The 144,179-nt window shown below is 39.9% G+C and overlaps 2 long non-coding RNA genes across 2 annotated transcripts; both read right to left on the bottom strand.

Moving 5' to 3' along the window:
• Positions 1 to 25,690: 25,690 nt before the first annotated feature.
• Positions 25,691 to 49,304, bottom strand: LOC134296759 (uncharacterized). The gene is made up of 3 exons (XR_010003610.1): positions 48,821 to 49,304; positions 47,668 to 47,854; positions 25,691 to 29,337 (listed from the first exon to the last, which is right to left on the bottom strand). It is a non-coding gene; the product is annotated as an uncharacterized LOC134296759 (long non-coding RNA).
• A 13,490-nt stretch (positions 49,305 to 62,794) lies between these two features.
• On the bottom strand, positions 62,795 to 88,736 carry LOC134296760 (uncharacterized). The gene is made up of 2 exons (XR_010003611.1): positions 88,576 to 88,736; positions 62,795 to 63,013 (listed from the first exon to the last, which is right to left on the bottom strand). It is a non-coding gene; the product is annotated as an uncharacterized LOC134296760 (long non-coding RNA).
• Positions 88,737 to 144,179: the final 55,443 nt, after the last annotated feature.

Below are 144,179 nucleotides of genomic sequence, written 5' to 3'. Positions count from 1 at the left end.
TCTCTGCATTGCAGCTTTATGGTGCAATGCTAGAAAATGTTTATCCCCTTATAGTCTATGGCTACTGGGTTCTTAATCATACAATCCTATTTGAAAAGGCAGTCATGTATTCCCCTAGCCATTTTGGGACTAAAGGAGGATAGGGTTGTCCATATAGTGGCCAGAAGAAAGGGAGACTTGTTGCCACATATTCTTTCCTGGTCTTTAAATGGTTGCTCCCACCATTTCTGGGCCTCTAAATGGCTGAAGATGTACCTGCCATATGAGGTGATATCAGACAACTTTATCTGTTGGAATGATGAGTGAAATCACTGCATAATAAGGTGCTGGACTATCTTCTTGTAGAATACAGTTAAAAAAAATATGCATGTAACTCTTGGTCAACAGAATTTTTCACATATGTGTTCAATACCTTTTGAAATGTCCGTAGGCCCCAGAACCAGAGCAAAATGTTGGCTCAGAAGTGAGGAAGCTGTGTCATTCTTTGATTCCCCCATCATGTGCAGCACTGCAGTCTTTGGAAATGTCTAAAGTTGAATATTCAGCAACGTGAAGCAAACAAACATTAAGTTTTCTTTCCTCTCTTCGGCATCGAATATCAAGCTGTGTCTTTACTCCCAAAGTTGTAATTTTCTTAAAATGAAGTCATATTACTGTTGTGCTGCACTGACTAATGCTTCTTGCCTAACCACAACAATTAAGAGAAAAATAGAAATTAAAATTCATGACTATATTTTTCTAAACTCTTGAGCTTTGCGTTATCTGGCAGATGTTTTGCATTTTATCTAGGCTGCTTTAGGGGAAAAACCCATTAAATCATCAGGATTCACTTCATATCACAAAGTTGCTCCGTTTCTTGCTTCTTCTATGTTAGTCATTCTAAAAAGCATTCAGACAGAACTTATCATACGTAATAAGATATTTGCAAATCAAATCAAAGGCCTATTTAGTCAAGTAAACTTGTTTCTTTGGCCAACTAGATATCAACAGACAAGTCACTAAAGTCACAGATTCTACTGTGTTGAATGTGTTAAATGGCATATTTCCTGGGGATGGTTACATAATATTTGTGCATATAGTGCATGCCCTCATCTACACAAACATTTATCACACATGAGTTCTCTACAAGGTCATATCAAAGTCATATTTAGTCAAACACACTGTGTCCAGACATTATTAATACTTTTTCTGTAAGAGAGAACAAATATGTCAGTAATTTGAGCTGAAATTTTTATTTAATGTAAGTTGACCAACTAGATGTCCTCTTCTAACCATATTTCCTTGGTTATAAAACCCATTGCTTGCATCTTGATTCTTTTCCACTATGCAAAAAATTAAAAGCTTACAGTTTTAATTTAAATTGATTTTTGTATTTTCCCATGATGTATTGGTTAGGATGAGACTAAATGACTGAAGCCCTTTCTACACAGTTGTATAAAAACCACATTAAACTGGATTATATAGCAGTATGGACTCAGATAATCCAGTTCAAAGCCAATATTGTAAGTTATACGGCTGTGTGGAAGGGCCCATAGTTCTTCAAACTGTGTAAAGCTAGTGTAGATATTTCTCTTGGATCTTCAAAAAAAGGAAACTCTGCTGAGGATTCATTAATATGCACATCCTATTATGTCAGATCAATTGATGAAGTTGTTCTTTATTGTTACATATTAATCTTCCCAACCCACTGATCTTGTTTTTTCAGAGTTATTATTATTGTCTGTGTCCTAACAAAGTTGAAAGAGAAGTTGCATGTGAAATATGATAGTTGTTCCTTTACATTGCAAATATAGTATATGCATCTACTCTGTCATTGCCTCTGCCTCTATTGGCAAACTCAATGGTGTTTGTTCATGTTAATGGAGTAATTTTTTTTTCATGTCAGGAGCGACTTGAGAAACCGCAAGTCACTTCTGGTGAGAGAGAATTGGCAATCTGCAAGGATGTTTCCCAGGGGATGTCAGGATGTTTTGATGTTTTGCCATCCTTGTGGGAAGCTTCTCTCATGTCCCCGCATGGAGCTGGAGCTGATAAAGGGAGGTCATCCGCACTCTCCTCAAGTTGGATTCAAACCAGCAACATTCAGGTCAGCAACCCAACCTTCAGATCATCAGTCCTGCCGGCACAAGGGTTTAACCCACTGCACCACTGGGGAATGGAGTAGCGAATCCTGTCTATATTTTAGTACACACGAGTTAGCTAATGCCCAAAATAGATTCAGCACCATGGACAGCTGACATGGGAGCCACAGGTCCCCCTGAGCAAATTTAAAGACATCAAGGGAACATCTGGATGAGACTTGCTGTCTATGTGGAAAATGCTATTTTATGTGCAAAAAATCTCTGTCCATGTTTTTAGAATAAGAAATTAGTCTCAGTGTTCAAATTGTCTTCCACAACTACACTGTATTTAACAGTTTTCTCATCATGAAGAAAAAAATGGTAAAATTATTCAATCTTGCCTGAAAGAACAATATTAGCTAAGTATCTTTACATTAATATAAGAGAAACTATAAAAAGTATTTTAAATTTCTCACTTCTTTCATTGAATATTTCCAAAACTCCAACAAATGGTCCCTTCTTACCAGACATGTTGTATATGATAAACCACCTTGCCATACTCATGGTATCAAACACTGAGGGACATCCTTATCTGACTTCCAAAATGACGACATTCAAAGACAAGAGCCAAATTGGTATTCTCTCCTTCAGGACTGCTGCTTTTCAGCAACCTTTGTACCTTAAATAGCTATCCCAATCTTTCTAATGGCATGGCTGGTCCTGGGTGGATGAAACCAGCAGTCTTCTCCAGTTATTTTGACAATGTAAATGGATGTAATTTGGTGGGCTATTGCCACTGTTGCTTTTACAGTCAGGCCAGCATGAGGCCCAAAATGTGATACCAGACTGTAGCTATTCCTGAGCAGAGACAGTGGGTCCTAGAACCAGGCAGTGGTTAGGGGAACATAATAGCTCTACCAGATAGGAAACCAGAGACCTTATATTTCCAGACCATCCACAGATCTTTGGTTTAGACTTTTCATTTGCTCTATAACATGTATAGCTGAAAACTAACCTACAGTCTTTCAATTTTGCATTCCAAAATTCTTATAATCAAGAGTAGCTTTTACCATAGGATGTCACTGTTGCTCTGTTGAAGATGGATTAGCTTTTGTTTGGCAGCAAGTGTGTTGTTCTTAAGGGGAAACATAGTTACATAAGAAACTAATTCATAGATTATGAACTTCATTTCATCTGTCAACAATAAAATGTTTACAAAGCATCTTGTAACAGTTAGATGATAAAATGTAGACCAATCTCATCTGAATTCTTCTTCTTTGGAAGCAATTTTGACTCAGGAGAGCACTTTTCTTTGTCAGGGGTACAAGACTTTCCACAACCCTATATGGGAGCAGCATCCTTCCTCTGGCATTACCACATTTGCCACTGAAATTTGATAACAATCATAGTGGCTCTATGAGTGGTTGACAAAAGATCAGCTGGAACTATAATTGTTGCTAAAGAAAGCTACATAAGGACAAAAGTATTTTGGGGAGTATCAACTCTCTTGGGTAGTTGTGGTGGTGCAATGTTGGTAGTATGGCTTGTGCTGCCAGTCTATTGTGTGGGGAACCAAAAGAGGACTCAAAAGATGAACTGAATGTAGCTTTTGATGAACACACAATGGATTTATCCCAAAATATTGTTCCTGTGATGATAAGTCGCTACCATGAAATTTGCTTTTTCATTGCAATCTTTGCACATCATACTCTCTTGGAAACTCACTGAATTCAGACAAATCCCTTGCAAGCAGGAGTGAATACACAAACATAGGAATGGCAAAGTGGATTATTACAGTTTGTAAAGCTACAGCTCATTGTGTCTTGTGTCACAAAACCTGTACGAGTTATATAGAATACAGGCAGTTCCTGAGTTACAAACACCCGATTTAAAAATGACTCAGAGTTAAAATAGGGGTGAGTCAACAGGAAGTGAGAGAAATTTACCCCTAGGGGGAGAAATTCACTCCTGAAAGAGTTATCATGGGGAAAAGGTGTCTCCACTGAAGCTTTATCACCAATCCTTGTTTCCACAACAAGCCAAATTTTTCAAAATCTAATTATTACAGGGACAGAAAGTGGGGTAAAATCTTCTGAACACAGATAGCAAAACAAATACCACAGGGTTATTTTACTCTTTTCTATGCTATCCAAAGCTTGTGTGTGTGTCTCTGGTGTTACACTTAAAAATGTACCCATTCCAACCTACAAATTCAGCTTAAGAACAAACCTATAGAATCTATCTTGTTCCTAACAGAGAGAATGGAATCAGCCACGGCTTGAATACATGAGCTGGTTATTTTACAGTAATCCCTGCTTGAGTCCCAGAGAATGGACGCATATATAAAAACATGGGGGAAATCATGGTGAGTCAGACCAAAGGCTTCTCTAATATATTGTTTTGTTCACTAGTGGCCACTCAGTAGCCAAAGGGATGCCTGCCAGCAGGACATGAATGCAACTCCATCTTGCATCCCATAACAATTTCTGACTTTATCTGAAATGAGGAAGGAAGGAAAACACGCAGTTCCACATGAAAACTAGCTAGTTTTAGAAAATTTTATTTTAGGATTTCTACTCTTGCTGAAGAGAAAAGTCAGTACTATGGTATGGAAAGCAAACCTTGTAGTCTACAACTGTATAAAGGAACTGTATCATTTTCAGTCAAAAAGAAGGGAGTGGCAATTTGTTTCTGCTGGATAGGAAAGGCACTGATGCGTGGGTGGTGGAATAAAAAACTACTTTTCTTTTCTGCATTAGTTAAGCATAATGCAGGAGCTCTGTTGCTTGTTACAGTACTAAATTCAATTATTCAGTGTTGGAAAAATTGCAGTGTTTTCTCTCAGCAGTCAGTCAAAAGAGAAGATTGAGCAATTAACCACCTAGCAAGCAATTCTGGTCTAAAATATCACCAAAATCCTCAAAGAAAGTTTTTTTTTCCTGTGTTTCACAACAACTGAGCTTCATAAATCTCATGTGACAATTTAATTGCAACACTGAGGAGGGCTAAAATGTGGATGGAATACATGAAAGTAAACCATGACCCATTCCCAAGTGCCCTTGTCCTTATGCATTATATATATTCATTCTTTTGGGGTGAGAATCTGGGAATCCACATCAGCCAGTGATTTAGATAGGCATCATGTGGCATCGTCAGAATCTATATAAAATCTGGCTAGTTAGGCAACATGGCAGGCTTGTCTAGTTAGACCTTTTGAAATTGAAAATACAGATGGGGTTCAAAGAAATATCAGTAACATTGAAACCAGAAGACCTTCAGGCCTGCTGATTCTCAACACCTGGGAGGAAATTTCTGACTGCACAGTGAATGGAAATTATTGGAATCCCCATGATTTGGAACACTGATTTTTCTCATGCTACTATCACTCACTATTGATGGGCAAAATCAAGGCCAATGGTCTCCTTTTCAGAGTTTTTTTAAATCTTTTAAACCAGACTTGGACTGGAAAGTCCTTATAACAGGATATCTTCAAACAATTGATTGCCCTAAGAGGATACTGTCCTTTGTAAAGTAGGACATAAGGACATCTCACTCTTTATTTGTGTTCATAGGCACAAATACAAGAGTATGTTTTTGAAAAAGCATTATCTACTTTATGACATCAAGAAACTCTGTGTTATGATACGCTACACTTTCCAGTGTAGCATCATGAAGCCCAGCTTCTCGAATCTCAGGATGTGGGATTCTGGATACCTGAAAACAATCTGAATATTCTGATGACTTAAGCACAACTAGCAATGAAGGACTCGATGTTTTATTTTTCTTTTACTGAAGTAGTTACTAGCTATATGCTGATGGTATACAAGGATGAATTTTGAGGTTAATGAAGAGAGATTAACCTTTTCTCTGTTCTGACACTTCTTTCTCTCTCCTTTCCTTTCCTTCATTCTCTTGTGTCTTTTATAGGAGGGTTTGAGTCCTCTTATTAGATATCTATTGAGAACTTTTTGAACTGGTCAGAGGCCCACAGACCTTGCAATATGATTTTGCACTTTCTCTATACTTTAAAGCCAGTTTTCTAAGTCATTTTAGACAAAGACAAAATGGTATGCATAAATAAAGGCTTTTAATGCTCATGTTATAAACTTTATTTACCGTGTTATTGGTTGATGAGACCATGAGGAACCCAGAAACAAGAGGTCACCATGGAGTAATTGGAAGGACCTGCCTTATAGAAATTATGAATGTATATAAAGAAACTGGAGTCCGATATAAAAACCAATACCTTAGAGAACGATAAAGCTCTTCAACCCAAACTTTATTATCCTCAGGAAACTACACTGTGGTTTATTCCTCATAAAATAAAACACATGAGTCTTCTTTGTGGCAATTTCTTTTGACCTATATAGAATCCAGAGGCTTAAGTGAACTCATAAAATCACAATGAACAAATCACTGCTCTAAAGTAATCTCACTGCAGTGAAATTAAGCCTCGGAGGAAGTGGCTTGAACATGAAACCCTCAACTTCACGTTGGCTTTCTCAAAGTGTAGTATGAATTAAAAGATGATGTTAACCAAAATGAAGTCCAGTCAATACTCTACTGAATCACCCTCAAATGCAATCTTTGGCAATCTTTCTGAAGAAAAGAAAAGAAAAGAAAAGAAAAGGTATAATGCTTTATTTCTTTATTGCTAAGTCTGGACTTTCCACTGAGGTTAGAGTAGTTATCTGGATTATTGCCCATGAGTGGTAGCTCTTAAACCTCTCTACATTTTTAATTTTTTAAAGAAGATAATTATCCATTTTGTCTTTAAACAGTCTCTTCCATTGCTAAGGTAAAGGTAAAGGTTTTCCCCTGACATTAAGTCTAGTTGTGCCCAACTTTGGGGGTTGGTGAGCATCTCCATTTCTAAGCCAAAGAGCCGGCATTGTCTGTAGACACCTCCAAGGTTATGTGACCAGCATGACTGCATGGAGCACCGTTTCCTTCCTGCCGGAATGGTACCTATTGCTCTACCCACATTTGCATGTTTTTGAACTGCTAGGTTGGCAGAAGCTGGAGCTAACACCAACTTTTCGGTCAGCAAGTTCAGCAGCTCATTAGTTTAATCTGCTGTGCCATCAGGGGCTAGATTTAGTTAATTGGAAAATTATCTGTAATGTCATATATAAGAAGTAATCAGCTTGTTTTCTGCTGCTCTGGAGACTAGGTCATGAAGCAAGGACTTCAAACTACATGAAAAGAGATTCCACCTGAACATTAGGAAGAACTTCCTGGTGGTAAGTATTGCAGTTTATGCAGAATCTAGTCCAACAAAGACTCAGTAGCTTCACACAGTTGAAAAAGAAAACATAAATTGACCTTTTTTTACAGCAGAGTCAAAAACATAAACTTGTAGCATAAATCCTATGGAGTGACAAACTTACATAGTCCTTGTATACATCACAAAATGCAGAGAGCATAACTTATCCAACTCCCAAAGGAGAGAGCCAGCATGTATCCTAAAATGCACCCAGTTATACTCCACCAAGTGTGGCCCAAACTTACTGGCCTTAATTAGCACCTGCATATAATGATCATCAGCATGAGGTTTTTCCTTAACACATATATCTACTTCAGCCTTTGTTGTGACACAGCCACCTCTTAGAAAGCCATAGAACCCATAGAACCATTACTGCCCCTTGGCCCAACTACAACAGCCTTGGTGCTGATCCTTGCAAAAACTCACCCCATTCTCAGTATATCTTAACAGTAAGAACTGTTTGATAGTGGAATATGCAGCCTTTGAGTGTAATGGAGTCTCCTTCTTTGAAGCTTTTTAAACAGAGACCGAATGGCAATCTACAGAGTGTGATTGTATAGAAAACTGTGGTATCATTCAATATGTTTCTGTGATTCTATGAGAATCCCTCACTATTAAAAACAGGGCACATGAAAGTATGAATCATAGGCTTCAGGTCCCCAGAACCACCAGAATATCCTCCCTAAATTCAAGACTACACATTGCTTCAAACCATCTGGAACCAAATATTCCAAATGAGAAACATGTGGAGATATGGGGAATAGGGCTGTACTTGTAGGACTGTATTTGTTGAAATGAAAGTAAAATATGCTATCAGAGGCAGGTATCATATCAAGCCATGAGTGAAGTGGTGCTTAGTGGTTTTCATGTCGGTAGGGTAGTGTATCTGCTCCAGATTTTATTCCAGGGCTTAAAGAAACAATCCAGATTTCTGTATTCTACCCCAAAAGCAGATTCAGTACTTTGGAGACCTCTTTTGAAGCTATTCAAAATTTGGAGGGAGTTCACTATACTCCTGGACACAGGAGACAACAGGTCCCCCAGGGCTGTGTAACTCTGCAGAGGAGTGCACAACAGCAATCAAAGATTTGCTGAGCTCCTTCCAATGTGTGTTTTAATATTTATTTACTGCTTTAGATGTCATGGCTCAGTCCTATGGAATCCTAGGATTTGTCTCTACCAGCATTATTTGGCACACAAGACTCATGGCCTTGTAAAACGATAGCTCCCATGATTGCATAGTATTGAGCCATGATAGTTGAAATGGTTTAGACTACTGCAACATGCTCTACATGGGGCTGCCTTTGAAGACTGTTTGGGAGCTTTAAGTAGTACAATGGGCAGCAGCGAGATTGCTCACTGGAGTGGCGTACAGGGAACACACAACCCCCCCCCCCATTACATCAGATCCACTGGCTGTCAGTCTGCTACCGAGCACAATTCAAAGTGCTGACTTTAGCCTATAAAGCCCTAAATGGTTCTGGCCCAGCTTACCTGTCCAAAAGTATCTCCCTCTATGAACCAACGTGGAAGTTAAGATCTTCTGAGGAGGCCCTGCTCTCAGTCCCACCCCCTTCGCAGGTGTGATTGATGGGGATGACAGACAGGGCCTTCTCAGTGGTGGCCACCCTGGTTATGGAACTCCCTCCCCCATTATATTAGATCAGCACCTCTCTCCTGGCTTTCAGGAAGAAAGTTAAAACCTAGCTGTGGAAACAAGCATTCAGGGAACAGCGCACCACAGTGCAATATACAACCAAAAAGTATTACAAATGAATCAGCTCGGACATTGACTAAGAGATTAGAAGCTATGATTTTATATCAGTTGTTTAAATGGATTTATATGGTTTTAATTATGATTTTATTGTTAATGTGTTGTATATTTATTTGCTTTTATGCTATGTGGCATTGAATTGCCAAACTGGAAGCCGTTCTGAGTCCCCTTCGTAGTGAGATAGAGCAAGGTAGAAATGCAGTAAATATATAAAATAAATAAAAAAGTGGTGTCTTACAGCATTTATTCTACAATACAGATGCAAGCTTTTCCTCACTTTTAAAAAAACTTTAAAATAAAACAGATACATCTAGTCAACAGAACAGTTTTTTTGGATAGGAATGAGGTTAGCTTGATAGGAGGACTAGCTTTATCGTTAGACATAGAGAAGAAGCTGCCTCAGGTCCCCAATTTTGTACTTTCTGAAAGGGTAGGAAAATATTTAATTTTTTATGACTTTCTGTCTTTTTCCTTTCTTTTTTACTTCCAGAAAGTGGGGCAGCTAGTGTGATATTTTCTGTTTCAAGTATCAACAAAGCTTGACAGGCTGAGGATATGATACCCCTTAACTTTGGGAAAAGAAGGTGTCATTTAATGTATTGCCTCAGGCAGCAAAACAGCCTTGCTTGGAAGTTATTAACTTATATGGTGTCATTTAGTTTAAGAGCTTGTAATACTGTTAGGTGGGCAGGCTGCCCAAAGACTGACTTCACACACCTTATGAACACTAACAAACATTCTCAGTGCTATGGAATCCTGGAATTTTAGTTTGGTGAGGCACCTATCTTCTCTGGTAGAGAAGGCTAAAGACCTTGGAAAACTTCACCTCACATGTTTCCATACCACTGAACCATGGCATACAAAGCAGTGTCCAACTGCCTTAATTCTACACTATAGATGTAAACTTAGAAAATTACCCCAGCTGCAATCTCACCCCTGATCACCTTTGACATCAATACAGAGGCAAACAAGAGCAGGTTCTTCATTTCTGCTTTTATTGATTCCACATTTTAAGCATAAACTCAGTCTGTTTTCTTTTGCTCTCTTCAGTTCAAAATCAGAGTAAAGGTCAGGACAAACTTTAAAGAAAAAAACCCTCACAAATTCCTAACAGTTTTAAAAAATACCTTTGAAAAGACCTGGTTTTAGTCAGTCTGGTGACGAGACTCAAGTTATTTATGCAGAAACCTTTCTGATCCTAGGCTGTCTTTTCTCCTTAGACAACCTTTTCTCGAAAAAGCGTTTCCACCGAAACCACGTGATGAATGTTTACCACTCAATGGATCTGTAGCTCTACAAATACAACATATAACTATAGCAGCATCTTGAGACATGTTTTAAAAAATGAGCCAAATGTTCAGTACAAATACACAAAAGGTTTTTGTTATGTTCCTCAAAATGTGCATTACACAAACAAACATGTGGCTTCAAACAAAAACAATACCTTTCTTGTGTCTGCCCTTTGCTTTAAAGTGTGTGAGGGAATTAAAACCTGTCTAATAAAATATTTAAGCCTGTCTAATCTTGCTGTAAAGTCAAGCATGCTGTAAAAAGTAAAGTTACATGCCACGTTTGCACTGATGCAAGAAAAATATGTTCCAGTAAGTCTCTTCCAAGGTCACCTTGGGTTCATCAAAGGGACAATCCCAGATCAGATCTTCAATGTTATGTCCAAGGTTTAAGTAATCATTAGACTGACTGCTGAACAAGATATGTGGAGAAAACCTGAGTCTGAAAACATGGATTCTGGCTAAGCATTTCATAGCAGCAGGAGGAGATAAGATGAAATAGGTGGTGAGAAGTACTTACTTAATCCCTCACTTCTACCTGTCATTTCTCCTATGTAATAGAAACTGTAAATGCAACAGAAGAAACAGTCTTTCCTCGATTCTTATTAATTCAAGAGCCAGCAAATATGCAGTTGAATGTTTTCAGATGTCAGGACTAGGACTCACTTCTCTAGTATTTAAGGCAAGGGAAGGAATATCAGAGCAAGAACAGTGTCATGAAAATTATGTTACTATATTACATATATAATATATATGACAACTGTTTGCTACTGTCTCCCATTGCTGTCAGTGGCTTCTGAATGATTCTGTAGACTCAGTTTTCCAAGTAAAGAACCTTCCACCAAACTCCAAGGCAGAGAGTTCCACTGTTGAACAGCTCTTATAGTCAGGAATTTCTTCCTAATGTTCAGCTGAAATCTCCTTCCCTGTAATTTGAACTCATTTCTCCCAAGTCCTAGGGCCCTTCCATACAACCATAACCTAGAATATTAAGGGAGATAATCCACAATATCTGGATTGAACTGTGTTTGCTGAGTCCACACTGACATATAATTCAGTTCAAAGCAGATAATGTGAGATTTTATACAGCTGTGTGGAAGAGGCCTTAGTTTTCAGGGCAGCAGAAAACAAGTCTGCTCCCTCTTCTTTATGACATCCTTTCACATATTTATACATGGCTATCATGTTTCGCCTCAACCTTCTCTTCTGCAGGCTAAACATAGCCAACTCTTCATAGGGCATGGTCTCTAAACCTTTGACCATTTTAGTTGCCCTCCTCTGGGCAAATAATCTTTGTTTAATCTTTGTTCTGTTTATTTTAATATGTATTTTGTAGAAATATCTTTCAATATGTGTATTTTATAAATTGTTTTAGATGATTATGTGTTTTTAACTATGTAAGCCACCTTGAGCCACGAGGAAAGGCAGGTAAGAAATATAATAACAACAACTTGGCCCTAATTTTTATGTGTGCTGTGTTGTTATGTACATGATGATGATGATGATGATGAGGAGGAGGAGGAGGATAAAAATAAAAATAAAACTGGTATCAACTGCTACAGAAGGTTAAGAGTGACTCTATGGATTTAGAAGAGTTTTGTAATGATAATAGTCCATGCTGTGCTATTGTTTTTTAAAGATTCTGTATTGAATAAAATCACTTTTTTCAGCACAGCATGAGCAAACGTAATTGTTTCAATAAACATTTAAGGTATAACAATGGAAAGATAGGCAAAGATCAAGGAGATGACATTTTACTTAGTACTCAAATAGCTAGGTGGCATTTGTGTAATGTTGCTGCATTAGGAATAGCTGCACGGGTAAATACACATTGTGCATTGATGCATCAGTGCAACCAGCCATAGCATACACAATAATGAACAACCATATGCAATCTTTAATCCTATCTCCATTACGATTAAAGTAGACTCATTGGATCTCATTAGATGCATGTCTATGTTAATCAATGTGCCGATGTCATATTATCAAAAGACATGGCTCACAAGAAAAGACAAAATGCTTAGCAAAGTAGAAGGCAGTAGGAAAAGTGAAAACTGCATTCCAGAGATAGATTACATCAAGGAAGTCATGGCGCTAAATTTACAAAATCTGAGTAATGCTGGATCTCCACTGTTCTATATCCCAGGATCTGATCCCAGATTATCTGATTTGAACTGGATTATATGAGTCTACACTGCTAGATATCTGGGATAAGAAAATAATCTGGGTTCAGATCCTGGGATATAGAACAGTAGAGATCCAGCCTAAGGTTGCTGATGACAAAATGATTTTGAGGTATCTTCTTTATGTGTATGCGTATGTTTCTCTCTTTAAGATGTTAGTTGTTGTATGAGGACTCTGTAAATACTGGATACTGTAGATATTATTTAATAAAGGAAGGCATTTCAATTGGAAGCCTTCTTTTGTGCAGGGTTTATCAGCTATTCCTTAATACAGGTAGTCCCTGGGTTACAAACATCCAACTTACAAATGACTCATACAACCTCAACATGCTTGGGTAGCATACACTGGTTCAGCCCTAGATGACCCATGGAGCCCACCAGCTCCCATCTCACAATACAAAGGAACTTCCAAAGGGGCCCAATGGGTCAACTAGCACAGAATCTGCATATGTTGCTGTAAAGCAACGTGGGAGGCTTCCCGTGTTGCACCAGAAGGAATGGAGGAAAGCCACATGGTCGACACTTTCCCCTTGCCCATGGGGTTGCCTTAAAGGAAAGCCGGGTGTTGTGGGGTGTGGGGCGACAGGTACCCCACACACCCCAACTGCAGTTGCCGGATTCACCATGATGTGTGGCAATTCCAGTGACCCGTGTGAAGAGGTCCATACTTATAAAAGGGGGTGAGACAATAGGAAGTGAGAGAAATCTACCCCTAGGAAGAGAAATTCACTCATGGTAAAAAGGTGTCTCAACAGAAGCTTTAGCACCAATCCTTGTTTCCACAACAAGCCAAATGAGATTTATTGTGGTGAAGTGGGGCAAGTCAGGTGAAATCTTCTGAACAGGGGCACAGACAGCAAAACAAATTCCACAGGGGTGTTAACTCTTCCCTGCATTATCCAAAGTATGTATGTGTATGTGTGTATGTGTGTATATACAGTACAGGGTGTTTGAAAAAGAACTCCCTATTCACCATTTAAATTAAATGGTGAATAGGGAGTTCTTTTTCAGGATTTGCACTTAAAAATATACCTGTTCTGGCTTATAAACAAATTCAACTTATGAACAAACCTACAGAACCTTCGTAACTTGCGAACTGCCTGTATAGGAGACCTCTATCGTCTTTTTCACCAGGTCCTTTCTGACATTAATTATTTCCTGCATTTAATTATATCCTGATTCTAATAAATAGTGAAGTAGAAATAGAACTGGAAATACATGCTAAAATAGACTCTCAACAGGATCTGTCCATGTCAAAATAATTCTAAAGTATCACTAAGTGAGGCAGGAGGTGGAGAATGGGGTGGGAGGGGGGTTGCTTTGCTCGAAAACCCAGCCAATCTAATCCCCTTAATATGTCACAAAAATCATGCCAGGCAATACATGAAATGCTCCATATCCTTCACAAGATCTATAAACATCTGCTGAATAACCACAAGAGAAAGGAATTTAGCATTCAACCAAGCTACTAAATTTAAAAGCATTATTTTCCACAAGGAAAGAGCTGCTGACAGGTTGATTTCAATATACTTTTCAATACACTATGTAAAATGTAACAGGCTCTAGAAAGGAAGGACAAAAACAAAGGGGAGAAAAGCAAAGCTATTTGTCAAATTCATCCAAACCTATTTATATGGTCATCATATTTAATGGTTATGATGCAGATATATCAGAATTTCTGTCTACCTACAACTGAATGTTGTTTTACTTCCATTAATGATGAAAAGGTGTCTCCTTTTTTCTCTGGGTTCCCGTTCCTTCCACCCCAAATTGGTTTTCTCTTATGTGTAATCCTGGATTTGGAGTTGTTGCTTCTGTCTTGGACCATTTCCTGGAAAATGCTTGGGAGATAATGGATGGCCTCTCAGCTTTTCAATTTCCATAGGCAATGGGGGCATTGTCAGATAGTTTTTGTAATTAGACACAATGCAGAATGTATTACCAAGAAGAACACCTTCAAAGTCAGTGTGGTGTAGTGGTTTAAGCATTGGATTATTCCAACTGACAAAGAACCCTCCCCCCCCCCCCCCATGGACTTTCCACAGATATATATTAACCTTCCTTGCCTAGTTTCTCCATGCCTCACAACCTCTGAGGATGCCTGCCATAGTTGTGGGCGAAACATCAGGAGAGAATGCTTTTAGAACATGGCCATACAGCCCAGAATACATACAACAACCCCATTGGATTATGACTCTGGAGAAAGCAATCAATTCCCTACTTGGTCAGGGAAACCCACCTAGTGAGAGGTTGCCATAAGGTTGCCATAAGTACAAAATGACTTAAAGGCACACAACAACAACTGAGGCCCTTCAAATCTTTTAAATTTTTTCCCAGTACTGTCTATCATGCAAAGCACACATATGTATTGACAGGAAGCAGTGCAAAAATCAAAAGAAAACCCAGTATTGATATAATTGTGTGTTTTAATGTTAACAGGAATATTATTTGTATGGTGTTATGCTGAAGTGTGGGTGAAATTTCTATAAGGTCACATGCATCTTTTTCCAGGAATGCTTTCCATGTGTTCTATATTAGCAGTAATAATAATAATAATAATAATAATAATAATAATAATAATAATAGTAATAATAATAAGGATATATTGTATTTTGTTTTTCATCTGACATAATTGAGTTAAAAAAAATCCGCAAGCAAGAACTTTACACCCGTTTTTTTTGTTCCTATTTTCCTCTTCTTATGAAGCCTTGAATTTTTATGTTGTTTCTGCTGTCCCTGCTCATTAGTAATAGAAGAGAACAAAGCCATTTTTCTTTTTATTTTAGATATTGACTGGACAGAATTGTGGCTTTGGAGCAGCTATAACTCAAGGCAACCACTTCACACAAGTATTAAGCCAAGAAAATTTCATATTTTGAGATGGCTTTTTAAAATTTTAATTCCCAAGTTCAGAGAAGGTTCAAATGCCAAGTTATCACTAGACAGGAAATGAGTGTCACTGTTGCTAGACTTTGGTCCAAAATTGCCCTTCTGTACAGTGGGACAATTTGCTGATTCATACTTAGGATGCATCATTTGTCGTTGTTTGGGTGTTTAGATAAAAGCAGCTGCTACAGCCACTGGAAACGGAAGCAATAAACAAATTACTGTAATAGTTGTAGTGCCTCAAATTCAGGGAAGGGGTGGGTGATGTTAAGTGTTAAGGGAGAGGAAGATAAAGTCACAGATTGCTAGCAGGAATGGGAAGGAACAACTAAAAAACCAAGTCTGTGTTTATTGGTGAATACATGCACATAATCCAAGGTTGCATTCAGGAAGTTCTTTATTTGACATTGCATAATGAGTTACTTACAGCATCTATCCCTTATTAAGACAGCTGTCAAATATCAAGGCACTGCAATGGCCATTTATTATTCAGGGGTAACTTCACAATATCTGTTTCAAGAAAGAAAAATGATTTAATTGTCCTAGATCTTCAGTGGATCACTGGAATCTAGAAGAGTGACCTCAAATCTCTTCCTCCAAGTAGCAGCATCCTGGATATTAGCAGCTGCTTTGTTAGGGAGCAGCATAGAGCTCAAATGCTGGGTGTTATTCATTGAATTTAAAGCATCAGACCCCTATAATACAAGCAATGGATTCAATTGACTATACCAGGAAGAACTTCATTGCTGATATATACTTCATTGGATCCTCACATGACTGAAAGAAAAGCACAGTGTGAAGAAATAGAACCAACAGAGAAGTTCATGACCCTGTGAGAACCAGGTCTTTAATACAAGAAGCAAATTAGGACCAAGCTATTGTTTTATCTCTACTCTTTTTGTTGGCCATGAATACTAAACGTCTCAGGCTTTTTCTAGGTTTCCTCATAACAGGGGAATCAGAACAACTCTTCCCTTCATCAGACAGAGATTAGGGAATATATTGTTTGTTTGTGTGCTGTCTCAGTATAACTGTTGAAGACTAGTATGAAAGTACTTTGTTTGCAACATATGTAAGAAAAATTTTGAATACATTTATTTTCTTTCCCGACATAGCTAGATTACTATCCAAAATATTTGTTCTTTTTCTTTAGGAACAAGTAATAAAATGTATTGAATGTTCTGGTCTCTCCTTTTCAATTTTATAAACTTTATAAAGTAAAGTGCAGGTTGAGGATCACTTATCTGAAATTATTAAATCTGAAGTCTTCCAAAATCCAAGAATTGTCTGCATCGTTGGCTGAGATAGTTATCCCTCTGCTTCTGAACTTTGTTTCTTGCATAAAATTATTTTTAAAATATTGTATATAAAATTACCTTCTGGCTGTGTGTATAAGGTATATATGAAACATTAAGGAATTTTGTATTTAGACTTGGTTAAACTGGAATAGGTGTAGACATGATGCACTAGAAAATACAATAATGCTTGGTAAAGCTGAAGGCAGTAGGAAAAGAGGAATATCGCAGTACAGATGTGTAGACTCAATGAAGAAAGCCACAACCTTGAGTCTGTTAATAATAGAGTGACTTGAAAGTCAATCAGGGTGCTTCACACAGGCCCAAAATCTGCAACAAAACTCACCTTAGCATGAATTCCCATCCCCACTCCCACCAGAAAATCCAGGATTACAATCAGAATGGCATGCAGCCACCCTGAAGCACCCCAAATCTCCCTGTAAAAAGTAAATAAAACATATCTGGCCACCATAATGTTCCTCTTCATGCCCTCTTGGTGCAAGGAAATGACACACCAGGAGAATGGGAGGAAGGAGCAAGGAGGAAAATCCCTGGCACATCATTTTCTTGCACCAGGAGGGTGCGAGGAGGAAGTTATGACAGCTAACTTCTAGAGCCTGAAAAACTGATAAGGCTTTGTGGATTGGGCCTGGGAATTGCATGACGTGGTCCCCAGGTCCAATCCACACAGGGCCTCCACCTAGTAAGACCCAGATCTTACCATAAGATCCGGATCTTACCAGGAAACCCTGGTTTGTTCTAAATTAATGTGGACACCTCCTGTAAAAATGAGATGGGTCCCAGTTTTTGGGCATGTCTGGATAGGCCCTCATTCAAAATTAATTTAATTACAGTTAAAAACAAAAATGTTTAGTTGTATTGTATAAGGGATTAAATTGTTATAAAAATAAAAATTAATGAAAAGCTTAATCTAAAACTATTTGTTGTAGTGAGAGAAGGAAGGAAAGAAGATCTCATTGGAAGGTGGGCCTACAATTTTAAGTATCTTTGGGGAACACTAAAAACAGAACATTCAAGGATGAGGCTTAAGACTATAATTTGGGTAGCCATTTGTGTATGTGTGAACCTTTCATTTCCAGAAAGTACATGTGCCAGTTGGGAAGAAGATCTGGATGGATGACAGCAACCACACAAGGCATTTCCTAGAATGAATTGAGAGGATTGATTCAAACAGAGAAATTACTCACCATCAAACATCACAGCTTCCTGGCTGGGTGGTCTAGTCACAGAATTCCAGCAAACAATGAGAATGTTCTTGGAAGTAAGAAGTTAACACGGATTGACATGTGTGTGTGTGTCAAAAATTACGAATGGATTTGTAATTAATAAATGCCTAATGCAGTGTTTCTCTTAAGGGAATGCGTGAGGAGGGGTTCCCTTTGAATGCGTGACACACAGGGAAATATCAATGTGAAAAACTATGTTCTATCAATGACATTTTTCTGTATAAAGTGAATTTCAAGATTGTGACCATTCCAGATACTTAATCTGACTGATCTGCCAATTGAATCAACAAAACTTCATGAGCTACTGGAACCAATGCAGTCTCAGCTTAGCTGGACTGGCTACAACTCCCAGAAATCCCAGCTAGTTTACTAGCTGTTAGGATTTCTGAGAGATGAAGGCCAAAATATCTGGGGACCCACATATGCTATATTGTTGCACTGCCACATGTATCTAGCACAGAACCATTGGGCTAGATCCACGTGGCACTGCGACAGTACAGCACCTGACCACCATCAGAGTTATGCCAGGGTCAATCCAGAGAATCAGTGTTCTGGACTGGCCTCAATTTTAGTGGTCAATTGTAGCTTTGTTCACAGTCAATACAGATGCATTACTCTGCAAAAGTTTATGCTACCAACTTTTTTTCCATAGTTAGTCTCAACAGTGCTATAAAGCGGCTATTGTACTAGCTAAGGATGGTGAGAAAAGGAAAGCACAATATTCTTTCTTCTGAGTAGCATTTCTTCTCTAAAGGTTTTAATCTAACCTTTTTATATCTCTGTTTTTATTACCCAATTTTCTTGAATCTAATGCTCATTTTTTCTGGCTAACTACCTTGCCAAAATTAGGGTGCACAATATTTATTTATTTATTTATTTATTACAACATTTATATCCCGCCCTTCTCACCCGAGAGCGGACTCAGGAATACAGTAATCTTAGTGCTGAGCCAAAGCAAAAGAGGAAGTTACTCCAGGAGCCTCTGCAGCTCCTATTTGATGGACGTCATCTCTGATTTAATAGCCATGACTCAATGATGTGGGATTCTGGGATTTGCAGTTTTCTAAGGCATCAGCATCTTTTGATAGAAAAGGCTCAAGACCTTGTCAAACTACCACCCCCATGACTCCATAGCATTGAACCAAGGCAATTAAAGTAGATTCATGCTAAAGCATAGATGCATCTCAAGGTTTTCTTTTCTATTGCTGAACGTTTTGGTGTTCTAACACTTTTGTTTTTAAAGAGGGAATTTTAAGAAGGCAGCAACTGTAATGAGCAGCTTTTTTTGGCCAAATAGCAAAAAGTGCACATTTAGCCACTGCGCATTACATTTGGCAGTAAATTCTTTTTTTGGTTTCGGGGTTTTGAAAATGGAGGTGTGCATTAGATTTGATGGTGCATTAGATTCAAGTAAATAATATGGAGGAGGTGTTATATTTTCCCCTCCCAAATAGAAAGAAAGTTGTTAATTTTGTTAATTTTTTTCAAAAAGATACAGTATTGATTATTTCCTGCATTTCCTCAGTTCAGTGCAGCAATTTGTTGCATGGAATGTCTTTTATCTTTTTGCCAGGGGAAATCAGACAAGTGGATTGTCGTGTTTCAAATTATTGCTTGTGCATGTGACTTTTCAGTTTGTTATTTAGAACACACACAGTGCACACCTTGTTCTGATTAATCTTGGCTACATTCCCAACAATACTTTCATCCTGAAAAAAATCAGGATGTATTCATGCCCACCGTTGCACGTTGCAAGTTGCATTCTGGTTCTTAATGAGACATGCCGCATTATCACAGGATGTCTACGCCACACACCGTTGGAGAAATTATACTGTTTAGCTGGCATTGCACCACCTGACATCTGCTGGGAAGTAGCAGCCAGCAATGAAAGGACCAAGGCATTGACATCTCCGACCCATCCCCTGTTCTGATATCAGCCAGCATGCTGATAGAAATAGTTTTCTAAGATCTAGAGAGATACTCACAGGAATACCCCAGCAAGTGAGAGTCCAAAAGTGGCAGGCTAAAACCTGGAAGCTCAAGCCAGGGCTGACTCCGGATGGGAGACTCTGTTCTGGACACACAGAAGACTGGATGACTTGAAGGTACTGAACAGACTGCACTCTGGCACCACGAGATGTAGAGCCAACCTTAAGAAATGGTGCTACAAAGTGGAGTCCACGGCATGCGAGTGTGGAGAAGAGCAATGCAGCCCGAGCCCTGCCACATGCACAATGGAGGACCTTCTTATAGCAACACCAGTGGCTAGCTTCTGGTCAAAGGACATTTAGTATAATGACAAGTTTTTAAAACTTTGCTTGTGTTTTCATATACATTATAGCTTCTACCCTCGATTCGCTTCTGACACAATAAATAAAATAAATGCCCACTGTGTATCAATGTGATGGAAAGAAAACTTTGCCTTCAAGTCCCACTTTAAACTCTATTGAAATGGCTTCACCTTTACAACTGTTGGATTTTTGTCCACTTTTAACATCGGATCCTTCTATAACCTGCCTCAAGCCACGAGGAGAGGTAGGTAAGAAATAAAATTATTATTATTATTATTATTATTATTATTATTATTATTATTATTATTATTATTATTATTATTATTATATTCATTGCTCTCTATAAAAATTGTATTCTGGACTTCAGTCCCAGGGAAGAGGAATTCACAAAGAGGATTCAAACACATAAATACTCATTGCTAGGAAAGCAGTACAGGCACGGTCTCTCCATTTAGACTCAACCACAGATGGGCCTTTAAGCAATGCAATATGTCCAAAACATTTATCTTCTTTTGTCAACCATTTCCCTTTTTAACAAGTGCATCTTTTGTACTAACATATTTTCATTTGTAGAAGCATTTCCTGTAATTCTGGTACAATATGTCTTGAGGTAGGACAGGCTTTTTCTTGCATTGAGTTAATCTAATTTAGCCAATTCTGGCACTCAAGCAAAACGTGGCAAGCAATTTTTCTAGAGACTTATCATTTGGCTTCCTGAGAAATAATTGCTGGCATGTAATTGATCTAATGGGGGATTGTCATTACTTTCTTCTGTAGGACCACAAGGGTCAGGACTGTTTGTTTTGTAGCACTTAATAATTTCTGAAATGTTGCTTGTCATCAGGGGTTTTCCAGGACATAAAGTCACAGCGGAGAGAAATTAATCCCAAGAGGAACATAGGATTTTTATTTGCTCTGTTGACTGTATATACTAGCTATTTCTTTCCTTTCTTTAGTATGAACATAATTGTCAATTTGTTACAGAAGAAGGAAAAGAAAAAAGCTTTTCTTTCTGTTCTGTAGAAGGATCAAATGATACTTTATCCGGTAAAACCATATTTGCTAATTACATACATTGCTGTGAATAATTTGTCTCCATTCAGTTGGAACTGAATTTTGACATGTTTTGAGTACACTCACTAAAAACAACAGAGGCAATGGGCCCTTCCACACAGACATATAACCCAGAATATCAAAGCAAATAATCCACAATATCTGCTTTGAACTGGATTATCTGAGTTCACACTGCCATATAATCCAGTTCAATGTGGATTTTAAATAGCTGCATGGAAGACGCCATATATTTGGCAGCACTGACTAGTTATGTTTTTTTTAGGCAAGGAATATTCAGTGGTGGTTTTGCTTTACAATATAGCATGCACCACCTGGTATTAGTTGGTTTTCTTCCATCTATGGCAGATCCTGATTATTTTCCAAGACCAGGTGGAATCTAGTGCCTTTAGGATATAGATTTCAGTAACTGGTGCTTGTTACATGTCTATCAAGACCTGCTGAAATTCCTTCTTCTATACAACCATTCAAGGTACAAGAACCACCTCCAGTTTTCATTCTGGCAATCCTTTGTTATTTTAATTATAAGTATTTTATATCATTTTTCTTCCAAGTTTTGGATTTCACCTATCATGCCCCCAGTGGCGCAGTGGATTAAACTGCTGAACTGCTGAACTTATTGACCGAAAGATCAGCAATTCAAATCTAGGGAGTGGGGTGAGCTCCCACTGTTAGCCCCAGCTTCTACCAACCTAGCAATTTGAAAATATGTGAATGTGAGTATTTATTTATTTACAGCATTTATATTCCACCCTTCTCACCCCGAAGGGGACTCAGGGCGGATCACATTACACATATAGGCAAACATTCAATGCCTTTTAACATAGAACAAAGACAAGACAAACATAGGCTCCGAGCGGGCCTCGAACTCATGACCTCCTGGTCAGAGTGATTCATTGCAGTGATTCATTGAAGCTGCTCTCCAGCCTGCGCCACAGCCCGAGCCCGAGTAGATCAATAGGTACCGCTCCGGCAGGAAGGTAACGGCGCACCATGCAGTCATGCCAGCCACATGACCTTGGAGGCGTCTACGGACAATGCCAGCTCTTTGGCTTAGAAATGAAGATGAGCTCCAACCCCCAGAGTTGGACATAACCAGACTTAATGTCAGGGAAAAACCTTTATCTTTACCTTTACCTTTCATGTTTATCTACCATATTTTCTTTGCAAGTTCAGAGCTGCTTACTTGGGAGAGCATTAACACTCTGGGTTAAAGGATAGAAATGCCACATTTGGACATAGCAGTGGGATTAGCCAAATGGTAAACCCAACTGTTGATGGGAAGAAGAGTTGGAAACTCCACACACTTTGTAGAAGTTGTGGAATTTCCTGAAGGCAAACATAAGACATAATTAAACCAATGCAATGTAAGATTCATAATTCACCAGCCAGGATTCTGTGGTGTTGCCAGCATTAAAGTTTACAACATATCATAATGCTATAGAAAGTAGCCTCAGAAAAGGCTGAACTTCCTTCAGAAGGGGTACACGAACCAGTGGGTCATATGAGATGATCAAGTGCCGCATCGGCTTGTATTTGGCTTCTATAAAACTATGCTTTTTGGAACTATGACAATAACTGAACATGCATTGCTCTAACTCAGGGGTCCCCAAACTAAGGCCCGGGGGCCGGATGCGGCCCTCCAAGGTCATTTACCTGGCCCCCACCCTCAGTTTTATAATGTAATATATTTATATTAGTTTTAATAATATAATATATTGTATGTATATACATATAATATCGATAATAATCTTATGTTATACAATATAATACTAATAGTAATACCATATAATAATATTAATTATATGTTATATATTACATATTATATAATAGTATAGTGGTATAGTTCAATATAGTAATATATAATGCTAATATTGTGCTATGCTAATAATATAATATATTGTATGTACATACAGCTGCTCTGAGTCCCCTTCAGGGTGAGAAGGGTAGGATATAAATGTAGTAAATAAATGCAGTAAATAAATAATTAATTTTAGACTTGGGCTCGGCCAAAGTCTGACATGATTTGAAGGCACACAACAACAACAACAACAATCCTAATGAACTTGACTATCTCATTGGCCCACACTTTCCATTGAAATCCTAATAGGTTTATGTTGGTTAAAATTGTTTTCATTTTTAAATATTGTATTATTTCGTTGTTGTTGTTGTTGCACTACAAATAAGACATTTGCAGTATGCATAGGAATTTGTATTTTTTTTCAAATGATAATTCTGCCCCTCAACAATCTGAAGGATTGTGGACCGGCCCTCTGCTTAAAAAGTTTGGGGACCCCTGCCCTAACTTCTCCCACCTCACCATGGAGGCTAAACACACATAAGAACCAGTTGTGTATGTTTAGTCTCCATGACATTGTTCAACCAGGAGGAGGCAATAAAATGCAGAGATCAAATCAAATTACTGTTCAAGTATGCTAAGTGACGGGAGGAGAATTATTGGCCTTATTCAAAACTGTTGCTTAGCAAGAAATTGCGCCCTTTCCTTCTGCAAACAAACATCTCTCTTGATTATGAAAACAGCACATTTTATCATCTCAGAAGACAGGGCTCTTAGCAGTTCTGCATCCACCTACTCGACTGATTTTATTTTATTTGTATCTCACCTTACTTCTGCATTGGGACCCCCCAGAAACCAAATCTGATTCGTCAGCACGACCCGAAATGTCAGCATATCTTGCCATGGACATAATTGCTTATAATCTTATCTTGACTTGTTTAATTTACCACAGATGTGGTGATCATCTATTTCCCATTACTCAATAACATATTTTATTAGGGACGTTATGCAATGATATTAAAGCTTACATAATTTAGTCAGCAAGCAATTTAGTTTTAGTATCAATACTGTGAAACAACAAAGCTTCATGTGGTAACTTAAAGACATGCACATTTATTATGACATGAGATTTTGATGAACGGACTCCTATTTGTCAGATGCTATGGATGTAGCAGAAAATGCTGAGCCAGAGCAGCTCAGTAGTCACAGCAGTACACCATGTGTATGTATTTGTGTATAAGAACATATATAGGTGTATGCATATTGTATATATACTACGTACACATATTGTTGCTGGCAAATCCATTTTCCCACCCAGTTCACCTGACCTCGAGGGTGGGGGGAGATAGAGAGAAGAGGTAATAGAGATGTCAAAAAGTCTTTCAACCCTGACTTTCAACCAGAGTTAGGGATGACAAGTGCAAGACAATGAGAAGCATTTACTTTTAAGTTGTCAAAGGCTTTCATGGCCAGAATCACTGGGTTGTTTTGCATTTTCTAGGCTGTATGGCCATGTTCCAGAAGCATTCTCTCCTGATGTGGGCAAAACATCAGGAGAGAATGCTTCTGGAACATTGTCATACAGCCTGGAAAATGCACAACAACCCACTTACTATTGACATTCTCTCTTCTATACAACTATTAAAAGTAAGAGAGCACTATTTTGTTTGTCATCTGCAACTCTAACTAGAGTAGACCTAGTGAATCAATAGAAACAGTATAAATCAACACTTGCATAAATTCCATTGATTCAATGGGTCTAATCTAGTTGAGAGTAGTAATTGGATTTAGAACTTCGCATTTAATTTCAGAGGAAGTACTAATCACCATATGGACAATGGTTTATACATACCTCCAATGACTGCTTTTGCAGCCTCGGGAGTCTCTTCCACAATTTTCCAGCCACAAAATCTTCCCCCATCCCCCTCACACAAACTAGGAAAATCATGTCTCCACTGAACACATTTCTTTTGGAAATGTTGGGCTCATATCCTGTTTTAATAGAAAACCAGTTTTTTCTGAATACAACCCTTTAAAAATGGGGAATGACTTTCTGGTCATAAGAAAAGCCCCCCCCCCCAAAAAAAAATCTGAAACCAAGAAAATGGAGTCAAGCCAATAGTTTTGCCCACCTCTGAGCTACCCCCCCCCCCCCGCCTTGCTTTAAAGTGCCATAAACAAATTGCACTCAACACTATAGAAATGCATTTGGTTCTCATATTTTTTGAAAACCGCATCTCCTCTGCTAAGAAAGGAAGCAGAATGTCAACAAGCTTTTTCATTTCAGTACTACCTCTGTGCTTCAGATGCATTGGTCCTTTGTTTACTTTCTCACACTTGAAATAGGAAAAAATGATTTATACCAACTTGCTTGCTTTATTCCTCCTCCTTGATGTGTGGTTTTTTTTAAAAAAAAAAATACCCAAGAAGCTGTAATTGTGAAATTATTGAATGATGCTATTATGTAACCATAGTAATAAATGTCAGGATCCAGGCTGCGGAGCACCAATAACCATGCGCAGAGACCAGAAACTATCTAATATCTTTATTTAAGAAATATATAAAGTCAATAAAAACAAGTGAAGAATAAAGTTCAGAAGCAGACCTTTCAGGAAAGGCCAAATATAGTCCAGGAAAATAATGTCCAATATAAAATATTAGAGTTCAAAGTTATAATCCATTAGCCGAAACACACGCTTTGCCAAGCAATAGTGTGGGGAGATGACAAGGTCTTTAGTCCATTGAAGCTTGACAACAAGGCTGGATCATAGGCTTGGTACTTGGCTGAATCAAGGACTTGGAACGGGACAACTTGAAGCATGAAACAAGGTCCGTGGCAAACGTGAAGCAAGGCAAGACTTGAAACTAGATCCGGGAAGCAGGGAACAAGGAATACGAAGTCCACACACGATCTCTCTCCTCAAGCTGAACAATTGACTCCGCAAGGTTCCCCTTGCGGCAAAACCCCTATATTGGGTCTCGTTTTCCCGCCAACAGAACACTTTCCCTGGAGAACAAGAAGTGAAACCCAACTCTGTCCAGATGCATGACTCCTTAGAATTTCCCAAAGGAAGCAGACCTAATCAGCTAATTGTCTGGCAGCGATTCTGAGGCTCCGGTGATTAGCCTCCCTGACTCCTCTATCTCTATTATAATTGTCCTTTCGGGAAAACGGGGGAGAATTCTGCCCAAGGCTTGTTTGGTTAACTTCCTGAGGACAAACATCTTCCAGGTGGCGAGGCTCCGATTCAAGCTGAACCAGTGGAAATCCCATGTTTTCCTCCTCATCTGCCACAATAGCACTAGGAACGGGACTACAAGGCCCATGAGACATCACAATAAACACAAGTTAAAATCTTTCTGTGGAATCAGGCTTTGCCCGATAACCTATATTGGGCAATGACCAGGCAGCTATTGGTAAGGCAAGGCACATCACTGAAGGCTATCTTGGACTTGGCAATGTTTACATGGCCTAAAGAAGCAGAGACCAGCTGCTCCTTCTGCATCTAAGGCCACTTGTACACTGTCCTATATCCCAGGAACTGATTCCAGATTATCTATTTTAATTTTTTTTCGTGTCAGGAGCGACTTGAAAAACTGCAAGTCACTTCTGGTGTGAGAGAATTGGCTGTCTGCAAGGACATTGCTCAGGGGATGCCCAGATGTTTTGATGATTTTACCTTCCTTCTGGGAGGCTTCTCTCATGTCCCTGCATGGAGCTGGAGCTGACAGATGGAGCTCATCCACACTCTCCCTGGGTTGGATTCGAACTGGCAACCTTCAGGTAAGCAACCCAGCCTTCAAGTCAGCAGTCCTGCCAGCACAAGGGTTTAATCCACTGTGCCACCAGGGGCTACTATCTTTTTAAAATCAGATTATATGAGTGAACACTGCCAGATAACCTGGGCTAAACAGATAATCTGGGATCATATCCTGTAATATAGGGGCAGTGTAGAAGGGTCCTGAGAGTTTTACGATCACTGCAAAGCAAGACACAAAATGATACAAGTGGAATGTTATGCTCGACCTGTTTGATGTAGGAACTCGGCTAATGGGTCAATTTAGCTGACTATATTTTGGGACTGTCTGAAGGGCATGGTTCCACTCTTATGCTGAGTGCCAAACTTCATTTTTGACTGCCCAAGAACAAGTACAAATCAACTTTATTACTGTATGCCTGCAAGTCATTTTTGGTTTATAGTGAACTTATAACAGGGTCTCTGAAGATAAGAGTATGTGACTTTCTCAAGTGCACACAATGGGTTTCCGTGCTTGAGTCAGAATGTGAAGCCTGTGCTCCAGAATCATAGCCCAACGGCTCAGCGCTTTAACACACTGTGCCACCGGGGTCCCAGGTCAATCACTATACCACATGGCTCCATGCAGATCATGTTATTGGAGAGAAGAACTTTACTGCACAAAGGAAGCAAACTGGAATTAAATCCCTGTCACATGATGTGCATCACATTGTCTGCTCCTTATCGTAATAAACCTACCCTCCTGCTATTGACTAAAAAACTCATTATCAATGGCTGCAGTTCATACTATGTTCCCATCACCTATCTTGTACAATGGGGGTGTTCTGCCTTTGTGTGGGTGAGCCGGCACTGAAACGAGCTCAGGAGGTGGGAATTTTTTTCTCTCTTCCTCTCCCCCATCACTATTCCTGAGGAAGTAAATTTTGAGATTTAAATTTTTATTTGTTTTTTTTTAAAAACAAAAACATTAGCTGGCATTTCAAATCGCTTAAAACAAACTTTTTATTTAAAAAAGGTACAGAGCAGGGGATGTGCAGAACGACAGAGCTATAAGATTATACAGATGTATAACCAATTGTGCAAATGCAGAAATGTTTAATAGCGAGAGTGCTCATCCTGGCATCAATGATCGCCTGATTACCATGGAATAGCAGTTTTGTGTGATAAATGCCAGAATAGCTTTCCATACTGTCATAAGAAGAGGACAGGGCAATGTTTGGTGAAATCACAATTTAGAGTTACTTATCTCAGAAATATCCAGTTAAGCACTTGAGCACAGGCACCTCATCACAGCGTGAGGAAAAGAGGGCAACATACAGAATCATCTCTCTCCCCCATCCCATCTATTAGATGGTGCTGGCTTCATGATTGTCCTCAGTCCACCTACTGGGTTAACTGACGTGTCCTGTTCTTTCAAAAAGACACATATTAGAACAGAGGTATCACACTAGGGGCTGATTTATCTGCTGCTCCCTGCTGTTCCCCCCACCCACACATTCATTTATTTTTCCTGCTTTAGTCCATTTCTGGTAAACATCAGGCATTTCAGGTTGAGTCTGTTGTCCTCTGAGTCGGGTGCTGTGTGCTTTGTGTTTTGTTCAAAGAACTTTACGTTCTCTGTGAAATAATGTGCCATGTTTAGCACATCATACATCAGGGACACATACACAAAGGGGCCATTACATTAAAAGCAGCAGTTGGCTTATTGTAACAACAATAACCACAACCAAAATATTTTAGCCTCAGACATTTTTTCTTTACTAAAGTTTTCTTAGGGTGACTAAGCACAAATAGGCCCAGTCTATCTGATTTTTGATAATTGCATTAAAGGGGAGGGAGGGCTTGGCAGGCTTGGCTATTCCAGCCCTTGCATGGCAATGTTCATTTAACAATACAAATCTACAGAGTTTCAGGAAACTATCTTTTTGGACTACAACTTTCAGACTCCTATACCCTGCCAGCCTCCAGGCTATTGGAATGATAGCTTCAAATATTATTGATTTATTCTTTATAGTTACTCTTTATCATTCTATAGTCAAAAGATCTACCGGTGGGGAAATGTTGCATTCCCGTACTTTCTGAATTATTAAACCTTGAGTTCTTTCCTTCCTGAATATGAGGAAATGGATGAATTTTAGCAAGTTCTTGCAAATTGAGGATAAATTCAATTTTAGATGCATGCCCTACATGTCAGTGAGGACAAGCTCCTGTTCAGTTCAGTTAACGATACAGATACAACATCCCTCACACAGGTGTCTAATTTATCCAGCTTTGGATACAATACCTTCAGAGAAGGAGAGCCCCGCTACTATCAAACAGGCACATGGTCTCTTTTCAAACTGCTTGTAGCATGAGAGTGTTTCTTCTAGTGTCTTACCGATATCTGTTTTCTTGCCATTTCCAACCATTGGTTCCAATCCTGAAATTTGAAAAAATGGAAAAGAAATGTGCTTCATTTTTTCATGACTGCCCTTCAGATCTTTGAAGGCTGAAGCACTGTGTGCTTTTGATATACAGTATGAATCCTGTGTCTGTGAAAGATACATTCCTGGATTTCACATGAATGTGTGAAAGCACAGATAATGCCCAACCTTATTGAAATGAAGGATTTCTGGTTCAAACATGCTGGAAGACCAAGGAAAAAACATAGTTTAATGAAACTGTGGATTTTACTGTACTCTTTCCCACATCCATAGTTCTTGAACTATTCCTCACAGGACATGATGTGGTTCAATAGAAGGAATGCACCCTCCTTTCTCTTCCCTTTAGAGTCAAGATTAGCTGCATCTTCATCCTTTGAGTTGCCTTCTTCTACAACCCTTCCTCACTGCATCAACAGCAGCAATTGCTCCTGAGCCTTGACAGCTGATGGGGCAGGCAGAGAAATTGTAAGTACACAGGCAAAGTGTCATGCTCTGCCTGCTTCATCCAACATGGGGCATCAAGGAGAGGCCTCCTAATGTTCCTCCTGAACTTCGTGTCCATACTCTTCTTTAGGAGTACACAGCTCTGTGACTTTACAACCTGTCCTACTAAACTACCATCCCAAACTTTTAGTGAACGAGAATTTCCAAATTCTCCTGCATTTATCTGAGTGATAGTTTATAAAAATGCCTTTTCTGACTATAGATAGTAACACCATTTGGCCCTCTGCTTCAGGCAGCAAAATGTCTCAGGCCAGTTCTGTGCCAGCATCCTTGGGAAGAGTGATAGAGGAACATAGGTTTCAAGCCACTAGCATCCCCCCTTAGACTCAGGAGCTATTGAAACTGTATGAACCCTAATGACTGAATTGCAAGAAGCAGCCATTAGGTCTTTAACAGACCTTGCCCACCAAGACTGGCCGCTATGTATTCTTGAACAGAAAGGAATATGAGACAGATGGCTGTCCTAGTTTGATCTTGCCTGGGCACCAGTGTGTTTCTGTATTCTCACTTATTTTTATTCCTTTTTCATGGTTTGCTCTTTAATTCTGAAATCTTATTCACCTTGTTGCTTGACCTTCAGTCCTGACTTACTTTTTGATCTTAACTACTGTCTGGTTCATGACTCTTTGCTCACACCAGATTATTTAACATCCAGCCTGACAGTATTGAATCTGTGGCCAAGATGACACAGAAAGATTGATGAGAAATGTGAGGAAATTTCATTTCTTACATGTTCTGTGGAACTGACAATTCCTCACATTTTTGCCAGTTTCTCTAACAAAAATAAAAATAGCCTAGCCTAAAAGAAACCAATTAAAAGTTCAATGGATTTTTTCCAGCTTCCCGTCTCCCTGCTTATGTCCAATTGTATTTTAATTTGCATTTCAGTGAAAGTACACAATATTATAAACACAAATCAGTATCCATCAAATTCCTTGGGGCTGCCAAGAATGGTTACAATCACAGCAACACATTTCTCTGGAGGTTTTTCCAACTAAAACTCTCACAATGCACAATGGATCTTTCTTGACATTTCCGTGAATTTGGGATGTAGTTGTTGGGTAGCACCATAATAACAGCCTTTCTGTGTATGACACTCATCAGGTGCATGGGTTCAAAGTCTTCTTCTGCGCTGTCCTAGCTCCAATGTTACTGGGGTGATGAGCCTACTTTAAATGTTAGATTCTTAAGAAACTATCAAAGAGTTATACAAAAAGACCCCCCCCCCCCCATAATCATGAAACACATATTGGTTTCAATTAACTCTACTTAGATGGAAAAGGTATATTTAGGAATTTACTAGGTCCTCCAGGTGATTCTATGGTTTGTTTCCTCAGAGGTTAACACAGAATTGCAGAGGAGGATCAAGGAAATTCTTAGAGAGGATACCAAAATCCCCAACCAGGATATTTCTCTATACATCTCTAGGTGCTTTAATAGCATTCAGTCATATCCAAGCTTCAGGTAACTACAGTCTAGCCAAAAACATATCCTCCACAGATATGAAGGTCTTGATTACGTTCTATTTGCTAGGTTGCATACAAATTAATACAAGTTTAAGAACAGTATATGTTTAGGGTGACTTATTTCCTGTTCTCTTAGCTTTTTTCCAACCCTCTTTCTTCATGCATCATTTAGCAGTGGTTTCTAAACATGGATATCAATATGCAGAGCCCAAGTGTGGAAAACACTGGCCAAAATGGATTGTGTATTTTCTCTTGCTGGTGGTATTCAAATAGAGAGCCATCTATTGACTATGAAAGTATGCATTTCAAAGTCTGACACATTTAGGTAAAGGTTTTCCCCTGACATGAAGTCTAGTTGTGTCCGACTCTGAAGGTTGATGCTCATCTCCATTTCTAAGCCAAAGAGCCACAGACACCTCCAAGGTCATGCGAACGGCATAATTGCATGGAGTCCTATTACCACATATACAATGCAATAAATTTGTTTCATCGAGTTCCAAAGAGAAAGACCCATACACATTGGTTCAAATTACATGGAAAAGGGATTTTATTTTAACGTGGGGAAACTTTTTATGACATGAGTTATTTTGGCAGTGGAATAGGAGGAGATGATGGTTTCCAACATTAGCTTTGGTATTACTCCAGCTATGAGTCTAGTGCACTGATTAGGAGATTGGACTGTGGATTCTTGGACCTGCAGATTCACAAGTTTTTCATTAGCACCCTTAAATGCTGGCCATAGCCTGTCTGAATGTGAGATCTTAAACTTAGACCTTTTCTCAAGAATTTGTATTTTTCCTCTCTCTTATCTGCTCCATCATCTCTTCAACTAGAGAAGGAACAAGAAATAGTTTACAAAAGCAAAACATGCCACTTTGTTAAAATTTAATCAACTGGAGTCTCTTGAGGAGTTAGATGTTGACACCTCAAACAATCCAGGTAGTAAATCTTCCTTCATGGTGGAGTTGCACACTCATATTCAGTTTCTATATTTGGAAGGTTTTATGACTTGCTATGTAAGAGAGGGAGAATTCTTCCTCAATTCTTTTACTTCTCGTATTCTTAAAATAGCTTCCATAATTAGAATGAGATGAGAAAGGCCAAATGTCAAATAGCAGTAGAATTCTACTTTCCCGTGCTTTAGCCCCTATTCCTCTAAAGTACTACTAAAGACAATCTTACCAAATCATTAAACAAATTTTATAGGTGCCATTTTAATTACATGGCTCCATTCTATCCTTTTATTGTTTGTAAGGTTCAGTCTCCCATGTACAGAGCTTGGGAAAGTTACTGCTTTTATAAAAGTTGCTGAGCAGAGTTTTGTACCAGTTAGGGGAATTCTGGCAATTGTGATTTAAAAAAAGTAATGCTTCTAAGCTTCGAAATATATGAATAATAATGCATTAAAAGGCAGTGAAAATAGCAAACCTTTTTCCAGTGAAGAACTTCTAGCCCAAGAATATCATAGACTCTTGCTGGAGAGTCTACAAAGGGCATATTTGTTGGATGTGGCTAAATGAAACAGCCAATATTACTCCTGTAGATATTGGGGTCATACTGTATTCATCAGAATTAAATGGAATCTCTCTGGTATGAGAAAGAATTGAGGTCTTCCATAAGTATTTGAGTCTTCTTGTGGAGCAAAAAGTGGGGTATAAATAAACATAAACATAAACATAATAATAATAATAGGTTGGATGCTATTTATCCATTCACATTTACAAGAAGCCTTATTCATTTTTGTGTATGCTAAAAAACTAATTCCCATGAGTGGCATTGTTGATGGCATGATGATGAGACTGACATACCTCCTCCCTAAAAAAAAGGGGGACTTAAAGCAACTTATAATTTAAAAGAATAATATAATTTAAAATACACAAAATTAAATCTTAAAATAGAATTAAACTATTTGCAACATTAAAAATATCACCCCTGAGCAAAATATTAAAATGCAATGGAAAAGATTAGGAAAAGGTTTTTCCCTGACATTAATATCTTCTTCTTGATTTCATCAATGTTCTACACATGAACAAAACATTTGCAATAAGCTCATAGGTAAAGGTAAAGGTTTTCCCTTGACATGAAGTCTAGTCATGTCCGACTCTGGGGATTGGTACTCATCTCCATTTCTAAGCCGAAGAGCCAGTGTTGTCCATAGAAACCTCTAAGGTCATATGGCCAGCATGACTGCATGGAGAACCATTACCTTTCCACTGGAGGGGTACCTGACATTTGCAAGTTTTTGAACTGTTAGGTCGGCAGAAGCTGGGGCTAACAGCAGAAGCTCACACCGCTCCCTGGATTCAAACCACTGACCTTTTGGTCAGCAAGTTCAGCATCTCAGCAGTTTAAACTGGTGCAACACTGGGGGCTCCTTGAAAAGATTAAAAGCTCTTAAATAACCTAGGGGGGAAAGGGAAGAGTTAATTTAAAAACCCAACAAATCCTTCAGTTGGAAAATCCCAATCTTTTTATAGATTTGTGGACTAAGCAACTTTAATTTCCCTTTTCTTACTATCATGACTAACAAATTAGTTCAGAAGATATCATTTCCTCCCTTAAAACCTTTTCATCAGGAGAAAACTTGTACCTAATCTGACTGATTCCTTCAGGCACTATGGAGTATTAAAAGCATGGGTCTTATGAAAAAGTAGGCAGGATGCTTGTTGGTAACATGATAGAACAATTTGCAAAAATGCAGTTCAGTTTCAGAACAACACAGAGACTTAGAGGGTAGGGTGTTACACAAGGATATGAATGATAAATACCCATGCCTTTAGGGATATAAAATCTCTTACTCTTGATTTAATTGTATTTCCCTGGATCCCACCTGTATTTTCTTCTTGTTCATGTTTAAATTTGATTTTATGGAGCGGGGAGGTTCTCATGAAACGTTGTGTATATTTTAGTGGCATATAAAACACACTGGGCACTTGGTATTAACACCCCCACCAGTCCTAAAATCCATGGATGCTCAAGCCTTCTAATGTACTATGATGTAGTGAAATGGGTTATTTTTGAAGTTGTAGTCACTGCTACTTAAACTATGGGTTCCAATCCCAAATAGCTCAATGTTGGGATCACAAAAAAATTGGCAACAGTAAAATTTAACAGTAAAAAAGTAACCCACAAATCCGTTGGTAACTGTGTGCGGTGGACTCCACAAAAAGGAAAATCAGTCAGTTAGAAGGCCTTGCAAATGCTGATTTATTTTCAGTAGATATTTGGTTTTAGACCTATACTATTTCTTAGGCAGAAAAGGGTTGTGAGCGAGTGAAAAATGGCAACTAAGGGAGGACTTTGCTGTGTCTACTGAAGAAACAGACTACAACAGGATGGCTATTCCTTATCTGAAATGCTGTATACCCAAGCATCTGCAAGAATCTACATGTACTTCCATTTCACATATCCTCATGTCTCATTCCAGCTTCATATTTTGTTTGTTCACTATTTGTGTTGAGTATGAGACATGAAATTGGAGAGAGTCTGAGGATTTGAGGGTATAACAAAGCTGACATTGGGGGTGCGAGTGGGAGGAAGCATTTGGTCTTATATTGAATTATAGCAAATTAATAACCCATCAATTCTTTCTTCTAGTATTTATTGAAAAGACAAGCCAAGATCTGAGCTGTAGAAAATTGGGAAGAAAGTCCCTTTCTCAAAGAATTTGTATTGGATCAAGCAGAGGAAAGTTTTTATGTTTTTCTGCTTTATGTGCTCATGGATGAAATCACAAGTGATTGTTCCAGAGAAATAGAAGGCTAAAAAAAAAAAAGATAAGGAAATACCCCTGACACACACATCAGCAACTTATTAACTATTGGAACTAATAATGTAAAATGTCTGGAACAGAATACTAAAAAATAGTTTTGCTTAAATTGTGTTCATTTTCCGCAGCAAGACCTCAACTTAGGCCCCTTCTACATTGTCAGATGGAGCTCCTTGTGGCACAGCAGGTCAAACCACTGAGTTACTGAACTTGCTGACCAAAAGGTCAGCAGTTCGAATGTGGGAAGCACAGTGAGCTCCCTCTGTTAGCCCCAGCTTCTGCCAACCTAGCAGTTCGAAAGCATGTAAATGTAAATAGATATATAGGTACTGCTTGTGCAGTGTTCCTGGAAGTCATGCTGGCCACATGACTTAGGAGGCATCTACGGACAATGCTGGCTCTTCATCTTAGAAATAGAGATGAGCACCAACCCCCAGAGTTGGACACAACTAGACTTAATGTCAAGGGGAAACCTTTACCTTTTACACTTCCAGATAATATCCAGATTATCTGCTTTGAACTGGATTATCTGGCAGTGTTGAAAGGGCCATGTGATGTAACAAACTTCAGAGGACATGTGTGTGAGGGGCAGGGGGAGGAGATTTGCATTTTCCCTTTCCATGCAATATTCTCTCTGGCCCTATCTACACATGCTTTAAAATCCAGAATGATGTGGCTAGAAAACACACACCCATATTTCTTATTGACCAATAGAAAATAAGAAGACAGTGTAAATGGATGGGACAAACCAATATTGATTGGCTTCATTTATTCAGATAACTAAATAATGTTTCTGGCCTATGTTGTGACATAGTAATCTACTTATCAGATATGTGGGCAGGCCAGACAAGGGAAAGGAAGTGCCATTTTTGTGTATGTGAAAGTCACTATGAGAAACATTTATGTTTCTCTTCTTAGACTATCTATTTGTTGATCTGAAAAATGCTCCACTTAAACATTTGGCTAACTCTTTTGTCCTTAGTAGATTTGCAGAATGTTAAGCAGTGCCTTTTAGAGATTGGCTCCTTCCCCCCCTCCAAAAAAAGCTCCACACACACTCTATCAATACTGCCTAAATCAAAAATACTACTATTATTTCTACTTTTACATCTTCATGTTCATCTGTTTTCTGATGCATCATAAGATCAGTGGAAACCTTTTTACTGTCTTGCGAAAACCACAAAACCAACTCCTGAGTGGTATAAAATAGTCAGGAGAATGGAAATCTTCATTTAAGTGAATTCATACATATGTAGACTAATAGATTTTGCTTCCATATTTTGTTTTTAACATGATTTGAATAGCCCAAAATCCAAGATAGCTTTTGCCTAGTAGCCATGATATTACCAGTTATCTCAGTGAGGTTCCATCTTGCAATACAATTCAATAAACATAGCCTTCTAGTTTTAACATTGTATTCTGACTATGCTTTTGCTTTCATTATTGTTCTTTTCCCTGACTCCACAATAACAATGGTTACTTTGCTTAATTTGTTATGCCTGTTGAAACAATTATTTCCTTGAGAGTAATACAGTCCTGCATGTATGGCAGTAATATAATGTAACATGAAAAAATTACATCTTGGGGGAAACTGTTCTATTTTGTGGAAAAATTCAGATGCTGAGAATACAAGTGTGCAAAATAACCTTTGGCTTTTCAAGTCAGCATCTCAGGTTTCTGTCAGGGGACACTAATAAATTATTATAAATTGTCTATTTATGGTTTTGGCTTGAAACCAGTGACCTTTAAGACCACTCTGTGTACACTCAGAGGGGAAAAAAACATGACCCTAGCTCTTTGGGTTCACCTTTGGTCCTTTGCTTATCTGAAATATCAACGTCACTTCTGAGCTGCATTCACATGGGATTTGTTGCTTTAGATAGCAGTAGAGGAGAAAATGAAGGCAACAGGGAGGCATGACTGGGAAACTGCATTAATAAGAACAATATATTTGATGTAGTTCTGCATAACCGTTTGCAGACAAACATTTCTGCCATATAATAGAGATTGTATTTGTCTCTGTTTACAAATGCATGTCTTTGATAATCCTCAGAACTGGGCCCTATATATGGAGAAAAACACCTGCTTCAAGTCATCTCTCCTCTGAGACGTTGAGGATTCTCCAGATATGTACTTATGTCAAGTTTGTATACAAGTCAAGGGCAGGATTTGGGATGAGAATTATGGATTTTGTTATGCCCTGCAGATAAGTGAAGAGGCATTCTGCAGGAGGAAAAGCTCCAATGCTTTCCCCTGCACAGACATAATTCCTCTCTCAAAAGCTCCATTGCTCCAAAAAGCTCTCAAAAGTCCTATTACCTCCTTTAGATGCACTGTGGAGCAAAAAGAGCACTACAGGCTGAATATTTGACACCCCACTCAGTCGAGATAAAGCAGTGATTCTCAAGCTGTGGGTCCCCAGATGTTTTGGTCTTCAACTCCCAGAAATCCAAACAGCTGGTAAACTGGCTGAGATTTCTGGAAGTTGTAGACCAAAACAACTAGGGGATCACAGGTTGAGAACCACTGAGATAAAGGGACAGGTTATCCAGACTTCAAGGAAAGGCTATCCCTTATCATAAGGAAGACCTGTCAGCCCTATAAGGGACAATTTTTCAGCCCTCAAATAAGGAATATGCCTTATAATACAATACAAGACAACCTTCAGAATTCATGGGATCCTGGTGAGGCTGTTACTGCTTGAAGTCACTGGTGCACCAAGTTGGGTTGCCAACCTGAAGGCTGCCAGGTTCGAATCCCACCCAGGGAGAGCGTGGATGAGCTCCCTCTATCAGCTCCAGCTCCATGCGGGGGCATGAGAGAAGCCTCCCACAAGGATGGTAAAAACATAAACACACACACACACACACACACACACACAAACATCTGGGCATCCCCTGGGCAACGTCCTTGCAGACAGCCAATTCTCTCACTCCAGAAGCGACTCAAATTGCTCCTGACACGAAAAAAAATAAGTTTTAAAATTATTGTTATTTCCTTGGTCACTAGCTCTTATGTATATTTACCTTTCTCCAACAGATGAGATTTCCAGCTTTAACAAGGGGTAATGTGTAAAAAAACGAATTATGGTGTTGGTTGTCTCTTCTACACATCTTTAAAAGTCTTCTGTCATTTAAACCTGCCAATCATTACAAATTAACAACTTGTGCCCACTCTGCTTTCCAAAACAATACACATTTCTCTTCCTTTTCACTTCCACCTGCAGATTAAACATAAGAGCCAAAGGATGGTTGCTGTCAAGAGCAATGCTCCACTTGCTAATCTTCTTCCTTCCGTTGCTAATATATTTACATATGGAATTACAGTTGGCTGAGAACGAGGGTGGGAGAAATTGTGGGACTAGTGAGGTAGAAGGATGCTGAGTGATTTCAGCTCTGCAGGAACTGCTGGTTCAACAGTTCGGCATGCAAGACTCCCCAAAGGACCGAATAAAACAGCGACGGGGAAGGTGTTTTTATTCACTTTGGCCAAAGCGGATGTCGGTAGAGTCGGAACTCCAAAAACTGTATGCAAACATACAGAAATATTTATAGCGCTCTGACAGCAGTCTGAAACAAAGGACTTTGCCACTCTGGTTGCTGATTAGTCTAGAATCCTCTCCCTGATAGCTGCAGGAGCATCATCTATCATCACTGTTGATTGGCTTCAAACATGGAGAAAATTTTCCTAAGCTGTTCTTGCTTGATTTGAAGTCTAGTGGCTGTTTTTGGTCCACACAGGAAAAGAGTATGGGAGGAAAGAAATGAGGCTGGATTTGAGATAATGGGATTTGATGGCTCTCTTTCTGCCTGGCTGGAGGGGAGAGATTATTGGACAAATACAGGGTTTAAGTTTTGAAGGGAGACAAGAGTCTGCATGAAAAAAAAAGTTATCTTAATGTTATACATGATAGGCCTAAATACCCCAAAGGCAACAGATCCTGTTTGATCATGGAAGCCCAATAGGATCTGCATTGTCTGGTACCTAGATGAGAGAACATCAACAAATACAAGTGCTATAAGCTATATTTAAAAGGAAGGAAAGCAAAACCACTTGTGAGTATTCTTTGCCTCAGAAAACCTTATGAATGCATGGAGTTGCCATAAATTGACAGGCAACCTGAAGGTCCCACATTAAGGCGAATTTCTTAGTAATGTACAAAAATAAAACTGCTGCTGCAAGTGTTTCTGTGCTGCAAAGTAGACTAAAAGAACATCCCCATTTTAAATAGTGTTTAATAAAATTATGCTTACTATCTATCATAATCATGCTTGCCCATCTGGTCAGTGTACTGACTGTGGAAGCCTATGAGCTGAAAAGGCCAGATTTAAACAAAGCACAGCCTTGTATATGTAACATTAGTCCAATTGCTTGCTCAGCTTTTTCCAGAATAGGTGCAAAAGAGCACAATCCCCCATCCCTCTGCTCCCTCGTTGCTCCTGGTCATATTTTGGGGAAATGTTTTAGTGATGCGGGGCCAGAAAGAAACAAAACCATTGTATTATCCAGTGATTTTGGCTCAATTTTAGTGATAAAGGTAAAAGTAAAGGTTTTCCCTTGACATTAAGTCTAGTCGTGTCTGACTCTGAGGACTGGTGCTCATCTCCATTTCTAAGCTGCATTTGCATGTTTTCCAACTGCTAGGTTGGCAGAAGCTGGGGCTAACAGTGGGAGCTCACCCCACTCCCTAATTCGAACTGTCAACCTTTCAGTCACCAAGTTCAGCAGCTCAGTGGTTTAATCTACTTTGCCACTGGGGACTCCAATTTTAGTGATATTTAGGTTAAAGCCAGGAAATAATGTAATTTGGAAGAGGGGGCTTGCAGATATCAGGTGGGGGGAGGCATCAAGGTCCATTAAAATGAACCTATATGGATCCTACAAATTATTTTTTGCCTCTTCTTATTTCTTGCAGAGCTATACTTCTAATACAGTAGAGTCTCACTTATCCAACACTCGCTTATCCAACGTTCTGGATTATCCAATGCATTTTTGTAGTCAATGTTTTCAATATATTGTGATATTTTGGTGCTAAATTCATAAATACAGTAATTACTACATAGCATTACTGTGTATTGAACTACTTTTTCTGTCAAATTTGTTGTCTAATATGATGTTTGGTGCTTCATTTGTAAAATCATAACCTAATTTGATGTTTAATAGGCTTTTCCTTAATGCCTCCTTATTATCAAACATATTTGCTTATCCAACATTCTGCCGGCCCGTTTATGTTGGATAAGTGAGACTCTACTGTATGGGCAATTCCACTGTTGCTGGGGAAAACAGGCTTTTCATTTCAATAATAATGACTTTGTATCGAACCCTGCAAATACCCAATTCTGCCTAATGCTTGGATACAACTGTGCTGCCATTTTAAGGGACATACAAATATTTTCATTGCAAAACAATGGCATGAAGAACCTTCGGCTTCCACTTCTTGATAGTGGTAATGACTCCTCCTTTAAAATTAACTCATTTAATCGAGTTAAGAATGTTCTTAACAATTCCTACCCACTATTAGGAATTGTGGGAGTTGAAGTCCAAAACACCTGGAGGGCTGAAGTTTGCCCATGCCTGACCTAGAACAATTTACCTTTTTGAACAGTAGCTCCCAATATTATCTCTGGAAGTATGCCCAAATGTTGGCCTCATCCCTGAAAAAGCGACCAAAAATCCCTCCCAATTTTCACCAAAGAAAAATAGGACCACAAAGTTCTTGTGGGGCCACAGGGAGAATATTTGAGAACATTATTGCCATGTATAGCCTCAAATAATTTTTCTTCATATATGATTCAGGATGTGCATAATATTTTCCTAAAATTCCTGAAACACTAGGAAGTAGACAGGATAGCTACTCTGAGCCCAAAGAAAAAGGAATATTAAATGCAAAACTTTGGGACCCAGTAGCATTGAGGGCTATGGCTTTTAATTGTTTTATTTTTTTTAAAAATGCTGAGTTTATATAAAAAGGGCAGACTATTTTACTAGATAGATAGATAAATCAATATTTGATTTATTCCTCCATACAATATTGGCCTTATCTTGCAGCCTAATTATGACATTATTATACACACATTTGCAAGCCAGAATAGGAAATTGACTTCACAGCTTTAAATTATTTATGTATTGAGGCTGTTACTTAGCCCTGGCATGTTTCTGGATGGCAGAGGAATTTTGCCCTGACTGTAGCAAAGGTTTATCCCCTTGAGGGGCTGATTAAATTAGTAGCTGTTGGAATTTCTTAAAAAAAAAAAAAAAACCTCAGATTTAAACAGGTTTTCCAGACCCTTTTCTATAAATTTCTGCATAGCTCATAACAATTATCACATGTGTGTGTAAAGTTACACCTTAAAAGCATTTCCCCATCTTGAATGTACAACTGTTTTCTTTCTGTTTAGGTTTTTCCAAACAATTCAAACGCAGAGAAATATGTGCTGTTTTCTTGAGCCCAGTTCAGAGGTGCTCCATTCGTATTCTAAACCCGGTTTAACATTATATACAGATTGAGCTACAAGTCTTGGGTTTATTTTTATTATTATTATTATTTGCTCACATCCCTCCCCTACCAGCAAGTGTTAGGAATTTGATATTTCTATATTCCACGGAACCAACCTGGTCCACATCTCTGGGGCAAACGTTCATTGTGTAACATATCCTACAGATAACTTTTTCCAACATTGTAGTTCAGGACTTCACTCATGAAATGTATTCAAATGCATTTAAAGATTCTAAGAAAAAATATCTTTAGGGATCCATACTTAAATATTTTTTTAAAAATTAATAATGTATTTAAAAATACATGAAAATGTACTTAAATGCAGATTTCAATAGGAACATGAATTTTTACTATAGATGAATAGAACAGAATTGTGACTGAACATAGGTGAAATGGACTACTCTCTCAGTTCCTGTACCCATATCCTCCTTGACATACATCCAAAAATAAAAGATTAAAGCCATCTTGTTTTTAAGAAGTAAGAGTTCCTGTTTGAAAATAACCAGACCTTCCTATAGCACTGGAAACTAGTTATTCTCTACTATGGTTTGTTGGAAGAAACTAAGATCACAAACCACTGGTTGGGTTTGTCATGAATGCATACATACATATGTATGTGCCTTCAAGTCACCTACTGACTCATAGGTCCCTTTGAAATATAGGCTGTACTCCTATATGATCTCGCTTCAAAAAACTAATTAAGGTTGACTTTATTTGCCGTCCAAAATCAGGTTAAGCATGGTTTCTTTATGGCATTAAAAATGTCCTGTCCACACAGACACCATTGCTTTTTCCTGTGCTGATCAATGCAGGGAAAGGGGATGGATCATTTCATAGAATCATAAAATCATAGAATAATAGAGTTGGAAGAATCCTCATGGGCCATCCAGTCCAGCCCCCTGCCAAGAAGCAGGAAATTGCATTCAAAGCACCCCTCTACTGCTGCAGTGCTCACTGTTAACCAAATGAGCAAGTGTCTGGCCATGGCAATTGTGTCTACTGATGGCAGAATGGGGTACCCACACAACCAGCAAGGAAAGGCTATAGCAACCTCCTCCTTCTTGCTGCTCATATGGATGCTCCATTCTGACATTAACAGAAACAATAGATGATGTCCAGGTTTATTTATTTATTTCATGTCAAAAGCATTGCATAATAAATGAGTTTAAAAGCAATAAAATAAAGGAATCACAAACAGCTAAATGGTTTTAGACCAAAAGTGGGCAATAGCAATTGCATTGTCCGTAGCTTTAAACAACTCCTTCTCCGTGCATGAGGCAGGGCATTGTGGGCAAGCATACATATGTGGAGTTGTTTGTTCTGCTCCACAGTCACACAAGGTGGAGGATTCCTCCAGGTCGTGCCATCTTGCCAGATTGTCTTTTGATCTGCCCACTCCGCTTCTGAGTCTGTTTAGGGACTTCCAAATTGCCCATTCTTGGTTTGCCCCTGGAGGCAGACCCTGATGGGGGGCCATCCAATTGGGATTGCCTGGTTTAGCTGCAGAGGATAAAGTGGTGTTCCAGTGGAATTGATGTGTTTTGAGTCCACTATATCATCTGGACACTGGCCCCAGATCCAGCACATACATGCAGATATGCCGTAGAGTAACCTTCCTGGTGTAGATGCCTAAGTAATAAATACACAGACCCACAGGACAGTCTTTGCAAGTTTTTAAGCAAACAAGGTATCATTTCAGCCTTGCAAATTGTAATATTTTCTGTTTTACTAGGTGAGTCAGAGATTTATACCCAGCTGTTGCCTCTTGCCTGGAGCTAAGCTCAACAAAGCTGAAGAAACAGAGAATTTACACTCTTGTCTCCTGCCTGGAAATAACCCACAAAAAATGAAGACTTGCTAGCCAGGCCTTGAGTTCTAGCAATCCTACCTAGTGGCAGATATTGGTGTTGCCCATTCCTTTTGCTGCATTCCACATGATAGCCAGTTCTATTTCAACCACTTGTATTAATTTCTACTGTCCTCCACTATTTTTAAGTAGCAGCAACAACAATAACAACAAAGTTTTTTGTCCATTTGGTTGCAATACACTAGCAAAAATATGCCCTCAATGGATACCTTATAAGGTTACTTTACTCTTGAAAAAAAAAGTATCCAAATTCCCTCATGAGGGAGAGGGGCTAGAAAGGTGGGCTATCACAGGGGATGTGTTTGTTTGCATGGGAGGGAACACATTATGAAGTCATTCTTGTTTATATGTCAGCCAATTTTCTGCAGTTGTTTTGTAATTGAGATGCTGTGATAGGACAAAGTAGCCCAACCCTCTTAGTTATGATGTGATATCATGCTGGTTTGAGAGCTTTCCAGGCAATTTATGACCCTTTTAAAAAGAAGGAATGGAGACTTGCAGATGCCCTGGGGTCGTGCTTGGGGTGACGGGCACATGCATATCTTAGGTCAAATTTTACTGCTCCTGGTGTAGAATATATTGAATGACCAGGAGAGGCATCTACACTGACATCTTGTCAGATTTTGATAAAATAGTTTCACTGTGCAAATTATTACACATCTTGGAACCAGTTTGATGCCCAGATAATGATAACATAAATCACAGAGCACTAAGGTGCATTAAGGTCTTTCTTCATGTTGTACTTCAGTGGCTAGCTTCAAACTGCATGATATGATCAGTTTAGATGGGGCCTTGATGCACAAAAAGAGTTGGAGATTGTTGTTGTTTTAATTCTGGCAATATTATCTGAAATAGCCTCCAAGTGTCCCTATCTCCCCAGGCCCTACAATTTTGCTATAAGTCCAGAAGCATGGCCAATCCTGTTTTGTGAGTTATTTCATTTTTTCAGACATTCTGTTATTGCTTCCAAGTACGGCATAGATGTAACATTTCACCAGCTGGGTTCCCAATACTGCCTTGATTCTTTCACCATGGGATTTGGTTCTGCTTCTTGGAAGCACTACCTCTAATATATTCCAACTTTCCCCGCTGTAGGGAAGAAGGAATAATTGGTCAATATAATTCATACTTCCCAGACTAATATAATTACAGATTACCATCCAGCAGTTAATTCACTTCTCAGAATTTTTCAGTGCAGTTCGTGGTTGCATACTAAAATGTGTGTATTAGGAAAAGTTGCATAAAATGTATTTGCCTGGGGAAATCATATTTAAAAAGAAATGCATTAATTATTATTACTTTTGAAGTCATAGGGTGATATGGAGATTGGATGAAATGGGCATACCATTTAATATGCATAAAACAGACGGTCTGGATATAGACCATCTAGCAGTGATACGCTTTTTTCTAGTCCTTATTTTGAGAAAATTGGACATTTCTTTTTGACCTTTAGAAATGCCTTATTAGGGTCTCAGGGTTGAGCTTTTTTTTAGTATCAAGAAGTTAAATATCAAAATGTCTAGTAGAATATTTGCTACAGCTGCTTTGAATCTCCTTAGCCACTTTGAGTTTTCTTCGGGAGAGATAAAGCAGGGTAATAATAATAATAATAATAATAATAATAATAATAATAATAATAATAAACAAACATCTAAGAATTCTCACAAAATTTCACATCTGATATACATGGATGACCTGAAGCTGTATGGAAAAACGGAAACTGAAATCCAGTCTCTGACTAACACTGTCCGAATCTTTAGCACTGATATCAGCATGGAGTTTGGCTTGGACAAATGTTCGACAGTGGCATTGAAGAAGGGAAAAATCATTGAAAGTGAGGGCATAAATATGCCTAATGGCCAAACAATAAAGTGTCACCAGCCAGAGGCCTATAAATATCTGGGCATACTACAACTGGACAACATCAAGCATGAACATGTGAAAACTGTGGTCAGCAAGGAATACACACAAAGGGTCAGAAAAATTCTCAAAAGCAAGCTCAGTGGAGGCAACACCATCAAGGCCATAAACACCTGGGCCATACCTGTCATAAGATATACTGCTGGCATCATAAACTGGACACAGATGGAAATGGACCATTTGGACAGAAAAACAAGAAAACTCATGACCATTCATCATTCACTGCACCCTCGCAGTGATGTTGACCGGCTGTATCTGCCTAGAAGATCAGGGGGCAGAGGACTCTTGCAAGTAAAACAAGCAGTCAAAGAAGAAGAACATGCCCTGGCAGAATATGTAAAGCAAAGTGAAGAACCTGTTTTGATTGAAGTCAAAAATCAGAAACTCCTCAAAGCACAGCAGACAAAAAACCAGTACAAGAAAGCCACACTACAAACTAGAGCTGACAGCTGGCACAACAAAACATTGCATGGAAAGTTCCTTGACAAAATTGAAGGAAAAGCTGATAAGGAGAAGACCTGGCTCTGGCTCATGAATGGGACCCTGAAGAAGGAGACAGAAGGCCTGATCCTTGCAGCCCAGGAGCAAGCCATCAGAACAAATGCAATTAAGGCCAAGATCGAAAAATCAGCTGATAACCCAAAATGCAGACTGTGCAAGGAAACCGACGAAACCATTGATCATATCCTCAGCTGCTGTAAGAAAATTGCACAGACAGACTACAAACAGAGGCACAACTATGTGGCCCAAATGATTCATTGGAACTTATACCTCAAGTACCACTTGCCAGCAGCAAAGAACTGGTGGGATCACAAACCTGCAAAAGTATTGGAAAATGAGCATGCAAAGATACTGTGGGACTTCCGAATCCAGACTGACAAAGTTCTGGAACACAACACACCAGACATCACAGTTGTGGAAAAGAAAAAGGTTTGGATCATTGATGTCCCCATCCCAGGTGACAGTCGCATTGACGAAAAACAACAGGAAAAACTCAGCCGCTATCAGGACCTCAAGATTGAACTTCAAAGACTCTGGCAGAAACCAGTACAGGTGGTCCCAGTGGTGATGGGCACATTGGGTGCCGTGCCAAAAGATCTCAGCCAGCATTTGGAAACAATAGACATTGACAAAATTACGATCTGCCAGCTGCAAAAGGCCACCCTGCTGGGATCTGCGCGCATCATCCGAAAATACATCACACAGTCCTAGACACTTGGGAAGTGTTCGACTTGTGATTTTGTGATATGAAATCCAGCATATCTATCTTGTTTGCTGTGTCATAATAAAATAATAATAATAATATCTCACTTTCAGTTTGCATGATGCATTCATGTTTACCAGATAGGCAACCACTTTAGCATTGCTTTCCTAAACATCCTAAAGTGCACATCCTACCATACCATCACTCTGCTGAATTTGCTATTGAGATAATGGCATTTATTTTTACTGTGTGGCTTCAAATAATTTCTAACTCATGGGGACCCTATCACAGAGTTTTCTTCACCATATTTGTTGAGAAATGGCTTTTTTGTCTTTGGAAGATGAGGAAATGTGACTTGCCCAGGATCACTCAATGGGTTTCCATGGCTGAGCAGGGATTCAGATCTAGCCTCCAGAAGTTCTAGTTGAATGCTCAAACTATTACACCATGATGGTAGGATGCTTACTTCCATTTGGGTAAAGTCTGGTTTTTGGACAATATGTAATGTCAAAGTCTGGTTTTGTAGCCCCTATCATCTCTCAAAATGTAAAAAAAAAAGGTACACATGAAGTATATGACTTATTTCAAAGATAAATCATGCTTTCTTGAAAGCTTCTAAGAAATCTGTTAACCTTGTGAACTAGATACACGTTCAATGATAAGCTTTTTTTTTTTAAACCCAATTTGTTGGTGATAGTACCAAGAGGGAAAGACAAGGGTCTCAAAGTGGATGTGTGATATGTTTTATAGAACTACATTTTAATATGTGTGTTTATATAATTTTTTCAATATTTGTTTGATTGCTTGTGCTGTGACCCACCTCAAGCCACAAGGAGAGCTGGGTAAGAAATAATCATCATCATCATCATCATCATCATCATCATCATCATCATCATCATCATCATCATTTGCCCAATGAACCACCATATATTGCCATGAACATGAACAACTTGCTATTTCACATACTATTGCTGCTGACATAATCACAAATGTGTCTCTAATAAGTGGGACTCTATTAGATTTGACCAGGGGGCACAGATCTGTCTTTTTCCATGGGATATATCTCTGAACATCATTGGTGTGTAGCTTGGAAGACTTACCCTTTTGTTTGACAATTCCCAGAATCTCCCAACTGGCAAAGATAATCTTGGAATTAATGCTCCCCAAAACAACTTTAATTTTTTTACAGTGTTGTCATAGTTAGTTCCAGTATTCATTTTTAGCAAGAAAATCCTGGACCATGCAGAGGCCAGTACGTTGGTATGGTAGCCTCTGGATCTTTTGCTACTGAAAAAAAGAGAAAAAAGAACAGTCAAATTAATACTGTGTAGCTTAAAGCAACTCTACAGACACACTGGGGATGACTGGCATATTTTATTACTGGACCACAAAAATCTGGAATTTACCTTATATAATAGCTAATAATAGAGAGAAAAGGAGAGGAAGAAGCTGGCAACCTGTACAGCTGATAAAACTAGAGCAAATTTGATCATTATGAACAGATAGAGGTACATTTTCCAATTGTCTGGAAAACAGCAGTACCCTATTTGTGGTGCACTTCTTACTCAAACTGTCTTTGTGAAGTCTGTTGTAACTTATGAAATAAGTAGGCTGGATAAATTCCCATAACATTTGGATCACCATTCAGTTGTGTGAAGATGATTGCTTGAAATTACTCAAACCAGCCAGAAAATAGCTTTGTGGTTTCTTTTTCAAGACAACTGATCAAATTTGTTTCACATACCATTCTGACTTAGAATGTCATCTGGCAAGAAACATCCAAACCTGATAACCACTGGTAGTGATTATGGAAATTCTTCATCTTGTGATTTTGGCAGTATCATGAGACAAAAGAAAGAGAAAATGAAAAATTATATCTGAAATCCTGTTGGTGACATATGGAGGAAACGACTCCAAAATTTGTTGTGGAAGGACAATACATGGCCAACTAGCTGATTTGTCAGCTGTAGGAGAATGATATAACTATAATGAGGTGGGAAGTCATCATTTGGCTGCAATTCCATTGTTTGAAGCATAAATCTAGTATCATCCTTTTAAATCTCCGGGAGATCAAGGACTTTATCGCACAAGGCAGGCAAACCAGCATTGCATATGAACCATCACATTTGATGGCAGTCACTATCATATGATGCCATGTGCATCCCTCTTCCTTTCGGTCCCCTCCCCCATCTCTCACTATAGCAGTTCAAACCAATCAGTAGCTCCCAATCCCACAATATTCCCAAAACCTACCTTGATGTGAAAGATCCCTTCCGCTTCTATGGCAGCATGCCAGCAGTAAAGTGACAACAGAAGATGGGATTATCTTGCTTTCCCTCTTTGCCCCTCCTTCTCATTATTCCCAAGATGGCTGTTTTTCTTTTCTATTTATATTTACCTTTTTGTCCTAAAAAAATAAAGAACAACAGTAGTGTGGAATGGTAGAGCTACAAGGGTGTAATAGCATGAATTGGCAAATCAGCACAACTGTACTATTAAAGAGCACTATTGAGAGTGCTTAACATGATATCCGTCTTATATCAACACAACCATAGCAAAATAGCAGGTTTGTGTGATAAGGTCCTCAATGTATATTTTGTGCAGGCAACTTGATCCCAGGCATGTTTTTAGAATGTATTCCGCTAAACTGTACTGCAACCTTTTTCCAAGTTAGAACTTCTTTTTTATATTATTTCATGGCAAAGAATGAAGAAAGAATCCAATCAGCTACCAAAAACACCTCATTAGGTTGTCCTCTTTCTTCTGCTCCCCCCAATGTTGCCTGTAAGATGTCATTATTTATTATTACAGCATAAAAATCAGCGCAAACTGAAGACAGGAGAACACAAAATTGGCTTTTTTAGCGTCAAGCCAAAAGCATTTCAAATATGTTCGGGAAACTCGAGCTACGGTAAGCGGAGCTAAATGAGTAGTTTTCTGACATAGTGCAAAAGAAATTGTTCCGTCATTCAGCGGTGTTACTGGAAGATTGGCTACCGATCCACCCAAAAAATGTGAAAACTGACGCCCCTGTTGCAATTGCGGTGACTGAATTAACAAAGAAAAATGAACAATCATTTTTAAAAACTCTACTGCTTTGGTTCCAATCTTTTGAAAATAAGTGATTAAAGGGAATGACTCTTAAATCTTCCATGTTTGAAAAACCACATTGCTAATTAATTCTTAGGATCAAAATAACCCCAGATTTCATCATGAGCTGTGGAGAAATAATTTTGATGACAATTTAATATAAATATCTCTGATTTTCAACCTATATTAAAGCAATGCCTAGAGAAAGAGGAATCCTGGGAAAAATATGAGCTCTATAGTTGACTTCTATCATGGCGTGGAAATACTTTATATTTGAAGTAAATTCATAATCCTGTGGTTTATTCTATGTAAAACCAACTCTGTAAAAGGTGCAAAGTGCTTTTCTTTGCAGTTAGCAGGGAAGGACTACAGAAAAACCATGTGTCAAACTGTGCATATTCTTTCTAAAGAAATGTGTTGAGTAAACTCTGTTTACTAGCAAGCGTCCTCCCTTAAAATCTGGTTCATATGGAAAAATGTTTTCAGTATAATAAAGTGTTATGTGCATAAGTAACGGTAATAAGTCAGCTTCAAAAAAAGGAATGGTAGCTCTGTTTTTCTCATCCAATCAAAGAAACAAATTCCAATAAGAACTTTTTATAAGTTTCCTTCTTGAGCTGATTTCTTTATAATTGTGGAATTCTTGGAAAAAATTTGCCTCATCTTGGCATGAAGCACTCCGCTTTGAAATCCCGTAACTTCATTTGCAATTTTTCATATAGTTCCTCGGTAATTTGTCCCAAACTTATTTTAATTTGTTTTAAACACCCTCTGCCCCTATAGATCACACTATAAACACCTTGGAAGTGTTTCTTTTAAAAAAACTTAAAATACTTTTTAAATACACAAAACCTTAATTTTGTCATTTTATTAAAAGAGACACCATTTCACTATGCCATTGCATATAATAGGACTTGAGCATCTATGGATCATCCATGAGCTCCTGCAACCAAACCTCAAAGGATGACAAGTATCCACTGTAGGCAAGCAAATGGAAAGTAAAGATAAACATGGGACAAAGTAGATTCTTAATGCTTTCTACTTTTGACATGGTTCATTTAATTTTTCTGGTGTCAAGATTAGATTTTCTGCAGAATATAAAAAGTCTCAGAATCCTTGATTAGCATAGAATTCTTAAACATAGAATTCTTGTTTGGAAGGTGAGGCAAGGCTATTGTTATTGAAAGTGTTGGCTTCCTGTTGAAGCTTTCTGAGCCAGAGTTCACGCAGAGGTGAGGAGAGGAAGCAGGAAAGCAGCTTGCTCCTTGGTTTAGGTAAGGCCTGTCTAATAATTCCTTAAAAACCTGAGAGTGTGCACTCTTTTCTTAGATTGCCTACTCTTTTCTTAGACAGCCTTAAAAGCCTTAAAAACCTGTGTTTGTTGGACTCTTTTACCTTTAAAAACCTGAGTCTGGGCTGATTCTTGAGTGTGGGCTAGCTGTAATTAAGGCTTGCTGTTCTGCCATTGTTTGGAAGGTGAGGCAAGGCTATTGTTATTGAAAGTGTTGGCTTCCTGTTGAAGCTTTCTGAGCCAGAGTTCACGCAGAGGTGAGGAGAGGAAGCAGGAAAGCAGCTTGCTCCTTGGTTTAGGTAAGGCCTGTCTAATAATTCCTTAAAAACCTGAGAGTGTGCACTCTTTTCTTAGATTGCCTACTCTTTTCTTAGACAGCCTTAAAAGCCTTAAAAACCTGTGTTTGTTGGACTCTTTTACCTTTAAAAACCTGAGTCTGGGCTGATTCTTGAGTGTGGGCTAGCTGTAATTAAGGCTTGCTGTTCTGCCATTGTTTGGAAGGTGAGGCAAGGCTATTGTTATTGAAAGTGTTGGCTTCCTGTTGAAGCTTTCTGAGCCAGAGTTCACGCAGAGGTGAGGAGAGGAAGCAGGAAAGCAGCTTGCTCCTTGGTTTAGGTAAGGCCTGTCTAATAATTCCTTAAAAACCTGAGAGTGTGCACTCTTTTCTTAGATTGCCTACTCTTTTCTTAGACAGCCTTAAAAGCCTTAAAAACCTGTGTTTGTTGGACTCTTTTACCTTTAAAAACCTGAGTCTGGGCTGATTCTTGAGTGTGGGCTAGCTGTAATTAAGGCTTGCTGTTCTGCCATTGTTTGGAAGGTGAGGCAAGGCTATTGTTATTGAAAGTGTTGGCTTCCTGTTGAAGCTTTCTGAGCCAGAGTTCACGCAGAGGTGAGGAGAGGAAGCAGGAAAGCAGCTTGCTCCTTGGTTTAGGTAAGGCCTGTCTAATATTTCCTTAAAAACCTGACGGCGCTCGCGAACCCACCACTACAGTAAAACACATTCTTACAGTATATACAATAAACAAAACAACTTTAAAAATACACACACAGGAAGGGGATAGCATTCTGCCCATAACACACACAATCCTCCTCGGTCACTTCACTCACCAAGAGATGGACCAACAGCAAATACTTGCCACCACATGCACCAGCTGTGGCATGTTCTGCTTTTTCACACAAAAACTAGTCAACTACATCTGCTCCAAATGCAAACAGATGACTCTGATGGAGCAGAGGATCCAACAGCTCGAGCACCGTATTAAGACCCTTAAGGACATTCAGGCACTCGAGCTCTTCTTGGACACTGCACAACACACTGCTGTAGATCTGCAGCCTGCATCACACCAACACCACCATGAACATGATCAGGAACCTTATGGGGAGATCAACTCACAGGTAGACAACCCTCAGGCTTGGAAGGAGGTCACCCATAGAAGGAGACACAGGAACAGGCAGCCTCCGCAGAACTCCTCTGCTCAGCTGCATTTACACAACAGATTTGAAATTCTAACACCATTAACATACAATCAGGAAACACATCTTGTGGAGGACCACAGTTTCTTAGATACCACTCAGTGGGCCACCCTTGATCAATGCGCAGGGGATAGCCCGGACGGGGACAGTGCATCACCACATTCACACTTATGTAATCATGCAAATGCTCCATCCCCAATCGTAGACCAGGAGCAACAGGAACATCCTTGGGAGAGTAATGGGCTCTCGGATGTATCTCAATGGATTGTCATTGATGAATGCACTGGGGATGTTGAGGAGGAGGACAACACTTTACACCTGCATGATTCACTTCAACAGGAACACTCTTCAGGGGACATACACACTGTCTTGCACAAAAGGGACCCGGTCAATCCTCAAAGGAAACAGGTCTTGGTAGTAGGTGACTCCCTCCTTAGAGGAACGGAAGCCATCATTTCCAGACCGGATGGGATGGCTCGAGAAACATGCTGCCTCCCGGGGGCAAAAATACACCATATCACTCAGAGGCTCAGCAGGCTCCTAAAGCCCCATCACCCTCCCCACCTTATGTTGATTCATGTAGGTACCAATGACACCGCTAGGCATACTTTTCAAAAGATCACAAATGATTTTCGAGCTCTGGGAACAAAGCTAAAACTGTATAATGTACATGTGATCTTTTCATCCCTCCTCCCCGTTGTAGGACACGGCTCTACAAGGGCCGGAAAAATAGTACAGGTCAATAACTGGCTCAGAAAATGGTGCCAAGAGGAGCATTTTGGCTTCCTTGACCATGGTCTACTCTTCCAGGAGGATGGCCTATTGGCAAGTGATGGGGTGCATCTCACACAAGCAGGAAAACATCTTTTTGCACACAGACTCACAAACCTCATCAGGCGCACTTTAAACTAGATCCACTGGGGGAGGGGAACAACAGCCTGGCGAACACTGTATTACCCACAACCACAGGGAACCGCCAAAAGGCTAAACGGAGGGTTGCACAAACACAGCAAGGACCAAGTACGGAGAGCACAATAATCCCAAATAAACAGCTCAAGGGGAGGTCACAGGGGCTTACATGTCTTTACACCAATGCTCAGAGCATGGGAAATAAGCAAGACGAACTCCAACTCTTAGCACAGCACCACACATACGATGTCATAGGCATCACTGAAACCTGGTGGGATGACTCCCATCACTGGAATGTAGCCATTGAGGGCTATAACCTCTTTCACAGAAATAGAACAAAAAGGAGAGGAGGGGGAGTAGCTTTATATGTCAAAAACAGTTACGTTGCAGAAGAAATGCAAGACTGTAATCTGGGAAACCAGCTAGAAAGCATCTGGATAAGAATCAAGGGAACCGGGACTCAAAAAGATCTTGTTGTGGGTGTCTACTACAGACCTCCGAGTCAGGATGAAGGACTTGATGAAGCCTTCTGTCAACAGCTGACCAAACAGGCACAAAGAAGAGATATAGTAGTCATGGGCGATTTCAATTATTCCGATATCTGCTGGAAAACAAACTCAGCCAAGAGTACAAAGTCCAACAAATTCCTCACTTGCCTTGCAGACAACTTTATGGTCCAGAAGGTAGAAGAGGCAACAAGAGGATCAGCAACTCTTGATCTAATCTTAACAAATGTGGAAGACCTGATCAATACAGTTGAAGTGGTTGGATCCTTAGGGGCAAGTGACCATGTGCTCCTGGAGTTTGCAATACAAAGGAATGCTGAAACTAAGACAAGTCAAACACGCATTCTCGACTTTAAGAGAGCTGACTTCCAAAAAATGAAGGAATTACTGAGCGGCATTCCATGGACACCAATATTAAAAAACAAGGGAGTTAAGGATGGATGGGAGTTTTTCAAAAGTGAAATACTCAAGGCGCAAATGCAAACAGTGCCAACAAAGAAGAAAAATAAGACAAGTGCAAAGAAGCCAGAATGGATGTCCAAAGAACTTCTAACTGAGCTAAAGCTCAAAAGTGACATGCACAAGAAGTGGAAAAGGGGAGAAATCACCAAAGAAGAATTCAAACGTATAGCCAACACCTGTAGGGAAAAGGTTCGCAAGGCTAAAGCACAAAATGAGCTCAGGCTTGCCAGGGACATAAAAAACAACAAAAAAGGCTTTTTTGCTTACGTTGGTAGAAAAAGGAAGAAAAAGGAGGCGATAGGGCCTCTGCAAGGAGAAGATGGGGTGATGGCGACAGGGGACAGGGAAAAGGCAGAACTGCTCAATGCCTTCTTTGCCTCGGTCTTCTCACAAAAAGAAAGCCATCTTCAACCTCAGCAACATGGAATGGGCGAAGGATTGGGGGAACTCCAACCCCAAATAGGGAAACAAGTTGTCCAGGAACACCTGGCCTCTCTAAACGAATTCAAGTCCCCAGGGCCAGATCAGCTACATCCAAGAGTATTGAAGGAATTAGCGGAAGTTATTTCAGAACCACTAGCAATTATCTTCGAGAGTTCTTGGAGAACGGGAGAAGTCCCAGCAGATTGGAGGAGGGCGAATGTGGTCCCTATCTTCAAGAAGGGAAAAAAGAACGACCCAAACAATTACCGTCCGGTCAGCCTCACATCGATAACAGGCAAGATTCTGGAAAAGATCATCAAGGAAGTGGTCTGCGAACACTTAGAAACAAATGCGGTCATTGCTAATAGTCAACACGGATTTACCAAAAACAAGTCATGCCAGACTAATCTGATCTCTTTTTTCGATAGAGTTACGAGTTGGGTCGATACAGGGAATGCTGTGGATGTAGCGTACCTGGATTTCAGTAAGGCCTTCGACAAAGTCCCCCACGACCTTCTGGCAAATAAACTAGTAAAATGTGGGCTAGACAAAACTACGGTTAGGTGGATCTGCAATTGGCTAAGCGAACGAACCCAAAGGGTGCTCACCAATGCGTCATCTTCATCATGGAAAGAAGTGACAAGTGGAGTGCCGCAGGGCTCCGTCCTGGGCCCGGTTCTGTTCAACATCTTTATTAACGACTTAGACGAAGGGTTAGAAGGCACGATCATCAAGTTTGCAGACGACACAAAACTGGGAGGGATAGCTAACACTCCAGAAGACAGGAGCAGAATTCAAAATGATCTTGACAGACTAGAGAGATGGGCCGAAACTAACAAAATGAAGTTCAACAGGGACAAATCAAGATACTTCATTTCGGCAGAAAAAATGGAAATCAAAGATACAGAATGGGGGACGCCTGGCTTGACAGCAGTGTGTGCGAAAAAGACCTTGGAGTCCTCGTGGACAACAAGTTAAACATGAGCCAACAATGTGATGCAGCAGCTAAAAAAGCCAACGGGATTCTGGCCTGCATCAATAGGGGAATAGCGTCTAGATCCAGGGAAGTCCTGCTCCCCCTCTATTCTGCCTTGGTCAGACCACAACTGGAATACTGTGTCCAATTTTGGGCACCACAGTTGAAGGGAGATGTTGACAAGCTGGAAAGCGTCCAGAGGAGGGCGACTAAAATGATTAAGGGTCTGGAGAACAAGCCCTATGAGGAGCGGCTTAAAGAGCTGGGCATGTTTAGCCTGCAGAAGAGAAGGCTGAGAGGAGACATGATAGCCATGTACAAATACGTGAAGGGAAGTCATAGGGAGGAGGGAGCAGGCTTGTTTTCTGCTGCCCTGCAGACTAGGACACGGAACAATGGCTTCAAACTACAGGAAAGGAGATTCCACCTGAACATCAGGAAGAACTTCCTCACTGTGAGGGCTGTTCGGCAGTGGAACTCTCTCCCCGGGGCTGTGGTGGAGGCTCCTTCCTTGGAGGCTTTTAAGCAGAGGCTGGATGGCCATCTGTCGGGGGTGCTTTGAATGCGATTTCCTGCTTCTTGGCAGGGGGTTGGACTGGATGGCCCATGAGGTCTCTTCCAACTCTACTATTCTATGATTCTATGATTCTATGAAACCATTATGTTCATTGTAAGGAAAATTGAAGTTTTGGATCCTTTTTGAATCATAAATACTAAGTGCACACAAATGCACCAGACTGAAACACTTCTTCCCATCAATATTGTTCACATTCTTTGCAAAAAAACACACTTTATGGGGAAATGTATACAGAAAAAAGAAAAAGAGTATAAGTACATGTACATTAGAGAGTGTACCTTAATATGCCCAAATTCCCATGAAACACCTCCACATAGACACACACACATATTGAAAGAGTCTTGAACCTGATATGAAAGAAGAAAAAGGAGAAACAAACTTGTGGGATTCACAGATCTAAGCTGAGGGAATATCAAGCAGGTCAATAATAATATTAATATTAATAATAATAATAATAATAATTGTATTACCTATCTCTCCTTAAAATGGAGAGACAGAACCCAAGATAAAATACATATAAGAGAATAGACACAGTTAAAATGCAGGTTAAAATTCACAAATAAAATGCAAGTTAAAATTATCTTGTTATCAAATGCAAGAATCACCCACCCACCAACTCATGATAATTTTACCCAAAATTGCTGCTGCATTGATATTTTTAGAAAGTGCTATTCCAAATTAAATGAGAATGACAGACAAAACCTCTTCCTCCTATCTTTGACTCAAATACCAATTTTTAGAGAGGTTTACTATTATTGAAACTTTGGACACATTCTCAGAAGCTAAAATCATGCTGTGTGATCAAAGAGGAACTCGTGTCAAAGAAAATCCGAGAAATGTTTAAAATAGGTTCTTTAGTTAAGCCATCATGACCTAAGATGACACTTGTAATCGGGTGTAATATGAGTGGAACTTCCTTAACATTTGTCCTTGTTCTTATCTTGACAAATGAAAGCCTTAAATGCTTTGAAAGAAAATCAATTGTTGTGCAATTCAGGAATATCATGAAGGCCTGTAAGTAGAGGAAGCACAGCTCTTTGTCAACTTTTTCACACATTCATTTATAGCTAACTAATAGCTACATCTTATATGTAATACAATAAAAACCTATCTTTATCAATGTGTCACTTTCTTTCAAATGGGAAAGAGTGAAAGAAAGATTGGTTTCTGGTGTTTGAGACATAGCTTTCTGAACACTGGAGCTCAAATGAGAACTGCAAGATGTTGCATTAAAAATGGAAATCCAGTGTCATTGTTCCGCTCAGAGATTTCCAGGTCTTGAAATGCTTGAAAAAAGTCTTGTCGATATGGGCCAAAAACCCATACTCACTTGAATGCACTGCTGACACCCTCCATAATGCACAGTGGCTTCCAACAAATATTCTGGAGTTGTTGTTTTGTCTTTAAACTGACTTTGGCCCCTTCTACACTGCCATATAATCCAGATTATCAAATCAGATAATCCACATGATATGCTTTGAACTGTATTATCTGGATCTACACAGTCATATAATCCACTTCAAAGCAGATAATCTGGATTGTATACAGCTGTGTAGGAGGGCCCGAATCTCACTTTTGGCAAAGTCAGGGGATACTCCGGATTATTCCAGTCACCTCCCTTTCCTTGCAGTGATCAGCACAGCAAGAAGGGATTGTTCCTCCCACTCCTCACCAGCCAAGGAGCTGCATCCAAAGGCCTGGCCATTGCTATTGTGTCTGTGATGGCAGCATGGGTCACCTGTGCAACCAGCAAAAAGGAGATCCGTTCTATTATCAGGAAGGAACAAACAGTGATGTGAGCATGGAACCGTTCCTGGAACAGTTCCAAAAAGACCCTTTTGTGTATGTTTGTGAGCTGTTCTAGGGTTTCCTCATTTATAGATAATGCATAAAATGGTTTCCACATGAAACCATTTTAATCCCTGTTGTTTCAATGAGACTTGGGGTCATGCATTTTTCTTATCAGACACAAAATGCTGAGGAGAGCAGAAACACTGAGATATTTGGAAAGTGAATAGGAAAGATAGGAAGCAAGCCATTCTTGCTGATGCATTTTGATTTGTTACTACCAGTTTTTGATTCTTGCCCCTCGTTGTGAGCTGTTTTGTGTGGGTCCCATTCAGGGAAGAGGTTATACATTAAACAAACAAACTGTGAGCTGCACCCTTTCCCCCTTTTAGCACCAGTACAGAACTTTGGAGCAATCTTATATAATGGGAAAGTACCAGTGCAGTACCATTTGTAATCTGGCCCTGTCATAGCACGTTGCCATAATTGTGTCAAGGTCTAGAACAGTGGTTCTCAGCCTGGGGTCCCCAAATGTTGTTGGCCTTCAACTCCCAGAAATCCTAACAGCTGGTAAACTGGCTGGGATTTCTGGGAGTTACAGGCCAAAAACATCTGGGGACCCCAGGTTGAGAACATCTGGCCTAGACCATTGTAAGGAGTCTTTTAAAATGAACTCCTTTCCCATCAGATCAATTTGAATATTTCCGGCTGTTTCTGATATTAAACCAAAATCTTCTTATTTTTACTATATTGTTTTAGGGAATGGAGTGGTTGGCTAATACAGTTTCTGAGACAATGTGCTGCTTGTGCCACCTAACATCAGCAAGAAAAGGGTGAGGAGTTCTTTGAGAAAGTTCAGCATATACCAAAGCATTCCAGAATCTGAATGACACATTCATTATGAGTATAAAAGTGCTAGGCATTAGCCATTTGCTAAGTGCCTCTTTTGGCAAATTTGTTATTAGAGTGATAAATTCTATATGGTAAATCATATTTCCCCCAGAAATTTCCTCATTACTGAGAACTACAAGCCTATCAACAGGTGGCCAGTTTGCTTTCTTGCGGATTATGCAATGCAAACACAAATGAGGATTTATCAAGTTCTTTTCTTCCCGGAGGTCAGTAAACACAGAAAGCTGAACAAATGTCTGTATTCACCCTGCCAGCCTTGCCAAACAACAGTACACAGAGTGAAGCTTATTGTCTCCTAGCAGAAAGGTGTTGCTGCAAACATATTGCATCAATGGCTTCAAATAAGTGACTTTGCTGTCTTGTTCAGGTTTCTGCCTAACTCTTGCATACACACCACACTGAAGTTCTTCAGCAACAGCTCATGGTTTCACATTTGGATCTGCTGTCAAACATTGACTTTGATCTACATATATTTGCAGGTATGGATTCTAATGCACAAGGAAATTCTGTATGGAAAAAATCCCCCAGGCTTTATCGGGAAAAAAATCCCCCAGCTGTGTCGGACTGGATGAGGGTGAACAAATTGAAATTGAATCCAGACAAGACAGAGGTCCTCCTAGTCAGTCGTAAGGCCGAACAGGGCCTAGGGTTACAGCCTGTGCTGGATGGGGTTACACTCCTCCTGAAGATGCAGGTTCGCAGCTTGGGGGTGATCCTAGATTCATCGTTGAGCCTGGAGCTCCAGTTCTCCATAGTGGCTAGGGGAGCCTTTGCACAGTTAAAACATGTGTGCCAGTTCGCCCATACCTTGGGAAGCCTGACTTGGCCACACTCTTGTTGCTGCCCTGGAGAATAGGACAATGGCTTCAAACTTCAGGAAGGGAGATTCCACCTGAACATTAGGAAGAACTTCCTCATTGTGAGAGATGTTTGGCAGTGGAACTCTCTGCCACGGAGTGTGGTGGAGGCTCCTTCTTTGGAGGCTTTTAAGCAGAGGCTGGATGGCCATCTGTTGGGGGTGCTTTGAATGCGATTTTCCTGCTTCTTAGCAGGGGGTTGGACTGGGTGGCCCTTGAGGTCTCTTCCAACTTTAGGATTCTATGATTCTATCCCAAATAGATTACTGCAATGCACTCTATGTGGGGCTGCCTTTGAAGATTGTTTGGAAGCTCCAACTAGTCCAACGAGTGGCAGCCAGGCTGCTAACTGGAACGGCGTACAGGGAGCATACCACTCCTCTGTTATGTCATCTCAACTGGCTACCAATCTGCTACTGAGCACAATTCAAAGTGCTGGCTTTAGCCTATAAAGCGCTAAATGGTTCTGGCCCAGCTTACTTGTCCTCTATGACCCACCTTGCAGTTTAAGATCTTCAGGGGAGGCCTTGCTCTTGATCCCACCATCCTCGCAAGCGCGACTGGCCTTTTTAGTGGTGGCCCCTCATCTGTGGAATGCCCTCCCTAATGAGATTAGGCAGGCTCCCTTTCTCCTGTCTTTTTGTAAAAAAAACCTTAAAACTTGGTTATGGGGCCAGCCTTTTGAGCGAAAGATGCAGCATTAACTGTAATGAATTTATGATGAAGATCTGACAGACCTGGATTATGACTCGTAACGCACCTCTGAATGCATATTTATATAGATGTTTTAATTAATGTTATTGTTTTAAGTGTAATTGTTTTTATATACTCTGTATTATACTTGGTTGTATGCTGCCCTGAGTCCCCCCTCGGGGGTGAGAAGGGCAGGATATAAATATTTGTAATAAATAAATAAATAGAAAATATGTGACCATGCCATAGCTTGGAAACTGAGCTAAACCGTGTTACTGGTAATTTATTGTGGCAAAACAATGGACCTTGTGGTGCCTTGAAGATTATGTATACCATGAACTAGAACAGAGCTGTTGAATCAGTTGGATTTATTTACACATTGATTTACCATTTTCATATGTGCCGAGTTTAATCTTGTCTAGAAGAGCACCATGAAATCATTCAGTCCAACCTATAGGATTTTAGTCATGCAATGACAAATGGTTAGATGATGCAGAACTATTTGTCAGTGCCAACTATTTATCCATGTACCAACATAATCATTTAGTTAGTAGACATATCCTTGTTGCACAATGAGATAAGAAGCTGGCAGATATAAAATCAATCAGCTGTACAATACCTGGATTTGGATAAAGGATGTGATACTATAAAACTACAGGTGTTTTACACTGTACAAGCATAATTTATAATCCTGGACCTATAGACATATTCTCAAAGGCAGAGGTCTTTATAGACAAGCTTGATGTTAAAAGAGGAACACTCTGTATTACTCATAAGGAAGAAAAACTACACTTCAGATCAGCCTACTGAATTTCAATATTTCTTCCTCCCAATGCATTTCCTAGAAGTATTCTTTTTAGTTCCTGATGAGTTGTTATGAACTTTTGATTTTTTAAAATCTTATTGTCGATATTTTTAATTGTCTTGGAACCTGTCTGGGGTCCCAGTCTGGGAGAAAACTAGCATACAAATGCAATAAATAAGTGATTAAATAAAATCAGAAACTGACACAGGTAGGAAGACTGTGCTGCCAAAAAAAAAAATTTTGCTGCTTAAAAAGCTGGCATGATCGAAAGGACCTATATTCATCCTGGAAAAGTTGTTAAATTATAAATTATCTCATGGTACAGCATTTTGTAAAACCTTATTCAATTTTCTTTCATTTATGGTTCTCAACACTACCTCACAAACTGAATGCTTACAGTAAACCACATGACTGTACCATTGGAAATATGAGTGATGGGTTCCTGTGGTTTAGCTAGTTTATGCCTCCTTCATAATATTTGGTCAGAGATAGGGAATTGTTTTAAAGAAACAGTGGTTTGACAAAGACTTCACTTCCCATGTCACCCCCTACTTATTTATTTCAGTTCATTACATTTAATCAAACGGGACATCTTAGGCCCCTTCTACACTGTCATAGCAAATCTAGATTATCTGCTTTGACCTGGATTATATGGCGGAGTAAACTCATATAATCCAGTTCAAAGCAGATAATCTGAATTATATGGTAGTGTAGAAGGGGCCTCAGACTCACATGTAATTATTTTTCTGGATTTTAGTCTGAACTTTGAATAAGCTGTACAAAGTACAAATCTTAATTGTGCCATGATCCCCTTTTCACTTCTAGTAGATTGCTGAGGCTACAACATTTTATTTCCTCTTTAGTACCTACAATTAAAAATAGATTTTGTGTAAATTTTAAAGTATGTATATTTGTGAGACTTTTAAGAAGTATTTTAATCTGTTTTTAATATGTTAATTTGTTTTTCCCCTGCTATGCATTGTCTGGGAAGCACTAGTGGGCTGGAAATATTTGAATTAATAAACAAAAAATAGGTCCACATCCACTTAGGTGCAATCAGAAATTCAATGAACGTTGCATACAAAAACAACGGAAAATCAAAGTGAGCCTTGCTTCTAAGGACTTCATCCTACGGGTTTAAGGCTCTGTTTCCATGACAGTCCCACGGGAGACCCATGGAGGCCATCACATGATGTAAGGGCACTTCTGGTGGGACTCTGTGGGGCTCTGTTTTCGCAGAACATGGAAAGGGAGCTCTACACCCATCTTCAGAAGTTGGTGTTACCCAACTCCAAATGGAGAAAAGTTGGAGAAAGTGAGAGAAAAACAGATATTGACACAGAAAGAATGTGCAATGGCTGGCCATCCCAAAGAAAGGGGGAAGATGGGAGAAAACAGGCCTGCCTTCTCTAATATAGCTAACATCCATATAATGACTGTATATAAAAAAGGAAATTTCTTCCTACCTGTCATATAAGAGGGGACATAAAGAGAAGCTGTATTCTGACATGACCGATGAAATCTGCCAAAAGTTATCTTCTGTACAGCTGCTGAAGGTATCCTTGATACCGGACATCCTACCCCCTGGCTGATAGGTACATAGTTGTCCCAGGAAGGATGTCCATGTACTTCTCCTGCATACTTCCTGTAGAAATGTGATTGATCACCGGAACACTAATGATAACTGTAAACAGAGAAAGAGAGAGATTTCAATGAAGTAAGAACAAACTGGGTTTATAAAAAAGGCAGCCACATAGGAAAAATTCCAGAGAGTTCTGTTCCTTAGCTTGTAAGAGCTCATGGCTGATGATTAATAAGCATTCAAGGCTCAAGGGCTAATACCGTATATACTCGAGTATAAGCCGACCCGAATATAAGCCGAGGCACCTAATTTTACCACAAAAAAACCTGGGAAAACATTGACTCCAGTATAAGCCGAAGGTGGTACATTTCAGAAATAAAAATAGATACCAATAAAATTACATTAATCGAGGCATCAGTAGGTTAAATGTTTTTGAATATTTACATAAAGCTCAAATTTAAGATAAGGCTGTCCAACTCTGATCAAATCATTATTCTCATCTTCTTCAATGTAAATGTGCTTATGTATCCTTTTAATAATAATAGAGTAAAATAATACATGTAATAGTAATAATAAATACAGGAAAATAATACAAGTAATAATAAATAGAGTAAAATAATAAATGCAATAATAATAATAAGATCAGAGCGAAATAATAAATGTATTAATAATAATAATAAAATAGAGTAAAACAAATGTGTCAGAGTAGTGGACTCATCAGTTAGACCGAACTGGCAGAGAGTATCAGAAACATATGGCAATGGCAGAGGTAAACATCCAGAATACAAACTGTTAAGCATCCAACAGGATTTGGCCATGCAGGGAAAAAAATAGTTGTGTAGAGAAACAGAGCTGCTTTCCCCTTTATCAAGAAATCAAATAAAACTTTGTCTCGTATTTTTTACCAAAAATTGTGGTGATCATTCTTAATATGATAAAAAATGAAGGAATTACTGAGCGGCATTCCATGGACGCCGATATTAAAAAACAAGGGAGTTAAGGATGGATGGGAGTTTTTCAAAAGTGAAATACTCAAGGCGCAAATGCAAACAGTGCCAACAAAGAAGAAAAATAAGACAAGTGCAAAGAAGCCAGAATGGATGTCCAAAGAACTTCTAACTGAGCTAAAGCTCAAAAGTGACATGCACAAGAAGTGGAAAAGGGGAGAAATCACCAAAGAAGAATTCAAACGTATAGCCAACTCCTGTAGGGAAAAGGTTCGCAAGGCTAAAGCGCAAAATGAGCTCAGGCTTGCCAGGGACATAAAAAACAACAAAAAAGGTTTTTTTGCTTATGTTGGTAGAAAAAGGAAGAAAAAGGAGGCGATAGGGCCACTGCAAGGAGTAGATGGGGTGATGGTGACAGGGGATAGGGAAAAGGCAGAACTGCTTAATGCCTTCTTTGCCTCGGTCTTCTCACAAAAAGAAAGCCATCTTCAACCTCAGCAACATGGAATGGACGAAGGATTGGGGGAAATCCAACCCCAAATAGGGAAACAAGTTGTCCAGGAACACTTGGCCACTCTAAACGAATTCAAGTCCCCAGGGCCAGATCAGCTACATCCAAGAGTATTGAAGGAACTAGCGGAAGTTATTTCAGAACCACTGGCAATCATCTTCGAGAGTTCTTGGAGAACAGGAGAAGTCCCAGCAGATTGGAGGAGGGCGAATGTGGTCCCTATCTTCAAGAAGGGAAAAAAGAACGACCCAAACAATTACCGTCCGGTCAGCCTCACATCAATACCAGGCAAGATTCTGGAAAAGATCATTAAGGAAGTGGTCTGCAAACACTTAGAAACAAATGCGGTCATTGCTAATAGTCAACACGGATTTACCAAAAACAAGTCATGCCAGACTAATCTGATCTCTTTTTTCGATAGAGTTACGAGTTGGGTCGATACAGGGAATGCCGTGGATGTAGCATATCTAGATTTCAGTAAGGCCTTCGACAAAGTCCCCCACGACCTTCTGGCAAACAAACTAGTAAAATGTGGGCTAGACAAAACTACGGTTAGGTGGATCTGTAATTGGCTAAGCGAACGAACCCAAAGGGTGCTCACCAATGCGTCGTCTTCATCATGGAAAGAAGTGACAAGTGGAGTGCCGCAGGGCTCCGTCCTGGGCCCGGTTCTGTTCAACATCTTTATTAACGACTTAGACGAAGGGTTAGAAAGCACGATCATCAAGTTTGCAGATGACACCAAACTCGGAGGGATAGCTAACACTCCAGAAGACAGGAGCAGAATTCAAAACGATCTTGACAGACTAGAGAGATGGGCCGAAACTAACAAAATGAAGTTCAACAGGGACAAATGCAAGATACTTCACTTCGGCAGAAAAAATGGAAATCAAAGATACAGAATGGGGGACGCCTGGCTTGACAGCAGTGTGTGCGAAAAAGATCTTGGAGTCCTCGTGGACAACAAGTTAAACATGAGCCTACAATGTGATGCGGCAGCTAAAAAAGCCAATGGGATTTTGGCCTGCATCAATAGGGGAATAACGTCTAGATCCAGGGAAGTCATGCTCCCCCTCTATTCTGCCTTGGTCAGACCACACCTGGAATACTGTGTCCAGTTTTGGGCACCGCAGATGAAGGGAGATGCTGACAAGCTGGAAAGCGTCCAGAGGAGGGCGACTAAAATGATTAAGGGTCTGGAGAACAAGCCCTATGAGGAGAGGCTTAAAGAGCTGGGCATGTTTAGCCTGCAGAAGAGAAGGCTGAGAGGAGACATGATAGCCATGTACAAATATGTGAGGGGAAGTCATAGGGAGGAGGGAGCAAGCTTATTTTCTGCTGCCCTGCAGACTAGGACACGGAACAATGGCTTCAAACTACAGGAAAGGAGATTCCACCTGAACATCAGGAAGAACTTCCTCACTGTGAGGGCTGTTCGGCAGTGGAACTCTCTCCCCCGGGCCGTGGTGGAGGCTCCTTCTTTGGAGGCTTTTAAGCAGAGGCTGGATGGCCATCTGTCGGGGGTGCTTTGAATGCGATTTCCTGCTTCTTAGCGGGGGGTTGGACTAGATGGCCCTTGAGGTCTCTTCCAACTCTACTATTCTATGATTCTATGATTCTATGATTCTAGGGGCTTACTGTAAAAATCTTCTGCTCCTGTTAAAAATGGCACTACAGTTTCTCTGCAAAGGGGTTTATGCAGCAAGGCTTATTAAAAATAGCTACTGCCATTTCACTCCACTAAAAGCACCCAAAATTTAAGATATACCACCTTCTTTGGATTCTCCCTTGATGCTGCTGATGAAAACTTCTAGGGTGGAAAAAAAAGATATGGAAGCATGGAGGGTAGCGTTTTTGTTTGCTGGGCAAGAAAGGGATACTAGGGTGATCCTTATAAAGGCAGGTAGCTTTTCTTGCTCTTTTCCCCACTTTATCCATACACTTTTCTCCCTAAAACAAAAACAACAAAGAGCATTACCTCCCCAACAGAAATGGTATAACCTCAAGCAATAATGACTTGAGTTCCGATGCAATTATATTAAAACTCATGGACTGAAGTTGGTTGTACTCAACCTAAACCCATTTGTATTCATTGGGTATGCTCTAAACTTGGATTCGTGCCATTTCACTTTCATTTGGTTTTGTAATGCTGCCCTGGGAAAGTTTTCAATGGATAGGGCACAAATTCCCGTAATTAAAACAAAAAACACTTAAATAAACAGACAGTTCAGTCTGGCTTATGTGGCATCAAGTTGTACGTCACTAATTGGACAACAGCTGGTTTGTGTAATCAAAAAAATCTTTTCAATCCACTTGTTCCTTTGTTGATGTTAATTCTGCCAGAATTTCTTGATGCCTTGTCTGCTGAGCTTTTCTTTCTCCTTCCACAAATTTCTCTCTGGTCTCACTGCTCTTAATGTGCATGTAACAATCATATTTGCCTAGCAACGTGAAGAGTTTCCCTTCATTTTCTTTCCTTGCTAATTCTAGAGAAACTCAATATTTCATAACATTTGTTTATTTCAGGACCTGAAAATCCTGTATTTTGGACCACAACTTCCAGAATCTCTCAGCCAGGACTGCTGGGGATTCTGAGAGTTGTAGTCTAAGAAGTAGGTCTTCAAAGCTCTGCTTTATTTCTTGTTACTTTATACCTTTGAACTAGATAAAATTAAATAAGTGTTGTTGTATTCTTGTTATGTGTCTTCAAGTCATTTCTGACTTATGGCAACTCTAAAGTGAATGATCACAGGGCTTTCAAGGGCTGATTGTGACTTTTTCAGTGTCACCGTATTGAAATCCAATTCTGCAGAGTCATAGTGCAACACACAAGCCATTATGGCACACGAGTATTTTCCCATTATACAGTAACACACTGCAGGATCATCAGAGACTAGAACCTTCATGATTCCACTTCCAATTATAATATCACTTTTGTTTATACAGTAGAGTCTCACTTATCCAAGCTAAACGAGCCGGCAGAAGCTTGGATAAGCAAATATCTTGGATAATAAGGAGGGATTAAGGAAAAGCCTATTAAACATCAAATTAGGTAATGATTTTACAAATTAAGCACCAAAACATCATGTTATACAACAAATCAACAGAAAAAGTAGTTCAATACGCAGTAATGTTATGTTGTAATTACTGTATTTACAAATTTAGCACCAAAATATCATGATATATTGAAAACATTGACTACAAAAATGGCTTGGATAATCCAGAACATTGGATAAGCGAGGCTTGGATAAGTGAGACTCTACTGTACTTGGCACATTTGTGCATGTCATCAGAAAACCACCCCAAAAACTAGAAACACAATGAGATCACTTCCAAGCTTTATATTATTATGTTTTCAATAGCATGTGGTAATGTTGTTGATTCTATTGAGATATGTTTTAATCTATATTTGGTTTTAATACTCTAAAATCATCCACATGGGACAGTGACATATTTGCTTTCTGGTAGTTTGATGTATACAAACTTTGTTTCATGCAAATAGTTTTTTTAATGGTACAAAAATTACCTTTAGGCTATGTGTACAAAATGTATACAAAGCATAAATGAACTTTGCCTTTAAACTTGGATCCCATTTCCAAGATGTCATATACATCATATATGTCCATGAAATACCAAAAAAGGTCCCAACATTCAAAACACTTTTGGTTCCAAACATTTTGGATAAAGGATACTCAATCTTTATTTTGTCTTTCAGATTCTCAATCTGCAAACTGCTGTGTGAACTGTTCTACCTGTAGCACAACACACTTTGTGATGCCTTGGAAGAGGGCTTTCTCAACCGCAGGGCCCTAGTTGCGAAATGCCCTTCCTCTGGAGACCAGACTGGCATTGATACCAGCTTCATTCCAGCACCAAGAAAAAGCATTAACTTAAGGCTTTCAGGCATAATTAATTCATTCCAAACTGTCCATTCATGTGGTTTTAAGCCACTTTAACTTTTTAGAGTTTGTTTTAACTTGTTAAATGATTGAATATGCCATTGAAAATACTGTTATTGTTTTATATTTGGTCTCCTTACACGTATTTTACTTGTATCCTGTCCTGAAATCTTGTGATGCACAGCAGGATATAAATATTTTAACTTAGACATATAGGTATATGAGAGTTGCTGTGGTGTAGTGGTTTGAGATATGCTCTATGAATCTTGGGGCCCTTCCACACAGCTGTATAAAATCCATATTGAACTGGATTATATGGCAGTGTGGACTCGGATATTCCAGTTCAAAGCTGATACTGTGGATTATCTGCCTTGATATTCTGGGTAATATGGCTTTGTGGAAGGGTCCTTGGAGGCCAGGGTTTAAATCCCTCCTGCCATGGAAACATACTGGATGACCTTGGACGAGTCACATTTGCAGCTTCCAAGGAATTCATATCCAGAAAAATTAGAAGATTTATCTCCCAATTCATCTTGGGGTGTATGTCCCTCTGAGAAAACGCAGGCAAATAATAGAGTCAATTGTCATTAGCTAAGGCTCTAAAGCTATTTGTTCCTGTTACTGTGAATGGGATTCCGGTTACAGTCCACCGGTTGGGAAATACAAATTAGTTATGCTTGTTTCACTTATGCAATGTGGAGAGGATATCCACTTGTTTGTTTTCCTTTAATGGACTTTGATTCATAACTCAAGCCTAAAAAAATGGCAGATAATCAAAACGTACTTCTTAGAAACACCAAGTGCTATAAAAAGTATGCAGGGCGTAGGAAAACTGTTTATGGGGGGCTAAAGTTCCTATAATTTTGGGCCTGGATCCAAAAGTTCAAATGGACTGCTTTGTGCAGAAAACAGGAATATCATTTTTCTATAGTACTTTTATGTGCAGGAAATGCTGGTGTATGTGTGTGTGGATAAAATAAAAAATAAACTTTCATGAGTGAAAAAAAAAACCAAATCTTTATTACAGTAATAGACAAGCATAAGGAAAGAGGGTTACAGTCTCATAAAAGCATTGTACATTGAAATCTAAAAGGCTGGAAGGCTAAGGCACAAAACTTTTTAGAAAAGGGGAAGGGGCTAGCAGGGGATGGAGAGGGGGGAAATTGAAGGGGGTGAGTAGGAACATTCAGGGCACAAGTCCAGAGGAATGGGGGCACTAATTTATATTTCAGTTAACTGATGGTTAGATTGCTAACTTTTGGAGCCAGCCATCACCTGGCGAATTTTAAGTGCTGCTGCACAGAACTTGGTAACATTGTGGGTTATTGTGGGCTCGGGCTGTGGCGCAGGCTGGAGAGCAGCTGCAATGAATCACTGCAATGAATCACTCTGACCAGGAGGTCATGAGTTCGAGGCCCGCTCGGAGCCTATGTTTGTCTGTCTTTGTTCTATGTTAAAAGGCATTGAATGTTTGCCTATATGTATAATGTGATCCACCCTGAGTCCCCTTCGGAGTGAGAAGGGTGGAATATAAATGCTGTAAATAAATAAATAAATAAATAACTGAATTGTTATCTGAAAGCAGCAGGGTGATGTAGAATTATCCTGAGCAGCCTGGGTAATTGTATATCAAAAGTAGGATGAGTCTAGATCGAATGTCCCTACAGAAAAGGCACTGTAGGAGCATGTGTTCAATTGTTTCTGTGTAACCTGAGTCACAAGGCCAGTGTCTCTCTGGAGATGGGATCTATCAGTATCAGCTTTCAATGAAAGTGCATGACATCAAGCCAGAGTGAAGACTCTCCGATGATAGAGAACCTCTAGATTTCTTAAGTATGCCATAGGTGAGATATCTGCTGTCTTCATTGACAATGAAGGTTGGGGCGGAGGCTAGATCTCATGGTGCTCTTTGTCTGTGATACGTTCTTTGATGAGTGCTTTGGCTTGATCGTATTCCATACTGAGTAGCAACCCTGGGGGGAAGCTTCAATGAGTGCATTTTGTGTACAATAAGTATTGAACTGTAAATATTCTTATCAATCCAGATTTTTCTTGTCGGATTTGCCTGCCACTTCAGAAACACATCTGACTGGGGGGTTTTTGGGGTATTTTTTTCTTTTTTCATGCAGAAGTCTTTCCCCCTCCCAACTTGAAATCAATTTTTTCTGGTAACATCAGTAAGCCAACACTGTTATCTAAGATTTGCCGCCTGCTTTGCCCTGCTATGTGAAATGTGTCCCGGATCCTGTACAATATCTGATAAATCATCTGAAAAAAAAGCTAGATAAGATAATGAAGTGAACTTCCTCAACCTTCAGGGGACTGAGCTTGAGAACTAAATACTACTATGCAGGAAAAGATCAATCTATGCAAAACTTAGTTTGGTCTAGTAATCAAGCCTGGATACAAGAAACTTTCAAGGGGATAGTGCCAAAAGGCATAGTTACACATTTCCTTTCCTTGAAAATAGTTATATTTACATCTCCATCGATTTTAGCATGAGGAAATAAAGGACAAGCAGATGTTAAGCATGAAATGAGTCCTGTAGTAGATAGGATGTGTTGTTCTTAAATGTCTTCAAGTCAACTTTGACTTATGGCTACCCTATGAATGGGAGATCTCCAAATTATCCTATTCTCAGATCTTGTGAACCTAGAACCATTGCTTCTCTGGAATGTGGTCCTTCTCTTTTCCTACTTTACCAAGCATTCTCATCTCTTCTCATGATATGGCCAAGATATTGTTGTTGTTGTTGTTTTTGTTTTTGTTGTTGTTGTTGTTGTTGTTGTTGTCATTGTCATTGTCATAATTATTTGTATTCCACTTTCTCTCTCTAAAAAGGAGACTCAAAGTGGCTCACAATAAAACCAAGACAATATAATTTAAATCCTCATGATATGATAATGTCAGCTTAGTCATTTTGATTTCATGGGTGAGATCTGATTCTTTGGAGGTTTATCTGAATGGCCATTTGCCAGGGGTGTTTTGATTTTGCTTTTTTTTTTTTTTTTGCATGATAGGGGGTTGGACTAAATGGACTGTGTGGTATCTTCCAATTCTATGATACTATGATTGTATGATTTGTTTAGGACTCATTTTAGGGGTCTTTTTAGCAGTTCACTTTTTAGCAATTCTTCTGCACCACCACATCTCAAATTGATTGACTTTTCCCCATCAGTTTTTATCACTATCCAGCTTTCATAATTATACATAGAAGTGGGAACATGAGTGGCTCCATTCTAATTAGTATCCAATGATATATCTTTAGCCAAATTGAAAACTAGAGAGAGTCCTATTCCTTATACAGTTGCATAAGAGAGGGACTTTCAGGAATGGCAACTTGTTTTGCACCCAAAGTAAACATCTATTGGAATTCCCTCCTTTATACATATTCTGCACACTTTCCTATATGGACTTCTGAATGATTGACATTTCCCTCCCATGCTTTTTATCCACAGTTGTCTTACAACATGACACAGGTTTGCTGTGTTGTTTTTTAATTTATGTTGTGTCTTGTTTATTGGCTGGTTGAATTATATGGCATTGAATATTGCCATTATATGCCATTAGCCGCCTTGAATCCTCATCGGGGAGATAGGACAGGATACAAATAAAGTTCATTATTATTATTATTATTATTATTATTATTATTATTATTACTACTACTACTACTACTACTATTATTTCTGATGATGAGTTCAGAAGGGAAATTGCATCTTCCCTATGGATAATTGATGAAGTGTAGACTGAGGCCCCTTCTATGTTGCCATATAAAATCCAGATTATCTGCTTTGAACTGGATTATATGGCAGTGCAGATTCATATAATCCAGTTCAAGAAAGATAATGTGGATTATCTGGTTTGATAAACTGGATTATATGGCAGTGTAGAAAGGGCCTAATTTCACTACTCACTATCTGGTTGGATTCCTCATGATTGTACATATGCATGTGGGGCCCCTTCTGCAGTGCCATATAATCCAGATTATCAAAGCAGATAATATGGATTCTGAGACTCCTACTTTTAAAATTGCAGCTATCTACCCAGATAATGCTTGGTCTAGAAATTGTAGTGAGGAGAAGATAAGCTTCTTTCCCTTGGAGTCATAGGCCCCTTCTACACTGCCATATAATTCAGATTATGAGGATGGGAAAATTTTCTTTTTCCTTTGTCTAATTTGTTTCTCTGTATATGTGTTTGTTTGTTTGTATGTATGTTTGATTGTAGGTTTGTTTTCCTGAATAAAAAACTAATGGTTAAAAAACCCTTTTAGTCTGTTTAAAATACTTCCATGTTGCCTTATCTCAACTATTCAGAAATGGAAAATTGTTTGATAAACCTCCTGGAGACTCAAATTCCAAAGAATTGTGAATTATTAAGAGTGGGAAAGGAGATCTGTGTGAACCAGACTCCTCCATAATACCAAAATAGCAAGATATAATCCCAAAGTTCCCTACTTTATTAACTGTGATTGAAATGATAAAGTAGAAATAGCTCACAAATGTGATTGTGAATGCTAACAGTTTAAACTGTGTGGTGCTGGCAGTTTTAACAGCCCTTCAATGGACTGTGTGTCTGATTTTATTTTAACCTTTATTATTACCACAAAGGTTTACAGATGCATACTAAATTTGGGAAAGGTAAATCTATATAGTATTACCAAAGTATGCATAATGACATTTAAGAGTTAATAGATACAGATATACTTTCTGTTGTCTTTGCCACAAATATGAATGTATGAGCCAATATATATGTTTTCACATATGGCTGTAGCACTGATCAAGTGTCCAGTTAGGACAATATCTTCCAAAGTCAATTCACACCAAAGGTTTAGAGATTGGGTTTTTTTTTGTGTCAGGAGCAACTTAAGAAACTGAGATGGTTGAAATGAATGCATTTGCTTTGTATTTCTCCTCTCAATCACAAACCTAGCATCTCAGCTCAAATTTTCCTTTTCCAGTTTTAAAGCCAGACCAAGGGTCAAAGGCTAAAGTCTCCAATTCATTTCTTTTCTACCTCTGTTGTTTGCTTTCTGTTTCCTTCACATACTAACAAGGAAAAGTGCTGCTACCTGAAAATCTATCACTCCTAATGGGAAAAGCAAACAGCTGCAAGTTATAGTGTTGAGTGAGGAGACAAGGTTGGGAAAAGCTCACATCTCTGCTGTTTCCTGCCCATGTGGCACTTTGGATTGCCCTACCTTCAACCTCTTGCCATTAGGGATTTGGCAATATCTGTACACTGCTGTTGCATCTGCTTCAGCCCCAACAAAGGTCGCATTGATTTACAATTGTTTGGCATCATCTCTGCTTCTAGAAAAAGGAAATCGTTATTGTGCCAGTAAGGTCAGAGATGAGTAGCAAAATACTGAGTGGGTTATATAAGAGAGACTTATTTAGTGTACCTTCAAAGGAAAAACAACGCTGTCATTATACAGTTCAGGGATGCAACTCTGAGAAACTTTTTGTATGTTCAGATCAGAGAAAGAACACCTAATTCCGATAAACTCAAAAACAAATCACTTTCTAAATCAGGGGTTCTCAAACTGTGCTTCCCTCACCCTGCTTTCTTTACTTCCAACATCCTTTTTCCCTCCCACAGCTCATAGGGTGAAATGATTGTGTTTTTTTCCTACATTGCAGAAGGAGGTTTGACTGGATGGCCTCTAGGGTTTCTGTTGTTGTTGTTGTTGTTGTTGTTGTTGTTGTTGTTGTTGTTGTTATAGCAAAGGCTGGGTGGCCATCTGTTGGGGGTGCTTTGATTGTGCATTTCCTGCATAGCAGAAGGGAGTTGGACTGAATGGCTCTGGGGGTTTTCCATTGAAATACTGTTAAGTTTATGTTGGTTAAAATTGTTCTTAATTTTGAGTATTGTATTGTTCTTTCTTTTTTTGCATTATGTGAATTAGTTCACACAAGCATTCTCTATCCATCTGCCACTGGCCCAGCCCATGTCTGATATAATATAATACATACATACATACATATATATATATATATATATATATATATATATGTGTGTGTGTGTGTGTGTGTGTGTGTGTGTGTGTGTGTGTGTGTAATGGAATCACGGCACCGGACAAAACAATTAAACTAAACGCCCCACAACCTTGAAAATTGACAGCACAACCTCTCATCCCTGCCTCTACGTTCATGCAACAAAAAGAAAAGAAAAATTAAGTCCTGGCCACAGCAACACATGGCCGGGCACAGCTAGTGTAATATAATATAATATAATATAATATAATATAATATAATATAATATAATATATAAACATTTCTTGGGGCACCATAAGAAACTTTTGCTTCAAAAAGGGCTCCACAGCTGAATAGGTTTGAGATCCCCTGCTCTAAATCAATACAGTAATTATTAGCTTGACATTTTAACTACTGCAGGATCAATTCTTCTCATTTAATAGGGAGTGTTCCCATTATAGATCACATTGCTTGTTTATCCAGCGTGTTTCTATTCTGCTTCAGAGAGTTGAAGTTAGTAAAAAGGTAGATGGGATTCTTTCATGCTATCTTTAGAACTACTCTATTAGATTGATTTGTTGATAGCCTCTTCAACAAATCAATCTCAAAGAATTGCTCTAAGGCTGGATCTACACTGCCCTATATCCCAGGATCTGATCCCAGGTTATCTGCTTTGAATTATGTTAAATGAGTCTACACTGCAAGATAATCTGAGATAAGCAGACAATCTGGGATCAGATCTTAGGATATAGGGCAGTATAGATCCTGCCTGAGAACAATTCTTTGAGATCGATTTGTTGAAGATAATACAAAAGAATCCCACCCATTAGGTTTCTTTTATGAAAATGTAGACCCCACTTTCTACTTAAAACAATCAAGATGTCTAGTAATGTTGCCACTTGTAGTTACTTAGTGCAGAATGCAAACACTGGGACTTGCTATCTGTGTACTAGAGGGTCATTACTTAGGCACCTTCTTAGACTTCCATATAAAACCCAGATTATCTGCTTTGAACTGGATTATATAGCAGAGTAGACTCATATAATCCAGTTCAAAGCTGATACTGTGAATAATCTGGATAACATGGCAGTATCCAGGGCCCCAAGGACAAGAAGAACAAATGTGGCTCTTAGTATGGTTATTTCTGCAGACATAGAAGGCATATAATGCCTACATGGTATTATAACCTAGATTTACTCTTCTTTTTCTTGGCTGTCCTCATGCACACACCTCACTACCGTCACATGCACCCTCTCAATTGTTGCTATACACACTTCACACACACACACACACACCCCTACTGCTGTTGCTGCCACACACCTTACCCGCCACTGTTGCATGCCCTCCCCATTATTGCTGACCACAGGAGAGGAGAATGAACTAATGAATGAATGAAAGAAGAAGGAAAGAAGGAAGGAATGAAAGTAGGAAAAAGATAAGGATGCAATTAAGAAAATGTGGTTTTAACCTTGAACTATAGCTCTAAACTCACAGCAACCCAATGATTCTGGCCATGAAAACCTTCAACAACACATTGAACAATCCTAATTAATCATTCATTATACTTTACTTGGAAAGCAAGGTGCTAGAAACCATTGTGGTCCCAAGAGGTTTAGTCTATCTAATTTGACCCCTTTATACTCTCAGATTGTTTGGGCCTGGATTAGATCCTCTTTCTGTGAATATTGTGTGACGGTCACTGTTCACCAATCTCCATACATAAAACAAATTCACAGACAGGCATCTTCCCAGCAATTGCAATCAAAACCAACAAAAGGCCCATGGCAATCTACGAGTGACAATGGGGACAGGACTATGGAATCTGGAAGCCCCTAGCTCATAGAATCATAGAATCATAGAATAGTAGAGTTGGAAGAGACCTCATGGGCCATCCAGTCCAACCCCCTGCCAAGAAGCAGGAAATCGCATTCAAAGCACCCCCGACAGATGGCCATCCAGCCTCTGCTTAAAAGCCTCCAAGGAAGGAGCCTCCACCACAGCCCGGGGGAGAGAGTTCCACTGTCGTACAGCTTTCACAGTGAGGAAGTTCTTCCTGATGTTCAGGTGGAATCTCCTTTCCTGTAGTTTGAAGCCATTGTTCCGTGTCCTAGTCTGCAGGGCAGCAGAAAACAAGCTTGCTCCCTCCTCCCTATGACTTCCCTTCACGTATTTGTACATGGCTATCATGTCTCCTCTCAGCCTTCTCTTTTGCAGGCTAAACATGCCCAGTTCTTTAAGCCGCTCCTCATAGGGCTTGTTCTCCAGACCTTTGATCATTTTAGTTGCCCTCCTCTGGACGCTTTCCAGCTTGTCAACATCTCCCTTCAACTGCGGTGCCCAAAATTGGACACAGTATTCCAGGTGTGGTCTGACCAAGGCAGAATAGAGGGGGAGCATGACTTCCCTGGATCTAGACGCTATACCCCTATTGATGCAGGCCAGAATCCCGTTGGCTTTTTTAGCTGCCGCATCACATTGTTGGCTCATGTTTAACTTGTTGTCCACGAGGACTCCAAGGTCTTTTTCGCACACACTGCTGTCAAGCCAGGCGTCCCCCATTCTGTATCTTTGATTTCCATTTTTTCTGCCGAAGTGAAGTATCTTGCATTTGTCCCTGTTGAACTTCATTTTGTTAGTTTCAGCCCATCTCTCTAGTCTGTCAAGATCGTTTTGAATTCTGCTCCTGTCTTCTGGAGTGTTAGCTATCCCTCCCAGTTTGGTGTCGTCTGCAAACTTGATGATCGTGCCTTCTAACCCTTCGTCTAAGTCGTTAATAAAGATGTTGAACAGAACTGGGCCCAGGACGGAGCCCTGCGGCACTCCACTTGTCACTTCTTTCCATGATGAAGATAACGCATTGGTGAGCACCCTTTGGGTTCGTTCGCTTAGCCAATTACAGATCCACCTAACCGTAGTTTTGTCTAGCCCACATTTTACTAGTTTATTTGCCAGAAGGTCGTGGGGGACTTTGTCGAAGGCCTTACTGAAATCCAGGTAGGCTACATCCACAGCATTCCCTGTATCGACCCAACTCGTAACTCTATCGAAAAAAGAGATCAGATTAGTCTGGCATGACTTGTTTTTGGTAACAAGTGGGCAGTGGATATGGATTCAGTTTGTTCTATCCCACTGCCAGGATTCTACATTTGGAGGACAGTCATACTTGGCCACAAGTAATCATCTGTGATGATGAGGAACCTTCCCAGTAGGCTCAGTTACAACCAAACTGCTTAAGCTCTGTTCTTTCTCATTAATAATTAGGTATCTTAACCTCACTGTAATGTTGCCTGGCTACATACATCCTACTTTTCATTTGTGAATATTTGAGGATATGGAGGTTATTCCATATTTTTACCAGATAGATGTAGTTCAGCTGTAGGCACATAGGATTAAGTCTAGTTCATATGGGCATGTTATGCTGTAACACTAATGGATGATTTGAGTGTATGAATGGTCCAGTGGCTGAGTACTTATCTTGAATATGGAAACTCTCAGGTTCAATGCTGGGCATCTCAGGAAGGATTATAAAAACATTTTATAGAACATTTTTATTATACTGTTTACAATTTAAAATAATTGTTTAATTTTATATTTTAAATTATTTTAGCATTATTGACAGTTTAATTATGTTTTAATGATAATGCTTTGTATTTTAACTAGTTTTTTGTTTTAATTTGTGGAGTACTTTCTTACTTTAGGGAAAAAAACAAAATATATAAGTAAAAAATAGGGCCTAAATTCTTTAAGTGGTGGCGCAGTGTGTTAAAGCACTGAGCTGCTGAACTTGCAGACCGAAAGGTCCCAGGTTCAAATCCCGGGAGCGGAATGAGCGCCCGCTGCTAGCCCCAGCTCCTGCCAACCTAGCAGTTCGAAGACATGCAAATGTGAGTAGATCAATAGGTACCGCTCCAGCGGGAAGGTAACGGCGCTCCATGCAGTCATGCCGGCCACATGACCTTGGAGGTGTCTACGGACAATGCCATCTCTTCGGCTTAGAAATTGAAATGAGCACCAACTCCCAGAGTCAGACATGACTGGACTTAACATCAGGGGGAAACCTTTACCTTTACCTTAAATTCTTTAAGAACTCCTGTCAGATCTAGGAATCAAGCAGGGTCAGTCCTAGTTGGTATTTGGGTGAAAAATCATCAAGGAATGCCAGGGTCTGTAGGCTATATTTCAGAGCAAACTACCTCTATTATCTAAGGAAACTGTATGAATTGCATGTGGCCATGCTAAGGGTGGTTCTACACTGACAAATAAAATGGTCTGTAACTGGTATCTGAGATGTAAAAGTGGTCATTCTAGCTTGGGAAGTTTGGGAATTGTAGCACCTCCAGGTAAAAATTCCGATCTCTGCAGGCATTAATTGAACAGGTGGCTGTGTGAATCTTTATGGCTAATTCAAATCAAGTTTTCCCTTATTGTATTACTTGTCATTAAATATAATTGAAATCAATCTTTTCATAATGCTGTCTTCTAGTCTCCTGTCACCACCTTGCTTTTCCCCCTTGCATCACATAGACACATTGACCCATGGTTTCTAATACCTAGATTGTTTCCAAATGATCTGCATTTTAATTGCTTCAAAAGGATTAGGCTTCAATCCCCCCTACACTGAATTTAATAAAGGACCAGGTCGTGTTGAACTTTTCCTCAAGACTATTAAATAAGCACAAATAAATCATTTGGTTATGCAGCTTGTGTTTTTTTTTTTTTACTTGATTCATAGTCAAGCATGCTGTGTCTACCAAGCCATTTTGTTCATTATCAGATTATTAACATTACAGTTAGAGTCTCACTTATCCAACATAAACGGGCTGGCAGAATGTTGGATAAGTGAAAATGTTGAATAATAAGGAGGGATTAGGTAACAGCCTATTAAAAGTCAAATTACGTTATGATTTTACAAATTAAGCACCAAAGCATCATATTTTACAAGTCTGCCACTTGTTTGAGAGCGTGGCTGCATTTGTGTTGTTGTTGGGCGTATTGGCCCGCTGCCTGTTGTTGCCTAGAGAAACAGCAGTGGATCCCGGCTGGAGGCAGACTGTGTTGGATAATACAGAGTGTTTGATAAGAGAAGGTTGGATAAGCGAGACTCTACTGTACTTCCAACATTTTTTAAAAGGAGGCATACAAGCATATAATTCATAATTTGGATGAGAAAAGAATGATGTGTATCTCTTGCAATACAGGTTCACTTTGGTCTAGGGTGCGGGGTTGGCAAGCTGGTGCCTTCTAGATATATTGGAGTACAACTCTCACAACGTCTCTCCAATGGCCTTCTTGAATTAGGCTTCTCAGATATGTAGTCCAAAGCACCTAGATTTTACCACCAAGCCTACTACAGGCTTGCTAGAAGATTCATTTGGGCAGATGAACACAGACAATCCTTGTTTTTCCATTATGCAGTATAATGCTGAGTCAGAGCCGGCCCTGGGTATTTTTAAAGTGTAGGCGAACAGAATTTTGGCGCCCTCCCCCAAACCAATCACTGAAAAATAAAAGCGTTGGATAAGCGAAAATGTTTGATAATAAGGAGGGATTAAGGAAAAGCCTATTAGACATCAAATTACATTAAGAATTTACAAATTAAGCACTAAAACATCATGTTTTACAACAAATCAACAGAAAAAAACAGTTCAATACCTTGCGGAGGCAGGCCGCAGGAGACAGGAGTTGCCTCGATGGCGCCCCCAACAAGAAGGCACCACAGGCAACTGCCTAGTTGGCCTGCTGGTTGAGCCGCCTCTGTGCTGAGTGAATATAAGTTGATTCTATTAGGGCCAGACCTGTCATTCACAGGAATGAAGCCTCAGCCTCAAGCAGCAGATGCTGAGGCTGGATCTACACTGCCATATAACCCAGATTATCAAATTAGATAATCCATATTATTTGCTTTGAACTGGATTATTCAAGCCTACACCACCATATAATCCAGCTCAAAGCAGATAATCTGGATTTTATATGGCAGTGTAAAAGAGGCCTGAGAATTTACTATTTATTTATTTATTTACAGTATTTATATTCCGCCCTTCTCAACCCAAAGGGGACTCAGGGCGGATCAGAGTATATACATATAGGGCAAACATTCAATGCCCAAATACACATAGAACCGAGACAAAGACAGACACAGAGGCAATTTAACCTTCTCCTGAGGGGATGTTCAATTCTAGCCATAGAGGGGAGCAGCTGCTTCATCATCCAGTGTGACGGCACTTCCTCATTCCAACGTCGTAAATTAGTTAAATTTGCCTCCTCACTTTATAAGTGGTACCTTATTTCCTACTTGACAGATGCAACTATCTTTCGGGTTGCTAGGTCAGCAACGAGCAGGGGCTATTTTTTTATTTTTTAATTGACGGGTGCTCACCCCACCAAGGGCTGGTCTCAAACTCATGACCTCATGGTCAGAGTGATTTATTGCAGCAGGCTGCTCACCAGCCTGCGCCACAGCCCGGCCCTAGTGCACTTAACTTCTCATTCTTTCCTCTCCTAAACCAGCGATTCTCAACCTTTGGTGTGCCTGATGTTTTGGACTTCTTCCACAATTCCTAACAGATGGTAAACTGGCTGGGATTTCTGGAAGTTGAAGTCCAAAACACCTGGAAGATCAAAAGTTGAGAATCGCTGTCCTAAGATATTCTACCTTGTACCCCCTAGCCTAGACAATTATCCTCAAATATGGTGGAAGAGATCAGCTTTCGAAAGTTTTAGTAGAGGTCAGGATGGCCATATTTAGCTGCATGTGTGTAAATGATCACATTTTCTACTCTTTTCCTACATAGGCAAAGAGTTGGACTAGAACAGCGGTTCTCATTTTTTTGTTCCATCAGGTCTCTTGAAGTTGTGACCCTTGGTCATACTGGCTGATCAAGGATACAAAATATTGACTGCAAGCCAAGTTTTATAGATATACTACATAACTGACTACTTTAGAGAGTACAAGATTTGGATCCACTGACAGGCCTCGTAAGGCGGGAGTTCAGCCAGTATATCAGTCTGGGACTTGGAGAGCAAAGGATGGCCCTCAGATTTTTTATGTCCACCTTCATCAAAAAATAATTTCACAGCACCAATTGAGGATTCAAGTACTCCAATTTGAAAGAAACCCCAACTCAGTCTACTTTGAGCTTGAAAGCAGTCTTATTTTGTCTTGCAAAATTTCTCTCATCAGCTGTACTTGCTGAATTAGAGGACACCTGGGGTCATGTTCAGCTCTACAGTTCTATGATTCTATCTCCATTATTTAAAGATGATTATAGCCTTAATGCAGCAATTTAAGAAGCTCTGAGGATGGCTTAGATGCATCATTTTGAAATACGATAAATATTGATTCCACCATTTTTGCAATAGGGATCTAATTATCTTGGAGATATTTCAAAACTACAGACATTCATATTGTTAAGTAAAATCTATAACATTGCAATGATTTCCCAGAGTAAGAAAAGAACGGGAGAAGAAACCAGCAAGAACATATATAATAAACTCTGATTAGCAACAAAATGATCCAAGAGAAGGGAGAGAATGGGGCACTATCTTTCAAAAACTTCTTTCTGTAACATATATTTTTATTTTAAATCACACATAAGGAATTGTAATCTTTCCTTTAAGGTGTTTTTTTAACTGTTGCTTAGCTAAAAGCTGAAGTGGATGCTTCAGTTGGTTGTGATGAGTAGTGATGACTGGTAAATGTTTTATTTAGTGATGCTCCGATTCCAAGTGTTGATTCAGATTCTGAGACTTTCCTACTCAGATTTCAAAGGCTTTGTTCTCATTCCCCAATTTGAGTTAATGCACATAGATAGTTTTTGTCTTTGAGCTACTGAACACTGCCCACCTTTAGGATTTTGTATGAGAAAAACAGACGACCTTTTAGTTTTCCTTCGAGACAAAAAACGTTGTGTCTACTTCCAACCCATTTGTCCCTATCTGACTGTGATGGAAGCAATCCAAGTAGCAGTGGAGCAACAAGGCATTGTGGGATATTAAAGAAGGCTAGGCAGTGCCAACTGTTGCTATCAGATGTGTTAGGGGTAAATAGGAAGCATGGGACCAGTATAGGATCATCCATCACTCGAAAATGTCACACTTTGGCTTCTGGGAGAGATCATCCGTAGGCATGGGGAGGGATGTTATCAGTGTGCTGATGACACCCAAATATATTTCACCATGACTTCAAAAACAGAATAATGTGTCTCTTCTGAATGAATGATTGGATGAGATAATGGGCTGGATGAGGAAAACAAACTGAAACTGAATCCAGACAAAACAGAAGTGTTTGTCATCAAGGGTCCCAATCTGGGGATAGAGGTGTGTCAGCCAGTTCTGGATGGGGTCACATTCACCTGAAAGACTGTGTTAGCAGGTTGGAAGTACTCCTGGATCCGTCTCTCCAAATGTTAGTCCAGGTAGATGCAACGGTCAGGAGTGCTTACTATCAGCTTCAGCTGATCGGACTGACTTAATTGGCTATCGCAGCTATCCAGCCCAGAGAAAATGAAAAAGACTCAGGAGAGCAGGATTTTCCTCTGCTATTTTGTTAAAAAGGCAAAAGGTGTGCTGACAACTGGGGAAATATCTGCTACATCTGCTTTTTTAGAAGCCTTGAATTAAGCAGACCTTTGGATTTGACCTGTTTTTTCTTCCCCAGGTCACGGAACCTTGAGAAAAACTCAGTGAGCACTGGACGTGTGACTAGCCTCCTTCCCCACAGCTCCTCATTCACTATGTATATGCAAATATACGTATTTTGAAACCCAAAAGCATCTGAAATCCAAAGAACTTCTGACCCCAATATTTCAAATAAGGGAGACTCAACCTACATCTCTAATGGGGCCCCTCCTTTACTACTGAAGGAATACTAAGTGTTAATTGTGTCCTATGTAAATGTCATAGGGATCCAGTACCAATGTTGGGATTTTTACTTTATTTCTCTCCTCATTTCTACCTCCTTTCAGAAGAAAAGAAATAATCTACACTTGCAGAAAAATTCACCTGCTGTTTTTATATGATAAAAGAAGAATTAAATAAGACCAACTTTGTAGCCAATGGCATCCATTTTTAATATATTTGCAAGGACTAAATGTTTAAGAGGGATCTTCTACTAAGCAACTGGACTTTTGGCTTAGGGGACATAAATACGTTATACAAGTAGATCAAGTAATAAGAAAAAATGCATATCAATGTAATGGTGGATAGATAGGTATACATAGTAGTGATATGATAATGGGACTTGATATATTACTATAATTATATGGGTAATATTAGTATTTTCTGTTGTTGCTAAAAAAAATTAAAGGAAAAATAAATACAAGTTTTGTTTAAAAAGAAAGGTCTGTTGATTTTCCCATTGTTCAATTATTTGCTGTTGTCCAATCTACAAAAAAGCACTAAAATACTTTTAAATATGATGGGAAAATAAAAGGAATGAGAAATCATGAATGGCATGTACAGTTCATGCTCCCGAAAGACACATTTCTTTATTTTTCATGCCAGACCAATCTAATCCCTGTTCAACACATGCCAGTAGCTTTCCACTTATTTTTGGAATCAATCATATTTCTACTGCGTTGAAGTTCTTTTAAAAAATTGTTATTTTGCTACTCTTGCTGTTTTGCTGCTTTGAAAGGAATGCTAGGTTGTTGTTTTTTTCCTCTGGTTGCTGGAATTAGTGGCAACATATTTTAATGAGTTATTCTGAGAGCTCTAAGGGCACTTCTATACAGCCATATAACTCAGAATATCAAGGAAGATAATCCAAAATATATGCTTTGAACTGGATTATCTGAGTCCACACTGTCATATAATCCAGTTCAATGTGGATTGTATACGGCTGTTATTTTCCATAACAGACTCTCTAAATGACAAGGTTAAATCTCATATGTGTTTAGTCAGATGAAAGTCAGTAAATTCAAAAAGTAGAAGTGAACTCAATCCATTGTGATTGCATCCTGAAGTTGCCACCTTAAGCACATTGAGTCTCAATTAGTTCAATAAATCTCATGTGACTGCTGAATTGAGATCAATAGGTCCCTTGTGATTTGGTAAAGTATTGCATCCTAAAGCTGTTATTTTAAGCACATTTGCTGGGGAATAAGGGTAACACAAAACAGTAGGATGCATGTTTGACTCAGCATAGATGGCATTGCACTGCTTTCTGGACTCATAAGCCTGCCCTCCTCATTATTGTGTACTGTATAATCAGGGCCGGCCCCACTATTGAGGCCCCTGACGCCGCCGCCTCGGGCGCAGGCCCGGGGGGGCGCCGTCAGGCTGGGCGGGAGGCGGGGCACCGCCCTGACGGTGCCCCGCCTCCCGCCCAGTGCGCCCTGGCCCGTCTGGCCTTTCCTAGCTGGCCAGACTGCAGCGGAGGTCCCTGCAGGCCGCAATCGTGGCCTGCAGGGACCTCCGCTGCAGTCTGGCCTGCTACAAAAGGCCAGACGGGCGAGCGGGAGTAGCGTGGGAGGCGGGGCCAGCTCTGACGCCGCTCCCCCCCCCGCCCAGCGTGCCTTGGCCCTGCCTCCGACGCAGCGTGGGAGGCGGGGCCAAGGCACGCTGGGCGGGGGGGGGAGCGGCCTCAGAGCTGGCCCCGCCTCCCACGCTACCCCCACTCGCCCGTCTGGCCTTTTGTAGCAGGCCAGACTTCAGCGGAGGTTCCTCCAGGCCGCAATCGCGGCCTGGAGGAACCTCCGCTGAAGTCTGGCCTGCTACAAAAGGCCAGACGGGCGAGCGGGGGTAGCGTGGGAGGCGGGGCCAGCTCTGGCCCCGCACCCCACCCAGCGTGCCCTGGCCCCGCCTCCCACGTTGCGTGGGAGGCAGGGCCAAGGCATGCTGGGCGGGGGGGGGAGCGGCGTCAGAGCTGGCCCCGCCTCCCACGCTACCCCCGCTCGCCCGTCTGGCCATTTCTAGCAGGCCAGACTTCAGCGGAGGTTTCTCCAGGCCGCGATTGCGGCCTGGAGGAACCTCCGCTGAAGTCTGGCCTGCTACAAAAGGCCAGACGGGCGAGCGGGGGTAGCGTGGGAGGCGGGGCCAACTCTGGCCCCACCCCCCCGCCCAGCGTGCCCTGGCCCCGCCTCCCACGCTGCGTGGGAGGCGGGGCCAGGGCACGCTGGGCGGGGGCGGGGCCAACTCTGGCCCCGCCCCCCTCACTATTCGCCCTGGCCCCGCCTCCCACGCAGCGTGGGAGGCGGGGCCAGGGCACGCTGGGCGGGGCCATGGCGCCGGTGGCGGGGGCACTTTTCAGCACCCCCGCTTCACATCAAAAAATATCTCCGGCCGGCCCTGTGTATAATTAAAAGAGTTGAGTTTCATATGTCATGAATTATATCTTTTATATTTACCAGAGGTCTGGCAACTTCACCTATTTCTAAGGGCTGTGTTCCAACTCTGTTGTATTGAATTCCAGTTGTTAACATCAACAATAACAACTTACCAGGAGGTAAAACTGAGAAAAAGATAACATTGCATACAAAGATATAAATGCATAGCAAAAGGCAAAACACAATTAAGCTATCTCTAGAATGAAAACCATTTGAAACAAATCAGCTTTAAAGGCAAATAGGAAGAGGCAACAACATTGCACAGTATTATAAGACTTCATACACAACTTCTGAAAACATATTGGATGATAAAAGTCTTCACCCACTAACAGAAAGACAGCAAGAAGAGACTATTTCAGGATCTCTAGCCCTGGCAACTACTGAGAAGATCCTCTCCAGAATTTCCCCAAAATGTGCCTTATAGCCATGCTACTCAAAGGCGTGGTCCATAGACTGACACTTCTCTGTGAACTATCAGATGCTTCCAGGAGAGAAGGAAACATTTGTAGTCAAAGGACACAAATTTAGTGACATCTCCTGGCACATCGAAGGAAAGTAGTTCTCAGAGCCCCCTCCTCACACACACACACATCAGACAGCCCATGAAGCATGACTATAAATTACTGTAAAGGTCACTTCTAGTTCTGAGACCTATCCTAGATGCTAAACCATTATCTCCCATTCTAGCCAGGACAGCTTTTTGTATTTTTAGAGCTGAAATTGGCTGTGAACATATGGACATTTGGGAATGTGCTGTCTCTCAAATCAAATACATTTTGGATGACAATGCATAAAAGATTTTTCCCAGGCATCCATCTGTCATCATTTCATAACTAGTCTCTACAGTGATAAATATGTTAACACTGAGCTCCAAGATGTCATGATTGAAACTAGTCATCACAGCTTTATCTGCATCCCATTCTTTCTTTCGCTGGGTTCTTTCAACTTGTCTTTAACTAAACGGCTATTACCTTAACTTGTAACTCATTCTGGGTCACAATTCAGCAGCAGCCTAAGTGTAATTCATCTGCAATTCCAAGATGTTTATCTGATTTTGTTGATACTTTAGTTTCTTTGAATTTATATGCTACTGAGAGTCCAACTCTAATAAAAAATATGCTCCTTTCTCACAGCAGATTCTTGCCTTTATATCAGCATAAGGATTTCCAGGAAGGAACATTAAATATTACACTAATCTTTCACACCTGACAGGCTTTATTGGTTCCCTTGATGCATACATATTTATCATGTTTTATCTTGAATATACATCTAATTGAGTTGGTTTCACCTCATTTAATTGTTAAACACTCAATGCAACTTTGATTTAGTTGATTGTGTGAAAAGGGAATGCAAGGTGAAGGAATCCATCAGTACTATTTTATCTTATTACGTTATTATTATTACATTTAAGACTACTTGGTTTATTTTCACATGAGTCTTTATGGATTTCAATCCACTTTTTCAGATGCACTGATAGAGTAAATATCAAAACCACAGGAATGTAGCAGCCACATGGCTATAAAAATAGGCTCAGAACATAGTGGAACAGAGAAAGTGTAAACTGTAACCTGAGATATAAATCTTCAAAACTTTGTGTAAGATGATACATATCTGTCAAGTCAGTGTATAATGCCGAAAAGCAAAAGCAATAGTTCTGTTTATCCTCAGTCAATTTTCTCCAAGTAACTGTATGATTTGCCTCCATGGAATAACTTTTGCATCTGAACTAAGAATGAGCACATTAACTCTCTGTTTTGAATTAATTTGAATTCATTCCTTCCTACTAATGGGGAAAATTGAGCATTTTGCTAAGATATTATTAAATCAATGCACAAAACAAAATTGGGTTGTTATGAATTTTCCGGGCTGTATGGCCATGTTCCAGAAGCATTCTCTCCTGATGCTTTGCCCACATTTATGGCAGACAACCTCTGAGGATGCCTGCCATAGATATGAGTTGAAACATCAGGAGAGAATGCTTCTGGAACATGACCATACAGCCCAGAAAACTCACAACAACCCAGTAATTCTGGCCACGAAAGCCTTCGACAAAACAAAATTCTCAAATTTGATAGACACTGCCCAGAAAAGACTCGATTGCAGTTATATTCTGTTTTGCTATTAAAGATGATGAATGTGTCAACAGAAGGAGATGTCGAGAGTCAATCTAGCATTATGAACATGGATGAGTTTACAAGGATCTAAATCCAGACTCAGAAAAGCTAAGCCCTCAAATCCTCTCCATAAATCTATCCATATTGCTTCCTCCCATGTTCACATTGTTTAAATCTCAAGTTCCTTCTGTTTCGTCTATAAAGAAATTGGAAGATTTTGACTGGTACTTTAAAAAGTTGAAATGAATTAAATGTTCAACTGTTTCCTCTCAGAGTTGAACGTGTTGATGAGTTAACAGTGGTGTTGTTAACCTTAAAATAATCCGTCTACATACAGTAACCACTTAATTTTACAAGTAAACAGGTGAGCATTCAATGTGAAATGGAATAATGGTAGAAATAATTGCTTAGTATGAAGCAATATAGTTAGATACAATAAAAAGAGGGGTATAGAATCCACAACCATAGGTACAAGCTGATATCAAAACTCCAAAAGGCACACTATACAAAATTGTATAAAGTAGTATATTGGACCCAGAGGTGAAGGGTTCATCTAGTTCAGCATTCTGAGTTCAGCATGATCAATCAGATAGCCTTAGAGACTCATAAAAGCAGAACAATGAAAACACAATGTACATAGTATCCGCTGACAAACAGTATCTGAAGAACAATTGATTTTGGATAAATCAAGCAGGTGAGCTAAATTTAACGCCATAGCAAAAACACTGAAATTCTTCCCCAACAAAGCAACCAAGAAAGAAAACAACAGCAAGTCAGTCTTATTATCATATCTTCAGAAGCACCTGTATGAAGCTATTTCTGTGATCACTCAGAACCTTCATGTGAGTTGAGTCTGCTGTGTTTCTCTACAGAATGGGATTACGTCCACAATACCTTGTATACATCCAGTTGGCATCAGAGTAAGAAATTCTTAATTGATCGCAGAAAGATTCCTTGATCTGTCCATCTTCCACAAATGAACTCTCTTCCCTACTAGAAGAACAGGCTGTGTCTGTTCAATCACAGAGCATTGCTTTTTTCCATATGTAATAGGCGAATATATATATACATGGAATCTATAGTGAAACAAGGAGGAGCCTGGGCATTCTACAGGAAATCTAGAAATACACTATAATAAATTGTTTCCTGCTTTCAGAAACAGTTATAGAGGTCTGGCAAGAGGCATTTCTAATGCCTCAAAAAGAAAAAAAAGAATTGCTTAAGCTAAAGATTGTATGAAGAATTCCAGTCTTGGCCTCTACCATACCTGGATGATCTGAACTCACACAATCTAAGTGAACAGTGTTTAAAACTAGTTCTAATTTTCACAATGTGGTTTCTTCTAAGCGATGTTCTTAAGTAGAGTCCAGTCATTGATCTCTAGAATGTCTGTATAAATAGGTAGACAGAAAAATACACAAATGCAGTGGTGACAGCATACTGCCCTGAGTACATGTATCTATATGCATATGTATGCCATGAACAGAATATCATTTCGCAGCCTACAACTATTGATTTATGGCTTGGTATATAAAGGACTGAATGATAATTATGCTTTTCTACAAGGCCCTATCGGCTAGGGGATGATACACTGCAGGATTTGTGCAGTTTGAGACTACTTTAAGTACCGTGGCTCAATGCTGTGGAATCATGGGTAGTTTGGTGAGGCACCAGCATTCTTTGGCAGAGAAGGCTAAAGACTGTGTAACACAACAACTGCCATGATTCCATGGCATGGAACTAATGCAGTTAAAGTGGTCTCAAACTGCATTAATTCTACAATGTAGATGAACTCTAGGACTTTGATTACCATCTCAGCTTTTAGATCCAAAAACATAGGAACACAGCAGGGTAAATGGGACCGGGCTGTGGCGCAGGCTGTTGAGCAGCTGCAATAAATTACTCTGACCATGCGGTCATGAGTTCAAGGCCAGCCCGTGGCGGGGTGAGCACCCATCAATTAAAAATAAAAAATAGCCCCTGCTCGTTGCTGACCTAGCAACCCGAAAGATAGTTGCATCTATCAAGTAGGAAATAAGGTACCACTTATAAAAGTGGGAGGCAAGTTTAACTAATTTACGACTTGGAATGAGGAAGTGAGGAAGTGTCATCAGAGTGGATGATGAAGCAGCTGCTCCCCCTGTGGCCAGAATCGAACATCCCCTCAGGAGAAGGTTAAATTGCCTCTGCGTCTGTCTGTCTCGGCCTCTGTTTGATGTGTTTATGGGCATTGAATGTTTGCCCTATGTGTGTGTAATGTGATCCACCCTGAGTCCCCTTCGGGGTGAGAAGGGCGGAATATAAATACTGTAAATAAATAAAATAAATAAATAAATGGAGACATTTGTAGGCAGTAAATGGCAGGCAAAGAAGGCAGCAGTATGAGCTCATGAAAGAATTGTTAATTAGTGAAAGTAATGGGGTTACATTGTTCATACAGTATATCTCAAAACATCAAGACATATCATTAAAAAACTTTTAAGTACTCCTTAAATGAAATATGTGTTACAATATACAACGTTGATTTAAAACATAATGGGGAAAAGCAATTTCAAATCACCACCTATTTAGCAATAACCCCATTACATATTTTCAATCAGTGCTTTGAATCCAATATAAATGTAGAATTATTTCGTTTTTGACATTTTACAGATAGGAACAGGTAACTTGAATAAATGAAATAAAACCTTATTGTAACCGATTTTTTAAAATGTATATTTGCAGATCCTGTTATAAAATGGGAACATACCAGAATGAAAATATAAAAAAATACAACACCCCTTATCAAAAGAAAAAAAACAGTTGCAATTCTGGTGAGAGATTACAATGAAAGAACAAAGAGTTATTGGCTCTCTAAGCCAACCACAACTTTTAAATGTCTCCATGAGGCGGTTTTTTTCATGTGAGAAACTATTAAGTGCAGTACTTCACCAAATAGATTGGGTCATTTTTCCCTCACAACAGTGCAAAGTCAAGCGTTCTTTCCAGATATTAACTCAGATACCACAGAGAGAAACATCCCTCAATCTTTGTGCTGAACCAGAGCCCATTAATAGCAGTAACAACATCCACAAGGAGCCATTAAAGTAGCTATCACTTGAAAATAGTCTTTGTACAGCGTAACTGAGTGTGATGTTTGTATGGTCCTGGGACATATGGCCTTGTTCTTGGTTGGAATGCCATAAGAATTTTATTCAGTCCATTTGAAAAAAATAAGAATGTACCAAAATGCATATGGAAAGAACTCGAGTTTCTTTTTAAAAAAGCAAATCCAGGAGGAAATAATATTTGATATTTTAAGCAGGAGGCTTTCAGGGCTTATCCTGTCCAATTTACAGCTCCACTGGAGAACCCTAGAACATTATCTTGGCTGCTATTTTTAGTGTGTTGTTAGGTGCTTGTGTGTGTTGGGAGCCTACTAATAGTTTGTAATAGCCCTGCAAATTGGTTTTCACCTGTAAAATGAGGCTTTGTTTGTCAAGGCCTTTGGAGGGCCAGCAGGATAGGCCACAAATAGTCCATGGTGCTTCTCAGTCTAGCTTCAAATCCTTATTTAGCCCTGTCTCTGGTGCTGAATTAGAGATCGGCTTTTCTTTCTTTCCTTATTGACTTTTCATCCTTAATAGCTACATGGTAAGGTCCTCTCCATGTTAGAATCCTATTGAAATTCAACAGTCCATGAGGATGAGAATTTCATTCAGTCCATTTTTTGGATAGAAGTGGATGAAAATTATTCAAAAATGGAACTGTAAAAATAAAGAAACCCTGAAATCATAAGAAAGAAATGTGACCACCTCATTCATCACACTGCTTTTGACGTCTGTCAAGTTTTTGTTTTAATGAGCAAAAATATTTTAGAATGTGGAAATCAGTTCTGCTCTGTAAAGGATTAATTATAATAGCCTCTCCAACTTTAATTTGTTTGGACCAAATGCTGGGAATATGTGGTTCTCCAGAAGCTGTTGCAGCCTAACTTCTATCAGCCCTAAGCAGCAGAAAGATAGGTATTGATATCTAATACAGTGGTATCACTAAGAGAGTAGGAAGACTAGACATACAAAAATAGAACTCTATACTAATTTACTTTTCAAACTATCTAATGTGCATACCCTTATCAAAGATGTCATTATTATCCGATTACAATAATGATTGGAATTATGTGGATTTATCTGCATGAATTTTAAGTGCATGCCATTATTTTCGTTGCTGCTGTTTTCTTATAGTCATTATTTTTATGAACTTTTCTGGTATTTTCATGACAGAATTGTGATATGGTCTGGTATGGAAGAGGTTTATGAGTTATGGCACTGATTTAGACCAACCACGGAGATATCACTGATCCAACAACATGAAGGGATCTGATCTCCTCTTTCCTACAGTCTGACCTATTATAAAGATTCAGTGAACCTTCAGTGAGAAATTAGGGAAAAGTAGTGTTTAGTCATCGTGAAACATGAATACCTAGGAATTTGTTTCATCTGTGACACTGTGAGATCATTTTTGAGAAGCCAGCAGTAGCTGGAACAAAGAGGGTAACCTTTATGAGAAGGTGAAAGTACAGAGTGTATTCCTAGTGTTGCCTGAAAAATTATCAGATCTGGTCATCTCCCAAAATATATTTTTATCAGTGCTTCTGCCTTTAGCTCATAAAATATGAATACTAATCTTAAAGAAAAAGGAAACTGCCATTTTTCTCGCTGCTGCTATTCCCTTCTAGTTCTTTTATGCTTCCCATGAAAGATGATCCCATAAACCTACAAGAAGGACCGGTAACAAAATGTTACTCTGAGTTGAATGCTGCTGTTCATATTCCAGCCATTTATCCACACTTTCCCCATGATACTTTCATTCCTTCTCCAATCTGATTCATCATTCTCCCTGTCAACAATTTGTTAGTGTTTCTCAGCTACTGAGAATTCTCACTACTTAGAGTATAATAGAATTTTGCTCCTTTAGGGGTTGGTTTTAGAAGTTTTAAATTACAGCCCCCAGAAGCCCCCAGTCAATGTGCCTACTAATCAGACTGATGGAAAATTCAGGGGCCATCTCCTCCTGGCTGTCATCACCATCATTTTCCTACCATTCAAAAAGGCCAGAAAAGGCACTGAGAGAGCAATGGAAACTTTTGTTTCTTTGAAGTTTTCCTAGGACAAGCTACACTTTCGCTTTTTGCCACTCAGAAAAGGGTAGAGTTTCTTTTTTGATAAGAATTATGATATAGCACTTACATTGGCTAAAATTTTGTGACTTATACATGAACATATATACTAACAAGCTTTTCAACCCTTTTAAATTCTGGATGATTTTGGCTGACGATGTCTAGGACTGAACCTGGAGCAGAATATGTGTTCCATGGCTGATCTATGGCCCCCTCCACAGTCTTGCAATGTTTTTGTATTTAAAATCTTGGGCTTGCCTTTGGGGTACTTCTTATCAAAACTGCAGGTTGTGTCATGTCTACAGAGCCAATATAAAGTGGATTCACCACTCAGCTGCTGTGGGTAGCCCATACAATGCATAGCTGGATTTGCAGCAGAAGTGCTGCATCCTGCTGTTAATTCAATAATTCTACAGTTTCAGAGGTGCAGACAGCTAAATTGGGATGAACCCAACTTGGTTCACTGTCTACACAACCAGTGGATCCACTTGTGTCACTACTGGCAAGCTGTTCTCTCCCAGAAGCTTGCTGGTGATGTTGCTTTCATGCTGATGTCATTTCTGGGCTCCAGGAATGCTCCCCAGCTGCATCAGAGAAGCTCTGTATTTACTCAGCATACAATCATAGAGTTGGAAGAGACCTCAAGGACCATCCAGCCCAACCCCCTACCATGCAGGAAGACCCAATCAAAGCACCCCAAAAGATGATCATCCAGCCTCTGCTTAAAAACCCCCAGAGATGGAAACTCCACCAGAATCCAAGGCAGCATTTTCCACAATCAAACAGCAATTACCATCAATAAGTTCTTTATAATCATTAAGTGGAATCTTTTTCCCCCTACAATTTGAATCCATTTGCTCTGTGTCCTAGTCTCCAAAACAGCAGAAAACAAACTTACCCTTCCTCAATGTGACATCCTTTCAAATATCTAAACATGGCTATTGTGACCCCTCTCAGTCTTCTTTTCTCCAAGTTAAACATATGTAACTCCCTAAGCTGCTACTCATAAGGCTTGGCTTCCAAACTTTAAATCATTTTGATTTGGTCGCCCTTCTCTGGACATATTCCAGGTTGTCAATATCTTTATTGAATTGTGGTGCCCAGAACTGGCCACAGTATTCCAGGTGAGGTCTGACCAAAGCAGAATAGAGTACTACTATTACTTCTCTTGACCTACACACTATTACTTCCCTCAACCTATACTCCTCTTGGTATAGGTGTAGATCAGGCAAGGGCAAACTTCTGCCCTCCAGGTGTTTTGGATTTCAAATCCTATAACTCCTAACAGCTGGTAGGCTGTGAAAAATTGTGGGAGTTGGAGTCCAAAACACCTGAAGGGCTGAGTTTTTCCCATGCTTAGATGCAGCAAAACAATCCCAAACTTGGAGTGTTCTTTCTGAGTCTTAACCCATATGTACTTTGAAGTTTCAGTTGTTTCTTTTCTCAGTGTTCAGGACATATTTCCATTTGTATTTTTCTGTTTCTGATCTGTTAGAAGGGCTACATCTTGTATCCAAAACAAAATGAACTATTTCTGTGACAGCTAAGATGTCCCATGAGAACATATGGGCATGGTTAGCTCTCTGCGTCATCCTCTTTGGTCCTCACTCCCACCATCCGCAGATAATTAAGACTATCAATAGCAGTGGCAAGGGATCTTGGGGGAGGAGGGAGTCCTGGATCTAATTCAGCCATCTTGACAAGATTAAAGACCATATATATCTTTTTCTCCACTTCATTAATGACAAAGGGGCAGGGAGTAGTTTGAAAGTCTGTAAGGGAAAAAAAGATATTCCTTAGCATTAGCAAATAACCCGAGAATGTGATAGTGTTAATTTTTAGGAAAACATGCCATTGTAACAAGAAACGCCAGATCATTTTTCTTTAAAAAGTGTAATTATTGTTAAATTATTTACTGAGGGGACTTTTGAAAGCCCAGGAAGCAATTGTCAAGTGGTATATTTACACTGTAGAATTAATGCAGCTTGGCACCACTTTAACGGCTATGACGTAATGAAATCATGGGAGTTGTAGTTTTACAAGATCTTTAGCCTTCTCTGCCAAAGAGTACAGGTGTCTAAAAACCCCTAGATTCCATTGCATTTAGCTATTGCAGTAAAAGTGGTGTCAAACTGCATTAATTCTATAGTGTAGATGCACCCACAGAGTGACAAAGCTCTCCATTTCACTTTTCTTCAGATCATATTTTTGAAAAGTCAAATTCTTTCTGTGTATTACATTTGCAGATTTGGTTAAGTTCTTCATGAACAGAACAACATTATCTCATGTCCCTGAATTTCGTAGCTGCACATTCTAGATAAAGTTGTCATCCTGATAAATCCACTCTAGAAATGACATTCAAAAAAGCACAGAGGCACGTGTGAGTGACATTGCACATGTGCATGACACCGGTAGGAGTTCAGCACAAAGTTTAAGATCACCTGCTTTTTGGGAGCCAAAACGATCCGCCCCAGTTGTCTCACACGTAATGGATTAAACACACTCATCTCAGAATGCTAAATTACAAAAATGAATGCACTGTCATTGATTGTTGGAAGGGGGACATTAATTCATTGCTCTTAACATGGTGGGTGTAAATTTAATGTGTTGCATTCATCATTGATTTGGGGTTTTAAAAAAAGAAGTGATGGCATTTACACATAATAGCTTGTATGATTGTCCTTGTTTTCCTGTAGACGGCTATGTTCTTGGCTCCTTTATTCTTGGCTCCTTCAAAGTACTTTTTTGTAACTTTTTTTATTTTGACTTCCCCAGTCTGACATTTTTCAGATGTGAAGGTCTTACAATGCAATCGATGGCAGGACCTGGTGGAATTTATAGCACAACACATTTGGAAATGGAAGTATTATGGAAGGATTTGAGTGCTGCTGTTAGTCAAGCCTTGTTGGGGATAGAAGAAATTAAATTAGCCCTTAACTACTTAAACATGACTAGTTATTTACAAGCTCTGGGTAAATCCAGTGTTACAGGAGTTTGTTTCCACTGCATAGTGGATACTGTTATTTCTCCCCACTGGAACTCCAGTACAGAGCCTTTAAATATGCTATGAAAAGTCTCTGAATATTTCAGAGCAGATTAAAGTGGCACATGTAGACGTTCTGTATATATTTCAGATTTCAATATTAATGTCAAAAATACGTAGTATGATTTTACATAGTATTTGTGCTAAATTAGAACAGTAAAGACAAATATCACAAGTAAAATTAACATTAGTGGGGCCCCTGGTGGTACAGTGTGTTAAAGCACTGAGCTACTGAACTTGTGGACCAAAAGGTCCCAGGTTCAAATCCCGGGAGCGGAATGAGCGCCCGCTGTTAGCCCTAGCTCCTGCCAACCTAGCAGTTCGAAAACATGCAAATGTGAGTAGATCAATAGGTACCGCTCTGACGGGAAGGTAACAGCGCTCCATGCAGTCATGCTGGCCACATGACCTTGGAGGTGTCTATGGACAATGCCGGCTCTTCGGCTTAGAAATGGAGATGAGCACCAACCCCCAGAGTCTGTCACGACTGGACTTAATGTCAGGGGAAATCCTTTTACCTAAAATTAACATTAAATATTAAATAACAAAAAAATAAGTTGTAAACACTAAACTAATCTGGGAATCTGCTATTATAACATATCCAATGAAGTGGTTTAAAACTAGTATAAAAAATTAGGACTAATTCCAAAAGCGTGTTTAAGAACTGGTCCACGAGTCCAGAAGAGCCTTGACTCCCAGTGTGACCATCATCCCACTTTCTTTGCTACACTAGACAATAGGGAGTTTAATCTGCCAACAATGGCTACTCTTCTGAAAGTAAAACATCTTTGGATAAAATTCACTGATCCTGAAGTTATCAAGGAAACCATCAGGATTGGATGGCTTGGTTTCAAGCCATCCCAGATTCAGTCTCCAGCAGTGCCACCTCGCTGGTGATGGGGAGTTCCTCTCCCTGAGAGACCCTAGAATAACTGCTAAAGTCACTAATGAGTTGAACCGACTCATGTAAAAGGCAACTAGCTTCCTATGGCTTTGCTTGCCAATTGCCATACCCTCTCAGCTTTGCAGAGTTAAACCAAACTGTTAAAGATCGCCTCAGAAAATCCCAGACAAATCCAAGCTACAAGTAGCCCTCAGGTCACACCAAATATACATTTTAATTCACGGGGACTCCAAAGTGGCAACCACAACTATAAATGACTTGAAAATATGTTAAAGGTGGTTCAGGTCACATCTGCGATAGTGTTTCTGCTAGACATCCTTCTTAAGATTTCAGGGATTTGTTAGAGTAGAGATAAGCAAGGTTTTCTGTCCACCTGTCTCTTGAAACAATTTCTTTGTATCTAAAAATGGCCAGCCATTGGACCTTAGAAACATCTGTGGGACACTTTGGCCATTTCCCTGAGACCTATGATAGAGGTTCTAGACAATATAAGACTTTGTACATGTCTAGTAGAGCCATAAATGTATTTGCAGCCAATTGAGATAAACCAGAATAAGTTGTTCACTTTTAAAATTTACAATTAATCTATCTGTTGCATTCTGCACTAGCATTATTTTCTGAATCATCTTCAAAAGCACTGAAGGTGTACTGTACATATTTAAGGTAAAGGTCACCAAATAGCATAGACCACTCTAGTTATCTCTGTCCAGACAGTCATGTGACTAGGCCATCAATCAAAGGCACTTGACGTCACTGAGGTCACCTGTACCTCAAATGACAGAACTGGATGCAGAGGAATTCTCATATGAATCCATTCTTCAGGGGAATGCAACCTATCCAGAACTGGCTGAACACCATTTCTCTGGTGAGAAGAAGCATCAATAAACTGAGGCTCAACTTTGATCCAGTCAATCATCATAGGCATGCATTGATTAAATGCATTCATACTGGGCTAAATTAAGATGAAAATGAGAAGCAGAACTGTCAAGCAACATGTAGGTGACAACATTGTTGGACTATATGAACCACTGCTGTGCTCTAGCAGGCTCTCCAGATGTTCTAAAGTAGATGAAGCTGTGGGGAACATTGAGAAAAGCAACTGTGGCAGGACCCCAAGGGTCTATTTAACTATGTTGTCGAAGGCTTTCATGGCTGGGATCAAAGGGCTGTTGTATGTTTTCCGGGCTGTATGGCCATGTTCCAGAAGTATTCTCTCCTGATGTTTTGCCCACATCTATGGCAGGCATCCTCAGAGGTTGTGAAGTACCTCACAACCTCTGAGGATGCCTGCCATAGATGTGGGCGAAATGTCAGGAGATAATACTTCTGGAACATGGCCATACAGCCCGGAAAACATACAACAACCCTGTCTCTTTGACTGCTGTTCTCAATGCACTCCAGAACAGCACTGAAAACATCATTTCCTAGCATTCCAATCAGCAGTACCTTGGCACCTCTTGGTTTGGGCATTGCCTTGCTGAAAAGGTATTATAATATTGTTGCTATAGTTATAATGATGAAGAAGAGAAGGAGAAGGATGTTTATTTATACCTCCCTTTTCTCTCCACAAAGGATACTCAAAGGTAGATTTTAGGGGAAATAACATTGCCAGATAGGCAATGGAACTTCCTTGTCTGATGATGCAACATCTTAGTCATTATGTGTTACTGTTAGTTCTTTCTTATTTATGATTTAAATAAATGTTTATTTAGTATGTAGATGTTGAAGTAAGCTTGTTTTTTGCTGCTTCAGAAGATAAGATACAAAACTAATAATTTCAGATTACCAGAAAGGAAATTCTGACAAAATCTCAGGGAGAATTTCCTGACAGTAAGAGCCATTCAAGAGTAGTACAGATTTTTCTATAATGCGGTGGAGTCTCAGAGATTACTTCTTTTATTGTAAGCTGCCCTGAGTCCCCTATGGGTGAGAAGGGCGGAATATAAGTATTGTAATAAACAAACAAACAAACAAACAAATAAATAAATAAATGGGACCTCTAGAGATGTCACAAGTGCTTCAGCAGTGGTTTCATTAACTAGCAAAGGACTGGACTGATGACATTTTGTGTTCTTTTTAACTCTATGATTCTAATTATCATTTTAACTGTTTTGTCATTTTTAAAATTATTTTTACCCATTGGTTTAAATGCTTCTGGTTTTGCTGTAAACGGCTTAGTTTGACAGTGGAATATGCTGCCTAGGTGTGTAATGGAGTCTCCATCCCTAGAGATTTCTGAACAAGGCCAGGTGGCCATCAGTCAAGGGTGCTTTGATTGTATATTCCTGCATGTCAATAGTTTAGACTGAATGACTCTTTGGTCTGTTCCAGCTCTGTAGTCCTATGTGTTTTTCCCAAGTGAAAAATGATTTCAAGTATTCTTGGATATAATAATAAAACAGTATCAATAAAATATCTGGCTAATCAAAGAGAGTGAAAGCTCAGCATAACTCAGAGAACAAAGGATCAAAATGTTTTCAGAATCATATTCAGACTAATCAGCCTGTCTCTACATTTTACAGTGACAACATCTTCTTTCCTTGTTCATTAGCCATGGATATCATCATTCTAATTACAAATCCACACAAATGAACCGCTAACTTCAAACAGAGGCTACTGTTTGGATTAGACTTCCATTATTGATTTCTCTGGATGAGCATCTATTTGGATTATCCGGAAATGAAGCACACACATTGTAAAGGACTCAGTACAGACAAGAGCCAGGAATTTGGGAACTGGCAAGTTTTCTTTGCTGAACTCACTGGCCAGGAAGCTGAGTCCATAATAGTGCCAGGATCACTTCCCAGAAGCTTTTCTTTTTAGACCTGTGGATTCTATCAAGGCCCATCACAGTCAACAAAATGACTCTGGATGCCAGCTTTCTTCAGGGATCTACTTGAAAGGATAATGTGCTCCTCTAAAAGCAGTGAGTCATCTCCTTCTTGTGCAGTCAGCTAAAATACAGAAGTGTATTCTTAAGCCTCCTTTACAAGAGCCATTAGCTGATATTTACTTAGATGTACATCCTTCCTTTTTTTCAGAACCCATAGGACCTATAGCAAATGGACAGCATGTCTTTCTTTCATGGAGTTCAGTGCACATCAGGACACATTTCTTTTATTTCATATTCTATCGTATTGACGTAATTGCATAATGGCAATAAAAATATTTTCTCTTGCAAGGAGATTCATGTATTTAGAAAAATAAATCTACATGATTTAAATAAATCCTTTTTCTCACATTGTCCACCTGACCAAAGGTATCTGGTTAGAGATAAGGGACAGCAATAAATAGTCAATAATCTGAAGAATTTCGTTTAAGACAGCCAAAAGGAGATAGTGCAGATATTTGTCTGAAAAACACAACACATAGCAAAAAAAAAAAAAAAAAAAAGGTCATTGGTATATACGTGTACAAATGGGAACACAAGGTCTTCTTTCAGAACAGAGGAGTGAAAATAATCACATCATTACTCCTTTTCAGTTTCAATTGCCCTAATGAACGTTTGCTCATTTAGCTTATCTGGTTTTGTTTTCCTGGCTCAAAGAAGAATGAATCAGGCTAAATAATGTCATTGTCAATGTAGAAGACTAAAAGAGCCAAGTTCAAGTGCAATGGGTTTTTTTCACACGTACGTATTCTCTACATAGAAGTCTGCAAGTCATTGCTTTCCATTTGCACTCAATGGAGAAAGCTTTTAAAATATGTTCAGGTCTTGATGAAGGAGTTAGATGTCTCCTGAAAAGCTAGACAGCCATTTCCCATAACAATAATCTATGAGAGAAATCAGAGTTGAGTTCTCCCCATATCTTCTCCAAATCTTTGCTATCTGATGTTGCCCTTAAATAAAGGTAGCGCTATCTGATTTATTAGAGTTACCTATATGTTGCTTTATCTTCAACAATTCATTCAAAGGATGTACTCTAGTTTGAACTAGCTGAAAGGATTCATGCCATTCAGTGCTACTACCAAAACAAATTGATAAATAACTAAATTTTACATCCAGCCAATAGGGCCCAAATGGTCCTTAGAGAAGTTTTATTTTTAAAAATATAAAGAGACTGTCAGCAGCATAACATCATTTTTCAAAATTCAGAAACACTGGCAACTTTTCTTTTTAAAAATTGGGGTATAAATAAAATAACAAAATGGAATGGAAACAAAATCTATATTTCTTTCCCCAAAAAAATCCAGATAAAGTCAATGAATAGATCGAAATCAATGTATTTATTCATTGATATTTTTAAAATGATGTGCAATGGTATTTCATATTTCACTGTTGTAATACTCCTCACATGCCAATGTATTTAATATTTCATTAACCAACATAAGGGGGGAAAGGAGCACAATGTGACCTTTTATAGCCAGTGACCTGAAAGGGCTCATCCAGACATGGAATTACTCTGCACTATGCACAGGTGAGCAAACTGTGTCCATATTTAGCTCTCAGGAGGTTTCTGTTTTGCCTTCATAGGTATCCTACATGCCACTTTTTCAAAGAGAGGTTTTTTTTCATGGATGGACAAATTCTCCCTGAATGCCGTCCTCTATGTGACTGTTTGATGGAATGAGGCAAGCATGACTGTCTTGTATGAAAATTAAAATTTACTCCCATCTGCTCTATGGCAATCTCTATTTTGTTAAAAAAAATCCATTAAGAAAAAACAGAATAATCTTTAGCTCAAGGTCAGAGAAAGTCATTGCTTGAAAAAGGTAATTAATTCTTCCTGTTACAATGACCAAAAACAGATATGAACAGGTGTAGACTTCCAGCTCCATATGTCACTAACAGAATACCAGCCATGCTCTTTGGTAGCTTCATTTGAATATGCTGTCTTGAAAGTACATCTGTGACTACCTCTATGCATAATGCCATCAAGAACATCTCTCAGAAAGCAGCTAGCATTTGGATACTAAAGTGTCTGTTCTATGAGGGAACGTAGAGAAAAAGAATAGTGTCAAATGGCAACAGCAAAAGTGACATATATAATCACTTGGAAGGCCTGTGGGATGAGGTGCTATGGGATGATGAAAGAAAAATTGGGATGGTTGCATAATAGCAACATTATAGGTGGAGGAGGAAGAAAAGGTAATCACAATGGTTATTTTTAATGAATAGAGAGAAGGATAAACCCTGTCCATGGAATAAGAATGTCCATGAAATTGTCAAGGAGGCTCAGAAGGTGGCAGCAACAGTTCAAGAAAGGATGGAAGTGCTGAAATCATGACCAAGGAGCCCAGTAGTGACTGGGATTCCAGACTTCGAAGTTGAGGAATCTGTGGGACCACCAAAAAAAGAAATGAGGGGCAATCAAGCTCAAGATAGTGGAGATCACAGAACCGGGGGAGAGGGAGGGCAGAGGATCCTGAGCCTAAAGTCCATAAACCCAGACCAACTGTCAATGCTTCTAAGCCCAGTTTCAGCACTAGGATATCAACCTTCTTAGAGATCTCCACAACCTATTAAGCTGCTGCACCAAACACCAGCACTTTGCCTGGCATGAGCTCTTGGAAAAACAGAGTCATACTAGCATTACATAACTTCACTGCAGATACTATATTATGCTCAAGCAATGTAGGATCTCAGCCATACTCTGTTGCCTTGAGGTCCATTGCTGTCATTAGCTGATGACATCAGATCACTATTCAGTTGTTTACAATAACCCAACTGTTGCCTGGGCTTTTGTGCATTGCTAGTGTTGGTAGGCAGAAGGTAATCTTGATCAAGCATCCTGAAACTGTGGTCCTCCAGCTGTTTGGTCCTCCAACTCTCAGAAGCCCTAGCCAGCTTGTTCAATGGTCAGGAATTCTGGGAGTTGGTGGCCCAAACGGCTAAAGGACCACAGTTTCAGGATGTCTGATCTTGACAGAGATTTTTAGCGATAGGAGCATAAGGAGATGTAAAAAAAGAGGAGAAGATGTATTCGCATGTGCAGGCAGAGCACAGAAAAGGTGTTTTGGACTATAAACTCCATAATCCCCCACCTATATGACTGATAGCTATGCTGGCTAGAGAACTTTGGAAGCTATGAAATCTTCATATTATTGAGAAAGCCAGCATCTAATTTGCTGCTAACTAAATTCTTTTTGTGTGTATGGATATTTGGAACTGGTCAAACCCTTTTTCATGGTTTGTTTATTTAATTCACTTTAAAACAAAGATGAACATGTATCAATGCTCCAAATGTCAATTGATTGCATTTCTCATTATTCTTCACCTTTGGCTACATTGGCTAGAATCACTGGACATTGTATGCCAATATTTTCCTGAGTCAGCATCAAAAATGGCATTCTCCTGCAGTTCATGAAAAGGACTTTGTGAAAAAAGTAGGACTTCCTTAGTCATGCAAACTATTTCTATCTCCCACAGTTGAATATTTGTGGCTGTAATATCATAACAGATCATAGCCTGTTCAGGAAAACTACAAACAGACTGGACAGCTAAGCTGTACATTGACTAAACAAACTGTCATAAAGTGTGAGGTTTTGAATCAGTCATGTTCTCCAGTCTTCGGTTTCAGTTCAAGAATGACGACATCTTCCTTTTCTTTTGCTTTTTCTACCAGTCTTTTCCTATCTAGTCTACAACCACCAAATTTGTTCATAGACTTATTCTTCACTGTATATTCATAGAATGGGCTTTTCCATTGTTGCTCTATGTTCAGAAGAGAATGAACTTTCTGTTGTTGTGTGCCTTCAAATCATTATTTTCTTTCATTCCAGAGATTATAATATGAATCAGTGGAATCACATCACAAGACAAGGGACTCCACCTCACCATCAGGAAGAATTTTGAAGTGTAAATGCTGTTTGACAATGGAGTAAACAGTTTAAGAGGACGGTGTACATTTTTTCTTTGGAGATCTTAAAACAGAGGTTGAATGGTCATTGTTGGGGAATAATGTAGTTGTGTACTCCAAGGAGATGGCCTTGCAAAGCTATTCCAACTACATGATTTCATAGACTCATACTATTATTACAATAATCTGGATGGAGAAGTCTGCTCCTTTCACTTTTCCTATATTCAGTGTGTTTAATCACCCATCACAAATGTTGATAAACTCTTACCACTGAAACAACCTGGAAGTCTCAGCCATCAATGGGGATGGAGGTGAGCATACCTATGAATGCCCCTATATCACCTTATCAGTTCATAGACAATATTGCAGTCAGAAAAATCATGTGAGTTTTTACTTTACTTTCCTGTGGATCAACACCGGATCAAGCCACTCATCTTTGGGAAGGTTTTTTATATATATATAAAAAAATAGATAGATGTAGTTAGAATGAGAATGAGATCTAGAGATGAAATGTGATTTTGCAAACTAAATCATTGGTTTACTTTGATAAATGGTATATTTAATTCGAATCTGATATAGATACAGGGAAGTAACACCACACATTTTTATTTGTTGCATTTTTTCTATATTTTGCTTATTTTTTATTTCTGCCTTTGTTGCTTGTTTATAAAACTATTGTCCTTCCAACCCTGTTATATGCCTGCGAAACGTGGACTGTCTATATACATCACACTCAATGTCCATCAGCATTGGCTCCAAAAAAATCCTGCAAATCTCTTGGGAAGACAGGCGGACAAAGGTCAGCATGCTGGAAGAAGCAAAGACCACCAGCATTGAAGCAACTCCTACACCACCAACTCCCTTAGGCTGGCCACGTTTTCCGAATGCCCAATCACTGTTTCTGAAAAGCAGTTACTATACTCCCAACTCAAGAATGGAAAATGTAATGTTGGTGAACAGGAAAAGAGATTTAAAGATGGGCTTAAAGCTAACCTTAAAAACTGTGGCATAGACACCGAGAACTGGGAAGCCCTGGCCCTCGAGCGCTCTAAGTAAAATGTTGCTTTGTTTAGTGATGTTGGGTTTGTTTAAAATAAAATAAATATTTTTTTAAATAATGCTTCATGTGACTAAAGATGACATCCCTGAAAAAAACAGTAATCTTTTATGAGCTGAAGTAATACCAGATGAAGGTGAAACTTAATTCTCTTACCTCAGCAGTCTTCTTAACTTTGCTGTAGGGTGGAGTCAGTCCTGGAAGAGATCACTGATGGCGATAGAGCTCATTACCTTCTGTTGTTCTCAATAAAATTTTAGATTTGGTATTAATTACCTATGACAACGAATCCCATGACAGTCTAAAATAAAGGAGGATCTGAGATCAGCATTGCTAAAAGAAAAGCAAGATTGTGAGATCAGGGGACACAAAATTAAATCTAGTCTCATTAGCAGCACTGAAATACATAGAATTATCACATCATAGAGTTGGAAGAGACCACACAGGCCCAACATCAGTGTCAAAGGAAAGCTTTCAATAGCCATAATCTGTTTGCTGAGAATTCAGTGGTCCACAAAATAACGTTTTTACACTCTGGCCATATGCTCATTGTGTTTCTCACACACTTCCTACCACATATTCATTGTTTTCAACAACTATATGGAGTAGATTGGGCAAAAAAATGGTAACTGCCCCAAGATCATGGAGTGGATTTCATGGGTTAATTGGAATCCAAGTTTTCAGGTGACACACAAAAAAAAAGGAGCGGTGGCTCTTCGGAAGAGATGAACAAAATTCAAAAAGACGTAGATAAACTCGAAAAATGGGCAAAATATAATACACAAATGTAAAATTCTACATTTAGGTCACAAAAACCAAATGCACCAATATACCGTTTCCCTGAAAATAAGACATCCCCTGAAAATAAGACCAAGTAAAAGTTTTGCTGAATTGCTAAATATAAGGCCTCCCCCAAAAATAAGACCTAGCAAAGTTTTTGTTTAGAAGCATGCCCGCCAAACAGAACACCAGAGAATGCAGGTTCAGTAAATGAACATACAATAGAGTGTTGTTAATGGAAATAATGGTAGTACATGTTGATTTTAATGACTGTTTTTTACTGATGCTGATGTTTTTATTGGGATAATTGTGTTATTGCTTTGTTATTGTTATTTTATTGTTGTATCGGGCATGGCCCCATGTAAGCCGCCCCGAGTCCCTTCGGGGAGATGGGGCGGGGTATAAAAATAAAGTTGTTGTTATTATTATTATTATTATTATTATTATTAACAAGAAATCTTGATAGGATTCACAGTTTGTCTGGTTATGCTGGTACACTATATAATAAATGTTCATTTTTTGTTCAACAATAAATTTGAATTCTTCTTCATGGAAATATAAGACATCCCCTGAAAATAAGACCTAGCATGTCTTCAGGAGCAAAAATTAATATAAGAAACTGTTTTATTTTCGGGGAAACATGGTAGGATGCATGGTGCATCCTTTATTTCGCCTGCTTTTTTGGGAGTTGTTATCTTGTCACTGCAGTTTGAAGCTGGCTTTGAACTGCATTAAATAGCCAGTGGAGATGGGGCTTGAAAAGTGATATGATTGCATTCTTTAGATGCCTTATGGCTGTCAGAAAGGGAATGGTTCTCTGCTGCCACAGAGGGTAGAACCAGGACTAAGAGTTTGAAGTTATCAGAGAGTAGATTTTGACTGAAGATCAGAAGGAAATAGTTAGCTGTAAGAGCAGTATGAGAATAGAACCAATCAGGCCTGTAGCGAGGGGGGGGGGGTAGGGGTTCAACCCCCCCCCCCTGAAATTTTTCAGGTTATAAAAAAAACCTGGTTTACTCATGAATTTTAACTGGTTAACCAAATCCCCATGCTAAGTCTATGAGACACAAAACATTAAGAGTCCCTCCAGGCACTATCTCAAGCAGATATTGACAGGTTTGTAGCGGGGAGGGGTGTGTGCTAGGGGTTAACCCCCCCCCCCCCCCCCCGAAATTTTCAAAACCCCTCCCAAAAAATTTTTCTGGCTACGGCCCTGCAGAGATAGTGGAATTTCTTTCTCTGGATCTCTGAAAAATGCAGATTGGTGCTGGAGATCCTGCATTGAGCAGGTAGTTGGATTCAATGTCCCACCAGACCCCTTCCAGCTCTATGATTCTATGGGTGTATGACTATATGACCTGAGATGTTTGTTCTATATTTCAGAATTCCTAAGTTAAGTTATCAGTCTGTTGCAGAGTTTTCCAAACTGTGTGTCACAACATGTTTGTGTATTGGTTGCAGGCTGTGGATGTGTTGCACAAATCTAATGAGAAGCCTGTGATTCTGTGCGAAATAAGCAATAAATAATATATTTTAAAGAACATAAATGAAAGGTTTTCATACATTTAGTTATTACAATTTATGTATGTGTCTGTATCCCTTATAAGGGTGTTGCCTTACCTTGCAGTTTCTCAAGTCGCTCCTGACACGAAAAAAATGTATATTCTAATTGTATTGTAATGCTTTTAATGTTAGCCACTTTAAGTCTCATTGTGGAAAAAAGGCAGCATATAAATAAACAATAATAACAACAACAACAACAACAACAACAACAATAAAACAACAATAACTACATCTGATTTGCTAATGCTGAATTACTATGTCATGAAATGATGCATGTCTAAAACTGTGTCACCAACATGGAGTGCTTGGAAAGCTCTACTATACTGTGTAGCTCCGAAATATGATCTGACACTCTCTAAGGCTCAGCTAAGAACAATTTGTAACAAACTGTCTGGAAAATTCAGGACAAAAAAACTTGGATTAGTGTAGTACAAATAACGTTTCCATGTCTTCATTTCCATTTCCATTTCAATTTTTATATTCATTTCTCTGAGGGAACTACATTCCAGATTATAATGTACTGTTTGGTGATCCTCAACATATCACCTGTCCTTCAGTAACAAGCTATAACCTTTCTAGCAGCAAACAGTAGGAACATTAGAGTGTCACAGTCCATCTTCATTTTCAAACAAGTAACTTTACAAAGAAATCATTACAAGGGTAACTTAATAATTAAACTGACTTTATAAGGAGGCTTTGGTAGGGCTATCACAGTCTATGGCCACAATGCAAAGGGGTAGGTAACACTGGGTTTAGAACAACATGTGACCCTGGCTTACCCATAGGATTCAATATCAGTTGCTCAATATTACCTTTGGTATCAGAGGTAATATTGTCTCTGGCAAATGCTAAAGAACATACGTTGGAGAGTTCTTTTATGCTCATGTTCTGCTTCTGGGCTTCCCATAAGCAATGGGTTGGGCATTGTGTCAATAAAAAATTGTACTAGATACGGTTTGATCCAGCATGGCTATTTTAATGTTCTTTTGGCTTGATCGTAGATTCACACTTTGTATTCATTTTCCAGTGTGACGTCTGAGTGTTGAGTCACCTATCAGTCTTGACACTCCACCTCAGACTTTAAGCCAATTTTCTAACTTTATTAAAAAGGTGAGTAGTGTATGTTTGCTTATTTATTTATATGCATTCATCCCCCCCCCCTGCATTTCTGTGAAGGAAAACTTTTTGAAACACCTGTGAAAGGAACTCTGAGATTTGTATATTGGAGACACCATAGACAATATTGTCAAGCAAATTGGTGCCATGCAAACCTGTAGAGACATTTTTCAGAGCCTGAACACTGCACAGAAAGAGCTCTTATATTAAATGGGATTACAGTCTTCCCAGATCAGTCCCTGTTCTCTAAATATTACAATATTAAAATGTTCAATCTTCATTTTGAACACACTACATCAGTCGAAAGATCTATTATGTTGTAGAATCTCATGGCTAAAGGAACAATGATTGAAGCACACTGCGATGAAATAGGCACTTAAATGGCAAACAAGTGTGTTTAGCTATAAGGAGCGGAGATTGACAGCCATTTTTAAATATTTGAAGGGATGTCATGTACAAGAGTTAGCCAGCTTCTCAGTTGCCAAAGGGAATAAGATGTGGACTAATGACTTTATATTAGAAAGATGATTCTATTTCAATTTTAGAAAGAACTTCTTAATGATAAGAACTGTATAACAGTGCAACAGACTGCCCCAGAAGATGGTGGACTGGACTGTACTTCTCTGAAGGTGTTTAAGCAGAAATTAGATGGGCATCTTTAAAGAGTCCTTTAGTTGTCTGTTCCTATATGCCAGCAGGATGGACCAGATAGCTCTTACAATCTCTACCAACACTCTGATTCTGTGAATAGTCTGTCCCTGTCTATGATCTCTGTTTGTCTGTGATATGTTCAGATCCACACATGATATATGTTATTAGTTTATGTGACCAGGTTAAATTGGGCATGAAGATTGTGCACCAAAGCTGCAAAATGAATGACATTTTTTTAATGAAAACAAATGGAAAAGATGAAAGATGGGACATCGAAAGCCCACCTCACCTAGAGGTTAGCCATAGAAATATTATAGGTATGAACATGATCTGATTTATTGCAACTGACTTGGTTGCGCACCAGAAAATATCTTCTACATATCTTCCAGATTAATATGAGGTTTTCTGCTTTCAAGTGCTATTGCTGAGAAATGCCACACGAGTCAGCAGCCTGAGTCATAAACTGGAACGGGACTGGACGATATGAGCATTCCAGACTGCCAGTCTGGTAAGTTCATATTGCTGGACAATCTCTTCCCAAGTAAAACTGTGTGATATGAACACCCACAACTGAAATTGCAGAATTCCCTGTATCCTTAATGTAGGGAACCTAGTTTGCATGTTACTAAAAAATAGTGAATAAATAAATACAGATTTTCATAGAATATGCACATACTCCTTTATGGGGGTCATAAATTCTAGAAATAGGAGATCTTAAACAGAACTGATATTCATTCTCCCAAGAGAGGAAGCCAGCAAACAGGCCAGCACTCATTCTTCAGAAGTATGGCACTTGACTCTAACTGCCCTGGTTCCATCCTACTAGGTTTGGAAATGTATGGGGGCAACATTTAGAATTATTAGATAAATAATTCTACTTTTTCACCAACCAACCCTAGGATTCCATAGAATGGATCCATGGCACTTAAAAGCTGAATATAATAATTCTATAACTCTGTTGTGTAAATAGTAGGCTTGCTCAAAAAATTCGATTTCCCCATTTGTCATTAGTAATTTGTTTGTTTTGTCGCTTTTGAAGCGATATTCGACGCTGATTTTCCCGTCGTGTGGATCCCGCAGTTTCGAACCGCGATAGCCCATTTTTCTGATGTCATCGTTTTTTTCGTAAGGAAAGCAAGCATTTGCAAATCACCCAAATTTGTTTCGGTGCACTGGGGCAACCTAGCGTGTTGTTTCCTCCCTGTGGCCAATCGGAGAGCATGTTGAACTCAGGGGAGGGGCTTGGACGTCCTCAATGAAAAGAGCCTGCACTTCTCAATGTGCTACCTTTATGCTCAATGTTGATGGGTAACCTCAAGGCCCCCTTGTCTCCCTTCTAGCAAGGAGCCATGAAACATTTCATTGAAGACCAAGATAAACCTCTGACAATACCAGGGGAATTGCAGCTCATGGACTTGCAATAAAATTAGCCATGCCTCTGCATCACAATTAGCAGCAAAATGCTATTCCATGAAAGGAAAACTCTTCATCTGTCTTTATAATCATGTACTTGAAACTATGCAGGCAGTAAGAACCAGTACAGCTTTATAGAACAAGCCTAATATGAATCTTAGCAAGCTTGAAAACAAATAGTAAAGCCAAGAGAAAAAGAATAAAAGAAAACCATAAAAACATCAATGACGTCTTACCAGAACTGTGTAAACAGCTGAGTACTAGTAGTCGGTGTGCCGATTTTAGCCTCATGACGAAAGAAATGGTAATGATTGGATTGGAAGGTTGTCATGGCTTCAGCAACAAGGAAGTAAAGAAAGTGTGAGTGAGAGCCTTTGACTAATACATGGAATAATGAGAAAACTCAAGGGTCATGTTTCATTGTGCATAAAGCAGAGTGACCTTGGACAGATCCTCTTTCCTAATTACATGCATATATGTCATTTTGGGAGAGAAAATGACTTGGAAGTAGTATTCTATATATAAGAACACACAATTAAAGAAAACTACCTGAATCTTATTACTTTCTTATGCATGTGCAAAGTCTGCGTACACAAGTTATTTGTGTACATTTCTGTGCAATATAAGATGTGCAAATGCAGTTCAACGTCACAGGAGAGATGCAGAAGAGGTGCCATAGTGAATATGTGTGTGGATGCATACTCTCAGCTGATGCTTATCTATCTAAATAACACTGATGAAATTGGCAGAAATGTTTTCTCATTGCACATTCTATTTTGCATTTGATTGTATTTTTCTTGTGTCATGTCTTACCTGGAAGAAGTCTCCTTAGATAAGGAAGGGGAAGGCCAAGCTAAAAGGCAAGATTTGTTCAGAAGTCATTTGCCTGTGCTTTCCTTACGCATCTCTACCCAGAAACACGTTTTCTCTATAATATATGTGAAAACCCTTCCCACTTCCTTTAACTGCCATTCTGTTGACCATTGAGTGGGAGGGAGACAGCCAGCAAGACACAGCCCCATCATGTCTTGTGTATTATATAAAATGATCCAAAGATAATCCTCAACAGCAGAACAGACAGATAATATACAGCAGAAAAGAGGGCACCAATCCATTCCCTTGGATTATAATCTCTTTCTGTGAAGATCATGTGTTTGTTGCTGTGCACCGATTTCCACACATAAAACTAATTCATACACAGACATCTTTCAAGCAAGTCAAAACCAACAAAAGTCCCATGCCAGTTGGTGAGTGGTGATGGGGCCAAAACTGTGAAACTTGGAAGCTCCTAGCTATGGACCAACCCAAGGGCAGTATATATGGATTCAATCATTCTAACCCACCAGAAAGACTCTACCTTTAGAAGACAATCATACTTGGTCAGGAGTGATTGCCTATGGTGATGATGATTTTCACATACAAATTTTCCCCAACCAAGTTCTAAAATACAAAGAATCTCACATCTGGCCACAAGAATGTGAATGTATATTATTGTTCTTTTAAACTGTTTATTTTATAATGTTTTATACTTTTATTGATGTATTGGGATTGTCGTTTACATGATTTTAATATGTTGTAAGCTGCTTTGGGTCCCATAAGGGAGAAAAGCGGGATATAAATTATTATTATTATTATTATTATTATTATTATTATTGACACAAAGACAGAGTATGACACAGCAAATGAGATGTATATCCTGGATTTCATATCACAAAATCACAAGTTGAATTATTATTATTATTATTATTATTATTATTATTATTATTATTATTATTATTATGACACAGCAAACAAGACAGATATGCTGGATTTCATATCACAAAATCACAAGTCGAACACTTCCCAAGTGTCTAGGACTGTGTGATGCATTTTTTGGATGATGCTCGCAGATCCCAGCAGGGTGGCTTTTTGCAGTTGGCAGATCGTAATTTTGTCAATGTCTATTGTTTCCAAATGCCGGCTGAGATCTTTTGGCATGGCACCCAGTGTGCCAATCACCACCAGGACCACCTGCACTGGTTTCTGCCAGAGTCTTTGAAGTTCAATCTTGAGGTCCTGATAGCGGCTGAGTTTTTCCTGTTGTTTTTCGTCAATGCAACTGTCACCTGGGATGGCAACATCAATGATCCAAACCTTTTTCTTTTCCACAACTGTGATGTCTGGTGTGTTGTGTTCCATAACTTTGTCAGTCTGGATTTGGAAGTCCCACAGTATCTTTGTGTGTTCATTTTCCAATACTTTTGCAGGTTTGTGATCCCACCAGTTCTTTGCTGCTGGAAGGTGATATTTGAGGCATAAGTTCCAATGAATCATTTGGACCACAGGTCTTCTTATCAGCTTTTCCTTCAATTTTGTCAAGGAACTTTCCATGCAATGTTTTGTTGTTTTGTTGTGCCAGCTGTCAGCTCTAGTTTGTAGTGTGGTTTTCTTGTACTGGTTTTTTGTCTGCTGTGCTTTGAGGAGTTTCTGATTTTTGACTTCAATCAAAGCAGGTTCTTTACTTTGCTTTGCATATTCTGCCAGGGCATGTTCTTCTTCTTTGACTTCTTGTTTTACTTGTAAGAGTCCTCTGCCCCCTGATCTTCTAGGCAGATATAGCCGGTCAACATCACTGCGGGGGTGCAGTGAATGATGAATGGTCATGAGTTTTCTTGTTTTTCTGTCCAAATTGTCCAGATTGTCCAAATTGTCCAAACTGAATTATTATTATTATTATTATTATTATTATTATTATTATTATTATTATTACTATTATTATTATTATTATTTTCTCAGTGGCATGGCTCAATACATCCTTTTACATTAAGGCCATAGATATTAATATCTTCTCACCACTGTGGCAAGATGTCAATAATGGGGATAATATTAGAAGCACGTATTAAATCTAATTGCCAATATGCAATCTAGGTCCAAAGACTTTGCACATATACTAAAAAACACAGTATGTGTTTTATTTACATAATGCACTCTTATTGGGGAGAGGTTGTGGCTATTACAAGATTCAGAAAACTGACTATTGGCAGAGAACTTTGGCCATACTGGTGTTCCCCTTTCCTTGGACTGAATTTTCTGTCAGCTATATCTCATATTGCTCATGCATTCAGGTTGAATATTTGAAAAAGGGAGCCAAACGTGCTCTTTGCATTTAAGACCTTTGTGCAAGGTTCCAGATCACATGGGACCAATACATGCAGAAATCTTAACTGCATATATTTCCCCCTTTCAGGCTTCAGTACTTAGTGCTAGGGCAGTGGTTCTCAACCTGTGGGCTCCCAGATGTTTTGACCTTCAACTCCCAGAAATTCTTACAGCTGGTAAACTGGCTGAGATTTCTGGGAGTTGTAGGCCAAAACACCTGGGGACCCACAGGTTGAAAAGCACTGTGCTAAGGCATATTTTGTCACAAAAGAACAGAACACATGGGGACATATCTTCTTGGTTTCATCTTTGTCCTGATTTCTATACATGAACAAAACATTTGCAATAATCTCATAGGTAAAGGTAAAGGTTTTCCCTTGACATGAAGTCTGGTCATGTCCAACTCTGGGGGTCCAACTCCAAGGTCATGTGCCCAGCATGACTGCATGGAGTGTCATTACCTTCCTGCCGGAGTGGTACCTATTGATCTACTCACATTTGCATGTTTTCAAACTGTTAGGTTGGCAGAAGCTGGGCCTAACAGCGGGAGCTCACCCCGTTCCCTGGATTCAAACCATCAACCTTTCAGTCAGCAAGTTCAGCTGCTCAGTGGTTTAACCCACTGCGCCACTGCCGCCTGGCTAAGCTCATGTTAGCCAGGAATTAGAGGAGTGGGATACCAACAAATGAAGATGCTAATCTCTCTTTTTCCTCACTCATTTTTCAAGTCTTTTTGTCATATAACCTCCATACATTGTCACATTTTTCTTTAGAAGCAATGACAAATAGCAATCTCTTGGAAATACATATGACAAAAAAAAATAACACCTGGGGTTCTGTCTTCAGTATTTTTCTCAACCAGCATATAACATCAGCTGGTGAGAGTTCATCTCATTTTCATCTCTATCTCAAAAGTAATTGTTCTGTCAGAACTTTGTTCCTCAGAATTTCGATTTTTAAAATAGAGCTTGGACGTTAGATGATTCTCTGCCTTTGATATTGACAGTTCTTCCCCTCTCTGTCATCTCCCTTTGAGTCACTCTTCTTTGGTCATCAAAAAGAAAGAAGTAGAGAAGGATATAGAACGGATAAGTATTACACTCATTTCAAACACAGTCATGATGGCTGAATAAGAAACATCTATTTCTGAAAACCAGTTTCAGAACTACTGACCAGCATTGATTGTCTGGCAACATGATAGTGTCATACACAGATGTAAGTCTTTGGGTTTGTTCTTTGGGTTTGTTCCCTCACTTATCATGGGGGTTACATTCCAGGATCACCTGTGATAAGTGAAAATCCGTGAAGTAGAGAAGCTAGGCTTCTCCTTAGGAAGGAAGTAGAAAGAGGGAGGAAGGAAGGAAGGGAAGAAGGGAAGAAAGAGGCAGGGGAACATGGCACCACCTCCTTCTCCTCCCGTTGCCGGGATTTATAATATTATTTTATTGTTTATTTAAAAAACGCAAAACAGCGAGTCCGCAAAAAGCGAACCACGAAGTAGTGAGGGAACACTGTACCTTTGTCCCATTGAAAAAGCAGTATTCACACTATGCACTTGCATACAAAAAAAAAGGCTTCTGGGGGGGAGGGCAGAAGAAAATTAATGTTTTACTATGGCAGCAAAATAGCTTGATCCAAATCTGGATTCTCTAGTTTTACTATCTCGATGCATAATTGCCTGAAAACATGCAACCTCTAAAGAACACTATTGTCCTTTGGCACTTTTGTTGTCTGAGTAATGTGATTTCTTTTCTTTTCTTTTTGGCTAAGCTCAAGTGTCTGAGTAATGTGAATATTGAAACCTTCATCTGTTTGTAGATCATGGGAAAATGATTTCACGTGGTTTCACCTCTGGCTGTTATGTTCTCAACGCATTTTCCACATGAAATATCTCTTTTGTTTTTTCTGCTCTAAACCATTGTTGTTTGAGCTGTTCCATCATTGTTTTATCAACTTGTAATTTTGATATCCAGCACTTTCAGACCTCAAGCATCCTTCTACAAATACCAGATTAATTTTTCTTCTTTGTGTGCGAAAATATATGCTTTAGAATCCCTTATTGTGAAATGCTTATGATCAGAAGTGTTCTGGATTTTGGGAACCTTTATTTATTTATTATTTTGGAATGCTTGTGTTTCCAGGTATGAACATAATGAAATATCTTGGAGAGTGAATCCAAAATCAAACACAGAAATTATTTTCAAATATTCTTTCCATCCCCAAACATCACTAGAGTCATTTCCCACATGCATTGGCAGAGGAATCCCATAATGTTATAAGAATATCTGAAACAATATCTGGTTTGTATTATTGTGAAAGCTGAACAATGAAGAAAATTGATAGGGAGAAAATAAGCTCATTTGAGTTTTGTGCTGGAGAAGAGTTCTGTATATATCATAGATTGTTAGACAACACCAATAAATAATTGGATCCTAGAACAAATCAAGCCTGAATTCTCCCTAGAAACCAAGATGACTGGCCTAAGGCTATCATGAGAAGATATCAATCATTAGAAAATGTTATATTGACTGATAAAGTGGAAAATGTAAGAAAATATTAAGATTATGCTCCAAATGTATAGATTCAATCAGAAAAGCAACAGCCTTGATTTTGCAAGATCTGAGCATGACAGTTGAAACTGGGCAATTTAGGGTGGATCCACATTGTAGAATTAATGCAGTTTAATACCACTTGAAATGCCATGGGATGCTATGGACTCCTGGGAGTTATAGTTTGGTAAGGCGCCAGCACAATTTGTCAGAGAAGAATAAAGACCTTTTAAAACCACAACTATGATTTCATAGCATTCAACCAGGGCAATTAAAGTGGTGTTAAACTGCATGCACTATGCTGTATAGATGCACCCTTAGAGATCTCTCATTCATGAGGTCACAACAAGTTGAAGTTTACTTGAAGGCATTTAACAACAAAAATGCAGACACAAAAGATATATTCCTCCCTATAGTGGCCTTATGGCATGTCCTGCCCCAGGATTTGTGATTTTGACATTTCAAAATGGATAGCCATAGGACTCGTTTTGATTGTGAGGGCAATGGTTTAAGAACTGCAAAACTCGTGAAATATAGCCCTACTTCAGAGTTTTAGCAAGCCACTAAGTAAGATGGGAAGCATTTCTCTCGGACTTGCCAAAAGCCTTGGTGGTTTACTGTGTAACATGAAGAAAGAACTTTTTGTACAACCCAATCCAATAATTTATTGCTTGGCAGCCTGGCTGATGTGAATCTTGGTAGTTTGAACTAACTGAGAATGAAAACAGCAAGGAAAGTCAACAAGCATTCCTTTGATTTTGGATCAAACCTGCATGAAACCATCAGAAGTTTCCATTTGGTAGAAATGGAAAAGGTCACAATTGCTCATATAACATTACCTTAATACAAGAAGTGGGTTTTTTTGTTTTTGTTTTTAAAGACTGGTCCCCTTTCTGGACTTCTTTCACAATTATTACCTCATTACAGAGCTTAGGATTTTGGACTACAATGTTCAGATCACTGGGGCTGTAACCCAGAAAGTCTACTTGTTTAAGATTGTTTTCTGTGTAGAAAATGTTTTTTTAAAAAAACAAAAAACAAAAAACAAAACAAAACAACCTCAAGTTCTTTCTACCGAAATATAAAGAAATATGTATATTTTGGTAAATTCTTCCAAAACAAATTGAAATAAAATGCTCAAGCCAAGCTTTTTTAAGTGTGAAGACAAGCCTGGCTGGAGCTAGCAAAGTTAATTTGCCATGTAAACCTAACACAATTACCTTATTCCCTTGCGTAATTTTTAAAATTGTATTTTACCATCTTTCTCTGATGAAGAAACTTGATTTACTTTGCACTATTTGGTTGCCCTAATAAAGATATCACCTCCATGTGAGATTTTCCCAAAAAAAAACCCCAGTCCATTGTGTAATTTCCCTTCAAAAAATCCTCCAGATTAAATCATTACCATTTATTTAGCAATGAGTCATGTTACTTTTTATGTTACTTATTACAGTACACATTCCTTTTAAACTGCTTTTGGGAAGAATCCACCTGAAAGATAAGAAAATGATCCTTAAAATAGCCTAATAAAGAATCTTTGTGACTTTCTGGGAAAGAGCTTCAAAAATACAAGGGAATGGGTTCCTCCATCACTGTCTCATATTTTTCCAGTTTTTATGGTCCTTCACATATCTAAACCCAACTCTGAAGAGACATCAAGAAAAAACTGTGAAACAAGCAAGTACTGTATGTATGTACTCATGTATAAGTCTAGAAATTGAATTTTTAAAATTGAACTGTAAACCTTGTAGACTTATTCATGGGTCTGTGTTACACCCCAAGGCTGCGTGAGCACCCCAAAAGGCAAGGTCTACTCGAGAGTCAGGGGCATGGCGTGGCTTGGATGGAACTGGAAACCAGGCACGGGAACAAGGCAGGAAACAAGGCAAGGAGCTGGATACTGGAACCTCTTCCGAGGAAAGTAAAGTTGACACCACAATGATAACACAAAGGAGGACACCTTTAAGGAGATCTCAAGGTTGCAAGAATATGGGAGTGCAGGACGCACAAAACTTCACATGGGAAAATTAGTCATTATCGAGCCTGAGAGCTAACCTTCGGCTCCTTTGCACACCCTCCCTTCTGCTCCTATCTCTTGTGAAAGATTCCCTCCGATTAAAAGACATATCTTCACCCGAGTCAACACCATTTGGCAAAGGCAACCTTGAGGAGGCATCAGAATGCTCTCCAATTAACGGATCTTTTGGCGCCACAACTTCAGGCAGCTGTAAGGGCAGCGGGCCTCGGTCCAAGTCCTGAACGGCCCCAAGATTCTACTCAGAATCTGTATCCAATTTCATCTCCTGATGAAGTATAGGCCATAATGGCTGAGCCACAACAGTCTGTGTAAATACTGTGTCTTAACTCTTATATTAAAAAGTAATGATCCTCTTTCTTAAACAGAGTGGCAAAAACGTTGTCTATCACAGGAGAACCTAGAAAAAGCACCAGCTCCCTCTTCTCTCGCCACTGTTGCACAACTTCTGCCATTTTGAATGCTTGGGTGGGAAAATGGTGGTCATGGTGGTGGCTTTTCAGAGACTAGAGTGGATCAGGGCTTCTTTTATGTTCTCCCAGAATGGACTATGCTCTCACCTTTTGCCCTTTTAATCATAGAAGGGGATGGTTATTACTTGATTTGAGAGTTAATATTGTATCTTACCTTGTATTAAACAGGAACCATCCTTTTCTCTGAGTAGAATGGTAAAAGGCCTTTTTGAATGTCTTGATGGGAAAATGCAGAGGCCAGGGATGGCTTGTGCCCTGAGACGGTGCTGTCCCCTCTCCATGAAATAACCCTCAACTTATCCACAGGTTTTAATCAAAATTCATAATTTTATCCCCCAATCCTCACCTCGATTCATGCATGAGCTCAACACAACTATATCTAGTAGTCCTTCTTGTATCATGGAATGTATTTTTACAGTCCATATAAATACTGGATTGTAGTGTTTTTTTAACTCATAATATGCATCTTCATTATCTCATTGCAATTACCAGAGGTGCTTTTCTAGTTGACAAACAGAAGATTCCTCCCCGTCTGAATACATTTCCAGGTGTAATACATTTCCAGGTGTAAAAGCCGATGTAAAACTTCAAAATTGATATTTAGTCTGTGTTCTATATGCTGGGTGGGGCAGGAGACAGAATCCATTAAGCAGTGTGCTTAAAAAGCAGACACGTCAGTGTTCTTGGATCACCCAAGGAACACACATTACACATAGAAGTCTTCTGAGTCATATGGAAGGTCTCGCGTCATGATTGTTTCTCTACCCTTGTGCCCAGCTGCATGGATATTATTATGACTGCTGCTTCCCATCTTTGCCAAAACGTTTTGCTTCCTAACATCTTTTGCTCCCAAATGAACAATACAAAAACCATTGCCCTAAAACAGTTGCTAGATAATAGTGCCAGTGGCATTAGTCATAATACTGTTAATGGTTTCCCTGCAGCTATTCTAGGAATACAAGCATTTTGAGACCGTTTTTCAGATAAATTTGTAAAACAAATTAATAAAGCATTAAGTTTGAGACAACTTTTTTTATAAAGAAAAATAATCAATTTGGATTAAATGCCACATTCTTATTGCAGAATCTAAAACCAAATTGTTGATTTGCACGGGGATGAAAAATTGAGTTTTACTGATATGCCTTTTAATATTTTAGAGCCGAAAACTGGGAACTGTAGCCAAAAATGGCACTAATGTATTGGGGGACCTAGAGTCATCACCATCATTATAGGCAATCAGTCATGGCCAAGGATGATTGTCTTCCAAGGGTAGAGTTTTAGTGATGGGTCCATAATTGACTGTAAAGACTGGATTGGCATAGTCTTTCATAATGAGAACAAAGATTTCCATATGAAAGGTGGTCATGACAAAGGTTTTCTTAATGAGTTTTTATGTTGCTAATGTATGGAAGCTAGATGAGACTCTAGTGGTTTGCTTCTGCCTAGGTTTATTGGGAAAGGCAAAATTCTGCACTCTCCTCTCCTTTCCTCCTGCTGAATCATTTGAATACAAACAAGATGGTCATGACCTGAGGGCTGGTGGAAATAACTGACAACTCAGCAGCCCTATGATTGTCCAGCCTTCTAGAAGCCAGAGGAGAGATGTATGCTGCCACTATTATAGCCAGAATTAGGGTGCATGTCTGGGATCTCACCTGGTGAGGGGACGATGGTGGTAACAGCTCAGGGAATAGTAGTACAAAAGGCAATAGCTGATGTGAGCATGTCATCAAATAGCTCCTAGCCTGCAACATTCCTATTTTGGTGCGACGGGTCCATTCCACTTCTGTGCTAGTATACGGACAGTAAATTGATATCAATATCTGAATTCTCCTCCTCTTCCCTCTCCTTTCATTGTTCCCAAGTTGGCCATTTTCCATGTATTTTATATTTTATAGTTTTATTTGACTTTTTTTCAAAGCTGGAACTGTGAAATTGCTCTAAAAAATAAAAGTAAAAATATGGAAAACAAAAGTGCTGGAAGGCAGGGTTGTGAAGGTATGCAGAAGTACAATTAAGGGACCATGAATTGTTGAGTAGCTGAAATTGTGCAATTGAAGAGAGGTGTGATATTGAAGATACACAATCCATTATCAATGATAGTGTGACTGCAATGGAATATCAGGTTTATGCAATAAAGTCCTGAGAGAGAGAGAGATTTGTGTTAATCCCCCTAATTCACTGTGACTATATGATTTTTCCCAGGATTATCTACAACGGATCTCCAATTACCAGAATTGTGATGAGCAAATCCCTAGGTGTTTATTCTTGCTTCAAATTAACTATACTGGCATGAGACAAAATAGCAGATTTGTGTGCAAAAGAGAGCAACTTCTGATATAATGAAAGGAATCTGCCAAATGAGCAAGCCAGATGCTCATATTTGACAAGAGAATGAAATGCACTGAAATATTAATGCATTTCAAATAGTCACTTGTTCCGATGCTTTTCCAGGACTGATACAAGTCTCCAACTAGTGTTGTTCCATTATTTTTGAATAAGTGATGTGAGTATGATTTTCCAAACAGTAAATGGCACTGCTCTCTGAATGCATCCTGAATTACTCTTGTAGAAAGATGTGTTGCTAAAGTGGCCAAACTAGATTATTACAATTTATCCATTATGACTTTTGCAAAATACAGATTCTATTGCCAAAGTGGGGAAGTATAGTAATGTGTTCTAGCCTGTAATTTCTGATGAGCATTAACTGATCTCTAAAATTGTTTACACCTGCCTATATAGTTGTAAGATCAAGGTGGACAACAAGATGTCAGACAGTGATACTAAAAGATAAAACATAAAAAACCAAAAGCCAGGAATATTCTACAAGGAAAAAAAAAGAAAAGAAAAGAAAAAACCCCAATATCTGCTGACAGATCAAAAAGGGAACATTTAGATCAAAAGTTGGATATAATTTAAGCCTCATCTACACAAGCCATAAAATCTGAGGCTGGACCAGAATATTGCTGTTTTGTATTGGCTTCAGATTCTGAGGAGCTATTTACATATTCTGCCCCAAGCTACAGCAGTGATGATAGTGGAGTCTAGACCAGTGGTTCCCAAACTTATTTGGCCTGCCGCCCCCTTTCCAGAAAAAATATGACTCAGTGCCCCCTGGAAAGGGGGGCGTGGCTTAGAGGGGTGGGTGTGGCTCCTGCTCAAGAGGGCAGGGCTGAGCCTCTCCCTTAGTCCAAGATGCAGGGCTGGGAGGGGGAGGGGAGGTGGGCAGGGCCACAAATGGGTGGCCAGGACTGGGATGGGCGGAGTTACGAGCTCTGAGGCAGGGCTGAGCTTCTATCCCTGTCCTGGACACAGGGGGCGGGGCTAGAGGAGGGGACGGGGCCTCTTCCCAAGTGCCTGATAGGACTGAACCTCTATATCCCGCCCCCGTGTTCTAACAAGCGCCTCAGGAAGGGATACAGAGGCTCTTGGGAAGAGGCCCCGCCCCCACCCTTAGCCACGCCTTTTAGTCCTAAAAGGCCTCTCAGGAGAGGTATAGAGGCTCAGCCCTGTCTCGGGCTCTTGGGAAGAAGCCACGCCCACTCCTCTAGCTCCGCCTCCTGTGTGTCCTAACAGACGCCTCAGGGGCTCAGCCCTGTCTCCAGCACTTGGGAAGAGGCCCCGCCCCTCCTCTGGCCCCTAGAAGACAGTAAGAAGTATAAAAAAATCACATACATGTTTTTGTAATTATTAGCATAAAGGAAATTAACTCATTAATCAATGCTAACCTCTGCATATTGCTCATATTCTCATATCCACTTAGGTCGGGCAGTTTGCGGCTCAGCTAAATTCTGTGATCCCCAGCTACAGATCACAGAATTTGATGCTTATGTTGGCATACAATATCCTTAATTGACATATAGGCCAACTTCAGTATTAAAATGTGGAATGACATTGGTTTTTAAAAGCCAATTCTTCAGCTCCATTAAAAGCCTCGTCATTCTCGAAAGAGAATGCATTTAATCACCTCCGTACGGTTCGTCCCTATTAAAGACTATTTCCTTCCTTTCTACATTTGTCATTCAGGAAATCAAAAGGTCTCGCATACATCTGAATAATGTTCAGAGGCCATTTCCCCTATTATTATCTTATATTGTCCTCCTCTATTACAGCAACTTCATTTCTGAAGTCACAATTAAGAGGCTAACAAATATAATGTTTAATAGTCATTCAAGGAAATAACCAGGCAATTTCCTACATTTTAGACATTCTGTTTTATATTTTTAAAAAGCATACTTCTAATATTCTGATGCTGGCATCAGCACATTTTCCCATTAACATTAGCACAGTTCTTTGCTCTGACTTTTCAAAAATATAATTCTTCAGACAGAATCTTCTTGTACATTTTTATGTTAGACAAGGACAAGTAATTTTCTATGTATATAGATCAGATTGGTTCAAGATCCTGTTTCATGTAAAATCTTCAAAGTCTTTGAATTAGCTTATGTTCAGCTTCAATCACTGGTCAGAGATATGAGCAGAAGAACCGTGCAAGCTATATATTGCAAGGCTATGCATTTCCTGGTTTTAATCTGTGAAATGTTGAACATTTCCAAGACTAGGAACACTCTAATCTACTTATCAATGGTTTGTTTTGGGATTTGGGTGTGGAATGTGGGAGAGTGTGACTTCTTTTCAAAAGAAGGTATACGATGGTGGGTGAACACCCCTCCATCTATTTCAGGAGTGGGAATTGTACTGTTCTCCAGATCCCATTGAACTGCAGCTCCTAACAGTCCCAACTAATGCAGCCAATGGGGAAGAATGCTGGGAGTTGCCTTTCAACAACATTGGCATATTTCTCAATCCTGATTTAGTCTGAGCCCATCTTCGCTTAGCCCTTCCTCATAACACCATGCATCCTGAACCTAGAATGAATATTACAGCAAAGCTATGAAGCTGGAGAGTGGAGAACGAATCCATTATTTGACCAAAAAATTTGCATCTCTGGTCCACAGACATAGATTCTGCATCTGTGGATTCCACCATCCATACTTGAAAATATTTTCCAAAAAATCCAAAACATCATTTACTCTGGGTTGTTGTGCATTTTCCGGGCTGTATGACCATGTTCCAGAAGCATTCCATCCAGAATGCTTCTGGAACAGGCCCATAGAGCCTGGAAAATGCACAACAGCCCTGTGATTCCAGCCATGAAAGCCTTCGACAACACATCATTTTACTCTGCTATTGTATATAATGGGACTCAAGCATCTAAGGATTTGATATCCACAGGAGATCCTGGAATTAAACCAGAGTGGATACCAAGGGCCCACTTAGTTGCTAAATTTGCTTTAGTTTCACAGAGCAGATGAGGAAATAGGTTGAATCTGATATATTAGATTCATTGCAGTGACGTACAGTGGAATTAAATTTATCTTGCTGCAGCTTCCTTGAATGCAATAGAAAAAATACATTCTGGACCAGTTATTGCATGCTGATATTAATATTAGGTTTTAAAGCTTTAAAACAACAATTTCATTTAAGTGTTGATATTTTTATTCTATGTGCTGGCATTTAATTGTAGGAGCACACTCTGTTTGACAAGTCTTGCATACTTTAACCATTGTGTGCAGTTTCCCAAGACAAATATCTGCCAAAACAAAAAACCCCTCCCAAAAAAACTCTCAACTTCACCCACCTAAATCTCCTTGAACCAAAAACCTCATCCAGATTACTCAACCTCTGAGATTCCGGCAGACAAAGCTTCACTTCTTATTATTTGTTCTTTTTTTACAATGTTAGCACTTCTCAGAAAGTGTTGCTATTATTGAAAATGTTAAGGTAACAGGGTTTCATGGCCACAAGCTGGAGGAAAGTTATGCAGATTGACCAATGTACTGGAGCTGGCTGCCATTCTTTGATGTGTCCAAACATGTCTACAAAGGTGTAAGTTATTTCTGGAGTATGCTTTGTTCCTGCTCAGTTATTCATTTATTTTAAGAGTTCATTTGTTCTTTGAACACCTTCAGTCCTTGCAGCTGACAGAAGTGGTAGCCTCATCTGATCATCACTCTGTTTCATCTTGCTCAGGAGTGGGATTGTGACTACAACTCCCGGCAATCCTAGCCAATACAGCCATGGATGGGGGAAGCTGGAAGTTGCAGTATCTGGAGGTCTGCTCTATTTTCAGCTCCCATTTAGCTGGAGTCCTTCTTGCCTTTTTCCTTCTTCCCAATACCTAGGATGCTATGGACAGTAACTAAATAGGAAAAAGGTCAACATTACATTTTCAAAGGAGAAAGCTTGCGGGTGAACTGCTCCATGGGATCATTTCCATTAACATGTATCAGAATGTTTGGAAGAAGTTCAATGCAGACCTAAAACAAGTCATTTCCTCAGTTTACCTCCCTCCCCCCATGCCAGTTTCTTCGTATTTGGCTGTATTGTGTTTCTCAGCTAATTCGAATAATGCATTGATTCAGAAGAACTTTTTGTGTGAGATGACTTCCTTTTAGCTCAATCTCTTTACCTCAAGTGAATATTTTCAGCTTGCTAATGCTACATTATTAATGGGGCCCCTTTAACCCTCAGGACAAAAATTACATTCAGCTGCAGGCCATTACTGGTAATCACTCCCACTTGGGAAAAACCATTTATAATCTAAAGTGGCTTTAAGTTATTTTTCATTGGGTGGTGTAATGCCTTTTCTCATTCTCCAAATCTCAGTAGAATGATATAAACCTACTTATTGGCATTTAAAAACATTTTAAACACTATTTTCTTGGTGGGATCATCACATAGGACCTCATCACACACGATGTAAAACCAGCGTCCTAGGATGCTTTTGCCCCAGTTGAGCTACAGGGCCCCACGTCACACATCACACAACTTAGACTCACTTCTGGCAGGGATCTATGGGTCAACTGGGGCAGAAATGTCATGGGATGCTGCACTGCCAACATGGGAATCTCCCCATGTTCAGTTTGGAACAATGAGGCTACTGCATGGGAAAGCCACATGCTGACATGTGATAGGGATGCATCAGTTTTCAGCGAAGTGAGGAGTGCCGGGATTGCCCACTCCTCCCTGATTCACCATGGAGGCTGGAGAATCAGAACACTGGACCTCATCAATGTGATGAGGTCCATAGTATAAATGGAAGTGAGTAGAGGTCAGGACCATGTCCACTGCCCTTCCTTTACCTTGTAGAGCAGAAATGACTGGTGTCTCCACAATCCTCTAGGGCTGATGAATCCACTCTGGGTTTTAGTCTGAACATCAAAGGAGCAATCCAAGATGTTGAGCTCTCTCCTTATCCCAAAATAAACTTATTATTGTATATGGTTCATTTAAAATTTAGATTAAAACCTGAAGTAATTTCACTGCCCAGAGCTTCTAGCAAGTGGAGGAGCTAAATAGAACTTGATATCCATCTAAGCACCACTAAATATAATACCTGCATACATGTAACTATGGACCTCATCATATCAAGCAACTAAAACTGGGAGAAAACAGAGACATCAATGGGGCAGAAAGGCAAATCCAGTGGGCAGTGAGTGAAACCCTCATCCACGCCCCACATCACCGACATTGCCCCTTTCCCCATCTCACTGGGGGAAGCGTCACCACCCAGCTTCCCCCCACACATTCCCCAGCTTTTCTTATGAGAACATGAAAAGTCTCCCGTGTTCTCTTGGCTTTGTCCTACAATGCTTGCAGGATGGAGACAGTATGGAGCCTTTCCAGAAATAACCCTGCATCATGTTATGGGCTCCATCAGGCTCCGTCTTGTCTCTGTCCTGCAATCGTCCTAGGACAGAGATGAAGATCAATGTGATGAGGTGGTATGTATGTGATGGTACTCCATATACCGTGTTTTCCCAAAAATAAGACAGTGTCTTATATTAATTTTTGCTCTCAAAGATATGCTAGGTCTTATTTTCAGGGGATGTCTTATTTTTCCATGAAGAAGAATTCGCATTTATTGTTCAGCAAAAAAATGAACATTTATTATATACTATACAGTAATTGTCATCACAAACCAGCTGTCAGCTCACCACAGCCGCTCCTGAATGAACACACGAGACTCTCTGTGATATCACCAGAAACTTTACTGCAGGAAACATAAACATCCGAAAAGCCAAGAATGGGAGACTCCGGCCAACCATCCTTTATATACCCTCCCCCTCATTTGAAAAGTCTCTTCCCGCTCAGTAAAACCCCGCGCAAATTCCCCGCCAAGTCCAGCAGCCGTTTCTTCTCCGAGTCCTGAGACGCAGGTGTCTTATCAATGTCAGTGACCCTGAAACTCAGAGTCACATACAGGCTCTAGTAGCAGGGTTCTGACATGGCGTCCTCCTCCCCTTCGTCCTGGAAGGAAAAGATTAAACACAACTATTGTTCTCCGCTGTCCAGAGTTCCTTTATACTTTTTTAACAGGCTGCAATGGAATACCGGGTGTACCTTTCCTAGGTCCTTGGGTAGCCTCAGCTCATAGGTCACTTCGTTTATTCTTTTCGCTACCCTGAACGGCCCTATATAGCGTGGAGCCAATTTCTTAGATGGGAACCCCAATTTCAGGTTTTTTGTGCTCAACCAAACCAGATCTCCTTCGCCCAATTTGTCCCCCTCTCGGCGCCTACGATCTGCAAAGAGCTTGTACTTCTTTTGTGTTTCCCTCAATGCCTCCACCACGGTCTGCCACCCTTGCTTAATTTTGGCCGGCCATTCCTTGTCGGTCTGGCCCTCTCCTTCCTTCCACTCGGGTAGCCTGGGGAAAGGTGCCACCTCCTGTCCGTATACTATTTCGAATGGGGCACGACCTGTGGCCGAATGTACGGCCCCGTTAAAAGCCATCTCAGCAAACGGAAGAAGGTCCGCCCAATCGTCCTGTCTATAATTGGTGTACATCCTCAAGAATTGGCACAGTGTCTGTTGGGTACGTTCGACCCCCCCGTTGGTCGCGGGATGAAAAGCCGAGCTCAGATTCCTTTCCGCTCCTAACAGCTGTAAGAATTTTCCCCAAAATTTTGCAGTGAATTGGACTCCCCGGTCGCTAATTATTTTGTCGGGGCACCCATGTAGGCGATATACATGCTTCACATACAAATCAGCGAGCTTTTCAGCCGAGGGGAGTTTTGGCAGGGCCACAAAGTGTGCCTGTTTTGAGAATAGGTCCAATATTGTCCAAATGTATCTGTGGCCTCTGCTGGGGGGTAGTTCACCTACAAAATCCATTGCCACGCATTCCCATGGCCTCATGGGCTCCACCACCTTCTGCAATAGCCCCTGGGGCTTCCCAGGTGGTGTCTTGCCCTCTGCACATAATTCACACTGCGTGACGTACCCCCTGGCGTCTTTCCTCATTCCGGGCCACCAGCATTGTTTGGCCAACAGTTTAATAGTCCTGGTGGGGCCTAGATGACCTGCACCCTTGTTATCGTGGCATTTCCTTAACATTTCTTGTCTTAAACATTCAGGAATATACAATTTCTTATTAACAAACACCAAATCCCCACACAGTTCTCCCTGTTCTTTGTTCGTTTGTAACCATTTGTCCATTCCATATGCTCGCTTCAACTCTTCCTCCCATATTTCTCCTCCCCCCGTGGAAATGGCAGTGCGCTTGTTTTCTTTGGCTGCTTGTGCTCGAGTCAGTACTGCCAGGCCCCATTGCTTATCTAGGAAAAGGCTCCCCTCAGATTCCTGAATTCCTCCCCCGTGCTGAGGCATCCGAGAGAGAGCGTCAGCGAGTATGTTGTGTTTCCCCTGGAAGAACTTGAGTCTGAAATCAAAACGGCTGAAATATTGGGCCCATCTAATCTGCTTCGCTGATAGTTTACGAGGGGATCTCAGATACTGTAAATTTCTATGATCAGTCCACACCTCAAACGGTGTTCCACTTCCTTCCAGAAAGTGTCTCCAGCACTCTAGTGCTTTCAGAATCGCTAAGGCTTCTCTCTCCCAAATCGGCCAGTTTTTTTCTGTATCGCTAAACTTTTTCGACAGATAGCCACATGGCTTCAGGTTCCCCCCCTCGTCTTTCTGCAGCAGAACTGCCCCATATGCCCGGTCTGACGCATCGCAATGTAGTACAAAGGCCTTAGACATATCAGGGTGCTGTAGGACAGGCTCCTCAGTAAAACGCTTTTTTAGGGCTTCGAAAGCTTCCTGGCATTCTATTGTCCAGGTCAGTTTGGCCCCTGGGGCCTTCACTTTGGCTGTTTCTCCCCTGCCTTTAGTCTTTAACAAATCCGTTAATGGCAAAGTGAGGCGCGCAAAGTCCTTGATAAATGTTCTATAGAAGTTTGCGAATCCCAGGAAGGATTGCAGCTGCTTCCGTGTTCTGGGGGCTTCCCACCCCCTTACGTCTTCCACCTTCGCAGGGTCCATCGCCACTCCCTGGGAGGAAATCCTATACCCCAGAAAGTCTATCTGGTCTTTATTGAACTCGCACTTGGCAAGCTTTGCATACAGCTTCGCTTCCCTCAACTTTTGTAGGACTTCCCTGACTAGTTCTACGTGTTGCTCCTTGGTCCGAGACATTATCAATATGTCATCTAAAAAAATAAAGACTCCCTTGTACAATAATGGATGCAACACTTCGTTGATTAATTGCATGAACGCGGCCCCTCCCCCGCATAAACCGAATGGGAGCACACAATAATTGAATAATCCGAAGGCGCAGGAGAAGGCCGTCTTCCACCTGTCCTCTGGTTTGATCTGCAATTTATGGTAAGCCTCAATTAAATCCAATTTAGTGAATATCTGTCCCTCCGATAACTGGGCGATCAAGTCCTTCACTAAGGGTAGAGGGTATTTATTTACAGTACTGATTGCATTCAGGCCCCTGTAGTCAATGCAGAGCCTCAGCGTTTGGTCCTTTTTCCGCCTAAACAACACAGGTGCCCCTAAAGGGGAGTTCGAAGGTTCTATGAAACCTCTCGCTAGGTTTTTATCAATGTACTTTCTCAGTTCCTCCTTTTCCCTAGCCGACATCGGGTATATCTTTGCCTTGGGAAGCTCTGCTCCTGGGACTAGCTCTATTTTCACTTCAACTCTCCGCTTCGGTGGGAAATTGTCTGCTTCCTTCTCGTCAAACACGTCCACAAAATCCCGATACTCTGGGGGTAATTTATCTGCCAGTTCTGCTATTCTGATAGAGTCTTCCTCCCCCCTTTTCCCCGGCTCCCTCTCAACTTCCTGGCTCCCTTCTTCCAAACTCATCCCGAAAATCATGCTCTTATCCTCCCAGTTGATTTGCGGGTTGGCCTGCCCCAGCCACGGCATGCCTAGTATAACATTATAGCTGGCTATTTGTGATATCACAAATGACACCTTTCCTTCCCAACTCCCTATCTTACACTTTACTTCTTCGGCACTGTACCTAGCTAACGATCCTGATGCTGTGGATCCGTCCAACTGCGAAAATGCTATTGGGGATTCTAGGTTCGTCCTTTCGCATCCTAATCCCTCGGCTAATTCAGGGGAAATGATGTTCCTGGAACATCCACAATCCACAAACGCTTTGCAGGTTGCTTGTTTGCTGCCATTTTCAAGCTGAATGGGGACCACTATCATAGCTTTGTCCTGACTTACCAACCCCCCCGAATGGTGCCTCATCGGTGTTTCTTCCTCGGCGCGTTTTCCTGCCACGGCTCTTGGTTTGGGCTGGCCTCCGCTTTCCCCTTTTCTCTGCCAGCACTCGGCAGCTCTGTGGCCCAACCGGCCGCACACAAAGCAGCCACTCCTGCTGGCGCTCACGTTCCCTGTCGGCTCCGCTCTCCTCCCGGCTGGGGCTGATCCCTCCTTCCGGCTCCCCTCTTTCATCTGCGGCCGTTGCTGTAGCCCTCCTCGGTGCCTCCTCGCCTGGGCCAGCGATGTCTCGACGCGCCCCGCCAGCTGAATCCATCCGCGCAGTGTGTCAGGCTCATCACGATGCACCGCCCAGGAGAGGATCTCCCGCCTGAGCCCCTCTTTGAAGAGTTCCATCTTTGTCACTGCAGACCATTCCGGCACCTTTTCGGCGAGGCATTGGAATTCCTCCGCATACTCAGATACCGACCTCTGCCCCTGGGAGACGGTCTTCAACTTCTCCCTCGCCCGGATCTGCTCCAATGGATCTCGGAAACGGGTCTCCAGGGCCCCCATAAAGCGTCGGACTGACCCCAGACATGGGTCGCGCCGCGCGTGCAGCTGAACGTACCAGCTAGCCGCTCCCCTCTTCAACACTGCGCCAATGGCCTGTATCCGGCTGGATTCCGTTCTAAAAGTGTGAGCATTGTCCTCCATATAGCCCCTCACCGTGGTAAGGAAAAAATCCAGTTCAGAGGACTCTCCCCCAAACTCGATCCTTAGTTCCTCTCGTCTCGGTAGGGGTCCCTGTGGTGGCAATCCCCAATTCTCCGCCCGTCGCAAGCCCCCTTGCGGACCAGTGGGCCCCGCTGCTGTTTCTCTTGGCCCTGTGCCACGCCCAGCATTCGCCAGGGGCACTAGGGTCTCAGCTGGGAGCGTAGCCGGGATTCTCAGAGGCTTTTCCCCTTCGTCGTCACTCTCCTCCACCCGCGTCAGGCTTGTTTGGGTCTTGGGCCGGGCGCCGGGCTCCTTTCGCATTTCCCTTCCCTTCGGTGCTGGGAGGTCTGCAAAGCCCTGGCTGCTTCCCACGCTCACGTCCCACATTGAGCCAGCCCGAAGTTCCCTTCCTCTCTCTGGCTCCGCCAAAAACGCCAGGCGCTCCATCGCCCTCGACATCACTGCCAGGGTGGTCTCCATCGCCGACATCCTCTCCTCCAGAAACACCATCCTTTGTGGGCCTGGGGAAGGTGAACCTTCCTCTCCTCCGGTGCTGTCTCCCCGCACCACTCCACGCCTCTGGGTTACCCCATTTGGCTGGGCATAAGCGGTGGATGACGCCAGGGCCGCTAGCTGGTGGAACTCAGCGTCCGGCTCGGGAGTGGCCCTTCCCGACCTTCCTCCTCCTGCGCCCAAGAGTTCTTCATCCTCCACTTGCATGTTACACCTCACCGCTACGGCGGGATGGTGTCTATATTCTTGGCTTAGTGTCAGCTCACCACAGCCGCTCCTGAATGAACACACGAGACTCTCTGTGATATCACCAGAAACTTTACTGCAGGAAACATAAACATCCGAAAAGCCAAGAATGGGAGACTCCGGCCAACCATCCTTTATATACCCTCCCCCTCATTTGAAAAGTCTCTTCCCGCTCAGTAAAACCCCGCGCAAATTCCCCGCCAAGTCCAGCAGCCGTTTCTTCTCCGAGTCCTGAGACGCAGGTGTCTTATCAATGTCAGTGACCCTGAAACTCAGAGCCACATACAGGCTCTAGTAGCAGGGTTCTGACACCAGCATAGCCAGACAAACTCTGAATCATTTCAAGAATTTCTTGTTACTACCATTATTTCCATGTACAACAATCTACGGTATGTACATTTACTAATCCTGCATGTTCTTCGGGGAAACAGGGCAGTGGTACACTGGACACAGGTCAAAGGATTATTTTTTTATGAATGCATCCCAGTTTGGGGAAAAGGTGGCATATAAATAAAATCATGAATGGATGGGTAACTCTTTTGATTAGTAAGTCTTCTGATGTCTTTTGCTTTCCCACTGGCTTTTCTGTTCTCTCTGAGGTTGCATCTACATCTACCAAAACAATCCAGAGTGCTATGCTCAGCTTCAGATGCAGCACAGAAGCATCATCAGAGCCTTTTAGGGTGCTTATATACAGACGCTATAATGCAGTTGGAAGCTGGCATAGAGGAAGGGTGTCCACAAAATGCACAACCCCCAATGTGCCATGTAGTGTACATTAATCTAGAAGCAGCATATTAAAAGAATTCACCAGAAAGTCCAGAATAAGCCAGATAATGCGCTGCAGCTGATCAGAGTATATCCCATGCAGGGCTCAAATCCAAGAGTGAAAAATGTGGAACACTCCTCAGGACACCACTTTTGAAAACACAGAAACACAGCTGGCTAGATGAAACCACATCATTTCCATGGGAACCTTTTCCTTCCATCTCTTTGTTCTCATTTCTTGTGTCCTGCTATGGTCCAGTGCTAATTCTGAATGTACACAGATATACACATCAGCACATCTCAGTGGACTGGTTAGGAAAAAAACATTTTTGGAGGGCAGATACTATAGTTCCTGGATTCAGTTCCGATCCACAGTAATAGATACTGTGGCCACCATCCCTGCCTTGAACTAGGCATTGCCCAGTGAAACTGGTACATTTTAATCCATTTCCAAAGTAGGTTACAGTGTCTATGTAAAAGATAGCTGGCCTGGCTGAGAACACATTGGAGCTGCCACTGCTGTTTTTCTGGCCAAAAGTAGTTCCCTGGCAGAGCCTTGCTGATAACGTTGCTTCTGATGAGTCCACAGCAGGGCACCCACCACATGATCAACAAAAGCAAACTCCCAGAAAGGCTTCTAGCCGGTGACACAGTGGTGAGTCTGTTTGATGTCTCCTCTGCTTACAGCAGTTCTCCTTTTCCTCTTTTCCAAGGCAATTATATGGCATGTAAAATACGCTTTTTCCTGTGAGAGAAGTAGTTGGCCTCATAATGACTGATTATATATTCAGAGAGGCATAGCCTTACTTTACAATCACTCACATTAAGAGGCACTGTGATATATTGTTAATGGGATAAGAATGGCAGGAGAGGCTTCATTAACACTTTGAGGTCATATAAAGCAAGAAGGGTATGGCACGAAAGCTTATCCATCAATTAAGTCCTACATAATTTTCGCTATTACTTTTTTTCAAGTGCATGCAGAGAGAAGACATGAGAAGCCCTGTGGCGCCACTTTCCTGTGTTCCGAGCAAGCCACTTTGGTATGAGCGGAAGGAGCTCACTTGATGCTTAACAGAGCAAAAATGCACATAATTATCTTGAAATTAAAACACAACTACAATTCAATTTTATGCAGTTGGCTTTTGTGCTTACCTTACTTTGGGGGTAGCCAGAATGTGGCCCTGGACCTATCACAGGAAAAATCCCCAAACTTCTTTTTGCAACAAACAACCAGAATTTTTCTGTCAATAAAAAACAAGGAGGAGCTGAGTTTCTTGGATCTCTTTCACACCATTCAGATAGTGCTATCACTATGATGCCATTTTAACTGCCATAACAACATCCGATGGAATGCTAGGATTTTTGCTTTAAGGGAAGATATTTAGAAATCTAGTGTCACCAAACAACAAACCCTAGGATTTCATAAGATGTTGCCATGACAGTTAAAGTGGGATCATAGCACTATGATTTTGTAGCGTGAAGACTCCAGAAGAGATGAATCACCAAATTAGTCATTTTACTCTCTATGATAGATAGAAAAATAGATAGATAGATAGATAGATAGATAGATAGATAGATAGATAGATAGATAGATAGATAGATGATATATAAGCATTTAAAGAAAAGGGTCAGGTAAAGTTAATAAAAGAATGGTAATACAGTAAATGGGCTATACTGTATGTCTCAATGAGTTTCAAGGTCTCAATCTCTATAAAACTAGAAATTTGTGGACTGAAGAAAAAATTTCACTGAGGGCATTGATTGGGAACAATGCCTTCATTTTGCCTCATCCCATAGCTACACCCCACCCCAAGAGCCCCGAGGACAGGAATTTGAAGCTCAGATCTTCCATTGATGGTGTTCATCTTGTTTTCAGTGTTCACTTTCAACATATGTGCACCTGAAGGAAGAAAGGGCACGATTACACACAAAAGTCCTGATTGAAGATCCCACATACCCATCACTATCTTAAAGATCTTTGTTTGGTATGAAGATGAGAAGAACCTCCAAAGCACAGTCAGCTGACTGACCTTACACATTTCTCATGAGTGAGAATCTTGCCTTAGATTACCTCTACTCAGAATCTTAACTTTACATCTTCATACAAAATGCATGGGATTCTTTAAGACAGCCTGAAGCACAGGGACATTTGAGGACAGGGCTTGCATCCCACCCCAACTCTAAGATTATGAATTGTGCATAGATTTTTGTTCTCATAACACTTTAATGGGAAGCACGAATTAGAAGGATCTAAGTTAGTTTTAATGCTCTGTCGCTGTCATCACTATTTCAGCTAAAAAATCAATATGGCTCCATACCAAAGCATCTGTTCTTGAGGGTGTAGCCACATTCTTTCAAGTTACTGGTGACCTATTCCAATAGCACTGCATAAATTGGCACAATTGTCTTTAAGGAATCACACAAAGGGCCATAGGATCCTGTTAAACAAGGTGAAAAACCCAGATGGAGCTCAGCTGACATTTCATAGCACTTATTGATAAACTGTGAGCTTGTGTATGTCTTGTCTGCTTTTGCTCACAATGACGTCAACATTGTGATACCATCCAACTTCCTGTGCGATCCCTAACTGAGTGGGATCACCCATATAACTAAGTAGGAAATAGAGAAGAAGGAAGGGCCAGCAATGGCATTGAAGCAACACCCAATGGACTATAAACAATTTACGGTAACTGGAAATTATTAACCAATAGCGAATACAGTTTAACTAGAAATGATTGATCAATAGCAAAATTTTAGTTAAATTGTCTCAACCTGCCTCCATAACAATATTTCAGATTTGTTGCTGCAACTACAGTGACATCTGATTTGCAGCTGTGGGACAGATGGGGCCTGTTGTTGCCCAACCATACAGGTTTTTATTAAAGACAGAATAGATGATTTCCCCCATGTTGTCATTTATTTCAAAAGTGGAGTGTGTAAGAAATTCCATAACATTGCATTATAGTAAATTCTTCCTTTTTGTATCTAATGCCTTGTTCCAAAGTAACTTGGAGAACAAGTAATGAAATGACATATGTATGCTATAATCCTTTATTGCATTTCTATCTAGTGTTTGTACCAGTAAAGCAAAGTCACTGCTGGGATGCTCAAGGAAAGAAATTCTGCAAAGATTGTACACTCATTTTTTTCCTGGATGCAGTGACTATTTGCCTGTAACTTGAAAATTTGAAATTATAGACCCTATAGCTCATATTGAAATAAAATTTTCATTAAAGTAGACCAATTTAATCAATTGATTTTGCATAACTAATAACTACCTTTCAGATTTCTGTTGATTTTTAAAATTTCTATTATATTTAAGACTCACATTTGGGGTTAGATTATAGGTGACTTTTATTTATAATATAGAAGATGATTGATTATTTAGCCAAATATAGTTTACCTGAAGACAAACAACTTTATTGCATGGAAATGGCAATTGTTTGCTGGTCTGACACCACACCGCAGCAAAACCGTCACCTGCAATTAATAAGTGAAACCCATCAATAGCCCCTGATTACACTATGGTGACAAAGCCTGCCTGTGAGATGATTGTCAGCTGCTTTTATGTTGACATGCCAGCATAGAAATAACATCAAGAATAGGGTTGTCCTGTTTTCCCCCTTTCCCTCACTTCCTCTCTTAGTAATTAAAGTTAAAAAGATTTTTAAAACTGTGAAACATTTTTTAAAACTTTAAAAAATTATAGTTGTGGGACAATAGAATTCCTTTCCCAACAGAAAGTCTGGTCAAGTGACCACAGAGTAGAGCAACTACCAAAATCATGTGATGCCGGGTGTCACCATCTTGGTAAGCTGCCAGGATCTCTGATCTCACAAATGGCATGGAAAGGTGGTTTCTTACAATAAAGTCCAAATTGGCTGCTGCAAATTCAAGCCTTGGCTACACCATGTCTAGTGCAGGAGGGACTGCCACAAGGCAACAGAGGATGTTAGCTAAACATGAGCTGGTGAACCAAATTAAATGGCAAAGAGTTTAATTGATGGACATCTGCTGGGAAAGTGAATGACTTTTTGTTTTGGCCTTTTACTGTAGTATGTGAATTGACTCATTTGACTGAATCAATGAGGCTGATGTCTCTCCATGAGAATAGAAGATCTACTATCTACTTATTATGGTTAAGGTAGGGTGTGTGTGTACATGCGTTGTTGACTTATGGTGACCCCATGAATTTAATAGGATTACACAAAGGAGGTCTTGCCAGTTTTTCTGCTGAAATATAGCACACGACACCTAATATTCATTGGCAATCTCCCATCTATGTTCTAACCAAGGCTGATCTTGCTTAGCTTTCAAGATCAGGTGGGACCTTATATTTTTATGATATTTTGTATTTCAGCATAAGGTACAGGAAAATCATGACCACCACCTTTCAGTAATGAGTTCACCTTCATAGTTGCTTCATTTGCAAAGAAACCATGTGTTTTCCACAATCATTCTGCAATTAAGCCTCAACCATGAAAAGTAGATCTTTCAGTCTTCTAATGTTGCAGTATGGTCTGCCATATATGTACGGTAGACAATTTCATGTAATGCCATCCAAGGATGATGTGGGTTAAATCATATTGGTACACCCAACTAAAACAGAGCTAACAAATCAATCAGTTGGAAATACCCAGTGGAAACAAAAGTGACAACCCTGGGGTTTACCCAGCTGTCATGAATTATTTTGAAAACAAACAAACTTGTAATATTTATTGTGAAATTGTGTAGGATACAATTTTTGCTAAAAATGGGACAAGGGTGACAGGTCCCCCCCCCCCAATCCAATTTATATTAACATGTGGTTTCTGGCTCTGGATGTTTAAATATTGTGAAATATCAATTCTGCACGCACAAACCAATCTTGTAAACATGGGGCATTTTTACACCCCATAATTCACGGGAAATCTGTTTGGAATAAGACAGAGTAATTAAGTTATTCAATGCATTTTTTAAAAAAATTAAATTTTAATTTTAAATAAAATCCTAATTGAATTTCTTTGTATTATGCTGAAAATGGGAAAACTACACACAGAGGACAAAATTGGAAGAAGTGCCTTTTGGGGATTCATTCAAGGATCTCATCACATGGGGAAAATTCAGTCATAGAACACTTCACCCATGCAGCTGGCATAAAGCCCACCAAATCTCATCACATGATGTAAAGCTCCTTCCAGCAGGGCTCTGTGCCAGCTGCATCGGTGAAGTGTTCTATGATGGGGAATTCTGAACATGGGAGACTCTTTGTGTTCAGACAGAAAATCTGGGGACAGTGCTGGAGCATGCTGGAAAGGTATGTTTTCTGCTGTATGATGTGCAAGTGATGTGGGCCATGCAGGGTGCTGGGTGACTGATTTGTCCCACTGCCCCATGAGTTGCTCAGCTGCCACACAGATCTCCCCACTGTCTCCCACATCAAGGGCCTCCATGTGATGACATCCCAAGAGAGCACCACTATCAGCAAGATGAGGGGTTTCTGATTTCTTTGTTGTTCTTGTGTATAATACATCCCAATACACAAACATAGCAAACACAATAGCAGGTGGTAAACTAAGACTATGAGCAAATAGTCAACTATCTCTAACAAAAGTAATTCAGCACAAGAATAGAATTGTACGGACAAAGTAAAGACAGATATGCATTCTTTCAGCTGATTTGTTGCTATGAGTAGGAACAGAAAACATGGACAGCATGCCAGAGAAAACACACTTTGAATGAAATAAAGTTAATAAGACACTTCCCGGTTGAATTAAATGTCCTAGACTCCCACATCAGAAGAGATGAATTAATAGCAACTGACCTAGATGATGGGAAGAAACTCATTGTGAGGAATGATCAGATGATAAACTTTTAAGAGATGAACACAGAGAGTATGTCACTGCATAGCTGGAAGACAGCAGAAAACATGGCAAGGCACATGAGTGAGATTTCAGATCATTCCGGTGGTCTCAAATTTCTGAGGTGCCTATCACAAATTTCCTAAATATGGTGAAAGTATGCAGAACAACTAATGCAACCCTTTAGTTTTCAGGAAATGTGTGGACTTCTTTTTTCTTTTCCATAACAAAATGATGAGTCATTTATCAGTGCCTACCAACGTGACACATGGAAGCCAGTATCACACAAAGTTCCTGGTGGTCTTTGTCATAAGAAAAGACAAAAAGGGAAAAATTAAACTGTTAAATGTTGCAACTGGCTACTTCAAAATTAGAGTCAGCCAAGAATGATAATCAGAAATGTATAACTAACTAGAGCCCTTTTAGAGGACACAAGTGTAGCACTATTACTCCAATTTAGTTGCTATGTTTATATCCCAATGACTGCTGGGATCTGCGGTTTAGAGAGAGAAATTTTGAATTATCGGTTAAAGAGTTCTAGGGCCTTCCCAACTACAAAGCTTGGGTTTCCATAGGAACACAGCCACAACAGTCCAAGTTGAATCATAGTGTGTCATATGGAAGAGCTTCCAGTTAAGCTAACGTCCTCTTGGACCTCATTCCTTTCCCACTGGTAATCCCACTGTGCAATTAAGTGGAGTGTGTGTATTTCCACATGCTTTCATATCCTCTGGACATGCCTTTTGCCCAAATATTGCAGTCAAAAACAAGGGGTTTCAAAATGAAAATAATTGTATTCTTGGAAAGCCTCCAGAGAGGGCAAATACCTTCCAAAACAAGCCACAGCCCTCAATTCTTCAAAAGGAGTTTTTAAATAAATTAGTGTATCACGTCTACACTTTTAGACATTGCATATGTGTTATTGAAAAAACATGAATGAACCAATTTGCTCACTTTTCGAACAGATAACATAGCCATCAGGGAAAGCAGAGGCCCCTAATGATAAATTCCAAGCTGCAGCACATAATGGTTTAAGTGAGTGTATCAATGTGCCATCTCCTCTTACCCTTTAAAAAGGTTTTATTACTTTTTAATATAATAAAAGAATTACTATCTAACCCACTCATGCCTCCCCAATATTACCTCCTCACCCCAATGTGTCTATAGGATTGCCAGATCTCAGATTTTCAGTTTCTATGAGACATCTCCAAGTTGGAAGCAAGAATGCAAATTCCCCAGATATTTTGGGAGGGGCAGTCTTTTCCACCAAGCATCGTGCATTTCTCCAATTTAGCTAGTGCACAGTAGTAGCTTTCTACAGTTTCTAAGACTCAAGTGATTTTTTGATGTAACTTGCAAAGACTCTCCAGATGGATATGCATTTACTTGGTTAGCTTCTTCCCTAATAGTGGAACAGCCTTAGGGCTCACCCTCGATATTGCATCCATCTTCCAGCTGGAAACAAGGGCGCTAGGTTACAAGTTCCTTATCGATCTCCCTGAGTTAATGAAAAGGATAATCCCCACATTTCACTTCTGAGAGCAGCCCCTTTAGTTGAGATTTCTATCTTAATTTCTAAAGAAGAAAGTATGTTCTCTGGGTGAGCGTGGGTGTATATTTGAATTACAAATGGGGAGCAACTGTGATGAATATTTACTGCATATGCTTAATGACATCATCAGAAGCCATCTCTATCTCAGTTTTTGGCTTGGAAATGTCAAGGTCTGGGATAATCCTGAACTAGCAACCTCCATCTCTTCTTCTTCATTTATTTATATTGTATAGTGTGGCTGAGAATTGTGAATTTGACAGTTACCTACCTCAGGCTTACAATCTAAAACAGACATAACAGATAAAGAAAAGGAGATGGCGTTAATGGCAAGGTTTATGTCCAGCAGATACTGGCTGATGAACTCTCACTCCAAGGCTAGAACTGGCAGCTGGGTTGTCGGGAAGTCCTTTTATCAGTTGTTGAGCTTAACCATAGTGGAATTCTACTTGCCTCTTCTCTCCTTCCTCTGCAAGGACAGTGGCAGTTGGGTTTGAGGAGAGAGATTTTCTGAACCGTATGGCTGTGTTCTAGCAGCATTTTCTCCTGATGTTTCATCTGCATCTGTGGCTGGCATCTTCAGAGAATTTTTCATTTGTTTCTGAGCCTCATCATGGTAGAATTGTGCCTGTCTCTTCATATGAGGCCAAGGCAGAGGCAATCGAAGTGGAGGGCTTTTCATCTGCTTCTGGACATGGTCATGATGGAGCCATGGCTGCCTTTTTCTCTCTCCCTCTGAGGTCAAGTCAATGGAGGAGGGCCTTCTGTCAGTTCTTGGCCTTAGTCACAATGGAGCGGTGCTTGTCTGGTCTTCTTCCCCACTGAAGCTATAGCAGGTCTTCATGTGGAGAACATTTTATAGTTGTGATGCCATCATATATCACTTCTCTTCCATGTTCATTGTGCATTATTCCCACTGGTTGAACATAGAGGTGGACCTCCCTTCCTGTCTTAGTGCTCAAACTGGGATATAATTATTTCACATATTAAGATCCAAGCCCATTTAAGGATTTAAATGCCACCACCAGTACCTTTAGGCACTAAGAAGATAGATTCCCATGACTGTTTACACTGGTTTGTGATTTCCAATGTCACATGCAATGGTATTTGAGAAGTACCAAAATGATACTAATTTGGATCTGCAAAAGCCTCACCGAGGCTTCAGCTTGGTGGAGAGAAGCAGTTAGTTGGGGGATTTAGATATTGCAATCTCAAAAACTAACCTTTCCGAGATCTGCTGAGATTTGTATGTATTGTTGACTTAAATAGCAACTGAGAGTATGAAATGTGATGTTGGATAAGAGCTCTATGGTTACCATGAATTGCTTTGAAAAGACAAATCCATGGGTCCTAGAGAAAAATCAATTCTGAAATTTCCCTAGAAGCCAACATGATTAAACTGAGATTGCCATACTATGGCCATATCATAAGAAGAATGACTCACTCAAAAATATAATCATACTTGTTAAGATGGAAAGCAATAAGAAACAAAAAGAGGAAAACCACATTAAATTAATAGACTCAATCAAGGAAGCCATAATCCTAAGTCTGCAAGGCCTGAGCAAGGCTGTTGATGCTATGATGACTTAGAGGTCTCTCATTCATAGGTCAAAGTTAACTTGATAGTAGTCAACAAGAAGTAGGAAATTGACACTGTGGAGTAGCTATTCTATCTATTTATATGAACTGAATGCATAGTCCTGAGGAGGGATAGTTTGACATAACTTGGTGGGTTTTTTCTTGATTAAAAGTTGTTCATACATTCTTTAAAAAACTAATCAGCCAAGACTGAAGCATTAGTGTGGGGAAGCAATTATCAGGACACTCTATCTCAAACACAAATTGCTCTGCACCACCACAAAACAGCTGTACAGTTGAGTCACATCCTATCAAATTGTTTGTTTTCATGGAAGAAAACATAGAAGACTGCTCACCAGTCATATTTGTAGAAAATAATATCTGGAACACCAGAAAAGAAGACATGAAGAATAATTAAAACAATGTCTGTTTCAGTCCTTTATTAATATCTTGTCTGGTGATTTTGCACTGGTTTAGCAGTCAGTATCTTCTTGTCCATTTTAATCACACAGAGTTAATGTACTCACTCTCAGTGTTTTATCCTTTCCTAAGTGATACAGTTGTTGCATGGGGACTAGAGTAGCTCAGAATGAGAAACAACAACAACAATAGTTTCCTGTTTGAAAGGGTTTTCCCATGGAATTCTTTAAAACTTAAGTAGTTGGGTTCTAATTTAGTGTCCAAACTTGTGCAAGTTGTTCACATCTAGGAAGAAGATAACAAGGAGGTGCTTCATTTGAACAAATGATTTCCCAGCCATTTTTAGAAGCATTACAATTTAAAAAGAGAATATACTGAATTATGCCCTAAGAATTTGTATCTGCTGACGTATAATAATTATTAACAGCTATTCCCTAGTGCTGTGGTTTTGAAATGATGATGAAATAATATTTGCATGCTATTGCCTTGGTTCCATTCTGAATCAAGGGTTGTGATCAGAGCTAAAGAATGTAATGGCGTATCATATTCAATTTTGTGCTTCCAGGATCAGTAATGTAATGCATTCCTGTAGAAATAGATGCAACCCACACAGAAATATGACTTCCATAGAATATCATTTACCCAACAAAGAAGCCATTGTAGTCTGTCTGGGATGGAGGCAATCCTGAGCTTTCAGTGGGTTTTATATTTTCCAAAATGTTATTTGCCTTTCTTGCACCTAGTGTTCCTAGAGGTCATTGCAGGTGAAATCTAAAAATATCATATCATCTGCTGGATCCACATTTAAATATCTGAAAATCCCTGTACCTTCAACACCATAACAAAAAAAATGTACTCAGCGGGTTTTGTTTCCTTTCACCCAGTGACCCCAACTAGCTTTTTTGTAATCACTTGGCTGATGAAGAGTGTAGAGACCTCAAAGCATTGTTGGCATCTTTGGCAAGTTTAATAACTATAACAATGTAATCATATGAACTATGGGAATTTTTATATTGGCTTTGCATGTTGTATCACCTATCTGAACACCATGCATATAACTAGGACACTATCTGGTGACAAGTATCTCTGACTCATTTTAGAAATTTAAAATTAGGATTAAAAGAATGGCACAACTAGCTCTGGTTGCCTCTCGAATTTGTTTCTCCAACATCCAAAGAGTAAACTGGCTTTGAAGCTCAAGAGACCTGTAGACATCATGTATGATATTACATGAAGGTTATGGATCAAACAGCAGCAACTTGTGTTGTTCATGGATCTGTTTTCTTTTGGCACCTTTGGTATCTTCAGTACCTTTGTGAGCACGTAACGGTAAGAGCCCTCCCAGTACAAAAACCCGCCTGACACAAAAGCAAGCAGGAGCCAATCTTGGCTTCTCCTCTGCTTTTTAGGAGCTCCATGTGCTCTTTGCATGAGGTTTCCCTTGGAACCTAACTCTGATGCTTTTAATCCAGGTCTTAATGAATGATATAAGATCAAACAATCACAGAGAGAGTGGTATCTTAACTGTGATACTTTTAATTCAGTTCTTAATGAAAGATATAAAGACTTGGGATAACAGAAAGAGTGGTATCTTAACTCTAATGCCTTTAATCCAGTTCTTAATGAAAAAGGTCAAATGGGACCCTACTCTTCAGGATGCTTTCCTCCAAATATCTCCAATCCCCCCCGCCTTCCCTCCCACCAGTGGAATAAAGTCATTAGATGCCTCTCAGACAAAAACAATACAGCTGAAGCAGAAGAAATATTGACTAAACGTGACTCAGTTAAAACATTGGATTAAGTTATTAAAAGTTGACAAAATTTTAGCAAGTGACGAATGTGACATTTGGAGGAAAGGAGTGGTCAAAGCATACTTCTTACAGTGAAGTGAGATTGATGACTAAGGTCTGTGTTCTCGTGTTATAGTTCAGCCATAGGACTGAAGCTAGTTTGAAAACTACTACTGATTGAGAATTCAGAAGACTTGCAGAGGGGGGTATGAAGAAGTCCATGAGGCATCAACAGGCCACACAACATCGGTAGAATCTTGCCAAGGCTCCCCACCTCACAGCATCTGTTACATAAATAACGGCTTCATTCTGCCTGCAGGTGGGGCCAGTGTCAAACTGTCTTGTCAAATGTTAAAATGCTTCTCCATCTAGCCCAGTTTTGTCTACACTTTTTGGCAATTGCTCATAGGCACAATCTGCAGTCATATTATATGTAAACTGATGCAGGGGTGTGGAATAAATCTACTGTAGCTCTTTGTATAAAAACACACACACTACCATGAAAGTACATTGGTTCCTCCTATAAGCTAACTCAGTTGTGATTTCTTCTGGCAGGAATAAATAATTGGACAATGTCTGCTATAAAGATGACATTGTCTCAGACTCAGTATTGGCCCACTAAATGATCCATATGAAAAAAAAATCACAAAAAAAGATTTACTTCAATAATGCTACCAGCAATTGTGGTAAACATTAAAAGCCTTCTTTCTGATATAAGGTGTTTATACAGGGCTTAATCCAGGACCTTAAAAGCTATGTATCGATTTCTTTCATTGCTCAAGTAAAAAGTCATGTGAGAATGTGCAATCAATGAGCAATAAAATATCTGAATTACATTTGCTCTTTATGTGGGGAAAACCCTCTCCAAAGAGAATCT

The sequence above is a fragment of the Anolis carolinensis genome, chromosome 2 (genome assembly GCF_035594765.1).
Source record: "Anolis carolinensis isolate JA03-04 chromosome 2, rAnoCar3.1.pri, whole genome shotgun sequence".
Taxonomy (NCBI): domain Eukaryota; kingdom Metazoa; phylum Chordata; class Lepidosauria; order Squamata; family Dactyloidae; genus Anolis; species Anolis carolinensis.
The sequence above is the reverse complement of the archived record's forward strand: the minus strand, read 5'-3'. Positions and strand labels throughout refer to the sequence as shown.